Source organism: Tympanuchus pallidicinctus, unplaced genomic scaffold (genome assembly GCF_026119805.1).
Source record: "Tympanuchus pallidicinctus isolate F22 unplaced genomic scaffold, pur_lepc_1.0 scaffold1, whole genome shotgun sequence".
Lineage (NCBI taxonomy): Eukaryota > Metazoa > Chordata > Aves > Galliformes > Phasianidae > Tympanuchus > Tympanuchus pallidicinctus.
The window spans coordinates 46,357,764-46,483,969 of NW_026294618.1; the positions used below are offsets into that span (position 1 = coordinate 46,357,764).

Sequence of the window (126,206 nt, forward strand, 5' to 3'; positions counted from 1 at the left end):
CAGTATTCACAAAATCTGGATGTTCATAATTGCTTCTGATGGCAAGTACAGTGATCACTCCAGCTGTTCCAATACTATAGCATGTTAAATTGATTTTGTAGTGAGTTTGCATAAACATGCATGCATGGAAAATAACACTATAAATTTAAAATGCTATGATCTACACAAAATTTGTTAAGCTGCATGAGGCCTTTTGGGAAAACAAAAACAAAAACAAACCACCTTCTGGAACAGGAGAATTCCCAAAGTAGGATCTTGTGATTCTACGATTCTGTGATCTATTGCTACAACTTTCAAGTCAGATAAACTGAGTTAATATGAGGGCAGCATAAATACTTGAACCTGCTGAAGTCGATAGAAATTCGTCACCATTGACTCCAGTGGGGCAGGAATATGCTCCATGTTTCCTAAAGTGAGAGGTTTGGGGAAGAAAAATGACCTCTTGCTCATAGTTCCCTCATCTTGACGGCTGAGACCACTGCTGCATGCAAGATCCTGGATGAATCTCTCCTTCTGTATGCTCGTATTTCACACCATTTAATTTGGAAAACACACACACATATATGATTATGTATATATATACATATACATATATATGTACTTCAGTATATATATCTGAAATATATTCATGTGTCATTATGTAAACAGGCTGCTCTGAAAGTAATACCTCCTACTTTATGATGTTGGCCCACAATGTCTGAGGTGGATGTTGGTGGTTTGGCAGTAGAGGTTGAAACTTCCCACCAGCATTCTGTTATATTTTGTTTCTCTGTGACAGATGGCAGCAGAGGGGCAGTCTGACAGAATGGCAACATTCACAGAAACTTGCTGACTGTATATGGAGACTAAATTATGTATGTGAGCAAAGCAATGCACTGGGCGATTTAATCCAGGAGCGGTAACAGAAGGTTACCTCTTCTGGTGAAGATTTTCCTGAGTGTGGTGTGCAGGCTTTTGTTCAACACTGACGAAAATCCGTAGCTAATGGTGTTTGGTCTGTTTAAAAACAGCATTTTGTAGTTGAGAATTTGTTCTATCATATAGTGTTATTGTGTTCTTTGTGTTGTAGTTGTGTTTGCAAATAAATAGGAGACATTACTTTCAGAGCAACTTACATGTATATACCGAACTGTATGTATACGATATATGGAGTATTTGTAATATATGGTGCACATACATATATGTAATGGCATTAGAATGGATAATAATATCTTTGGGATACTCTGAATTCCTTTGAAGAAGCAAACTAATAGCATTCTTGTGTTTTGATGACATCACTGTATTTAAGCGGGAAAATGAATTCTAGAGAGGAGTGAAGAAAATCTGCACACAAGTGTTCAAGAGCAGCTATCTAAGCATCCCAAGCCTTGGCCTCAAACAGACAATACACTCAGATCCAACCACAGAGAACAGAATTAACTCAATGCAGCTCTCATTTGTTTTGCTTTTCTCCAAACGGAGCATTTCGTTACGCCCAGCGAAGCGCCCTCGGCACGCTCACTCTGTGTGCGTCCACCTTCAGAACTCAGCGGGATCCCCACCGTTCCCAACCGCACGAGATCTCGGCGAGAAAGGCTTTTCTTAACCTCAGCGATTGAACAAGGCTATCCTGCGCCTCCCAGCTCTGCTGCTGAGGACCGGGTTCCGCGCAGGTGAGGGCGGCCGCGGAGCGGCGGGGCGGAGTCGGGGCGGGGCGGAGTGGCTGCGGCCGCACCGCCCCGCGCCGCAGGAAGCACCGCCCGTGCGCCTTCCTTCTTCTCTTCCTCCTCCGCCTCCGCCCGCCTCCCGCGGTGGCGGCGCGGCCATGCAGCAGTACTTTTCCCTGGCCGACTGCGAGGTGATGGGCTTCGATCTGGATCACACGCTGTGCCGTTACCACCTCCCGGAGAGCGCGACGGTGAGTGCGGGCACGGCGCGGCCGCAGAGTCAGGGTTGCCCGCTTTGCTCCGGCCGCCCGAGCGGAAGTGCGAGTGAGGGCGTGCGGGGCCGGCGGGGGTCTCGGGTGCGAGGGGAGTCCCGCGGGGGGACGGGGAGCCACCGGGAAACGTGAGAGGAGGGGAGAAGCGAGAGCCTCTCTCTTTGCCCGCCCCCTCGGCAGGCCTCAGCCCGACCGGGGGGCACTGCCGTGTCTTTGCCTTGGAAACGGCGCCTCCGAAGTGTTCTCCTGCCTGGAGTGGTGCTGAGAAAGGCAGAGTCCCCCCGCGCCGGAGCGGGCGGTTCGAAGTGCATAGCGCTTTCTGTAGGGGATCGTGGCAAACTTTGTCGTGCTTTGAACGGTGAGCATGAGGGCATTCAGCATCTCTGCCTCAGCATTGCTGTCTGTCAGAGCCTGATGGCATGCGCTGCACCTTCTGCCTCAGCACTTCTTTTCTGCTTGGCCCCTTTCAGTCTCGGGTGTTCCATCTGCAAGGCTCCCTTGTGTTGAGGTCAGAATGCTGCACAGCTGTCTCATGCCCCATGGATGTTCTTAAGTGTCATACAGAAATAACTGTTTTTATAGAAACAAGTGTAACAAAGGTGCAATGCACTTTGTTATGTGAAACTGCATTGCTTTCTAAGATGGTGTTTGATATCCTGCAGAGAGGTGTTTTTCTTACGGAAAAAGACTTCTCAAATTTTGTTCACTCTTCTCACAAGGCAGCGGCTGGTGGTCACATGCCCTTTGCGCATATCCGTACTGGTGACCAATAACGCACTTTAAAGTGCTGGCATGAGCACCAGAAGATACAGTTGTTACTGTTTGTCATTCTCACTATTCAAAGTCATTCCAAGAGCAGCTTTGGGAGAACAGTTTTAATGAAATAACTATGAGAAAAAGGGACCTGGCATTATCTGCTTAGATTTACTTGCGCAGCCTCACTAATGCATTGCAGTAAGAACTGGCTGAATGTTGTGCTAGACTTTAGCACTTATTCTTTCTGGCCTTATGAATCTTTTACTTAGTAGTTGCTGTTTTCTTCAGAATATGTTTTATCAGGAATGTTTAAAATGTTCTGCGTCCAGGTCTGGTGCGCCCAGTACAAAAAAGACAAGGAGCTGTTGGAGAGGGTCCAGAGGAGGGCCACAAAGATGGGCAGAGGGCTGGAGCACCTCCCCTATGAAGATGGGCTGAGAAAGCTGGGCTTGTTCAGCCTGGAAAAAAGAAGGCTGTGGGGTACCTCATTGCAGCTTTCCAGTACCTAAAGGAGCCTATAAACAGGAGGGCAGTCAACTCTTTACAAGCGTAGATAATAGCAGGACACAGGGAAATGGTTTTAATTTGAGGGAAGAAAGACTTAGGTTGGATATCATGGGGAAGTTTTTTTACAGAGAGAGTGGTGAGGTGCTGGAACAGGCTGCCCAGAGAGGCTGTGGATGCCCCATCCCTGGAGGTGTTCAAGGCCAGGTTAGATGGGGTCTTGGGCAGCCTGGTCTAGTACTGGATGTGAAGGTTAGTGACTTTGCCTGTGGCATGGGGGTTGGAGCCTGATGATCTTTGAGGTCCCTTCCAACCCTGGCCATTCTGTGATTCAATTATTCTGTGTTTACTAGCTGCAGTTGTTGATAGGCTCAGGTGCTACTTGTTGAATCAGGGTAACCTGACATTTAAAAAAAAAAAAAAAAAAAAAAAGACTTGGAAGGGGGAAGTAGTGACTGGCTTTGGGTGCTTAGCATCTTTGTTTCCCAGTAGTCTTGAAAATCTAGGGCAGTAAGGTAGAACGCTATACATCTGACTGTGTTACAAAAGTTGCCCCAGAACTATTGCATGAGCATCTTGAGCTGTTTTCCAGCCTACTAGAAGTAACTCAGGCACTACTGGTAAAATGCTGTGGAGCAGGTCCCCCGTGCTCCTTGTTTGCCTCTTCTTTGGTGGTACTAAATTTCACATCTTCCCAGGGAAAGCATTATTTTTAGATACCTTAATCAATGTAGTTAATACCATTTTAATTTTTTATTTTATTTTCCCATCTATAGCTAATATATGATAGTTTTGCTCAGTATCTGGTAACGGAGAAGGGTTACGACAAAGACTTGCTGACTCTAAATCCAGAAAGCTTAGACTTCTGGTAAGTATGTTGAAAATAACATAAACTTTCTTTATAACTTCCTTTATACTATTTGTAGTATACTTTTATGAAGCTTGGAAAACAGCTTCTTAGACGTTTGTTAAGACTATCAGACCAAATAGGTAACTTCAATTTTTTTCCAACAAGTATTTAAAACCATAAGTATTTCTCTTGAAATACTTCTAATATGATGTTTTGAAGAGACAACTGAATATTCAAGCTTGCTTTGTGCTTTCTATGAACTCCCCAAAAAATTTGTGGTTTAACTTGCTGAGATACACCTCCTTTTTCTTCTACCCTTAACTGGTAAATATAGTAACCATCAGAATTTAGTCATATCTCCATGTTTCTCTTTACAGATGTGTTTTTGTTTGTGTAAGGCAGAATAATCCCAACAGTCTTCTCAGGAACTGAGGAAAGGTGACATGCCAAGAAGTAGCCCTTGAGTGATGCTTTAGGCACAAAGCTGTAATGTAAGAAACTAAAACACAAGTTTCTGGTCTGAATTCAGTGGTATCTGAGGTGGAACTTTAATGTGAATCACTGATGTTCCAACTTTTATAGGTTATAATCTATGGCAAGAGTGTGGGGACTTGAAGGTCAGGTTATTGCTGTTTGTTTTGGTTTTGTTTTTCCTTAGGAGAAGCACAGGTGTTTTGTTTTCAAATTGTTTTTACAATTCAGTATTTGACTGGTGAGTTTCCAAACGTGTCTGATTGCAAATTTCATGTGATAACCAGGGTTTCTGTATTTCTCGTATTTTGAGGACTCTGAGGCATGAAATCTAGTTAACATTTAGATATATCTACCTTGGTTCCATCCTGAAGCTGGGGGCTCCTTAATGAGGATCTGCAAGCCCATAGTGCTGGTAGCATCACATTGATGCTGATCACCCAGGTGTCGAGTGTGAAAGGATAGTCTGCTAGCTGGGTTCATAGCACATTGTCTTTCCTTTGGGTACCATATAACAGAATGAAGAAAGCATTACTTTTCCATTTTCTTTTATATTTTCCAATATTATTCTAGACGTTGAACTCTGTTCTCATTTTTCAAACAGCCTAAGTAAATGTGAGTTCATTTTTCAGAAAGTTGTGAATTTGCTAGGTGAGTTAGGAGCTACTGTGGCACATCTGTCCTACTCAGTCCTACCCTTCACCTTGTGAGTGCAGACTAGCCTGACAATGCCTCTCTTCACATGCTCTTTAGATACTCTTTTGTCTCGCAGGGAATGATGTTCTATCTCTCTCTTCCTTAATATTGGTGTTGCTGTTGCAGTAGTAAGTAGGGGAGGTACAGTCAAAATGTGTATTTAATTTTCTTTAATAGTGGCTTGAACATCACATTTCTTAGTTGTATATGTTCAGGCCTTAATCCCCCAACCCTATCTATATGAATAATCACACTGAACTCACAGAACAATGGAACTGGATTTATTTAGTAGGAATTTGCTATGTAAGTGAAATCCAGCCCTCACTGTAATGATATGTATTTGCATACGTTACTTTCAAACATGGGAGTGCTTGAGGGGTTGTGATTTGTTGCTTTTAAGTGGCATTGTTATATAGCTTCTGTAACTGCATTTCACTATTCTGATACAAAGAGGCATTCTTCTGAAAACATTTTTCTTGTTTCTTCCTTAAAAAACAAACAACAACAATTATTTTTAGTTGTAAAGGCTTGGCATTGGATTTTGAAGATGGAAACTTCCTGAAGCTTGCGGAAGACGGAACAGTTTTGAGGTAATACTGATTACGTCTGTTTATTGTTAAACAAACATGAACATTTTATCCTCTTTTTGAAAGTCACCTCAGTTTTATTAAACATCTAAAATACTGGTTTCAATATATATTCATTTATGTAAAAATTTAAATACTCTTGGGTAAACTAGTGTTCAGTATCTCTTAATGTTATAAACCTAGTATTTTCATAATATTTCCATATTAGCTGCTAGGAAGAATATATAATTTTTTATAAACATCTAAGATTGAGTGCATACTGATCTTGAAACTAAATTCACTTTTTTCAGTGGCTACCAATGTACTCTGTCCAATTCTGCTAAGATCCAGGGTAAGGTTTTTCTTTGAATTCTGAGTAACTTGAGTTCAATCAGTGCTAATGACTAATGTTAATGACAGAGCAATTGTCTTTCTACCATACATATTCAAAATTCTTGCAGACTTGCTACATGTAGCTTAAGTAGCCTGAGGTGAATTAAGCATAGAAACTGACACATTCACTTTTCACTTGGGGAAGTCTTTTTTTCCCTCTTAAAAATGAATTTTCCCTTGAGTCATAATTTTAGTACATCTTTACTTCATCTTTCCTTTTTTTTTTTTTTTTTTTTTCTTAAAAAACAAAACAAACAAACAAACAAAAAAACCCGTGAAGATGCTAGGGGAAATCAGATTTCATTGAATTCTTGGAAGATGTCCCCATCCCTGGCAGGGCAGGTAGGAACTAAGTGATCTCTAAAGGTCCCTTCCAGCACAAATTGTTCTATGATTCTATCAAATAAGGAATGAAATATCTGTGAGTCTTTCTTATGCGTGCAGAAATTCAGTTAGTACCATGAATTTCAAAGAGCTAGGTTTGGAATTCAAGACAAGAGGATATATTAATGTAAAGGGAAGAGTGTTACAGTATTAGTTATCCTGGCATTTCCTGTTTCCTTCAAAACTGGTTTGTGTATGTTCTTTAGGGGCACATTTTGATAGTCAAGTTAGTGGATTTTTAATTCCTGAAAAGGCTTGTACCTATTTCTGTATTACATAGCTGCTTTGAGGGCTCAAACTAGAATTTTATCACAGTCCTGCCCTGCATTTTGTGAATGTTACCAGGCTTCAGAATGGTGTATAGGCTTCCTGCTCTGTGTTTTATTGTGCAGTGTATATTGAAAGTTCAAGTATAATGTCCTCATACAATTGAGAACATTCGAGCAACACAGAGTGATTGTGTTAGGAGGTGAGGCACAGTATCCATGCCCTCAGCCAACCAGACTTTTGTGAACTAAAACTTATACTGGGGACTGTAGTGCATAAGTTAAAAGCTTAGGTCCTAGCAAACTTCAAATTGGGAGCTCAAGTGAAGATAAACTTGCATGCACTTTGGTATTCAATTGCAGTTCATTACTGTTTTCTAGATGTAGTCTGAATGTTTTTAACCTTTTGTTTTTCTCTCTATAATGCATCAAACAGGGCAAGCCATGGCACTAGGAGTATGACATCTGAAGAGATCCTGGAGATTTATGGAAGGAGGGAATGGAAGCATTTTAGTACAGTCAGTGGAATGCTTTCCCGCTCAGGTAGCTCTACCTCAGAATGTCCTGGTCTGTGAAACTGCTTTGGCCCCTTCAGTGTTTATTGTAGTGTTAGTTCATCCTAAATCTATTTTAAAAAAATATTTGAGATGAGAATTACTGAAATATGTGAGTGTTTGGGGCAAAGGTTGTTTTTATATTTTTAATCTCTAATACTTAAGATTAAGTCACCAATTATAAGGCAAGTAATGAACAAGCTAACAGTACAGGTGTGTTTTGGTTGTAGAGATGGGCACATTGTTTCTTGTTGAAGTAGTGAAGTTCATAATCTCAATCTCATTTAAGAATAATTTTTAAAAAAATCAAGTTTGTCTTAATTGTTGGCATGTTGCTGTCAGTGTTCTTACTGGAGGCCTAGCTGGAAGTGCAATTAACAGAGCAGGTATGGAAACACAACTGCTCATCTTGTGGTGGCAGCTGTTTAATTTTAAGATGGGAGTCATGTTGTGAAGGCACTGTGATTAGGTTTCCACTTTTACTAGCCACCTTGTACTTTATCTCAAATTTTTTTTAAGATTAGTAATTGTGAGTGATGCACATAAAGGAAAAAATGCTCACTGATAGTTGCATTGTCCTGTGTGATAGAGATGTTCTTTGCCATTTTGCTGTCATAAACTCTTTTGTCATCCTTACACTAAACTGCAGGTAATCTTTTTCAGCTGGGTAGAAAAGTACCTCAGCTATATGTACAAAAGAAATGTTTTGCATTCATTATTTAGTTCTCCTTCATGAATATTAGTCCTTGTTTTGTTGACTTATGTAGTATACATAAGAGACAGCACAGACAAGATCATTAATACAATGAAAGCATCACCTATTTTACTCTATTTACTTTAAATTTACTTTAATCTAAATTTACTTTAAAATCACTTTTACTCCCAGAAAAGAATTGCTGAACATGACCTTAGTCTGGGAGGAATGTTTGCGCCCTTCTGACTTTTTTGTTCTGTTTTGGGGCATCATAGAATAATGTGAGCATGCTTCTCACTGGGCTAAGTTTCTGTCTTTAGCATGTGTTTTCAAAGGACAGGACTATAGGAAATCCATCCCAGCCTTTGTATTAGATGATTCAAACCAAATACCCAAGCACCGCCCAAGGGTGAAATGAATCCAGAGAGGATCCTGCCTTCTTGCCCAGAAGTTAGACATTAAAGAATTTCCTTGCAAATTTTTTGTTTTAGACAATGAAGGAAAGACAAAATCCAAAGTTAAACAGGTTATGAGACACTTGTACAGTGTGCCACTTTTAAACAACTATAACATCAGAATAGGAAGGACATTTTAGATAAGTTCTACAGCTAGAAATGCAATTTCGTTGAAATCTGGGGATGCTGGAAAACATCACTGAGAAATGCTGAAACATTGCTTTTATTTTCCCATTTTGTTTCAATGATGCTTGAATAATCCTATTTGGTAAATAAAATGCATCTGTCCACTTTGTTTTGGTTCATTCAATTTTGACTTGTATTTTATAGATGCTAGATGTAAGATGCTGCTTTCAAAGTCACTTGACATTTCTTACGCTGTCTTTCACTTTATGACAAATTGTATTGTTGTGGCATTTTCAAAATAAAACCACTCTGTTATCACTGAAGTGAAGCAATTCAACAGTCTCATAACAGACTAGGTCAGTGTTATTGAAAGGAAATACTTTGTAAGATCAGCAAGGGGAATATAGCGCAATTCTCAGTAGTGCAGAGGAGAAGGGTGAAAAAAAAAAAAAACCTGCCAAATGGTTTCAATTCCCATTAATACCCTAAATTCAGACGTTATTTAAGGAGAGCTGTAGTCAGTAAGAGTTGATCTCTTTTGTGCCCACATGTTTGATGAGTTAATGGTTGGACTTGATGATCTTAGTGATCTTTTCCAGCCTTAGTAATTCTATGATTCTATGTAAGACCTGTCAAATTTTCTGAAACAACTTCTCAGACTCACAGTATTTCTTATTGCTGGGGAAACTGATATTTTGGAATAGCTGAGCAACACTGCTTTGGCTTTTAAGACTCATTCATTTCCATCTCTTCCACCATAACTTTCAGAATCCCAAAATGTTTCCTAAAAATCTTACTGCTTTGGTGTAAGGTAACTGTTGCCAACGGCCAATTATGAGAATAAGTAGAAATAAAACCTAACAAATATATTAAGTTGGGAAACAAATAATGCTTATTATCATAAAATTCAAGTAACAGCTCGTAATACTATTTAAATATATTATTTATTTGTAAACTATACAATACATATTTAAAAACTAGAGGTGTTGTTTGTGTTTTTTTTTTCCAGCCAAATACTATCTGTATGATAATTATTTTGATCTACCAGGAGCCCTCCTGTGTGCAAGGGTTGTGGACAGCTTAGATCAGGTAGGAACTGGACTTTCTGAAATTAAATGTTCCATTATCTTTATCCTTTTCTGCCTCACTTGCTGTATGCATTCAATAATGCATGCAAGTAATACATTCAGTGAAGTTAAGCTCTTCAGCTGCTCTTTCTTGTTTGAAATTTTTCGTGCCAGACTTATCAGTGTATTAAAGCTGTCCCCCAAACTACTTGTGACTTACTTGGTATGGTCAGAGTAAATGTACTTCCACCAGAGGGCACAAATAGCTAGGATAAGAACAAATGAGTTATTTACTCCAAGTTTATTCTGTGATATGGAGAATATTCTTCTTAAAAATCTTTAATTGTACTTGATGGTACTTGAATTAAATCTGAAGAATAGTATGGTTTGCTAGTTTGCAAGAAATGTTAAATGGTTGAAAGCTTAATTCCAGCCTTTCTTCTTAAATGTGTTTTGTGTCTTAAGTGTGATAATCTGTATGCGTAGATGTAAATAAATCTATGGTATACTGTGATTTTTCCAGTTGTTTTTTTTTCCTCTAAGCAATAAATTATATTTAAAGGTGGAAAATGAAATTGGTCCAACTTTTTCAGTGCTTCTTAGATATACAGTGTAGCTTAGATCCTATCTCTGATGTTTGTTATCATTTGATTCAGTTGAGTCAAAGAAGAGTTGAAACTTTAACTCTTAGATAGCTGTAGAAAAGAGTTTTTCTCTTTGAGTAAAATATGAGTGTCAATGAGGTATGGATATAATCTACTGTCTGAAAGTACTAAAGTAATGCAGCGCTTTGTCTGCAGACTAGAATTGAGAATTGTAAGATGGGTATCTGCAGTCCCTTGGAGTATCACCTGACTTGATGTTTTAGGCTTAGATCCAAAATAGCATGCTGAGCAGATTGCTGTTTGAAGTCCAACTGCTGCTTGAAGAGTTATCTAAAGCTAGCTCATTGGCAAACACTGAGGACAGGTACGTCATAAGAGTCTTAATTTTGTGCCTGATTAATCTCATTCCTTGCTCACTCACAGCTTGGAATCCTCTCTCAGATGTCACACCTGTACTGTGTTGCTTTATTTTACAGTTAATTTAGACTTGGTACAAGTCACTTGGTGATGGGGAGAAAGAGGATGGTGCTGAAATGTGGCTCAGCTCACGTGTAGTGTGCTTTCATGTTCTGTTACTAGTTTACTAGCTGGGGCACTGTCCCTGGAGCAGTGCTGTCTTTATCCAGAGAGAAACCCATGCTCTATTTTTCCACAGAGCTGCTAGAAATGGTTCAAGAATGTTCTTCATGAGTTTCTTGAATATTTAACTGCATATTAGCTCAATTTCGGTACAGGGACTGCATCAGTTTTGTGAGATGTTACCATCAGCCAGATAATGAAGACACAAGGCAGGAGGTTGTAGGCCTCTCCAGCACTTGTGCCCTGGACACATGCTGCAGTTGTTAAGCTATTTTCATATGGTATCAAAACCATTGCATTTTAATTCCTTCTAACTCCTAAACAGAATTGTAAGCTTGTATTTCTTCTTCTTGCAACTTGTATTAGTAAAGGCTACTTTTCCTTAAAATTTCCAGAAAACATTCTAGGATTTGGAGAGTTTTCTACTGAAATAGATGGAGAACTAGGTTCCAATTCAGAATGGGTTCAGACAGGAGCTGGGTTCTGTACTGCTCTACTCTGTTAAAGATGTCTAAGCATTTGATGAATTTGTGTATGTTTTCAGGCAAATAAGAGCTTCTCAACATTTTGCATCTTTGCATTGAAGCTCTACACAAAATACTTTTTGTCTGATCCTTCATCTAATGAAATCACTACACAGGCATGCTCATAGTTATCTCTCTGCTTTCAGGGAATTGGTCATTTTTCTTTTATGTGCAGTAGCTCTGGATTTTCAGTAGGGTAGTTTTACAGTCGTTTTGGTCTTTTGTAAAACCAGAGGTTTTGAGGGAAGTATACCACTTTTAAACTTTTATGCACTTGTCCTCAGAACAACGCTCTTGAGGAACTGTTAGCTTGTTGCACTGATTTTTTTAGAAGAAGCAAGCAAACAAAACAATGAAAGAAAAAACAAGGCTAGAGTCAGCCACGTGGAGTATATGCAGAATTGAACCTGTCTAAGGGCTGGCGGTAGTACAGGCTACTGCTGTCACCACTAGACAGGCATTCCCTGACATCTCATGAATACAACTTCAGATAATGACCTTGCTTAGCAGTTAACTAAACTGACATACACAGTACCTTTTCTCTCTGACAGTCCTTTTTATATATATCTGCAGTAGTTTGCTAGAATAATGGATTTAGGGATGACAGGGGAAGCAATAACACTATCTTTCCTGATCTTAATCTCTAAAGTGGTGGACCATAAGTAGGCTACCAATAGTGCTTGTCAGTCACATGTGAAAGGCCTTGTTAGTGCTACCTGATGGAGATGAAATTAAGGGCGGGCTTTTTTTTTTTTGAAGCCTCTGTGTTGGATTAAGCCTGAAATAGCAGTTTGCTACAAATAAACTGCATGTCTTAAGACATTTTAAATTCATTTTCACTTTCTAAATACATCCTTCTCAAGAAAATGCCTTCTACTTACAAAGTAAGTCTTTATTCAGGTACTAGTGCAGAGATACGCTGACAGGTTTAGGACATAGGACAAAGCCATAAAAATCTGTCACAGTTGCATCAAAACTTAAGCTTAAGTAGATACAAAACCTGCAACAACACTATAAAATACTTTCTATGGTGTAGGAATTGACATCTGCTTTATTGCTGCTCTGTACTTTGTAACAGAGCACCTCTTACAAGCTCAGTAACTAATTCTCTGCCCTATAATGTGCTTAGCTGTGTAATTGCACCTGTGTTTAACTCAACATTTTTAAAGTTTGTAGTGTTTGAGTCCCAGAGCACTCTGAGCTGCTTGTGAAGCTTTTTCTCTGTCTTAATGAGACACTGGGAGAGTAACAGAGGTCAGCAGAAGTGCTTCTGCACCTGGACGGCTTTCTAGGAAAAGTGGGAGACTGATCACGTTGAAGATTGTTTTTTTTCCCTGTCCTGCCAGAGCAGGGGTTTGGCAATCTACAAAGCACAGTGCAGGGTAGTGTTGCTCGGTCTGGCTTCTCTCTAAGCATTTCATGTGGTGTTTAGGGTGGAGCTGTTTTGGCAGAAGAACATTGTACTGTGTTGTAGTGAAAGTTTTTACAAGTTGCAATGGTGGAAGGTGATACGAGTGCCAGACTGTAGTTAATGTCAGCCTATTAATTTAGTACAATGTCTGCAGCTCTAGGCATTAATTTTTCCTGGAAGTCAGCAGGGTAGCTCGTTCATTAAGTTGCTGTTCTAATGCCCCTTTTTGCTGTAAGGTTTTTAGGCTACTTATAAATATGAGTAATTCAAAACCAGGGTGCAGATCTGCCTCCCATTATTCAGAGTTCACAGCTGAGTTCTGAGTCCTGATTCCTACTGTCTAGGACTGCTCTACTCCATTTTCAAAATATTTTTATTTGTTAATGGCATTCTTCCCACTGTTTGAGTATAAAAGCTTGAAATGGCTGATATTTTATGTAGTGACTAGATTCCTTTAACAATTACAGCATGATGGTCAGAAAAAATATGACTTCTGGAAGGACATGGTGGCTGCTATCCAACATAATTATAAAATATCAGCTTTTAAAGGTAAGTAGGTTCACCAACAACTTACACTAATAGCCAGAAATATTACATATACTTGCTGAAACAAATACATTTGCTACCATACTGTAGGTTACTCAACGTAGCTTTTACTTTTCAGGCTTCTAAGTTGTTCTATTTACACATTAATCCTGTTATCATTGGTATTCTTATTTTGTTCAGCTGGAGCTGTTTTGATATTTTTAGGAGAACTTTTGATGTATTACCTCACTGACTTTAGAAGAAAAATATTTGATTCATACAATAATGTCAGTATTATTTCACTGTATTTTATTCTATTCTTGGTGTTCTTGTATTTATGAATAACATCAGATATGCACTGAAAAGAAAGGAAACTAATATTTGGTACATTTTTAATAGGCTTTCTTTAGCCCTTTAGTTTTCATTATGTATTGCATAAGAATCATGCGTAGTTAGCTTCCTTTTTAAAAAATAAATTTTCCTTTTTAAAAAATAAATTAAAAAAAAAAAAATTTATTTGGGAACATAATTTAAAGCCTGATCCTTGAAATCATGTAAATAATCAATTTTACGTATGTAGGAGTGTCTGCTTGTGTGTACATGTATACACATAAGTATATACCTGCACATTGTACATATTTGTATGTGTAAGTGTGTAATCTGCATACAGATGTGTGATGTGACTTAATTCTTTTAAACTTCAATCAGAACAGACAATTGAATACACATAATTTTCTGATATAAGGGTTATGAGGGATGTGCACAGCAGCAGTGAAATATGAGAAAGTATTAAGGGATAAGCATGTTTTTTCTGGGGTGGGGTGGAAATAAGTAGGGCTTTGTAAAATCAGCAGTAAGACAACACAGATTGTACACGGTACTTTAATGCATGAAAGTGCTAAACTCGGTCATGCATCATTTTGAAAGGCTTTGCAGTGGTTTTGTTTTCCATTTAATAATGTGATCCAGTGGATGAACAGGAAGATGGAAGAATTGGATATCATTTCTTCCTGTTTGGCTTACCTGTGATATTTGCCTGAAGTATTCTCTTTTTACTTCAGGTCCCTCCTCTGTAAAATGGGAATAATGGTACTAATCTTCTGTGACAAGTTAATGCCAAAGACTTTTTCCTTCTGGTGCAAGCTTAATGTAACTTTTTGAGGAAACTTAAAGCTGGCTCCATCCCATTTTCTACATACCAGGAAGCCCCATGTTTTTTCTTAGCCCAGAGCCTGCACTAAAAAGCATAAACCATGTCTTGACTTAACTCTGTTCCTTCACTGCCCTGTGAAGGGTTTAACCCTTTAGAGAAAAGCAGCACTCATTTGCAGTTAGTCAAAGTAAACTTTCTTAAGCAAGCTTATTAAATGGCCAGCTGGGGAGACATCAAGTTCCCAAGTTAAAATAGCATCTTGCTAGTGCCATTGTCAGTGATGGAGCAGAACGACTGACCGTTTTATTTATTTGAAATTCATGTTTGCATGTCACTTTGTTTCTGGTTTGTTGTCAGCACGCCCTTGTTTATCTTTGTCCCTTCTCTTTATCACATGATTTCTTTGATCATTAGTCAGGTGTCTGATGGATTTTGCTTTTCATTGTCTTAGCCATGGTGATTGCTTTAGATAATGGCCCAACTATGTTTTTTTTTATGGCTATTTTAGATAGCCATGATTGTCATGACTCTCAGTTTATGAAGGATATCAACTCACTCTGCTACTTATTCTTAAAGAAGTGAAGAACTGAAGCTTGCCGAAGAGGCTTAAGAAAGTTCCATGTCATTTTGTTTTATTTGAATTTTGCTTTTCGAACTCCAAAAATTTCAAGCAGTCTATTGAGAAATACTATTAGGTAAAAACATGATGTCAGACAGCAAAAAACACAGTCATTTTTATTTTCAGACAGGTCATTTTTTTTTCAATGTAACAATACATGCAAGAATGCCCTCTGCGTAAATTACTCCTTTTTACCAATCTTCATTATTGGAATATTTTTCATCTTTAACATGATTAGTATTACTTTTTTTTCCCACTTAGTTTATATTCTTATTATAGACATCAGTAAAGAATAATTCAAAGGAATTGTCATGCAGAAATTATAATTAATATTATGTAAATATGTAAAAATTTCAGATTTTGTGCTTTGGATAGAAAAATTGATGGTTTCTGCAGGAGGAAGTTGCCTGTTACAAAAGCTTCTTAGAGCATAATTTTATAAAATGTCTTCTCATAAAGACTGCTTTCTTTCTCTTGCATGATTGTCTTTCCCCATCATTTCCCAATTGTAACAGTAGCATCTGTGATTATGTAGGGAGAATAATACACTTGTAATGTTTTCAATCAGTTTGTAACACTATATTTCATTTTGGAATTAGAAGGATCATGCCTGACATACCAGCTAGAACTTTATAAATTGCACATTTAAAAGCTTGGTGGGATATGCTGTCAGCTCTCAGGGGTGCATGTGAAAAAATTGTCTTTGTTTAAAAGGTATACAGGAGATGAAGAAAGTGCTAGATGGAAAAACCTGTTGTTTAGTAACTTGCATTTTAAGTTTGTTTGTTTTTTTTTTTTTGTAATTGAACAATATTCTGATGTGGCATGCTTATTTACAAAAAGTATATACTTTCTCTATACTTCAGGGAGAAAAATTTTCTGGATCTTTATGAAATACTTTATTCTTTCCCCTAAACGTGTGCATGCAGACAAGTTTTTGATCACTACTCTATGCTATAACTCTTTTGTCTAGGTAGAAGATAATTGAATTGTCAGTGATATCTGCATTATGTTCTTTATATGTGACTTCAGAAACAACAAAGAGGAAAGATGCTTTTCTGATTAAAAAAGAGGAATCTTCAAGAAAGACTGTAACACTAGGATTTCTAATGTTAATGTAGTCCAGTGAAGAAAGATGAGTATTTTTCTTAATTGTGAAAATGGTGGCAAAGATATAAGCTAGTAAATTTGTTATACATCTATTCTGAGATTTCCAGGTAAATTCATAAGTGATCATTTGGATTCTTCACATCTGACTATTTAGGAACTAATGAGGCTTGTGTCAATTTTTTTTTTTTTTTCCCCAAAGCCTTTGGAAGAGAATTTTCTACTATTACAGGCTCTGATATTTTAGTTTTAATCTCATGGGATTTTCTTCTAATACCACATCTGGAAAAAAAATGTGATATTTGGAGGAGCTTTGTCTTCACATCTTCATATGAAGAAAATATTAAAAAAAAAAGTGCGCTACAGAAACCCCCAGTTTTTCCTTTTGGCTGTTCTGCACGGCCGTCATCTGCATTATGTGATTGTGTCCAACTCTTCCAAGGCCTGACATTCACTGGTGATAAAATTCTTTTCCAACATACTTCACTTCTCCTATACAGAAGTATAGTGTAATTAAACAGATTTAACTTATTTGAAGTACATATCTCGAAATGTGAATTAGCTTTTGTTTTAATAAGAGTCTTAAACACTTTCTCAGAGTTTAGGGGAAACTCTGAACAGTGAATTCACTAAACAGTGAATCCAGAGCTAAATCTTTAAATTCTGCTTTTATCACAGTGTGAAGAGTAATTGCTAACTCTTTGGTGCTGAGTGGTTTTGTTAATGGCTTAACATCTGGACAATTATGAAAAGCCTTCAAAAAGATAGGCCTGAGGTACAATGTTATAGACTTGAACTGCTTTGTGCTCATTTGAAGAACAGAGATGTTAAAACACAAAACCTGATTTAAAGTGGGCGGACAATGAAGATAAGCGAACCTAACTTTTAAGAGTACTGTTGAGACCTAGTTTCTTGTGCTATCAAATTGGAATCACAGGCTGAGCACCAAGGGTCTCCAACAATTTTAAACACTTTGACTGGGAACTGCCATGTTTTAAGCTCTGCTTCATAATCTCTCTGTTTCTGAAATAAGAGTGTCAAATTGTTTGAGTGGTTTATATATATATATATATATTTTTTTTTTATTATTATTTTTTTTAAAGGTGTTTCTTAGGAGACTTGTAATTAATAGATGAGAACAGGCAATTCACTGAAATGTCTGGAGAGTTAGTTTAGTTTGAAAGAAAATTATTATGGGATTACTACTTATAAACTGTGGTACTGTCCACTGCATTATTTTCATGCAAACGTAGAGTATTTATAATGGTAGTACCTACTTACTTGCCTAAGCCTACTTGGCCACCAAAATAAGATGATCTCGTATTACTCTCTCTTTTAGCACTTAAAAGTTTAGTCTAAGCCTTCTGCATCCTTATCCAGTAGCACCTACTAAAAGGAGCAAAGAAATTCTGCAGTTACTTTCTTAGAAGTTCTTTAAAGTTTCCAAAGTATTTAGTTTTTCTAACGATGTATCAGCCTAAAGGTGCTCTCACTTTTTTATTAATCCTAAGGTATTTTCAGGTACTTAGGAAACTGTTTCAAATGCACAATATGTAATAAGCCTCGGGTTTCCCTTTCATGAAGAAATGATGGTATCACAAAAGAATTCAAACAGACCTATTTACTGTCAGTGCAAATAATTAAAAACATCCATTAAAAAGTTTAAAATAACAGTTTGAATTAATAATCTTTGGATATATATATAATGTAAAACAGTTAAAGCATATAAATGATAACTTGTCATTGAAGAGATGTTTTGATAATTTATAAACACTAATGCTATTGAGCTTACATTATACCATTAACTTTTTCCTGTGCCATAACAGACTAATATACTATGTAGTGTTTGAGAGACATGAGTGTATGTAGACATGCTAAGCAAATAGTGTGCCTCCAGACAAATTTACTGTAATTGAGATCCTTTTACCATGTAAGTAAAATATAATTCCAAGACTATTATTTTTATTTCTGAATGCTGTATTTCTGTAGAACGCAACTTACAAGCAAAGTTTGTCTCCAATTCAGGAGTTGTAAAGCTCTTTTGATTTTGTATCAGCATGCATTTTGGTTTTAGTGTACTCCAATTATCATCGTATTAATTAGGAGCTTAAAAAAGGTGAACTAGTTTTTTTTTTTTACTGTCATTTACAAAACATGTCAGACAGCTGTGATGGAAACTCTGGGCAGTCTAGTCTAGGATTAGAGATGCACAGTGGCCCTGGGTGCAGCAGGGAGGTTGGCGCTTGATAATTGTTGAGGTCCCTTTCAACCCAAGCCATTCTATGATTCTTTAAAACTTAAGGGGAAGGTGCAAAGAAGATAGAGCCAGGCTTTTTACAGCGGTGCCTGGTGCCAGGACAAGAGGTAGTGGGAATCTCCTGTGATCCATTTTTGTGCCGTCTGAACATCAGGAAACACCTCTTTACTGTAGTATGCTGTAACTGATGGAGCAACAGAATAGTTTGCTGAGCGGTTGTGGAGTCTCTTTCCTTGAATATCTTTTAAAAGCTGTATGGGCTTGGTCCAGGGCAACCTGCTGTAAGTGTCCATGCTTGAGCAGTGGGGTTGGACCACATGGCCTCAAGATGTCCCTCCTGTCCTTAATCTTTCTGTGATTTCTACATTTCAAGTCTGGTTGCTTTTCTCTGTTGTTGGAGGTCTTAGACCTTCAGTAGCGTTATGATTTCTAAATCTACCTTTCTCTAAGGTTGATTTTTCATTAATAGGAAAAGCTGAACTAACTTACAAGTGACATATTGTGTACTGTTGTCAAATTTTGTTTTCTTGACTCTTGTTTGGTAGAAGGCTAATGGTAAGGAAGTGTGTTAGCTTGTTATTACGATGACCATGTTGTGTCTGAAACTGTGTACTTTTGAATCAACTGAAGGTATCATTCAGTGTACTTGAGTGTGGTCTGGAGTCTTGAAATGGCTACTTTACTTGTTAATGAGAAATGATAGCTAGAAATTTTGATTTACCCCCCTTCTCCTTCCCCCTCCACCCCCCCCCCCCTTGTTAATGAAGAGAGATAGACAGGTGTATTATATTAATTCATAAAATTTTAATGTTGCATTTAGTTGGACAATTGATCATTGTTCAAAACAAATTTCCCGTGACAAGTTTCTAAAAACATAGAATATTGTTCTACTAGTTTTTAACCAATTGCTTTACCTTCTCACTGTCCTCAGTTTCTGTTGCAAAATTGAAGTTACAAGACCTGCTAAGGACATATTACATCAGTGCCCAGTTAAAATGTCCTGAAGGAGAACGTGTCAGGACATTCTAAGTGGGGTGTTGTTAGATCTGAGCAAATAGGAAACCTGAGAAAGAAGAATGAACGTATTCAGAGGAATAGAGACCATTGGATTCTGAATTTGGTAGCTGGAGCCACACTTGATCATTCTCCATGAGATCAATGACAGCACTGCCAGAGGCCTGGTCAAGGTATCCTTTCTGGTATTCATCATAAGTGTACATGACTGGGGTGCCATTTTTATAGAGTGCAACCCAAACATTTGTTCCTTTTGCATGTACATGATAGGAGAAGTAGTATAGTCCAGGGATCCTGCAGGTAAAGATTCCTGTCCTGGGATCATAGTGTTGCTGTCTGTTGTACAGGATTTTGTCAAATTTGATGGGGACTGTTGCCCCAGGGTAGGCTTTTGAGAGAATGACAGTGAAGGCAGACACTGGCATTCCTGTCAGAGCTTGATTTGCTCCTGCTTTCATGAAAGACATTCCTGATAGCTCTCGAGACTCTCCTTTAACATAACCTTCTGGGATTGTGGCTTGGCCAGGGGGACCAGGAGGACCTGGGGGACCTGGCAAGCCAGGCTCTCCATTGTTGCCTTTAGGCCCAGGAGGTCCAGGTGGTCCCATGGGTCCTCTTAAACCTTTTGTAGCAATACCTGCTGGGCCTGGCAGTCCTGGTGCTCCTGGTTCACCTTTTGCACCAGGGGCTCCTGGCATGCCAGGGGGACCAATGGGGCCTCTGATCCCAGGTATTCCTGAAGGTCCTCTTGGGCCTTGTTCACCATTAATACCTGGCACTCCCTTAACTCCTTGTGGTCCAACTGGACCAGGCAAGCCAGGCAGGCCAGCATGGCCAGTGTCACCTTTTTGACCAGGGAGACCTGGATGTCCCTTAGGACCAGCAGGACCCTGCTCACCTGGGTATCCTGGTTTTCCATCTAATCCTGGTAGACCTCTTTCACCCTTGGCTCCTGGGAATCCTGCAGGGCCTGCAGGACCCATGTCACCTTTGGGTCCGGGTAAGCCATTCTCACCAGGCAAGCCTTTGAGTCCTTGAGGGCCCATATTTCCTGGTGACCCAGCAGGACCTGGTTCTCCTGGCACACCAGCTGGACCTTGGTCTCCTTTAGGTCCTGGAAAGCCAGGAGGTCCTTCAGGTCCTCTGTGTCCCTTCATCCCTGGCAATCCTGGTTTTCCAAATCCTGGGAGACCTGGGGATCCAGGCAAGCCTGCAGGTCCAGGGAATCCTTTGGCTCCAGGGATGCCTGCTGGTCCTGGTGGTCCCATTGGCCCAGGCTTGCCAATGCCAACTTCTCCGCGTTCTCCTGGTGGACCCTGGGGGCCTGGGGTACCAGCTTCTCCACGTGCCCCTGGTAGACCTCTGTCACCTTTCATACCTGGCTGACCTGGAAGGCCATTTTCTCCAGGCTTTCCTATCCCAGCAGGGCCAGGGAGGCCTTGGGGTCCCTGTGGGCCTGGAAGACCCCTGCTACCTGGGCGGCCTGGAACACCAAATCCCATTTCTCCTTTTTGTCCATTCATACCAGGAACACCTGGTTCTCCTTTCTCACCAGGGAGGCCTCTTGGCCCTTGAGCTCCTGGAGGTCCTTGTGGTCCTGGCTTTCCAGGGACAGACAGTCCTGCGGGGCCAGGAATACCAGGGGGTCCTTGTGGCCCTCTTGCTCCTGGGAGCCCAACAGGTCCGGCTTCTCCTTTCTCACCATTTAATCCTCTTTCTCCTGGCTTCCCTGGTAGACCTGGCATGCCTGGTTTTCCAACAGTGGAGAATCCAGGTGGTCCTGGGGGACCAGGGGGACCTTGCGGACCAGGGCTTCCAAAGCCTGGTTTTCCTGCAGGACCTGGTTGTCCTCTTGGTCCAATAGGGCCTGGGGGACCGGGGGGACCTTGTTCACCCCTCATCTGCACACCTGTATGAGAAGAAACAAGGTCAACATAATATTTTGTGGAATCATGTAAGTTGTAAAAGCCCTTCCAGATTTGCACATTTATTGCAGGGTGAAGAATTAGCTTCATTTGGACTTCACAGAAATCAAGAGTTTAACACTATTGTTCACTCAGAGCCTGAGCTGACTTTCACAGCAGAAGTGACCTAGGAGTCTCATATGAATATGTAACAAGTGCAAATATGCTGGGAGTTGTAATGTGAGCTATGATGGCTTTATAATTTTTTTACATCAATACGTCTAGAGTAAAAAAAAAATATATATATATGTATATGTATATATAGTGGACAAGTGAATGCAAAGCATTAAGGAGGAGAGGAAACATGTAAATGATTTATCAAGATGCAAGTCTTAACTTGCTAAAAGAAAACAGGATGTTTCCAGTAGAACTATGCTTTTTTTTTCTTAAACTACTTCGTGCCTTTTCTTCTTACCATCCACAGTGAGCCATAATTATGGTGTTGTGTTGATTTTATTTATCTTTTAGTAAACATATGAATGTTATATTCTAAAGTATTGTCATCTTAAAGAATTGTGTTTGCTGTAATAGCTTCACACAGTTACAAGATAAGTGATATTTCACTGTAGTTAGTCAGAGCTCAAGTTCTTTAAAAAAAAAAAAAAAAGACCACCAACAAATGATGATTCTTTTTGTCTTAGCTGTCAACAGCAGGTGGAGCCATTTAGCTGAATGTCACAAATAGAGGATTAAACAAGCTCAAAACTGTTTTCTCTGTACTTCGTGGGAAATTTGCTGCTTCATTTTAGAATTAGGATGATGATTTGTAGCATATTACAGAGAAGATCAACATGCATATTGTGAGCTATTTTACTGTTTTGCAGCAGCTCGTACCACTATAGAACAAAATACCATAGTTATGATGAATACTGATTTAAGAAGGCTTGCAAAAATCAGACTCTGAGGTGTATAAAAATAAACTGGATTCTGATTTTCTAATGGCAACATATTCAGTTCATTGCTTATTTAGAAAAGATTCATTAACAGTTGATCAGCTGAAGTTCTATTTGAGTCTTAGAAAAACAACTAAACATATCTGTGTGTGTATATATGTATATATTATATATATGTATGAGGGTGTGTGCAATGAATATTTTGCTGTCTTTAGGAAACCACAGTTTATCTAATCTGTGGCTACTTTTGGACCAAATGAAATGAAGTAGAAATATTTTTCTTTTTTAAAGAATACAATAAGAAAAGCTGTCAAATCAAATGTGTTTCATGTACCTGCAAGGTTGCTTTCTTCCTCTATTACTAGGGAAATAGTTATTACCTATCAACTGCAGATAGTAACTTTTTTTTTGCTGATGCGTAAAGGCAGCATAAATGCATACTGTTTTGTTTTGCGTACATTCCTATCTCATCCTGCTGGTCAGAGTTAAGAAAACATGGGCAAATCAAAGCAAAACTTTGATGCAGACAATCAGTTGCTGACCTTGTGATGTTCCAGTTGTAAAATGGAGAGAAACATGAATACATTTTTATATCAGTAGCCTGAATTCTACTTTACTGAATTTAAAACCTGGCATTTGCTAGCAGACAACTGTAACCCCATCCAGGTGTACTTTTTTATAACTCAGGGAGCTATGTCCATTCTTCCAAGTGAATTCTGTTCTTCAGGAGTTAGAGTTGAATTTCTGCAGTGAAGTAGCACTGATATCATTCAGCAGTGTTCAGGTAACATGCTGTTATTATGCTTGACCTAACTGGGGGTAGGAGGAAGCAATTTCTTCAGACATCAGTTTCAGAATGCTTCTCTTTACTGTTTTTCAGTTTGTTTTAGGTCAATTTTGTATGTCTTAGTTTTGTAAAGTGATGTGTGATGCCTTTAGCAAAAGCTTCAGTATCTTTTGCAAATGTTATTGTGGATATTTTCTATGAGGAGCTGAAAAATGCGCTTGTTTCAGATTTAAATATCTGGTGATTGCACTGTCTTAGAGATAGTAGAAAACAGACGGTCGCATTAATGAAGTACAGGTTTTACCAAGAAAATTGAAGCAGTGGTTAACTATTCTTTTATGTGTCTTGGATGTATAAAACAACTTTACATCAAGGCATGTCAAGAGCAGTCAAACCTTATATTTGGATAGAACTAAGTTTCAAGACTTCAGCATGACCTGCAGTAAAGGCCTATTAGCTTAAACATTGCTGGACTGTCAGATTTAGTTCTGTGATTATTCTCAACCAGGACTTTTCACAAGGAGTTCAGGGCAATGAGCAAAGGATAGTGTTCTACTATACTAATAGTATATGTACTATTATATATACTAATATAATACTATACTAATATATATATATTAGTATAGTGGAATATATATATATATATATATATATATATATATATATATATATATACACACACACACTAGTGTATATATATATTAAACCCACACTAGAAAAGAAAGTATATTCTGACAGGAGAGCTGTCAAGAAAAATTATCAAATTGTTTTACAATTTCTTCAATTTAGATAAAGCTTTAATAGATTTCAGCTGCCAAGATAAGTATTTTCTGGAATTATATCCAATATTGTATTTGTTTGCTAATCTAAAATTAAAGAAAACATTATTTGTATTTTTGGGATCTAAGAATGTCTTTTGCAGATCTGGCATTTTTAATCAAGTGATGGAAAATCTTACCTTTAGTATTTTTCTTTGTTTTAAAGTGAATGTAGAGAGTATAGAAATATTACATTCTAGTTCTGCACTTATACTATGTTCTTTTAATTACTAAATGCTAATATGGAAGTGGGAGTATGCAAATAAATTGAGGCAGTTTCAAGTTCTAAATTTTTTCCCTGCTGCTGGCTATCCATGTCTCACTCCATGATTTGTCTTTTCTGTTGGTTCTGCTGTGGCTGTAGTAAAGGTTAGTTTTTCAGTAGCTACCTTTGTTGCACAGCAGGCCCTCACACCTGCACTGATCTATATACAGATGAATATGTATACTGAATATGTGTACTGATGTTGCTGAGAAAAAACAGCTGAGAGTTACAAAGAAAGTTTTAGTTTGATGTTGAGGTGGATCTATTAAAATATGAACTTGCCACCTGCAGAAATGAGCATGGAACTTCCATCCTATTCTGTTAGGTGCTATCAAGCACCAGCAAATGTTGTCCTGGGTCACTAATTTAGGCCCAGTCTGAAATTGTGATTCCAGGTAGCTTTTTGGCAATGCTATACAAAAGGAAAAGAACATGCTGGTAACTAAATCACAAGAAGATGATGTACAGTGAACAAATATGAGAAATAAGCTATAATTAAGATCTTGACAAGTGCTACTTGAGCTACTTGCATAAGGAGCAACTCACTAGACAACACATTCAGAGGTATTAATTTGGTTTTGCGGTCTCTTGTTTAGTTCTACGATTATTATCTTAGATTATGAACAATGATAGTGAGCCCTCTTAAATCTCTTCTAAAATGTATCTGTAGGATGCTTGTTTTCCAGGCTGAGAAACAGCAGTTATTGTGTAGTTTTCATTTTGATACTTTGTCACCAAACATGAGGATTTGTCAGGTCTCTTTGTATGACTGGTATCTTAAGTCTGTAAAATTGTAAGCTATTGCCACTTTTGCAGTGTGGTGAATAATCTTTGCTCCCTTTCCTCAATAGACAGCATTTTACAATTGTCACAGGTATATATAATCATTATTTAGATTAAGAAGCTTACCGCAGATTAGTTTCTCTGTTAACATAATGTGAAATATTAGTTTAGGACAGGTTTTTTTTCCCTTTTACTCCTTTTTCCTATTTAATTTGAACCTTCCTTTTCTTCTTTATTTGTTATTTTATTTCTCTTTCCCCCCCTCTCCCAGTGTTTTCTCTGGATTTATAAAATAAATAAATACATAAAAGTTGCCTTGAGAAGAATAGAATTAAGTGAAGTGTGGTAGAAGATAATAAAGTATGTAGTATACTTCATATGAAAAATGATGCAATAGTGAATAAAATCACTGGAAAACACTGTGATCAAGTACTGGGAAGAGAAAGTGTAACTTTAACCTTCTGGGAACTCCAGCTAGTAAGTCATGGCAGTACCTGTTCATGTACCTAAATTCAGTCTGAAGGTGCTGGTAGAATTACAGAAATTCCTTGTGCTGAAGGCAAGAGATAAAGCTATAATAGTATTTTGGTGCAGCCCAGAAGAGCATTTTGAGTGGGTAAGTTTCCCAACCATACTACTTTCACTTGTTTCTCACTAGAGAGGATTTTTTGAAAACATGGCCTGGAGGCAATTTGAGTGAGACTATAGCAGCATCTTTGAATTCAGTATGTACTACTGTTGTGTATCCAATCCATAGGACTTGGCTAGAGCTACTCTGAAATGAAAGCTCATAAATGAGGATAATATGGATGCTGTGTCCTGAGGAGCTAATCTTCTGCTCTCTGGGTCTGCTTTTGTTTTCTAATGCAGACTTAAAATGTTTCTTTTCTAATGAAGTGTCCCTTCAGCAGTTATTGTGTCACAGAAAGTTTATGCAAGTGTGCATCTTCATCAGTGGGAGGTAACTTCCTGTGTCACTGCTAATTCCTTCTGCAATGATGAACTTATTAAAGTAAGCCTAAAATGTTAGTTTAGTACCAGTTGTACAAACAGTGAGCTTTTGTTCATGTGTTGACCCACTAGAACTTATTTTATGCTAGTTTATTATTTAAAAAAGAAATAATAGTAGACTTACCTTGACTCTTTACATTGAATGGTAGAAAGTGTGGTGGCCCCTTGATGCTGGACTGTTTCTGGTATCGCTCGGAAAAGTATCCATCGCTACCATGGACAATGTTTAGACAAAACAGCAGCAGTAAGGATATTTGTAAATGCATGTTTCCAAATCCGTCCACTGTTAGAAAGGGAAGAAAACAATGTTTTAAGTAGAAGTTGATGAGTGTCTTTTGCATAAATTGGTTTTCTTAAGCTATTGGTATTAAAAGTTTCTTTATTTTGTGCTTGCTTTTTCCTGCTTACACTGTCTGTGACAAGTGCTGTAAGGAGAATAGAATCAACATGGCTAACTTAAGATTTGGAGTTCTTGTATGTCTAAGATACAAAAGAGGTGGCTTAGAGACAGAAGTCTCACTTTTAGAAAAAATAATCATTTTAAATAAGTGGCAGCCTACTTGAAGCCACTGACTTCAGAAACAGTAGTAGTTTTTCTAATTACTCCAGGACCCAAAAGCAAAGTTCAGCAGTCACATATATCAGAGCTCCTGGAATGAAGAAAAGGTTTAATTGGTAATATATAGGCTATATACCATGATGTTATTGCCCCTGTCTAATGCTATAGTAAATTCCATGAAGTATAAAGTTCTGGCTCCTTCAGCATCCATGGCAAAAATCTCACATTCAAGTGAGGTTTTCGTTTGCAACCTGTTGAATAACCCCAGTAGCAGTAAGGAGGCTGATGCTAGCCATTAAATATCAACTCTCTTGCAACCCCAACCAACATATCCTATAGATTTTAGCATCAAAACCATACAGAATGAAATGAAATAATAACATACCAAATGTTGTGGAGCTCCAATGCAGGGCAGTAGAGTGGCAAATCCCCCTCTAGTGAGGAGTTCTTCTGCCACTGGTGAGTGAGCAGAAGCTGATGATTTCAAGTGTCACCCTTGACTATTTATACGATTTTCACCCTAGTTTGGTGACTGCTGGGCATAAGCTCCTCCCCAAGAACCAGTAAGCAGTAATTATCTGTGTGCATATGTGTGTTTTTTAGGGGTGGGGGAAGCTATTTTTGGTAGGGATTTTAGGTCCTGTTAAGCCTTTTTTAATTTCTTCTTCTTCTCTTGGACCTCTTATTGTTGATGAAATTGTATTAGTTCGTATTTTCTAAAATTTTGCATCCTTTCTGGTTTTAGAAATGAGAAAGGTTACAATGGAAAAACTTGTAAGTAAGGTTTATCATTTTAGGTGCTTCATTTGGATGTTTCTGTGAATGTTTTTAACTGAAGTGAAGAATTACATATTTTGAACTTCAAGGTGTTACTTTCAGAAGTATTCGTCTGAGATTATGTGAATAGTTATTCACTGAGGTACAAATAGAGAGCTTAGAATCAGTTAAGTTGTTAGTTTGAGAGTTGTATATGAATCTGAACATTATTTGTAACCAGTTATTGTATTCAGAGATCGTCTCCAAAATCATATTTCTAAGCTTGTAACTGTTCTGATATTGAAGGTATGATATTATCTATTTTATGTGTACTGCAAGTAATGTTTCTGAGATGTAAGCTTACATTACACTATGAAAACTATTATATTCAGCTGTAATAAATGTATTGAAATCCATACTGCTGAAGTTTTATGCAAGTTGCTGTGTGAGTCTGATGGGACTTCTTTGATCTTTTCTGTTGCCAGTAATTAATATATAATTAATATATATATTATTTTATTTTTTAAAAAAACATGCTCATTCAACTGTAATTACTGCTCTATTTTGACCAGGTGCATTTTGTTCCCGTTAAATTACTTCAGTTTAGTAAATTTATGCTGTGGCTGTTTTAGCATTGGCTCAAACTTGATTACAGCTTTTTTTTATTACTATTTTTCCTTTAAGTTATAGATTGATTCTAACCAATTTTGCTTAATAGACTGTATCCACACATTGTGATTTCTTTCTGAATAAATAGTAGAATCTGACAGTGTTTTAGCATCATCTTTAATACTTTTTTTTTTTTAATACATATGTGTGTATGTATATGTTTTAACATTGTTACATCATGTTCAGTCTTATGGGAGCTAAGTTTTTGGGTGTGTTTGAAATTTTTAGTTTCTCTAGTGTTGCAGATTGGTGGGGGAAAAATGTAGTATCTGTTTTTGCTAGAGTAAACTGGGCACATGCTACGAGTTACTGCGATGAAGTTAACATGCCAAGTTGCGTTTATTTAATCATTTGTGGAAGCCATCTGGAGAATAATATCTATGCAGAAGATTACGTGTGTACCCATGTTCTAATACCACTGGTAGAAATATTTTAATTATGAAAAGGATACTATATATACTACATACTATAAATATTATAGGAATCTATTTTACTCTAGGAATACTAGCAAATAATCTGTGCTACCATGAGTTCTCATGCATGGTAGGTACAGAAGGGACATCTGTTACCTTTCCAGGCAATAGACTGAGCTATTGGCCCTGAACTATGCAGCTATCTTGCAGAATGACAGGTTAACTTGGGCTGAATTTTACCTGCTTTTTGTCTTTGTTTAATTCCACCCTCTCCCAGTGACAACATTTTTTGGCTTCTATGTATTGTGGCAAATATCCTAGAACACAAGTTACTGTACTGAAAGAGACCAGTGGACCATCAAGTCTGTTCTACTTACAGTTGTGCTAATACATTTGCTTATTAGAGGACTGTATTACAGTTTGATTTAAAGACTGCTGCAATAATTTATTTAAAGTACTCTTAAACAGTTCTTTTCTTCTATTCTTCTTTCTAGCCATCCTCTAAACAACATTGTGTTCCAATTTTGTAAATAAACCCTTTCCTCTGAGGAGATCTCTGGACTGTTTTCCCTATTCAGCTTGTGTGCCCAATCCAGTCACCAGTTTTCAGAGAATATTTGTATGTCTGAGATTACATTTCTATTCTGTGTGTGCATTTAGCTCCTTTTAATGTTTTGAAGAAAGAAACTTTGTCCACAAGTCATTTGTGTAATGCCTTAAGCTCCTTCTTTTAAATATTGGTCTCTATAAATTCAAGTGAGAATCCTAACAGAAGCAGCAGAAAAGCAACTTCAATCTTTTTTTTTGGTTCACATAAATCCAAAAATAACTTTTGATTTTAAAACATTTAAATATATAGCCCTAAGTGGGAAGTGTGGTTGTTGCTAATTTGACAATATTTGGTTAAGTTAGGAACAGCAGGCAACAGTTCTGTGCACATTCCGTTTCATGCTAATTTCTAGCCTAATTCATAAATACCCCCAAGGCAGACACACTTATACTACAAAGGCACCAATAATGTACACCCCTATTTGTTCAGCAGTCTCACTTCCTGCCTTGTCTCCTCTTGGGGAGAGAGGTGAATAATCTCTGTGTCTTTGTGTAAATAGCAATGATTATAGGGTCAAAAGGTACATACAGGTAAAACTGTTGTCCTTTAATGTGAGCTCCACCCTATTGTACTATCTTGTGCTACTTCTTTGGTTTGAGGTTTTGTTTTTTGTGGTTGTGGGAAATAGAGGTGGAATTGGAATATGCTTCTTTTGTATGTATTCCTTGTTGCTGTGGGTGTTTCCTGTTGGCAGAACAGTAATATGCATTTAGCTCTCAAGCACGCCTTCGAAGATTGGCTTTTTTGTGTATATTTGCATGTGCAAAAATACGTATAGTAGACACTATGCTTATTTACAGTAACTGCACATTTTTAAAAAAGGTTATTTTCATACCTCTTGTCAAGGTATAACTATTCAGATGTTTTTGTTTTGTAGCTATGCACTTTCTTTTTGAGTGTAGGAGTCTTCACTCTTCTTCCTCCCTCTGTCCCACTACTGTAACACTTAGGAATAACTGTGGGACACCTTTAACCACTGTACCATTCCAGAACTTGCTTTTACTTTGGTATTGGCCCCCTCATTCCACGTGAAAGCAGCCATTTTAGTAGTTCTTCAAGGTCAGACTTCAGCTATGTCATTGCTGAACTTAACTGCAAAAAGACTCAGAATAGAATTTCTGTGGACTGTATGAAATAGGCACTGAAATCCCAGAGTCCTTAATGCTGGCTGAGTGTTGCCTGTTCGTCAGCAAGCACATATGCTTTCCAAAAATCTGTTTCTTGCTCCAACAGAGCCAGTGGAAACACATGGATAAGTTCTGTGGTAATGGCACTATGCTTTGGGAGGTGGGAACTGATATCACTACAATCCTGCAAGTTATTCAAAAGGTGAAGAGAATGAGTGACACAGTAAGCAGACACTTACAAGAAAGTCGTGTGGAATTAAGCATAAACTGGACTAAAACAAGTACTTCTTTTTCTCACATAGACATGCAGATGCACAGAAGCACCTGAAACTGCTGAAGCAAGTCTCAGAGAATGGCTAGTCTAGGTTTTACACCAAATAGGAATTGGCATTGTATATTCCTAATGCTTAACATTTTCATTGTGAATATGCTTAGATTTATTGTTTTGACTTAAAGACACTGAGCCGCAAACTAGTGCTTTCTCTTGTAAGTCAGTTCCAATGTTGTTATCTGCCTGAAGTGAACTTTGAAAAATCCGCCATAGTCTGTGCTGAGTTTTTCTGTGTGAGAGTGCTTATACTGAAAACTTGTGGAAGCCCTAGTGGTCTGTAACTAAGTTGTCTCTGGGGAAGAAATTCTCCAGCCTGCAGTTTAAATTCTATTAGCACAGACAGCCATGAATTTCTAGGAGAAATTTGAAAGCCTGCCATGAAATAAGAGAAGTAATTGGGTTTTCTAGTTTGTAGTGCACTTATGATGCTCTGAAGTGATCTCAGCTCCATGGGTTAAAAGTGTCCAGCTGTCCTTTTCCATCACATAATGCTGGACAATCTTCACAGGTTCACATAGTAATGGCCAGGTGAGCTGTAAGTGGATCTGCGGAGGAACAAAATGTTCTCTTGTACCTTTTTAAATGGAGAGTACTAATACAGAACTCTTTCTCCTTTCTATCACGCTGAAAGAAATAGGAACAAGATTGTTTTTTAATTCGATACCTGATGGAAATCTGTGCGGTTCTTTTTTGTTGCTTGTTTTAAATGTGTAGCTTTTATTTGTTTCATTTCTGTCATCACTGTTTCATTTCATCATTGCTGCTACTTTGTATTTACATGGAGGCTACTTTAAATTCCAACATTACCTACTTGGACTCAGTAAGGTAGAAAGCATCTTGGTAAAGAAATTATTTACCTCTCTAGTTACAAAGTAACCAGGATTTCTTGTGAGTTTCAAAATGCATGGATGCTTTATTGAGGGAATCTACAAGGCTATGTAGTTCTATCCCTGTTAGTACTTTTCAGATACAACAAGGAATTCCCTCTTCAAATCAAATGAAAGCTGTTGTGTTAGCCCTATGCTTTCATGCTAATCTTTTTATAGGTATAAAGCCTTTATATTTTTAAAGAGCGTAACTGTGGTTGAATAAGCATCCTGCTTTCAAGCAGTAATGGAAAGATGGTCTTTATTTGTTCTGGTACTGCAAAATTGTCTATTGTATGTTGTGTTCAAGTATGCTGATCTCGAGAGCTTTATTAGTATAGCAATACATTTAAATAGATGACAGTTAAATATTTGTTTGCTTTCTGATGAGTTAACCTGCACAGACACTGAATAAACATGCTGAAACATCAGGAAGTGATGTGTAGAGAACATTTTGAGACTGACATGGATTTTGTATTACATATTCCTCGTATTCAGATAATATTATCGATGAATACTTTTTAATCTCACTATAATATTTGTGGTTCCATTTCACTGTGCTTGTATAAAACACACGCACAAATGTGCACAAGAACTTCTTTACGGTGAGGGTGACGGAGCACTGGAACAGGCTGCCCAGGGAGGTGGTGGAGTCTCCTTCTTTGGAGAGATTCAAGACCTGCCAGGACACCTACTTGTGCTACCTGCTGTAGGGAACCTGCTTTGGCAGGGGGGTTGGACTCGATCATCTCTGGAGGTCCCGTACAACACCTATGATTCTGAGAAAACTATGTCAATTTTCAATTAAGAAAACTTGTAATACTTGAATGAAGTATACCAAAAAGAAATACTGTTAGAAAAGATGTTTCCAGTTCCTCAGATATGCTGCTGGCCTTTCCCCCTTCCTTTGAAAGTAAAAACAAGTATTGATCAAATTAATGCATTAAATTGAAGCTCATACCAGAGGTATGAGCTTTAAATGAAAACTGATTAGATTTCAAGATACTGAAAGCAGGCAGCTGTTTATATACATTAAACTCATACTTCTTCTCACAAATGTATTTCTGAATCAGTACAGTGCATTCAGGAAATTCAGTTTTGTCTTTCTGACAGTGCAGTAGGGCAGAAAGAAGAATCCACTTTCCCTTGTGCAGTTTTAAGTAAAAAAGAAATCAAAGGGTCTGAATGCTGAATGATCCAAGCAAATAAGAGAATTTGGCCTTGGATTTTTAGGGGAGGGCTCCATGAAACTATTTCTGTTTAAACAAAGCCATCTGAAGAGATTTCCTGTTCCTTTTAACCCATGAATGCTCATTTTTGGCTTTTTCTGTGATATTGGCTGCACTCTTGGTTGTATTAATATGAAGCTTTTCTGTAAGCTGAACTAATAAGAATTTGATTTTGAATAAAATGCAATCAGACTTTAATAGGAGTGCTGGAAGGAAGGAGGCTGCTTTTTCTGTAAGTCCAGATCATTTCACAGAACGTGTTAAGTGATGTAAAGCAACTGAAATGCATACTTGCTTTTGAAGTATTACAAGTGTTCTTTTTTGTTGCTTGTGTTGTTTTTTTTTCCCAGTAAGTTCTTTATGACCATGATGTTTTACTTGAGTTTTTCAGCCTACTGCCACCAAACCTGATGTGTGACAGCAGAAACAGCATTCAATAAAAACACGAAGTTGCTAAATAGTCACCATGTCACCAAGTTGGCTTTGTTTGTTTGTTTGTTTGTTTTTCGGGGGTGGGGGGTGGTGGTGATGGTGGGATGATGAGGATGACACTGCAGGGAGTGCATTTATTTTATTTTGTTTAATTTATGCTTTGTTTTTCTCTGATTTTTTTTTATTTAATTAGTGATAGTATCTTGTTGTATCTCAGTACCTGTTGAGCTCTTTCATACTAGAGAAATAAAGTAAGATCACTAATGAAAGAAGGATGAGAACCACTCTTACTTTCCCAAAGGTGAACCAATTCAAGCAGCTTCCTCTAAATTAGGGAATCTTCCAAATAGTGAAAAATAAGTGTAAGTGAACTACTTTTTTAAGCATGTCCACTGGAGCAGTCTGCTGAATAATCCTTTTCATTGACCTTACCACCTGCTGTGGTTTGGACAATTGGCATAGAGCTGTTTTTAAGCTTTCATGTTAAAAACAGGTACCAAAGGTGAGGAAAAAAAGAAATAAATCCAGTATTCTCCAGCCAGAACAAATAGAAGGTGTCTGAATTTACTATAAAAATAACTGATTTGTTTGTTTTGTTAACAATATTTGGCATCTTAAGTATTGCTGTTTCCCTTTCATTTATTTGAATTGAGACATGGGGAAGTTCTGTTTGTGGATGTACACAAACTTTGACTACTTTGTTTATGAAAAAAAAAAACCCACCCACAATCTGAGTGTATGGAATCTAATTATTCATTATGGCTATTAATAGGGCTGGTTTTAGTTTCAATAGCCTGAGATAGGATTTGTGAAAGCATTACATTGTCATCAAGGACAGTCGTAATTATCTGCTTATAATAAAGGGTTGGTAAAATGGTTGCTTTTAAAGTTACAGAAGACACATCAGTGCAGCAATTTTATAGGTGTCACTGTATTACTTGACTCAAGTCTCAAAGTTTCAATATACCTTACATTCTGTAAGAGAAAAGTGGAAGTGCAAAGATAATTTTTTTTTCAAGTTTAGCCAGTAGGCTCTCACATTCAATAATTTGAGAACTGAATTATGATTTGATCAAAGCGGCTTTTATTTAGAGGTAAGGAGTGAGTAAATACTTCCCAAACTGGCTAAATTGATTGAGGTATCAGGGACGGATAGAGGCTCCTGAGCTCAGGATAGGTGCCCAGGCAGAAATGCCAACTTGTTTCCAGTGGTGATACTTTCTGACGATACTGTTGCTGCTGTAAGTGGTGCAGGAAAAGAACCTTAAAAACTGAATTCTTGCTGGAGGTGGTATTGAATGTCATTAGTATCCGTGGATGGTGAGATGTAAGCAAGCAATGATTGTTTGAATTATATGTGATTGATGTGCTCTGATTTGAATGTGCTTGAGCATTAATGAATTCTCTGATCTGAAGATCAGAGAAGTCAGAAACAGAAAACTGAATCTGTAAATTCCAGGTCACCTTCCAGTCTGTTTACTTATGAGCCATTTTTACCTGTATGGTCTGTAATAGCCAGTTTTTGTTCCTGGAATAGTTTATCTGACAGTAGCTTAGCTAGGGATATAGGTGAAGGTAAATTTACTGGGAGTCTGAGCAGCTTATGGTGCATAAGCAAGGAGTAGGCTGCTCTGCTGTCAGCAGCTGCTTCCAATGTCATGTGCCACTGCAGAACTCTGACAAGCAATTTCAGGGGACGTTTTCTAACATGCTATCGCTGCAAGTCTGGAGTGGAAAATGTCTTCTACCAACCTACGATAACAAAGTTGAAATTAGGACGTGGAAACTGGGTTTAGAGTTAGTCAGTAGGATAGGAGTGGAAAGGAAGGAGTCATTTATCTGTTCATAAGAGTAGCGGAGTCTGAAGTTGACCGTTATTTCACGTAACATCTGTCTTAAGGAATACTTGTAGAACCTGTGGATTCCTTAAATAACATAAGCTATAAGAAGAGGGAGGACACTGCAGCTCCTGGTGCAGTAGCATTTACCTAGACATCACTGTCTCTGTTTCCTTCTAGCTGTGGATGTCCCTGTTCATTTCAGGGGAGTTGGACTAGATGGCCTTCAGAGATCCAACCCTGAGATTCTATGATTTTATGAAATAGTGAAGGCTTCTGAGTATTTGGCTATGCTAGGCAAACAAGTAGGTGAATCTTTGTAGTGCATGCATTCAAGAGAAATAAATGAAATTTGAGTGTAACTGAGCAAGAAATTGAGACACTTTAAGTGTAGGCTCCTTAAAAGGGCACAAATCCCAGCCTTTCTGGCAGTGTGCGGGCTGTTGGACCTTAGTGCTGGAAAGCTAAAGAAGTTTTACTCTGCTTAGCAACCTGGCTGCAACCTGTGTTGAACTGCTACAAAACCAGAGAGAAAGGCAAGGCTTTGTGGTCAGCTTGCACTCAGCTCCAAGCTGCTGTGGGAATGAGCAATCTCTGACTACAATTAGTATGAGATTGTGTACTGAGGAAATGAAAGCTAGGAATACTCATTTTGTTAAGTATTACAGTGTTGAGACAGATCTCAGCACTGTTTAGAACTCACTATTGTGTGAGTCTGAAACTGTTAGGATTTCATTTCATTTTATTCTCCCTACTGAATGGATGTAGTTGGACTTTGCAGTTCTTGAAAGTCAGCTTTAGAAGATCTTCACCAAAGGAAGTCTGTTATCCAGATTATATTCTATGTTTCTTGTTAGAGCTTAATAAAATCTTAACTGTTGCAGCTATAGCACTGAAATCATAGGATTGTAAAAAGGTTTGGATTGGAAGGGACCTTTAAGATCACCTAGTTCCAACCCCAGTGCTATAGGCAGGGACATCTCCCACTAGACCAGGTTGCTCAAAGCCTCATCTAGCCTCACCTTGTATGCTTCAGGGAGGGGATATTCACAACCTCACTGGACAACCTGTTCCAGTGTCTCACCACTCTCTCAGTAAAGAGTTTCTTCCTAATATCTAGTCAAAATCAAGCCTTTTTCAGTTTAAAGTCATTTCCCCTTGCCCTGTCACTACATGCCCTTATAAAAAAAAATCCCCCCCCCAGACTTTCTATAGGCCCCTGTCAGGTACTGGAAGGCCACTATAAGGTCCCTCAGGAGCCTTCTTTTCTCCCTGCTGAAAAGCCCCGGCTCTCTCAGCCTGTCCCCATGGGGAGGTTCTTCAGTCCTCTGATCATCTTCCTCAGAAATATAGAGATTATCCTAAAGATTATGTAAATTTCTGAGGGTGCTCAGTGAATCCTTCTTATTGTAGCGATCTCCAAGTATCATGGTGTTCTTTGCAGATTCACCTTAGCCACTTAAACAAGCATCTGACTTTGCTTGCATGTTTTAGACTATCCAGATGATGCTGTATCTTCCAGTTAGAAAGCTAGTTCTGATACGTATTTGCAGAGGAAGAAAATGCCATGTGATGATCAGGAAGGATGTTTAAAATATGTAGAAAATAAGAGGGGATGTACAATGGCTGCTCTGAAAATAATACTTCCAATTTTATGATGGCCCACAAAGCCAGAGGCAGATTGTGGTGTTGTGAACAGTAGCTTCCCACCACTATTCCATTACATTTTGTTGTTATATGACAGATGGCAGCAGAGGGGCTGACTGACAAAATGATATCTCACATGGAAATGCATATGGTGCAAAGATGTGTCACTGAATTCCTCAAAAAATGTGGAAAAAATGGAAACATATTGACATTCACTGATACTTGCTGAAAATTGATGGAAACTGAACAGCGGATATGAGCACAATGAAGTAGTATGTGATGTGTTTCAGCAGTAGTGACAGCAATGGTGTGTTGCCTCTGCTGGTGCAGATATTTATAAGTGCAATATGCAGACTCTTGTTCATCACTCATAAAAGTGCATAGTTAGTGGTGGTGACTGTGTTGAAAAATAGTGTTTTGTAGCTTAGAAAATTTTCTCTACCAAATACTAGCATTGTTCTCTCTGCGTATCCTGTAGTTTCCATTGAAATAAATACGAGGTATTGCTTTCAGGATGACCTTCATATATTAACCCTGAGGGTTTTGAGACATCTGTGTTAGTCTATATTTTTCAACAAAAACAATAGGATTGAAGAAAAAAAAAGAGTAAATTGTGTGATCTGGGAAGCTGGATGTAAAAGTAATGCTGTTACGTAAAATATTAACTTCTTGCTTTTGTTACACTTTATTCAGCTACTTTCCTTCCATTGTTTAACATTAAATCTGGTAGAGTCAATTAAGCATTGCCTTCTTGCCATTGCATGGCTTTATTGGGTTATTTGATCTTGTACTAGTAGCAAAGTAAAATTCTGTCTTTATAATTCCAATCTCATCCTGTATGTGTAATGTTTTTAAAGATTTTTTTTCACTTTTTTTTTTTTTTTACATAACTGAGGAATAAACTTGAATATTAGATTTGTCTGTAAAATAAAATTAAAAAATCCTTATTTGCAGAAATAAGCAAATTTAGTGGAAGTTACAGGAATGACATTTGGAATTCGGTTTTCATTTACTAAGTTGAAGTATTTATATACAAAACTGAGTACCTTTAAACTCTCTCTGTTTTTTTTTTCAGAACCTAAACATAACACTGTTTGCCAGTTGAAATTTTAGGTCACCAAGAATGCATTTTAGGTCATTGAGAGAGTGTATTGTTTCAGGAAATAAATGTCCTGTGTAACCTATGGTGGAATGTATTTACTTACCTAAGTATTAGTAAGTGAATTAAAATTAGTAGCTTTTTTTTTTTTTTCTTGGTTCCTTTTTATACTTGTCTAAATCAAGAGCTTTTTCTGGAATGCTCTGTGTGCATAAGTTGTATTGGGTTTTAGAGTGGATTCCACCTTGGGATGTGCTGACCAACCGCAGGATGTTTATGTGAACTTTGCTAAGTTTCTGGCAGACTTCTTTCTTCCAGACTTTCATTGCAGTACTTTACCCCTGAGGCACTCAAGTCATCTAGAACTGCCTTTTTGTTTGTTTGCTTGTGCACCGATTGTTTACAGATACTTTAGGGGAAATATATTTAGGCAAGTCATGCAGAGAGTGTCAACTCTGCTGAAAACCTGGGAGCTGGCAGGAGCATGAGAGGAATTTCTTTAAAATGTGAAATAATCCCTGGAAAACAAAAAAAAAAAACCTGTTTAATAATATACAACACTTTTAATACCTTCTCCAAGTATTGGGGGATCAGGAATGCTAAGAAAAGATCAGAAAGAAAATTGCATTGACAAAAGAATGTTAATTTTGCAAATGTAATGGGGATAATGGACATGATTCTGTCATGTTCTCTCTAGAAGTGCTTTGCAATATTTAAATTTATACTGGATCCTATTTTAGAAACAGAAAGACCTCACTGTAAAGATTTGTGTTATCTAAGAAAGCAATCTGTGGTTTCTGGAGAACTTGATTAGAAGCTGTTGCAATGATATTATCTTTCAGTCAGTCACTTAAGAATAAATGATTTTTAGAACTCAGGATCATATTCAACTGGAAATAGCTTAGCATCTACTTGCGCATTTATGTCATGTGCCTGCCCTTTTCGACTGTACCTGGAAGGCTTGTAAGAATATCTCTTTTGTTCTTTGTCTCTGCTTTCTCTGTCTTCAGTGACGTTTGCCATCCTCTGAGAAATTAAACCAGTGCTTTGGAGAAATTTTAATTTACAAGCACAGCAGCTTCAGGCTTGCTGTCTTTTCCCCACAGGGTTTCTTATCTTTTTAATCCCAATCATTTATGAATTTTGCATCTACAGTGTGGTTTGGAGGTAAGTATTGCAATGTTTCCAGCAATGTTTTTTATTTTATTAAAAAAAAAAAAAAAAAAAAAAAAAAAAAAAAAAGTGTTACCTTTGAAGTACAAAAACAATGGCAAAGATAGTAAGAACTGTGTTTTAAGTTGTTTTCACAGGATCTGGTGTTTGCCTTCTTTAGTTTGTAACAAAATATTTGCCCTGTATTTTAGTGACTGTCTTTCAATATTAGGTCTTAGAAGTGTTTATATTGTTACAATTTGAAGCTGAGTGGACTATTACTTTTGTATACTTCTATATAAGTTTCAGAATAATCTTAAAAGGACTGTAAATATGGTTACAGGTATCAGTGTCTCTATGGGGGCATCCCTGTGAGGGGAAGGAAAAACACAATTTCTGAGATGTTTTGGGGATGTGGTCATTACAGCATTTAATTATATAGAAAGGATCAGACTTCTAAAGCTGTTCACATATGACTTCACTCCTTAAGTAAATCAGAATTAGACATCTATTTTTTTTAAGGGTTAGATATCCTTCTTATAAACATCCTTTTACTGTTGTTTATTCTCTTTTTTTCTGCCCTTTGTTTCCTCATGGATATTGTCATTAGGCAGATATTATTTTCATATGTACATAGCTCTAGCTTTTCTTCATGCCCTTATGCTGGGAATCTTGGTTGCCAATGTCTCTTATATGAACACTGATGTTTTAATGGCAGTAAGTTAAATGGTAAGTACAGGTGATTATACATCAATAGATAATTACCTTTTAACTAGAAATGTAAGTGCTACACATTTCATGCACAGAACACGTAAGCAATATGTTTTAGAAATGAAGTATTTTCTCTGCCTCTCAGTTATCTTTTTCTGTATTTCTTTCCGTTTTCCACACCTTTGGCCTTGCTGTCGTCTTCTCTATGTATTTGATTCTTTCTTGTACTATTTAATGTGTTCTAGCTATGGTGTTTAGTATGGCGTGAGTAAAAGAATTTACTGCTGTGCCATTTATCAGCTCTTCAAACTTCAGAAGCTCTTTTGAGACAAGCAGCATAAGTAGGGTTACAGTCTTTTTCTGAGAAAACAAGCCTGGGTGGAGTAGGAGGTCAATTTTTAAAGCGTTCTGGTTGGAAAAAAGACTTTCAAATAGTAAGAAACTGCTGCATTGTGCAGTATATTCTTGCTGTGAATTGTCCGACTCCACTGACATAGAATTGCTACTTTTAAATAGAACAATTTAATTAGCACATTTAGAATTAATTAGCACGTTTAGAACTTATTTTAGTCTATTTACACACCCATTTAAAAACAGTATATCCTAAATTCAATATTTAATATTAGACCACAGAAGATGCTAGTCTTCTGCTGAGTCACTTTAGAATGTGTTCCTATAAAATTGCAACCTGAGACACGAGGATGATTAGAGGGCTGGAGCACTTGTCCTGCAAAGAAAAGCTGGAGGAGATGTATTCATTCAGCCTGGAGAAAGTTCCAGGAAGACCTCATTACAACCTCTCAGTACTTAAAGGGAGCTTCTGACCAGGAGTGAAGCCATTTTTTTTATATAGTCTGATAGAGAGAGAATAAGGGGAAATGGTTTTAAGCCAGAAGAAGCGTTAGGTTGGATGTAAAGAAAGAATTTTTCATTTACAGGGTTGTAAGGTACTGGAATATGTTGTCCAGAGAAGGTATGCCCTATTTCTGGAGATACCAAGGCCAGGTTGGATGCAGCCCTGGGCAGCCTGGTCTAGCAGCTAGCAGTCCTGCCCACTGCAGAATCTTGGAATTGAATGGGCTGTAAGGTCCCTTCCATACCAAGCCATTCTACAATTTTATGAAAAGTCAACAAACCCAAAATGTAAGAAACTACCTACTTAAGGTGAAAGTTTTTATATTTTCTAAATTTGTTACTATAACTTCCTCTCATGCTAAGAAGACAATTATCAGACTGTTCGATCTTAGAAGCGTATCTTTCTCATTTAGAGAAATGAGAGGTCAGTTTGAGTTTGAGTACTGGTCTGAATGTATGGTGTAAAAATCAAGCTTTATATTTCATTCCTGTGCGCACAGAAGAAAAGTTTTCTTGCCTCTGAGACTGAGAAGCTGCAGAGTGGCTCATGCTTCCGGTGAAGTGTTGCTGCTGTGATGACAGCACAAAAATGCTGTTTGCTCATTAGATCAGCTTTGGAATTCAAGGCGTTTTTCTTTTGTTTATGCCCCTGACCTTGACAGGAGTTTCTTCCAGCAAGAAAAACATGTGGATGTTACTGTGTGCCTCTCTTTTGAGGTTTCTTTTTGCAGTTGCTCAGTCACTTGTTTTCTTTTAGATTTAAACTTGGTGAGAGTGAATAGACTTCTTGCTGCCTGAGAATTCACTACCAGGTTTCATAGCAATTCTTTAGAATCTTGGGATGTGTCTCCAGCTTGTTCTTCCTTGAGCAAAACATAATTTTAAGTATTTGGAATGGATAAAGTGATATTGGGTCATTACAATAATCCATTCTGACTGTTGTAACACAAGCCAAAGCTTGTCCAGTAACTTCTTTATCTGCCTGAAGCTTGTATTTTAAATGAGAATGTATATTTAAAGGCATAACATCCTAGCCTTTATTTAGCTATGTATTGCTATGGTTTCTTTGCACACTGCTCTTGGTTCTCAAGAAGAGAATTCCTATTTGACATCACACAGAGAAGCTACTTTTAGATTAGTTGTCATCACATCTTTCCGATGTATGGCATAGATTTGTTCTTTTTTTTCTTTTGAATTTGATATTAGAGTTTTGTGCAATACTGCTTTAGTATTTTAATTTTGCAAAATTAATTATACTGTCTTGTTTCTATTTAGGAGACTCTAAGTCTCTGGAACTTTTGTAGCTAAGGTACAGAAGCTTAAATAGAAGGTTACGCCATCATCGCTTGTTTTGGAATCTTTCTACGCTCTGGAAAGCAGTGGAAGTCCAAAGAGTTATTAAAGTGTATGTTTCTTTCAACCTTTATAACTCAACCAAAGCTAGTATTATCAGGCTGTTTCTATCTCTTTCCTTTCAAATAATAGTGGAATAGTAGTGGTAGGAACCCCCAAAGTGTGAAAAGACTTTGAGTTTGGAGCTCTTTTTCTACCTCATGTGGATGTGCCAGTCTGCTTCTTGCAATGTGCATACTAGAACTAGTCCCTCCACCCCTCAGCTTCTGTATTGACAAGACCCCTACCCAGCTGTGGACTTTATAATTACTTGTACCCAAATTTGCTATCCAACTGCAGGCTGGCATGAGGTCAGTGTACACACCCATCTGAGAATAACCTGACACACCACAGCTACATTTGGAAAGAAGAATCTCCACAGTTAACAAACCATTTTACTCCATATGCATATTCCAGGAATTAGTTTCTGTAGGAAAGGTGTGATCTTGTACCTCAGATCTGCTCTTAGAACTTTCTCAGAGCTTGGTTTCCATATGTGGTCTCTTTCCAGTGGCCCCAGGCCATAGGAGTGTTTAGATACATGACTGTTTATGTCAGGAGATTTGGTCCCTCTTTGTCTGAGTTTGATTGAGTGAATGGTACGATAGGTCATTGAAAACGTTGCAAAAATTTGCAGTGGTCAGTGTTTTATCATATAATGTTTTGTTGGAGATGGAGGTCTCCATCTTAAAAGATTGCCCTGACCCAAGTGCAATACCTTGCAGTTGGCCTGATTTAATCTTATTACGTTCACACAGGCCCTCTTTTCAAACCTTCATATATGTTCTATGCTTTGATTCTTGTCCTCGTGGTCCCATGTCTGAATGATCCATCTAGGATGAACATAGTTGGCTGATAAATTGCAGCAATGGCTAGGCCCTGAACCGTTCTCATGCCTTTACTCTCTGGTGTGACAAAGTCTTTGCATTTTCAAGTATTCCTTCCATCTCACCAGAAAAAATAATAAAAAGTCTACGATGGATTTTTTCAGCCTCATAAAAAGACAAAATGTTCTCAGATTTTTTTGTCCTTGCAGGATATCTTGCTTAATAATGTGTTTGGTCCAACATTAGAAAACAAAGTAAAGCAGTTTTGAGCAATGTAATAATCTTTTGAGTATTCTTAAATAATGCTTTTAAGTATAGATCTCCATTAGCTCATTTGTTGTGCCTCTAAAGAAGGTTGTTGTCAAAAGCAAAATTAGAAGTAGTTCCAAAATTGTTTCACTAAAACTCATGTCATGTACAAACTGTGGAAAGCAAAGTGACAAACTGTACTGCTTGCTAGAAAAGATGTCTAGACTGACCCCCTGCATTTGCGAGTAGTTTGTTGGTTTCTGACTTTGTCCATGTTTACGAAAGTCCTGCCCATGTCAAAGGCTTTCTATTAGGATAGTCTGCTAAAATAGTCTGAGGTGTTTCTTTCAAGCTGGAAAATGAATTTAAACAGGAAGGACTAAGGTAGAAATAAAGCTGTGGTAGTAAATATGAGTCGTCAAAGGAATGCTGTGAAGACTGGCAGGTCGCAAGCCTACATGACCTACATGAGGTATTTCACTATTTCTATTGACAGATGCTTGACTGAACTTGCATCTGGCAAGTTCTGAGAGTCACCAAAACAACTTTTTTTATTTCAGCCAGAAGACTGAATATAAAACCCTTTCTGTTACTTGCCAAACACACACGAATGGATTTGGGATGCTGATTTCTATTTCAGACTATGGTAGCATGTTGTACTTTTCCTTTGAGTGTCATTGTTAACACTCTTTATGAGTGCATCTTCCAGTATAAATTTCCACTTGACTCCAGCAGGCTTGCTGGGCTCCCATATGAATTACCAGGAGGTTGCCACTTCTTCAGCAGCTGCAGATTACGGGAGGTTACACTCAGCATATTTCATGTCTCTGACCACCTGCACAAAAGCATATCCTCCCTTGTGATATTTGGGACATTGGACATATTTATGTAGCTGGCAACAGAAAAATAGGCCTTGACTGGTAGCTGCAGGAGTGGTGCAATGCACCGATACATGCCTTAGCTGGGCAACATCCATGCTAGTGCAGCCAAACTGCTTCCAGAGTGCCACTGCCATGTGCGCAGCCAGCTCACATTGGACACAGGGTTTGCTTGCACCTGCCTGTGCAGATATTTCTGCTGTGTTCAAGCCCTTGTGTAGAACTGCCAGTTCTGGTCACCTAAAAATGAATTATCAAATTACAGCAAAAGGAAATAGTGATGCTGTTATATAGAATAAAAGAAGAGTGGAAAAAGAGTGCTGCTGGAAAAGGGAAAAAAAAACTTTTGCGCTAAAGTATTTCCATCAAAATGCCAGAGCATATAAATCTGAGACTTGGCAAGAACATCCTCCATGCAGCAGTTCTCAGTGGGATGCTTAGTGGAAAGCAGCTTTGGATCTGGATGATTGAGGAGGCTGGAAATCCTATTGTACGTACTTAGAATTTTGAACAGAAGATGTTCTTAATGCTAAACTGAGAAACGTAGTAGTTAGTATGTGGCAAATGCTAATGTTTGTAGCAAATATGCATAATCTATTAAGTAATAGGCTATGAAGCAGCGAATCTGGAGAGGGCAATCTTGGTATTTGTTACACTGTGTTCCTAGAACTTCACTTGGTGATTGGGTGTTTTTAAAGAAAGTAAAAGATAAATATTTCCACACCCATGGAAAAGCAGATATTTTCCTTTAAGGGAAGAACATCTGTTGTAGTTATATATGAAGCAGTAGCTTCTGAGAAATCAGAGCTACTGTTTTTACAAACAGTAAAGGCTGAAAAGAGGAAGAGAATCCTTATGAATAAAAGCTGCTTTTCTATGTAAAAAATGAACACTTCCTTTTTATCAACAGAGATTTTACTTCCACTGATGTTTAAAAAGAAACAAACAAAAACAGATCTATCACCAAGAAAAATGCTAGTGCGGTTTTCTTTCCTCATTTAAAATAGATGTTGTTTGTTCTGGAAATGTAAGTATATCAAAAGCCCTGCTCTCTGCACACTAGACAATGTGAACAGCTAAATATTTGTGTAAGTGACAGTAGGTAGCATTACCCTTTGTCTCCCAAAAAGGCTAGTTCAGATAATAGTGTAAGACCCACCTTCTTTAGCTCAAAAGTTGACTCATGCTTTTATTTACTGATTCAGCTGGACAAGTTCTGTTTACAGCATGCAAGCAGCCCCATGTAATCACAAAAACCACTCACATGACTCGGAGAACAATTATCTTTTTGGTTAGTATGGTAATGCTTTTTTCCTCTGTAAAGAAGCTCGAGTCATGGAAAGCAGTTTCTTTTATCTTTTAAAAATGTTCAGTGCTGTAATGATGGAAGCAATATTGTGGGCCTGATGTGAGACAGTAGGAGCCTCCTAATGTGAGTTAGTAGGAGTGTTAACTACTATCACTTCAGCCAACATTATTACAAGGTAAAAATTTGGGAACTCAGAAGTGAATTAAAAAAAAAAAATAATCCAAGCTAGTCAGTTTTGACAGCTTTATTTTTAATTCTTCTAACTAACTAAATACGTACAGATATACGTTTGAAAAACGATTGAATGGATAATACCTGTCACCATGCAAACTTTCATACTTGCAAAGTCAGCTTAAACTTTGGTCTTTTTTAATACTAGTCTGCCTTAACTCAGTGCCAATGCCATTATAGGCACTGATATGAAAATAAATAAATAAAAAGTAGATGTCCAAATTGTTCAGTGCTGCTACAACTTAATACCTGTTCAATCACTGTGCTAACTAGTTTTTCTTTCTGAAAATAATTTCCACTTCAGCTATGCATAGTTTTTACCTTGTCAGGGATTAGTCAAAACTTCCAAATCAGCATCATTTACAGTGCTAGTAAGGCAAAGTTAGCGATTAAATTTTGGCATTATATTCATCAGTAACTATGTTTCTTTTGTCCTCCCCAATGGAAGGAAATCTATATGATGTTCTAAAATAATTCAAAAAAATATTTTGTTGGGAAAACTTTTTAATATCTTAGTCTCCAAAACTCTGCTTCATCTAAATATTGTTATGAAAGGCCAGGAAGTTTGTGGCTCAGTTTCATCATGTTTCGTATGTTATTTGCTCTTACTGAAAGCAAATTGAATATTATATGTATGTGTGACATATGTACATAGAGAGAGAAATAAAGGTCAATCTTCAATCTTGAAAAGATGACAAAATTAGCAAATATTTTGCCATCACTGATTTAGCTGTTCCAACGTTGTTATATATGGTCAACTTGTAAATCTCTTTCGAAACTGGCCTTTCCGCATGAAATGCAACATGTTTACTTTGGATACAGGAGCTTAGAGGTGGACCATGCCAAGCTAGCTTATTAAAGTGGGTAGGGAAGACTAGTACTACTTACTTATTTGTATATACACACACACACACACGTATATGTAACTGTTGTCTCTAGTACTCTATAGTACTCTACAAAGAGCATTTTTTCCTAAGTGAGAATGTAGGATTCCATTGAAAGATGGCTGTCGATTATTTGTAGGCTAACAAGAAATAATTATCTTCTGTTATAAGCAGAACTATTTGAACGTGCCCTCCTCACTAGGCCTATTTTGTTTACTTAGCAATTGGTGAATGAAAAACAGGAAAATTCATCTTAGCACTCTCAATGGAGAAATGATTTGAATTATTCATAGTGGTTTGAGTTCAGCCTGGGAGGATACTGCTGTTTCTGCATTTGGGTGCAGTTGTTCATTATGTGGTCTTTTTTTTTTTTTTTTTTTTTTTTTTTTTGGCTTGCTTGAGGACTGAAGCCTGCAAGTTATGGCAGGTGAACTAATCTGAAAATAACTTTCGATTTATAATACTTAATACAGCATGCAAAGCACACTTTTATTTTTACACTATTTCTGTGCTTTAACTTTGAGACATACAGTATAACAAATTATTTTGCAGTGAAAAAGTAATGAGTGAATGTGTGCTTAGTAGCCTGTGGCAAATGTAAAATTATGTAACTAAATATAGTATTTATGAAACGTAATTTATAATGTTGTATTTCACAGCTGAGCCCATCAAATGAGCTGCTTCCACCACAAGGTCTTATTTTCCCTTTATCTTTCCTCTTCTCACCATCCTATACTCTTTCCCCATGCCATGTGTGGTTATTGTCCAGGTTCTTCTTAGCTTAAACTAGACAGTTAGTTGTAACTATCTGAGTTAAAGCTATCTTCATTCACTAGTTTTGTTGTCTTTCATTTTAGACAATTGAAGGGAATCATGCAGTTTGAACAGCCTCAGATGGAAGGAATGAGGAGAGGAACAGGTTGATGAGTCACATATGCCATGTTTCATAACCAATATTTTTAATTTAAATTAATAGGCTCTGGTTGTGACCACAGTAGATAGTTGCTATGGTTTAGCTAATAGATGTGTGTTGTTTTGTTCATGTCTTGCACATGAAACAGAGCCATTTGTGTCTTTATGTGATGAAAAGTAAATTGAGGTCTCCTGAAAATAAATAATGGTGCTGTTTATCTGCTGTAACCTTAAAAGGTTGTTTGTGGCAGTGCAGTCCAAGTATTTGAAATCATAGAAACACCAAGGTTGGAAAAGACCTATAAGATCATCCAGTGCAACCATCCACCTATCACTAATAGTACTCACTGAACCATATCTCTCAACACAAAATCCAACTGTTCCTTGAACACCTCCAGGGTCAGTGACTCCATCACCTCCCTGAGCAGCCCATTCCAGTGCCTGACCACTCTTTCAGAAAAACAGTATTTCCTAACGTTTAGCCTAAATCTCCCTTGGTGCAGCTTGAAGCCATTCCCTCTAGTTTTATCACCAGTTACACAAGAGAAGAGTCCGACCCCCAGCTCACTACAACCTCCTTTCAGGTAGTTATAGAGAGCAATAAGGTCTGCCCTAAGCCTCCTCTTCTCCAGACTGAACAATCCCCGCTCCTTCAGCCGCTCCTGTGCTCTATACCCCTCACCAGCTTTGTTGCCCTTCTTTGAACCCACTCCAGGACTTCAGTGTCTTTCTTGCAGTGAGGGGCCCAAAACTGGACACAGTACTCAAGGTGCAGCCTCGCCAGAGCTGAGTACAGAGGTACAATCAACTTCCCTATTCCTACTGGCAACACCATTTCTGGTGCAAGTCAGGATACCATTGGCCTTCTTGGCCACCCAGGCACACTGCTGGCTCACGCTCAGCTAAGCATCAGTCAATACCCCCAGGAGCCCTGATACATAATGGCAAGCGGTTCAGCTATTACCTCTGCCAGTTCCCTCAGCAATCTCAAGTGAATCCCATCCAGCCCATGGACTTATGACAGTTCAGCTGGAGTAGCAGGTCTCTGACTGCATTCTCCTGAATCACAGGGGGTTCAGTCTGCACCCCAGCCGAGATTACCAGGTCAGAGAGGGGAGTTCCTGAGGATAACTGGTCTGACCTTTAAAGACAGACATAAAGAAGGCATTCAAAACCCCTGCCTTTTCCTTATCCTCAATGGTCACATTCCCAGCCTCGCTCAGTAAAGAATGGAGATTCTCCTTAGTCCTCTCTTACCATTGATGTATTTGTAAAAGAGTTTCTTGTTCCTTTTTAACTGAGCGGCCAGGTTGAGTTCAAGCTGGGCTTTTGCCTTTCTGATTTTTTTCTCTACACATCTTAAAACTTCTCTGTACTCTTTCTGAATCGCCCATCCCTTCTTCCACAGGAGGTAGATTCTCTTTTTCTCCAAGAGCCTCAAGAATAACTCCATATTCATTCATGCTGGTCTCGCCAACTCATTTTGTGGCTCAGGGGGACAGCCAGTTTCTGTGCCTTTAAGACTTCCTTCTTGAAGACTTTCTTCATTTTAGATTGCTTAATGGTTTGAAGCATATCAGCTTAATAGTTTGAAGCGTATCAAATTAAGATGTGTTGTTGTGCAGTAGATCAAATGAGTCTAGGTTCAGAGCTGTGATGGCCAGTAAATTCAAACTGTTCATACTGGAAAACATAGCACTGGAGAGAAATGTATGTAAGGAGGAAGGGTCAAGTACTTGGCTGATGCAGCTCCTCTTTTCTCCTGTAGATCCATGAGTATATACAGCCACCATAGCAGCAAATGGACAAACCCAGTACCCAGCTTTACACTGCAGACATAGCACTCCAGGATGTAGCCACCCTTCTTTGTAGAGCTAGCTGCAGGCAGCCAGATTGTGAGGTGGATGATACTGGACATGACATCGGCTGGTTCCTCTTGTGTGTGGCTTATGCCACAGCAAGGGAGGACAACAAGCTGTGGCATTATCTGCACTGTGGACTGCAGAAGTTGCAAACTTTGCAAATATTGAAGATCTGTTTCCTACTTAAGTCACTTTTCTGAACTTACAGTGAGAACCAATCAATCTAAAATAGACTGTGGGTGGAACTTATGTGCATTTATTTTTTTCAATGTAAAATGAAAAAAAATTGCTGTGAAATTGCTTCCTCTTTGCAGTGTGAGGGGATAACTGTGTCATAGCTCATGTGGACCAGTTCTGGAACCCAGGCTGGAGGGTAGCAGCAGGAACTGGAAGCGTAACTGTGAGGTACTATTGCAGTATTTTCAAGTTCAGTTGTTTTTGATTTCACTATACATTTTCCAGGTTCCAACTGATTTTTCAGTGATGTAATTTCTCATACCTCTACAATCAAGGCACTCAAAAAGTACTGTAAAAGTGGGAATGTTTGAAATGATGCTTTGTCATTTGAGAAAACTTATAAAAAGGTTCGAAAGTAACCTTTCTCTGATTTGTGTTGTGAATGAACATGAAAGTAGACTTTTCAAATGAAAATTGGAATTATGGAGAAGAATAATTAAACTGTTGCAAGTGATGGGGAGAAGAAGAAAATGAGTACTTTCAGAGTATTAAAGATTGAAGAAAAATCGCTATTAAGTCAGTGGGGAAAGCAGTGAATCTGAATGACTTACTCTAATCGGCTTAGTAAGCAACTAGTCTTTCTCTCATCCCCCAAATAATTAGCAATGAGTTCAGTCCTTAATCTTCTTTAAATTTGGCAGAAGAGGACAAACATATCAAATCTTTAATAATATTGGGGCAGAATTATGAAATACACTTCTGCTTTGAACTTGCTTCAGAAAATGAAAAGTCATTTAGCTCTAATGCTACTGGCATAAATAGTTCTAATGTTATTTCTTAGAAAGTACTAAAATTGAAAATTAAGCACTTGGAACCACTGGTGTGATTGGTAATAAGTGATGTACTGTCTTGTGAGAATTGGACATGAGGTGTTGACATATGATTCATAACTGAAAGATCAGGTTGAGTCCACTGGAAAATGGTCATAATGGGGAAAAGACTGGTGATATATAATCTTTGATATGTTTGCAGAAAATCACTGAGCCTGAAAAGAAGCTGAAAAGCTATTCTGGTCCTGGTGGAACCAAGAATATATTTATTTGCTGTCAGAGTTACTCTGACTTGAGCTCAGTGAAAGTTTGTGCTGTGATCGATGGCTATGTACTTTTTAGGTAAGACGCCACCAAGGCAAGGTGTTGAGTTGCTCTTTCTGTGTGAGAATGACTGGAATGTATCAAGCTCTGTCTAGGGATGAATGGTAAACAAGTGGAGAGCTTATGTATGGGAATTAAGGGGCAATCTTATATGTGTGGCACTACTGTAGGTATTAACTACAGGCTGCCTGATCAGGAGGAGAAAGTTGAGGCCTTCTGCAGACATCTGGAAGTATCCTCATGATCACAGGCACTGGTTCTCATAGGGGATTTCAGTCACCCTGATATTTGCTTGAAAAGCAGCACTGTCAGACACACACAGTCAAGGAGGTTCCCACAGTGTGTGGAAGATAATTTCTGACATGGACACGACAAGGAGAGGTGATTCTGTGATTTAGGTTGTCTGCAGTGCAAGATTTGCTTGGCATATCAGGCAGTCTAGAGCAGAACATAATGTGCTCATGAGCTGTTCATACTAATTTCAGTAAAGCAGAAACGTAAGTTTGATATTGCTAACTCCTTTATGCTGTAGGTGATCTGCAAATGGATTGACACTTTTGAAAAGTCATTGATACAGTAACAGTAGGTTATACCTGTATTTGTAAATTGATCTCTGCCAAGACCCAGGCTCAGACCTCAGCAGTCTGTTGTCTACTTTGTAGCTTATTCTCTCCTTATCATCCTTTTGGTTCATTGGCCATGATATCTTAGAAAACTCAAGCACAGTTAGGGAGTTGAGGAATTTGTTAGGATAGCAAGTTTTCCCAGCAGGCATTTGTATGGAGAATTTAACCTTTTTTTTAGTATTTACTGGTGTGACTATGAACAGTTTGTGCCAATTGGCCTCAAGCTCAGAAGGAAGCAGATGATTCTCTTCAGTTTACTAAATATAGAAGTAGAGAGGGAATTACCAAAACATAACAAGGTATTCTGGAACCTGTGAAAAATATGTGCACACTGAACACCAATTGCCGTAATGAAAAATGTTTTGTAAAAAACATCTTCAAAGATAAACCATATTTCATGCAAGTATTGTAATTTGGTGATTATTAAATTAAGATCTTTATAAGGTATGGTCTATTACTTCGGTCTACCCCATAAATATCTTAACATCAATAATTACATCTTTGGATAACAGATTGAAGTGACACTCAACAGCAAATAAGCTGTGGCAGAATAGAAAGATAAAAAAAAACTTAAGGTTTAACTGGTACATGCATTCATACAATCTGGAGTTCCTTCAGACTGCAAATGGAAGATATGTTGAATCTTTCAAAATTACTGTCAGTAATTCTCTATTAAGAGAAATTGAAGCTCAATCAGCAATAGTATGTTCAGGCGAGACAGTGTTATTTGGTACATTTCTATTTTCCTTTATCTGAAATTCTTAAGGGTATTCTACTTTGATTCGTACAACAGCATAATTTAGGCCAAGATTATTAAAATGCATATTTTTCTGTCTCCAAGCTGCTTTTAGAAGGCAAAATGATTGATTTGCATGGCAAGCCATGCTGAACTTCTACCAACCACTGAGTCTTAAGTCTTTAATTTTAGGAAGGTTGCATGTTGTATCGAAAAGGAATTTCTGACACATCCATCCTTATTGGGAGATTCCTTCCTGTCCAATTCCTGTGATATGTGGAAGGTGGTGGGAGAAATTTAGAGGCATGGTTTCCTATGCAACACGATTACCTTTGTAGAACTAATTGCCCCAGGAAACTGTTGAGGTAAAGTAACTGCAAAAAGGAGAAAAAAAAAAAAAAAAAAAGAAAAGAAAGAAAAAAAAAACGCAAAGAGACCTGGTAGATGAAACCACTTCAGTGAAATACACTAGAGGTACAACATGATATTAAAAAATAATAATGCAAACTAATATAATAAAATAATAATATTTTTGCCTATGCGTTGATTAGGTGTGAAGTACTCTTGATGATTTTGAATGGTCTATTCTTTTAAATCATCACTGTTCATAATTTCAAGTATGAAGGCAGCATGTGGGCAAAGGTGAACCCATATTTACATTTTACAGTGTGAGCTGGAAGACAAGATCTGAAGATAAGGTAATAGAAAAAGTGCTGGTGCCTTCCTAAGCCAAACTTGGGCTCTCTTGTATAATGTATAACATGAAAACTCTCCTTAAAAACTGTTTTTTAATTTTTTTCTTCGAGATTGACTTGAAAATGTTAAAGATTTGTCTGCGTTCACAGACTGAAGCAGTAGCAGTTGGTGTGATGAGGGTCGTCTGGAATCTGCAGCGACAGTTCATTTTTGTCCATTCACAAGATAGCCTTCAAATATTACATATTTTTTAGTTTAATGGAGCCAATATTACAGTTAGTGAAGTTCAAAGTGCGACTTATGAGGTACAATGTATACGTTAAAAACTACTCAATTTTCATAGACTGTTTAAAAAATAATAATAAATGTGTGTATATATATATATGTATATATATGAAGCACAAAAAAAGTTATCTCCTTTTTTGGGCTAAAAATAGCAAAATCAATTTAGAGGAAATCCTAGACCATGAGAAGAAAAGGAAAGAAAAGAAAATAATTATGGTATGCCAGCTCTTAATTCAAAGTAAAAAATAAAAAAAAAATTACAGTTTTTAATGCAGCAGTTTTAATGCTGTGTCCAGAAGACAGTTGTTTTTGTAATCCTGTTCTTAGACATTTTATACAGCTGCATTTCTGAAGTATTTAAGTCATTAATGGAACCACTGAAACAGATTAAATAAAATTGCTTTCAACCTAATTTTTCAAAGTTTGTGCAGTATGCATTTTTACTTTATTAAGCTCAAGCAGTTTTGCAAACTGCTATTGTGTTACTTGGGTAATTTAATGTATGATTAATTTGGGAGACAGGTAATACTTTCACTGGGTGGACTTAACAAGTAGGACAAAGTTCCTATTTAAATATTAATATTTAAAATTTGGAAAATTATCTAATTACCGCACAAGTGGTTTTCTGATTGTATACATTATGTGAAGGAATATTAAAAGCATTTGAAGGCATAGCTAAATCATTCTGCAAGTCCAGCATTGAATTTTATATAGTAGAATACTTAGTGCTATTTTAATATTTTGTATCATTTCCTGAGACTTGAATGGAATGTCTTTTTCCAAGTTGCAGTAATGTTTATTACTCAGTCTTTTCAATGTATGCTAGTATAAGCATAAAATCTGATCAAGAAGCAGATTTTATAAAGCATCTTGTTTTACATGCTTAGATATTTTTCTCTTTAGAAAGTACTATGTTGGATTACTTCTTTTAAAAACAATATTGCTGAGGGAGGGTTGTAATTGCTACATATTTTAATCATGGATCTAATATCTATACAGTCTATCTACAGGATTGCATGTTTTCCTACCTTCCAGTTGAATGAAGGCTGTCCCTTTGGTAGAGGGAGTGTCTGCTTGCCAGCTGTCACTGAAAGTCAACTGCCTTCTTAACTCAGAGGTGCTCCTCTTGCAGCAGGCATGATTCACAGGAGTGCGCAGCAGGCATTTCAAAAGAGTTAAAATGATGCAGCTTTCTTGGTTCAAAAAGCTTTTTTTGGTGGCTTTTGGTCTTTTTAACTTTTTGAAAAGCTGAGTTGAATCATATGCTGGCTACTGAATGACAGATCTGCCTTCTGATTCAGTTCCAGGAGGGAGTAATTTTTTGTTTTCCAGAAGAAAACGGCTCTATATGAGAGGTGGAAGGGGACTGCAGATTCTTGCTTTCTTAACCCCTGGTTTCTTGCTTATTTGTATTAGAGGAACATGGAATTTATTTGGTATGTCTTTTTAATGTCATAGGCTTCTTAGAAATTATAAAAACAAAAAATTGTATATGTTCTGTAATATAAAAAAAAAAAAACTTCTTAGGACAAAAAGGGCATATTCATATTGCTGTAGCAAAACTCAGATTTCAAAATGGGGCTATAAGCTTACAAATACTTTCATGCCTGTTACCCATTTTTCCAATTCTTGAATATCTTCCACACTTAAAAGCAAGATATAACATCTGATTGTTTTTGCCTGTTAAGTAGGGAATTATACATAAGTCCAAAGAATTAGTGTTTTGTCAGGAATCCAAAGGAATATTCTCAAATAAAGATCTTTTCTTCTTTCTGTTACCACTCCTGAATCTATTCAAGTGTCTTATTTAGATTATTTGAGTATTTCATCTTTTAAATGCTTCTTCCATGTCTATACATCATAGAATTCTAATTTCATCCCATTTTCTTGTTGTTTTTTTTTTATGTTATTGACAAAACATCTCTTATATGATGCTTATATCCAGCACAAACTTCTCATTTATAAGTGGAGGGAAACTTTGATTTTAGGATTATTTTCAATCTCTACCAAAGTCCTAGAAGAAAGAAAAAGATTAGAAAATTAAATCTTGAAGATAAGGGTGGATGGTGTAAATAGTCATCCTATTCCTTGGTTGAAGCAGTTTATTCTTCTGCAATCATTGTTTTGTTCTGTGATGTGTTAGTTTTATCTACAGTCTCTGGAGTGCCGTTTGCACACCTTGTAGTTATAGTAGAGTTACAGTGTTCTGTAATATCTTTCTCAGTGACCTAGACAGTGGGATTGAGTGTACCCTCAGCATTTTTGCTAATGACACCAAGCTCAGTGGTGCACTTGATACAATAGAAAGAAGGAATGCCATCCAAAGGGACCAGGACAAACATGAGAAACTCAACAAGACCATGTGCAAGGTCCCACACCTGGGTCATGGAATCCCAGGTATGAGATGAATTCATTTATTATATTTGAATGCTGTTTTCTTGACTTTTCATGTGTTTCTTCTGAGTAGTTAATTTGGATGGCACCAAGATGGAATAAATCGTAGTTCTGCGGTTAATCCTTTCTTTTTTACCTCCCTTTGGTATTTCCATGGTCTTGCATCCCCATGTTTGTTTCTTTGCAAATTCCCCCCTCCCTGTGGTCTTCAAGACTGATCTTTTCTGGGATTTTCTTCTCCAGATTACCAAGGTAACTGAGAACTGAGCCTCTCAGCTATGGATGTGACAGGATGTTGCTTTTCTGCTGGGGAGAAGGAATTGCAGGCAAGGTTCTGCTCAGACTAAGGAGACTTGAAACAGGGTGTGTTGAGTTCCTGCACTGGAATAATGAATTAATCAAGCTGGCACAGAATTGCTGTGTGGGAATTGAAGAGTCACAGGAAAGATGGAATGCTGGGAGAACATAACTGCCTAAATCCATAATGCAAATTTCAGAAGCATGTATTTTAGATTGTTACTGAAACACAAAACACTTGAACTGATTATGTTTTTTTTTTAAAAAAAAAAAAAAACTCACTGAGTTTTTCTGTGTGCTGAAGTTACAAAACTTAGAAAAAACCTGTCTTACAGGTCTAGAAAAATACTATTCCTTGCAAACAATGAATCTGCATACATGCTGAAATCATCATTTTGAGTTTCCAAATCATTTTATGTTACTCTATTTGTAATTCATTTAAGTAATGCAAATTTCAAAAGCCTTCTCCCTTGCAGGGACATCTGGTGACATTCATATAATTCTTGGTCTTGCAATGTTTTTTTTTGCAAAGCTGATACATGAATTCACAGAATGACTTGGGTTGGAATGAACCCTTAAAGACGATGAGCCGGGGTACCTTCCGCTAGACACCAAGTTGCCCAAAGCCTGACCTTGATCAAGCCTGAGGATAGGGCATCCACAGCATCTCAGAGCAGCCTGCTCCAGTGCTTCACCAACCTCACCATAGAAAGTTCCTTCTTTATATTCAATCTAAATCTAACTTTTTTCAGTTTAAACCCATAATTACAGGGCCTGCTAAAATATCTTTTTCTGTCTTTTTTGTAAGCACAATCTTACAGGGCCTTATCTTCTTTGGGGTAAACAACTCCAACTCTTTTAACCTTTCTTCATAGAGGCATTCCAATCCTCTGATAATTTTCATGGTCCTCCTTGACCTACTCAAACAGGCCCATACCACTTTTATAGGGCATCCCAGACCCAGATGTAATTTTCTAGGTGAAATCTCTCTAAATAGAGGTTGAGAATCACCTGCTGCCTAGCTGATCTTTTGACGTGCTGTTCATGCTATCCTAACACATCCTCACATCTTTCTGCTGTATAGACTGAGTCTCAACAGCTATGAAGATACCAAGTTTTTTAGATGGGCTGCGTGAGGTGAAAGCCATTTTATCTGCAGGATCCTGTAGTTTATTCTGTTTAATACCTACCTGTTACTGTTTCAGTCAATTTTCCCTTCATATGGTATTCTTTCTCCTTTATGTTGGCAAAACCTGTCTTTTTTATTCATCTTCTTGCATTAATTTCTATTTTAGAGGTGAAATCACAAAGTTAAAATAATTAACAGGATGAATACCAAGACTAATCCCTGAGGAAAACTGTTGTAGTAATTTGTTTTCAGTCTAGCATTCAGAGCAGTTCATAGTTATTTCCTCTGCAACAGTAACTTTAGTTAGCATCCTTGGGCTCTTTTTCTAATTTTTTTTCTCTCCAGTCTTCCTAATAATCTCTGGTGTGACACCTTATCAAGTGTTCTGCTGAAGTTCAGATAAAATCTAATCTCCCTGTGCAGTTCTTTTGTCTGGAAAATAAGGTATCCTATCAAAGGAAAAAATCAGGCTAGTCTGACCTTAACTGAAGCTATTTTACTTTTTATTCTATTGTTTGTTTACCTCTAAGCTGCTACTTATTCTTTCCTTAAAATTTTATCTTAAACTAAATACAAAAGCTGAGGTGTGATAAAAATAAGAGTTTGGAGTCATTTTTTTTTTTTCCCTGATGTGGGCACAAATCAAGTTACAATTTTGACTTATTTTGTATTCTAACAATCTATCTGTATGAGATGGCTGTTTCTCAGAGTTCTGAGATGAAAATAGACTTGTAAGTAGACTCAAGTTTGTTAATATGTTTAAGCTTTGCTTGTGCCTTATCTATGACTACAGATATGTTCTTGTCTCGAGACCCTTGTCTTCCCCAAAGGTGTTCATTCACTTTGGGGATCACATGTTAATTTGTATTGTGGTATTTCTACTTCTTTCCTACTTCTTCAGATATAATTATTTGTCTGTTTGGATCTGGAGACTTCGTATGAAAGGATTTCTCCTTCCTTGAGATGCAATTAGTATGTGAACATGCAGACTTGTTGGTCTCCTTAGCAATTTTGTTGTGTGACAGGACTAATATTTTGAAATACATCTTGAAGAATATGGGGATGCAAAGAATGTCACAACTGAATATTTTCATATTAAATCAAAATGTCTTTCTGTCAATATGGCTACAGTTCAGGGAATTCCGTTTGTTCGTTTGTTTATTGCATTAAGTGGAGAGTGAAAGAATTATTTATAATAGCAATTCAAATGTTTAATCAGTGAGGCTTTGGAAAGTTGCTAATAAAATAAAGGTCAATATTCTTTGCAAACACCGAAGGAGGCTGTTACTATCATAATTAGGAATGCTCTGTGCCATATGCTGAATGCAAAAAGGCTCTCCTTGACAGTCAGAGATCACTGTGAGATTCATTCGAAAAATGTTCACTTTACCAGTTTCTGAAGGCAGATAATTGAGTGAAAAAGAAACGTGTTATTATCCCTTGAATATTGATCCAGAACACTGTATTTAGGATTGGCATCAGCTAGTGACCCTGATTTTTATTTTTATTTTTCCATTCAGCTTAGTTTGAAAGTTTTATGAGAAAATTTAATGCAAGAAAATGGGATAAAACCTCATATATCATTGTTTATCTTTTTCCTCTCTCTGTGCCCTCTCCCACAGTTCATATTCAAAATAAGGTACCTTATTTTCTCAAATTCTGGATATTTTCAGAAGATGGTTGAGATTTCACGGTGTTCTTTTTACCTACATAGTCAAAAATTAATGAATGAAACAAGAAGAGAATGGAAAAGGAGATTGTATTCATTTTTATGTCTTTCATCTTTTGGTATTCATTAATCCAGTTCATTCTTTCCTAACCATTTTTTACTCTCCTGTTTAGAAATGTTTGTGTTTAATTTGCACAGCTTAGCAAATCTCATCTGACCAGACAGAGTTTTGTGTGGTTCTTCACTGGACATTGACAATTAGGCATCTGTTGTCTAGATTCCTTTTTTAAGTAAAGGGAAGAAGCAAGTATTTGTAGTCTGTGACTCACATGATCTATTTTAGACATCTGTGTACACTGAGATGGGAGGAACAGTGGACTAGAAACACCCATCAGTCTTCATCAACTGTAAAAGAAGCCTTGCCATCCCGAACAGATTTAGAGATTGTCAACCTCTGAAGTTAGATGGGGTGACTGGCATCCTTAATGACAGTTCTTCCATGAAGCTATGTTTTTACCAAAAGAATGCTACTCTCACCTTCTCACTGAGACGGAAAATTTTCATATCCTAGAGAGAAACTTATCATTCTCACTGTTTACCACACAGTTGCAGTGTCACCTAGCTGAGATTGCATGTGCTTCTCACAGGACTGCTTTTGGTAGGACTTGTCACAGAAGGAGCTTATCAGTACTGGCACTGACTCCATTGGGACCTTTTTACTCTTCTTCAACGCACAGTGATGAAGGGAATGGAAATCTGCTTTGAAAGAACTGACAGACAGACAGGAGCCCCCAGCACTGCTTTTCTCTATTCTCATGTATTTTCAGGATTTTGCCAGCATTCTTCTTGCACCTGCAAATGTTTCTGTAGCAGACTAAGTTGATTGATATGGGAGTCCAAAGAAAGCAAAGCTTTCACTGAGTCTTTTTTCACTGTACTTTTTATCAAGAAATCAGCATAGCTGTTACAAAACTGATGTAATTATATACAACAGTAAAGGGTACATTTTGGAAAAATCCTTAGTGTCTGAACAGCTTCAAGCACTTTCTTTTGAATGTTGAACCTAAGCGTGTGCTCTTAGGCTCAGCAGTGAACTGAAACTGGCTTAATGCTCCTAATGCCTGATCCAGAGCTCCACATGACATAAAGCACTGGTACCAAGTAAATTCACTGTGCTGATAAAATTTGTTTCTAGAAATACCATCATGTTAACTTTGTCCTGGCAGACTTTCTTCAAAGACTCTGTCACTCAAACTTTTTGAAGGATCAGATATTTGATCTGCCTCTAGAATAAAACCAGCACAAAGTCATAAAGCACTTGTTGTAGTGTGCACTGGGAAATGTGAAAGACCATTCCCATAATTGACATAGTGCATACAGGTGATGTGCTAAAGCACAAGTCTGATGTAACTGTCTGTGGAGCTTAGGTTTTATCCTGTCACACCATAGTGAGTCTATCACCTTATTCTAAGGAGTAAGCCAATCATTAAGAAAAGAGATGGATGCTAGAAGAGAGAAACTACCTGGTGAAGATATTAAGACAAATGTGATTGTATTGTAACTGCATTTGTTTTTTGATTTTCTGACTGAGCGAATATTGTTCTAATTCCTGGGAAAAATGGTGTTACAGAGCACGCTTGGTCTTTGGTTTTGAAGGCTAAAATATAGCAAGCTGTTAATGGAGTTTTATATTTTTGCTCACAAGATATTTAAATGAAATCTTGAGGGTAGCCACAATCCCTGGTTAGAATCCTCCTTCCTATTAAAGATGACCTGGACAGGACTTGTTTTCATGCCGCATTTAAATTGCCCAGAGAAAAGGATCTCTGCAGAAGGCATCACACGTTGTTCTTGTCTCCCTGCCTCTGACCAATTTAGTAAAGTCACTGCACCTTAGTCATTAGCAGGAAGAGAAGGAAACCAATACTTCCCAGTTCTGGAAAAGAAAACCATTCAAGAAAAAATACTTACTGGATCCCACAGAGCAATAATAAAAAGTCTGTTTGATTGCCAACAACTTATTCCTGACTTCATGAACTGGGGAAAAAAAAATTATGTCCTCCTCGGGTAAGTTCAGTAAATTGTTTCAGGATTTCTTGGGAAAAGTGAAATCTTAAAAGGTGATTTGCTTGGAATTTTTTAATATGTATATTTGAATGTATTTGCTGCTCTTCAGTTTGCAATTTACTACCCTAAGCAGAAGCCATTGATTGGTAGCTACACATGAGCAGTTAACTTTCTGTGATATTCCCTCTACAGAGTTAGCACCTGTGTTATTATGACCACTTGGATGTGCTTCAGTCTTAATAAATAAGGAAAATCAATTTGGAAAAGCTGAACAATATAAGCGTTTCCCCTCCTAAAATACTAAATGTTAATTACATGTATTTTTATATCAAATAGGCACTTCAAGGTACTTTTTTTGTTTGTTTGTTTACATATTTCTAAGTTAGCAAAACTGCTGTACCAGCCCAAAGTAGAGATTTACTAAATATAAACTTGCTTGCTAAATATAATCTTGTTTGCTAATATGAAGCTGGACTGAATTTCTTGTATGTAAAGTTCTTCAAAACTAGATGTATAATTGGTGAAGCACAACTTCATAACAGGGTTAAAAATGAAAGAATATTGGTGGAATGCAGCATGTAATTCTGATATGGGATTTGACTCTGAGATATGTGCTCTCTGTGCTATGCCAGTTACATTATAAAAGTTATTAAACATTAAGGCAAAGAGATGAACTTCTTAATAAATAAATAAATCAGAAATAGACTGAAATACACAGTTTCAAATATTTTTCATTTTGAAACAGATAAATATAAGATAAATATCAGTACTGACAAAATTCAAAAGAAAAAAAAATATGAAAAATATGATACCTGTTCTTCTACTATTTTGCAGAATTATAAGAATAATTTTAAGAAAATAGGTCATCAGATGAGATAACTACTTCAGCACAGATGGTAATGGTAGCCTTACCAGTCTTTAGAAGGTGAACTGAGCTATGTTGCTGGTAAATTTGGACACAGTGAAAGGCATGTCCTGTCACAGGGGATATGGCATGTATCCTCTTTCCAGCATAGAAGCCAATATATAACATTAATATATTGTATATTATATATACAATATATATAATATATACAATGTATATATATAATATATGTATTTTAGAGAGAAACAAACAGTGGCCATCTAGCTGCACTGGGAACGGGAGAAATAGAAACCCAGCAAGTGAATGTCACTGCTGAAATCCTTAAGTCTCCTCGACCTTTTACACCTTCTATTTGCTGTATAGAGCCTTGAGCAAAACCAAACAGGAAAGATCTTAAACCTGTTGGACTGCCAAGTATTTAGTGGTCTCTGAGAGGCTGACAGTTGAACTGAAAACCTGTGTGGTATGCAGGACTGCTGGAAAGGGCTTTTTGGGCAGGGAGCAGTGACACTACTGCTGGAGCTCAGTTTCATGTATAGGTGCCAGGCAGTCTCTACTGTAGGCTTCGAAAAGGGCAAGTGAAGTGATCCAACATCTAATAAGTTTACCCAGTAAGGTTAGGTGAAGTACAAACTCCCTCATTACAGTGGCCGCACTGCCTCTCACCAGCAGGGAGAAAAAGCTTTGTGGCGTTTATGAAATTAGAACTTTAATTCTTTCTTTCAAATGTACTCTCAAGCCCTTAAAATATCTCTCTTCTATAGACTTTGCAAACCAATCTTGTGATGGAGTCTTGCTTGTTGTAAACTGTAACCACAAAGTTATTTATCAGAGAAAAAGATGCATGAGAAAAAGTGCTTTGTTGGCAGTCTTTCCTACTCAGAGGTCATTGTGGTGTTTGTGGCCTTTTGTTGGATTAGGGTTGCTGAAAGGAAGCTGGCTCTGAGCCTTCTCAGCCCAAAATGCCCCTGTATCCAATCTGTGAGCAAACAAAAGAGCTCTAGTTGTACAAAGTAATCAATAATACAAAGAAAAAGAGAAAAAGTGCTTCCCATATAAACTGCTAAACTCTCAGAACCTTCCTGAATTCCTGGGAAGACTTGAGTTTGGTACTTCATCTAGAAAGATGTGGTGAGGATAAAAGAGTACTGATCGTGGGAGCTGAAACATTGCACGCTGGACAGCAACAGCCATGTACTGTAGGTTTTAAATGCTACAAAGCAAAACTCAGTATTTCAAACTAGTCATAAGGGCAGCTCTGTAAGGAAGAGATCTTGGTTCTTGTTCTTTATTTCTTGCCATAAGGACAGTGATCAAGTCCGTAGGATTAGTGGCTTTCTCCTGCATGGTCAAAAAGTATTTGGAGACAATGTAATACTTTACTAGTATAATACCAATTAGATCAGCTCCGATAAATATGCCATGACTTTTGCTTTCTGCTCTTTTTGCTGCTCCCTCATCAGAATTACTCACTCTGGAAGTAGTTCTTTGTCCCTTCTTCCTCTCCTCCCAGGCTTAGCCCTGAAGCTTCCTCTTCTCTTACTCTTTTCTGAACCAATGATTCTTAGGTTAAAAGCAGACATCGGGAAATGTTTACTTTTGTTTACCACCCTACCTTTCCTTTGCATACTGTATCAAATGACATGCCAACGTGTTGGACCAGGTATTATTCATCTGATAGAGCACAGAAGAATAAGATGATGTGTGCATCAATTCTTCAGTCCTGCCAGAGAGTAAAGGCACCAGAGTAAATTTTCTTCAAATACTTTTGGTTTGGTTTAAAATGTAAAATTATATAGAAGTTGTATTTGATGTGAAAAAAGCAAGACAGAGAATCTTAAGAATTTGGATGTAATAGTGGCTGATAGCGGAATGATTAGTTTAACAAGAGTAGCTTGTCTCTAAGCTACTTAGGGATGGTTTTGACTCTTAGACACTAAATATATTGCTCTTACTAAGCTTTATTTGTTGAGCATTAAAAGTTAGAGTTGTGTAGTATCTTCTAATTCTCATGTAATTTTATTGGATCAGGCCAGCAACTAGACGTAAAAATTCATAATACAAGTATAAGAATTTTAACATTGTGTTAAATTTGTGAACACTGAAGAAACCTCAGTCTGCTGCACTCTGAAATATGTTGTTTCTCTATTCATATAATTTCAGTACCTCACCTTATTAGACGCCATTTGATGGCTTGAAAGTGTATATTACTTCAAGCCTATCCTTAGCTAAAAATTTATTGTGTGTTCGACTTGGTATGTGCTGATGATGGAGCATCCATAAAAATGCTTCTATTAATTCTTCTAGAAAGACAGTTTTGCCCTTCTCCTGTAAGTATGTTAGTTTAGAGAGATAGATAGATAAAGTTGATAAGTTGGCGAACACTATGTCTTTAGGAATTTCCACTGGATTTTCTTAGATTATAACATCTGCAAAATGGGTTTGGGGAAGCATTCTGGGACTATTTTTATTCACACTAGTAAAGTGGAATCCTTAAATTAGAAATAATAATGTATGGTATCTTTAATTAATTGACTGCAGATTAATTGATGGGAAATTAGTATTCAATACTACTTCAATACAGAAACATACTTCAATACAGAAAAATTCAGAATGTACTCTTCTGTCTCTCAGAGGCCTCTCTCTCTGAGACCTCTGAGCCTTAATCGTGCCGTGATTTGATATTAAAAAAGTCACATTTTTAGATTTATTTAAGTGATTTATTTAGGTAGAATGATACTACTATCAAACACGTTAAGCATTAGCTGTAAAGAAAATAAATGGTCATTGATGATGATAATAATAATATAATTATAATTAGTACATTGTACTCACTACTCTTGTGAGTACAGTACCTAATGGATGCAGCATTCTGGTATCATACAATTAGTACATTAATCTCAAAGATGGAGTTTGTTTCCAAAAGAGCGAAGTAGTTCCTGATGAGCATCATTCATCTTTCTGTCCAGCCACAGTATCTGAACTGTGACAGGTGTGCTGTGTTTTCCTGTGATCTGCTTCCAAGGGAGCCTTTCCCTATGTAAACTATTTGAACACTTCTGAAAGATTTTCATCATATGTCAGGACTCTAAGGGAAATGCCAGCAGGAGATGTGAGAGGCTATATAAAATATTGTCAAGCTTTAATTTTTAGACATCTGTATGACACAGTCAATTAAGGAGATTAATAATCTTTCTATACAGCAACAATCACATCTGTCCTCTGTAGATACCAGACACTCTAACAGTTGGCTCTTGGACATCTAATCCCAGCAAACAAAGACTATTTTCTCTTTTGTGTATAAACCTATTTCTCTAAATTAATTTTGATGAAAAATGAACATATATATATATTTTTTTAAGTACGGAATGGAATTTTATTATTGTTGTTTGAGAGAGGGCATTGGTGTAGAACCTGTAACAAGTTTCAGGAGGAAAATGAATTAAAATGAAAATAATGCATTGTTAAAAAAGCAAAACAAAACTAAACCCTACAAAACAAACATATAACTGTGAGTAATCTGAACAGTTAAGAAAGTTAAATTCTCCATGAGGAGAAACTGCACTGATGGCAATGGTAATGGAAGGACTGCACCTGACTTCAGAAGTCTTTGGGTTAATCAGGAACAGCCCAACAGGAAAAAGGAGAGTATGCATAATGGTAGTCCTTTCAGGTAGGACCTCAGGATGTAAAGGATGGCAACAAATTTTGGCTAAATTGGGCACAGTGAAATATAAAGATTTCAGTTTTGGCTTCTAGTTCCTCAGAAGTAAGGTTATCTCTGTTTCTGTTCCAAATTCTGTAAACATGAATCATCAGGGAGACAGTTGATTTGGGGGGGCTGCTGCTTTTGGGTCTTGTCTAGGTTAGGCCCTCATAGATGACTAAACTTGTTTGTTTTGTTGTTTTTTTTTTCTCCTAAGTAACACGCAAAAAAAGCCCTATTTATACCAAAGTAATCTTTTCTAGAAGAAGACGACAAGGCTGCCAGTTTTTCATCCCTTACTCAGAGGATTTTTAAACTGTACAAGACTCTGCCCCTGTGCAACTGGAGTACATCCTAACTTTTTGTGCTCTTTCCTGTCTTGTTGTTACATATTTCCTCACAAGCTGAAGAACTTTGCTTCACTGGAGTATACTTGGCTATTCCAGGTAATCTGACTCTAATCCAACACTCTACTAAATGATGAAATACTGTCAGTGGCCAGGAGACTCCAGCAAAGCATTCTCTTCTCTGTGATACTTGCTCCCTCTGGTGTTTTAACAGGGACAGTGATTGAAGAAAAGTAGAGGTCATGGAAAAAATTATGAATACAAGTTTATATTCACATCAAAGCAATGACACTTTTTTCTTTTCTTTAAGAAATTTGTAAAATTATAGTAAAATCTTATGGTAAAATAAAATTTTCATGGAAACACTTGGATATAATTGCAGTGAATACAAAGAGCAATGCACATACCTTCCCATGTGGCACTGAGCTCTTCTAGAAGTCAGTCTCATCTTCCTTTTAAGTAATCCTTCTATTGATTATATTATTATATTGTATTTCCAAGACTTCTGTTTATATATACATACTCTGAAAGTAATGCCTATTTTATTATTCTGACCTTCAATGCCAGAGGCCTGTGTTGGTAATATGGTAGCAGAGGTTGAACCTTCCCTCCAGTATTCCATTACATGTTGTTGCCTTTTGGCAGATGGCAGCAGAAGGGCAGTCTGACAAATTGGTGTCTGACATGGAAGTGCGAATGAAGCAAGGGTTTGTTCTTGAGTTCCTCCGTGTGGAAAAAAGTGGTATCCACTGACAATCATTGACACTTACTGAACATTTATGGAGTCCTAACAGTGAAGGTGAGCACAGTGAGGCAATGGATGGTGCATTTCAGCAATGGTGCATTTCAGCAACAGTGGGTTGTCTTCACTGGTGCAGATTTTTACAAGCATAGCGTGCAGACTCTTCTTTATCACTGGCAAAAGGGCACAGCTAATGGTGTTCACTATGTTGAAAACCATATTTTGTAGCTGAGAATTTATCTATCATATTTACTATATCAAATAGTGTTATTGTGCTATTTGTAGCTGTTGTCGTTTCTGTGGAACAAAATAGGTGGCATTACTTTCAGAGTAACGTGCTTGTTTCTCATATAGCAGTTTATTTAGATTATTGCATACAATAAATATTCTGTAATTGAGATCTGAAAAATGTCCTTACTGATAACACTGCTGTTGTAAAACCAAGTTGCAATTTCTCTCTAACTTAGCATTTTTAGCATATTGTATAACATGAGTATCAGAATACATACAGTTTATGGAAAAATAAAATCTTGCTTCAATATATCAATGCAAGACATGTTACAAATGAGTTCTTACTTAATACACAGGAAGCTGATATTTCGTATTATGACATTTTGGAGGGACAAAACATCCTCTACCCTAAACATGGCAGAAGGCTCTGAATAAATTAATTTTATTTTCTTATCATGAGATGTAGTGAAGGAGTTCTGTAGTGTCAGAATTGAGATATGAGCTTACAACTCAAATAAATTTGACTCGGGAATATATGAGACACGTTGTATAGACAAACTGTGTGTACCAATTAAAATGTTTCTTGCATGCCCAAGATTTTAACTCACTCAAACACCCTGCTTATAGTGCTGTGGGGAAATACTGTAATCTCTTTGGTTTAGTTCTCTGCACTTCATAATCCAGAGTGCTTTTTCCTGTCTTGGAGTCCCGCAATCATCTCTGTATCCATTTTGTTTTGTTTTGTTTTGCAAGGGGCATTTAAAGAAGCTGGAAAGAAAGAGTTTAAATCTTCCCAGATGGGCACTATGAAAGGTGTTTCTGGATTGGCATTTTATATGACGCATGTTCCTGGCCTTGCAAATGGTGTTAGAAGTTACTACCTGTCAGATGAGATGAAGTGACTGATTCTGTATGTGCACGTCCCCACTGTGAAATAAAACATTAGCCTAAACAAGGAAGGAAAGAAAGCAGATGTGCAAGTATAAGTTTGCAGCTGTCAGACGGCAACTGCTGAGATTGGTTCATTTTATTACTTGCAACAACCTGCAAAACTCCCTTAGAAAGTTAAATGAAGGTAGAAGTAAGAACAAAACCAGCTTGTGTCTTTTGAACAGGTGAAACTTTAGTAACTCTCTTTAATATCTGGCTCTCTTATAGTATCTGGTAGGATAAAACACTTGAGGTCTCTTATCCCATTGAAGTCAGTACAGATTTTGCAATGACAATATAAACAAACGCTTAAAAGGCATGCTTCTATCAATTTATGAAGCATCTTCTAGTAGTGCATTGTCAACTGTGTTTAAGTATTGACGGATACACAGTTACCAGAGTATATGTAGCTTGAAGTTATTAGAAGTTACTCAGCCTACTAGATGATGGTTTTTGTTTCTATATAGCAGTTCTGCTGTTTGGGCAAAAATATTTGTGCAAGAAAGCTACTATCCATCCAGGATAAACAAAGAAAGACTTTTATTAACTCAGTGATTGTGGTGAACTAATCAAGAAAGAGAACAAAGTTAAATAAAAATCCCAAGAAAAAGTGTATTGCATCTGTATGGGAACTGTTGAGTCATGGCCTGAACCAGTGATTGATCATCTGGGGAAAGGACCAGATCAGCCCTGGGAGCACAGGTGAAGGTAATTCACCTGTGTGACCAGAGGGGTAAAGCCTGGCTGCACCTCTCTTAAACCCCATTTAAGGGCTGACTGTCACTGGGGAAGAATCTCTTTCTGGAGATCTCTTCTTGACGAAGCTTTCCCCTGTGAACCTGGAATCTTCTGCTATGGGTGAGCAACCTTCTTCCTTTCCTTTATAGCACTTTCCTATTGTGCTGATCCTTCCATCATCACACCTTTGTTGTAACGCACTTCCCATTGTATAGATCTGTCCAATTGCTACAGCATCTTTTCTATATGCCTCCATTCATAATAGTGTGTGATACTGTACTCATTTTCTAACAATGCATTTCTGTAAATAATTACAAATATATGCTACAATTATAATCACATTACTGATTTCATGAGCAGCACTGTAATTATACTGAACATTCATCTTTAGCACTTGAATAACAACTGATATACAGGCGGCTCAAAAGCTGTGCTGTTCTCAGTCATTTTGCAATTAACCCAATATTGACTGTTATTCCAGTCTTTCCTGTACCAAAATTGTACAAAGTAGACTGTTCTTGAATAGATTTTGTTCTCACTTATGACATTGTATTTTATTTCTCTAGTCTATTATGTATTTTTCTATTTGGCTATCTTGTAATTGCTGTCTAATGAAGTCTTTGTCTGCTCAGTTATTCTAGCCAACAGTACCATTGTGTTACCACAGCTTGAACTTCTGTAAAAGGCAAATTCTAACAACTGAATTCAAGTAGTGTGTGTTCTTCCTAGCTTCAAGACCTTATATTCAATTATAGTAGTACAGAAAACCAATGGCAAAAACACTTAGGTTTTTTTCTGTTTGAAATCTTATTTCTTGCATGCAGCAAGTGTTGGAAATGAGCAATAGGACCATTAAACTAGATTATCTGGCTTAGCCCAAGGTAGTAATATGAACAGTAGATTAAAAAAAAAAAAAGAAATGATATTGCAGATTACACACTTACAAGCAACTGCATGATCACAATTTACACACCCAATTTTGACAATTGAGTACTTTGTACTACTGAAGAACCATGCAACTTTACTGTATGCTTTCCACAGAATCATGGAATGGCTGAGACTAGAAGGGACCTTTGGGGAGTATCTGGTCCAATTCCTGCTGGAGCAGGGGCACCAGACCAGGTTGCCCAAGGACCACGTCCAGAGGACTTTAGGATTCCAAGTAATTTTTCTAACATAGGATCATAGAATGGTTTGCATTAGAAGGGACCTCAAAGATCATCTATTTCTAACCCCCCTACCACAGTCAGGGTTGCCAAATGCTTGATCAAGCAGTAGTTCAGGCTACCCAGGGCTCTATCCAACCTGGACTAGAACACCTCCAGGGATGGGGCATCCACAACATCACTGGGCAGCCTATTCCAATATGCTTACATACCTGTGGCATTCCAAAATGTGCTTCTTATCTCTTGGTCTGACTCTGTCTGCACTAAGCTGTCCATCTTATGGCAGTGTTCTTAAATGTCTCTCATATGTTCTTATATGGGTATCCTTTCATGCCTTTTATTATAGTAACTCTTTGTTGCCTATACGGACTTGAAATTTTCTTCAGCAACACTTCAATGTTACAGTTATCTTAATTTACAACTAAATTTACTAAACATATTTTTGTCTCCAAGGTTCTGTTTTCTGTATTATTTTTTTTTCTTTAGCAGTAATAATACTTTTTCTTGGAAATTTTACATATGAAAAGGCCTTAAGTATCTAGCAATTACATGAGGACATAAGAATTTATAGTAGTTTTTCTAAAGACTGGTAAAATTGTTGTATACACAGACCTAATAATTTTAAATTTCTTTGAGATAGTGATGAAGTCTATTACTTGTCCATAAACTTGTATTTATACTGATATAATGACATTTTCCTTACAAGTGTATTTATCTCTCTGTGCAAATGATCTTACGCTCACACAGTTTTGCTACTTAACAGCCTTTACCAGTGAATGCAAATAGGGCTAATTTCCTGAAAGATCTGCATGTAAGGATAGCTGATCTAGTATTATTAGACAGAGTTATATACTTGAAGCTCAAATGTTTTTTTGATGCTTGAAAATTTCCACCCTTTTAAAGATAAAAGAAAACCTTATTTCTGCTTATTTCTTTTTGCTTTTCCCAAGTTCTTATGCAGTAGGAAAAGTTCTTTTAAAAAGCAATTGCAACAGATCTGCTAGTGCTGATGCAATTTGTGATTTATCCTCATTGAAGCATTATAATGATAAAAGAAGAGGGCTATACTTTGTACCCCATTATCACTGTAGTGATTTCTTTTTTTCATGCTTAGTTCATATCTTCTAGTAGGAAAGAGGTAATAAAAGAAAGACCTTAATACATGATATAAGCACAAGCATTTCATATGATCATATAATGGCAGTAAAAAAAAAAAAAAGTGAAGAAGGATTAAAAAAAAAAATGCTAACTCTACTTATTGGAGAAGGTATAGAGCTGCAAGCAAACTTTTCTGTCCACATGTCTTTGCCTTCAACATGAACAGGGATTTAAATCCAGAAGCTGAAATAAGCTCTCCTTACCTGTCTGTTTTTTTGGGACTTAGTATTTAGTCTGGCTGCCTGGAAAACAAGAGCTGTTTATGTGGCCCCTAGTTTCTTCCTAATATTCAGGGAAGAGTCTTGTTGCTCTGTGGAAAATGTGTCTACCAATGCTTTGAGCATGCCATATTTGTAAATGTAAATTGCTGCCATAGTGTTTCCCTTCCATAAATCCCAGGTCACACAGATGAAGCCCTGTGCCCATGGGATGCAGCAGGACTTTCTTCTTGCAGCCCGGTGAGGACTGGAGGCATAACTTCTATTTTTTGTTTTTTTCCTCACCAAAGAAGCGTTTTGCTGAGGGTGTAACAGGAGGGGGCGTGAATTGGACTGTTGGTGAAGGCCCATGGCAGCTCCCTCTGCAGTTCTCTTGCAAGGAGCCCAGCAGGAGGATGTCCAGAATGGCACTGCTTAGTGAGTGGTGTGAGTCACCCATGTCATGGCAGTGCAGTGGTGAGCTTTAAGGCATTGTCAACATGCACTGAAGGTGGGATCAAACAGCTGTAGTTTACTGATCTGGGGGCACCATACATTTCTTGATGCTTTTAAAGCTCTCCAATTAATAGACATATTTTCCAAACATATGCTAGTTCACATCCTTTGTAATTGAGGTTTTCAGATGTAAACAGTTTGGGATTGTTGGCTTGCAAGAAAGAATCATTTCCAACAAAAAAACTTGTTTTGTATGCTGTTGCAGCAGATGAACCACAGGTAGATTCATTTGGGAAGTGAATAAAGACATGGATTTTCAATTGATGAGAAGTTACTATATGACTTAAAGAAATCTGAGAGATTGAGCTCTGTGAAGTTTGCATTAACAGTAGTAGCAACAGCAAATTTCAACCATACTGTAAGAGAAATTCTGTAGTAACTTACATATTTTTATCAAGAATATAGGTTGCTTTACATTTCCAGGTCTTCCTGCTACTAGCTGCAAAAATCCATACGGATATGGCCCCAGAAAGCCAAGAGTTCTCACTTGCTAGAGCCTGTAAATGGCCAGAAATGACAAAAATGTCTGTCCAGATGCATATGATCTATCTCAAGCATGTTACCATCTGCTTCTTGCAAGAAGTCTCTTAAAACCAGAGTGCCTTTGAGCACACATCCAAATGTGGCTTCCAGAAGCTTGAATTTCAATATTCTAATTGCAATTGTAGCCACTTTAATATGTGTTTCTTGATATTTGCATGTTAGATTGCTATTGAATTACCCATGCTAGAATCAATTCAGCTCCTTCATAGGAATGAAATCTGAATAAAAATTGAGATATTTCTTACAAGTATATGGCAGTGGAGCTTGACCATGAGAGTGCATGATTTTGCATTAACAATTCATTTCCAATCAAAAAAAAAACAAAACAAAACAAACAAAAAAAAAAAACAAACAGAAAAGGAGAGATTAAACATAGCAAGTATCTTTCTTCAAGCATTTACGGGGCACAGATTTGTGATCGTTTTTTTTGCCAGATTGAGATTGTAATTTTGGTCTGAGATTTCCAGTGGAGGAGCTTGAAATACAGAACCAAATATTAATTCCAGGTTTAATGATTAGGATGCCTGTATGTAGAGCTATTGTAAAGTTTGAGTCTCTGTTGCTATATGAAATGGCGAGGGTCAGATAAGTGAGATTAAAGCACAAAAACAAAATCATGTCAGCACCAGGATTCAGCAGACTGGAACCATGTCCCAGCAAGGCAGAGACAGTGCTTCTGCCTGGCTTGCAAAACAGGCTTGTGACAGTAAGCGACTGCCAGTTTGTGTGCATGTGCACATGAGTGTTTCTCCTTTATTCCTTTTTTTTTTTTTTTTTTTTTTTTTTTTTTTTTTTTTTTTTTTTTAAGGGGCTTGTAGAATTTTCCTCATTCTGGAATCCTAGAGAAACCTAGGAGATAAAAATAAGATTCTTTCACAATTCTGCTTACAGAAAGCATTTTCCTCATGCTCACTCTTGGTATTAATTTCAACCAGACTCTGCTCACTAGGGACCTATTTTACATTAAGTGATATTTACAGGTTTACTTTTTATCTTGTGGCCCTTGTTTAGATAATGCTAAAAGACAAAATTCAAGCTAGGAGAAAAAACATTGCAGGATCACAGGTGGAACACATGGAAAGTTTTTCTTAACTTTAAAATACAGATTTCCCCTAGCCTCTAACCTCCAAAATGCTTATAGATGGGCTTGGGGTTTCCAACAGCGATTTAGGTATAACTGTGTGGTCCCTTAGTTTGTGTATTGTTCATTTTGATGAAAACTATGTTATTAACAGCAACAAGTCAAAAGCTATATTTCTGCTGCTTGCTGCATTCATTCCCTTCACCAATCTACAAGCAGACTTTGTTTTGAACATAATCCTAGGCATCATTATGCATAGATGAGGGGAGAGATATGAACTCTTGCACCATTTATTAAAGAACAAGTGGAAAACAGGCTGCAAATTCATCTGTAATACGTAATCATATTATTTTAAGAAACTATAGAAGTTATCTTGGTTTTGCCTCACCAGTACTAAAGGGATGGGTTAGCTATTCTCTCTCTGACAGGTAGCTGTCCAGACTCTTTTTAAAGACCTATACCTATGAGTCCTATAGAACCTCTGAGGCAACTTTTCCAGTGCATCAATACCCTTGAAATTTGAAAAATTCTTATCTTGCTTTTGGAGGCATAAGCTCAATGCTTCTTGACTCATTGACTTTGGTCTTAGGGGGACATTATTCCCTTTTTCTTTTTTTTTTGTACCTCTCTAAGCAGCTTTTGATGTGCTTGAAGACTGGCATTATTTTTTATTTGGCTTTATCTTTAAGCAGACAAATCATCCAGTGTTTTCCAGATGGCCAGGGGCCGAGCCACTCCATGCACGTGCTGTGACTTCTGGCCGTTGTGGATCGTTGCCTCTGGGTGGGACAACCCTGTCTCAGTCATTCTGGCAGCAGAGGGGCTGCCTTACATCTAGGGGAGATGGAACCCAGCCAGCAGCCCTCCTATACCCCTGGGCCGAGCAAGTTCCTGGTGGGCGTTATCCCCTGTCGCTAGATGGCATCAGCTGCACAGTGGAACTGAGAAATAACGCCTGAAGGGAGGAGTTTTCAGTCAGGGAAGCTGGTCTCTCTCTTCAGTAGCATGTGGATTAACTGTTTGTATGGTAAACAATTACGTACAGAAGTAGGTTTTTCTTCCTGCAGCTGTGCAAGCTTCTTAGAGAAGACTATAAGCTACTACTGCTTGCAGTAAACTGCTAATACTTCCAGGAAGGATATTTATGAGAAATTTAACTTCATTCTTACTGTAATAAGTGCCTCATAGTACCTGTCTGTTCCTCTCTGGAGCCTTTTTCATTTGAGATCTACAGAGTAACCTGTAATGTCCTGTTGGTAGAGCAGGACTGCTGAGTAGGACTTCTAGTTTGTTTAGATTTGTCAGCAAATTGTGCTTTTATTATAAAATATATATGATATGTATTTTATTTCTTTATTACGCATTTCACTTCAACATCAAGTGCAGCAGCATGTCTCAGCCAAGCCAGCACACTCAAGTAAGCCTCATCAGCAATATAAGTAAATACTGTACTCTATATTTGAATTCCTGACAAATTAGGTGCCAGCATTTCTTTCTGACCACAGCAGCATTCATTTCCCAGCTTCTTCTCTGTATTCTCCTGCACTTGTCTATTAAACAAAACAATTTCCTCCTTCTGTCCTAAATTGTTTCTTTTCTTACTAGGGAAATGTATTTAACAGTGCGCGAGTTGATCCAAGATATGGTCTGAAAGGCATCAAATATGTACCAACATTTCTATCAGCCCAAGAGTAACAACAGCTGCTCTTGGCTTCCTTCAGAGAATATCTAGGCATTCAGCCTTCTTTTAGTTTGAAACCTATCTTCACATCCCAGAGCATTTAAATTTTTGCAGTATGCTTCTTGTAGGCCATAGGAGTAGAAAAAAGTAGAAGAGAAAGTAACTGAAATGTTTGAAGAAGTGATGTTTTGTGTGAGTTCTACTGAAGTGTTTTGCTCAATATATTAAATATTTATATAGCTCTGCAGTCACTGTTAATCCAAATAGTTGTGTTTTCTCTAGCCTACCACAGATTCCTCCTTTATAGTCACCCCCTCAAAATTAATCAAGGTGAACATATGCACTTGTCACCACTGGAAAATAGTTTATTATTTTAGCAAATAACATATTTTATTTCTTAGAATTCCATTTCTGCCTGACTAGAGTTGGGTGTTGCTAAAAATATTGAGAAAATTAATGTTATGTGAGCTGTGAACATTAGCTTTTGCAGCTGCACAGATAAAAGAGGCACATGAAGGATCAGAAAACTATCTTGTATTTCCACTAGTAATATGTGATTTCTTCAAAACTGAAGTGTTGCATACAAAGAGTAGACTTAAGAATCATTACTTTTCTGAGAACATCAGAGGAAGAATTTTCTATTTAATTTCACATGATATGCCAATAGAGGTTTTCGGAAACATATTATTAATAAACTACAACTTACCATTTTTTGTTTCTCTTTCTATTTTTTTTGGCAGCTTCTCATATATCCAGGAACACAGTTCTTAACTTTGACAAGCAGAAGATCATCATACTCCAAGTTCACTTTCATGGTAGGCAGTGACCTGCCTGGGTGTCATTTGGAGTCTGTGGTCTCTCATGGTCAGCCTAGACATACTCCTTTTTCCCTTCTGTCCTTGAAACACTTTTCCTCTCTTTTTTTCTCATTTGAAAAACAGATTTGGTATTGTAATAATAATATTTCCATTACCTCCAAACTCAATATGCTCTTTTTATGTCTGCTTCTAGTTAACTAAGAGGTGTAAATAGCTAGTATTCTTCCTAGGCCAGAGTGTCTAAACCTTTGGTCTGTTAAAGAACTGCGCAGTCTCAGCTAAGGAATTGAGACAATTGCAGAAAACATAAAAATATAGAATATTTTGTCTGTTTCTTTTTTGCTCCTATGCCATTTTCTTTATAACTCCTGTCTTGCTGAACTTGCATCCTTTCACTGTTTTTAAACATCTCTGTCTTCTGGGGGAAAGAGAAGGATGATTTATTGCTTCCTGCTGTTCTCTGTTTCTGATACCTGCCTGAGGCCTAGCCTCTGGAATATAACATTTTACCCCATCATCCTTGCTTTGCACTTAACTCATCTTACTTTATGCTAACATTTCTTTCTCTCTGCCTCTCATCCTGCTTCTGCTATTCCTCCTACTCCATCTTAAAGGAAAGGAGATGAAGATGACTTGGCTAATGCAGATTTAGCAAGCATCCTCTTTCTCCGGTACTTCCTTTCATTAGCAGGAAAGTAAATAATCTTGCAAATTATTTTGTAGTGAAGGCAGTTTTCTTGTGTATATGTTGAATGCTCATGTTAGATGTTGGAAATGCTTAGACAAGAAAAGAAGCCAACGTGAATAGTGAAAGAATTGTCTTTGTGTTCACTCTGATATCCTGAGGTGCCATAAGATGCTAGAAAAGCAATACACAATATAGTGGAAAGCAGTATACAGTGAACATAGTTGTTTGCCTTGTCTGCCTCATCATTTATCTACAGTAAGACTTTACTTCAACTCCTCTCTGTTTATCAAATAAATGATTGTTATGTACAAGCCAGCATTCAGACTAAAATTGGGAAAGAGGTATAAACCTTTCCTCACTTCAGGGTTGCAGAGAATCTAGCAATTGGTATTGATAGCTAAGCTATCAAGTTGCCTTTGAATTTAAAACAGAGTAAAGTCACATACCAAATACTACTTCCTTTGTAAGAATGATTAGTTATAAAGCCACTAAATACAAGCTACAAATTGGCAGCTGAAAGTTTATTTTTCTTGGCTGAATAGTAAGGATATTTTCAGTCTCATACCTCTCTGCTTAGCTAAACTATATAAATAGTGGTTAAATTCTTTTATATTCAGTCAAGTAGCTGCCCCTTAGAATTAGTAACAATCTTGAAAAATGTGCTATATTTCTGTGTTTTAGTTCTGGAATGAAGCCTTGCCAGAAATGCACCTCCTCAATATTTTTTTTTTTTTTAATAACCCAAATGACAGTTAAGAGATAAAAGCTACATTGTCCCAGCAATGCAGATTACAGCCTTTGAGCCCAAAATAATCTAGAATTAGTGGGGTGCAAACTGACCCTGCCAAAGGAAAGTGCTGTAGTGAAGAGCACAAGAGAAAGTAATGTGGGGAAACACAGGGAAACACAATTCTTAATGTATTGTATTGGAACATCAAATAGTATATTTGAATATCATAACTTTGTGACTGTATTAGAGGAGGGTGATTGGATTAAAGCCTGGATTGTTTTGTCTGTGCTTAAGGACTTCTGCCCGTCCCTACAAGCACTGCTCTTTCTGAGTTTGGTCTGAGGATTTCACATTCCGGATATATAGATTTCCTGTCATGCTTATTATCACAGCTGTATTACAAGCAGTTAACTTACATGGCAAGAATTGCAAAGGACATCTTGATCAATCATCAAGATCAGATTAGACAAGGAAAAACAAACCCTGAACTAGATGCTAGAGGAACTTTTGGTAATATACATAGAGGAAATTATGTTACTTAGAAAACATGACATTAAGTAGATCTGTTAAGAGAGTCTGAAGCAGTTTCTGGCAGCATTTTATGATGTGGCAGTTCTAGACAACCTTTTAATTGGTTATATTTCTATCTTCTGCTTGAAAACATATTTTCTGAAAAGATACTTAATGAACTGAGAAGCCAGTTACTATTTTTGAAAGGGTATTTGGCAGATGATTATAAAGCCCTGCAGAGGTTAATTGCCAGTGCATTATCTTAGGCTGTATTCCAGAGAATTCACGAAGCTGCTCAGAAACAAGAATGGAAGTTGAAAAATGGCATTCATTCCCTTGCATTGCAGAGCAGCAGCAATAAATTACAAAGTCATGCATACAGTCTACAGAGGTTTGTTTCCTACTCCATATAACTGGAATAAGTTCTTCTATTAAGTCGTAGGAGGGTAAATATGTTGATTATTACATTGATAATTACAGTCCTCTTGATTCCACTTTATATTTTGAGAAAGTCTTCACACTGTCAAAGTGTGGTTATTAGCATGGGCTTTTGCATGAATACAAATCTGCTAACTGTATAGAGACATTTGAGGTAAAAGTTGTTTCTTTTCATTAATTTTTGCATGCATATTAATACATACCAGTATCCATACAGCCCCATGTTCAGTGATGTCTATAAAATGGATAAAATTTTGGAGACTTTATTTTAGGCCATGTGCAAGTAGCAAGAGGTCAGTTGTTGATCTAGTGGTCACCATTAGTCCTCCATTACGACAATGAATTTGAGGACCACCAATGATTCTCTAAAGGATGTTCATAGTTCCATGTTCATAGTTTTTTGTGTTTTTTTTTAAGAGAATTTTGAAACTTGGATGCTCCACAAGAGTTACTGCAGGCTAACATTACTTCTCAAGGATGGTTCTTGTCTAGTAATTATTTTTCTGCTTTTCAGGAAGAGAGTTGCATGATAGTAGCAGAAAACCATTTATGATAATTAGCTTACTTTCTCCTCTCGTGTGTTAGCACCAATAAAATTAATTATTTTCTGATTGCTTACTGACTCTTTGTTTAACAGAGTTTTATTATAATTTTTTATTCCTTTAAGGTTTTTCTAAAGAAAAATAAAGTATGATGTGTGGTATAGTGATAAGAAGTACTTGGAAAAAAATGCTTCATTTCTCACCATCAAAACATTTCAATTGACTGTGAAGGCTTAACATGATGCTAATTTCTTCGTCACATAATTAAATTTTCTCAACTCTGCCAGCAAGGTGTCTATGGCTCTGCTGCCTTCCTCAGTACTTGCCCTTGGCCTGGGATAATGAACAAGTTTTTCAGCTTTTGTTTTACCTGGATTTCAATAAAGTCTTGCAAGCTTTTGTGATTAGACTTCTCTATTAAGAGTATATATTCAAGGAATGTGTTTTCACCAGATTCAATACTATGTTAGGAATAAAGTTGAACTCTACTTTTTCTGAGCCATGTTTGTCTATTTACAGTACAGTGTGTGTTAATGAGGGTTATTCCAAGGTATCACTGCCTAACAGCGAGCAGCCCAGAGGCAAATTCCAGATCCCAGTGTTGAGAACTGATTTATTGCCTGCCTGCAATTAACAATTGGGCTTAAGGGTCTGGACAGAAAAGTAAAATAAGACTCTTTCAGCTCATATGTTGAATACAGCCTTGTTGACCTTTTCCATTTAAGATGAAACTAAAAGATGAGGTATCACAGATTTATTATGCAGCACTTACTTCACAGTGTATGGGGGAAGAGAACAGTGATATTTAAATTTACTTAAAGGCCTTACATTGGTTACACATCAAAGAATGAAAGTGGGAGATGTTTGGTAGAGAAAACAGACAATGAAGTATGTCCAGCACTGAAGTTCATATGTTTTTTTCCTTCTTCCCTCAGGGTAAAAAAAAAAAAAAAAAAAAAAAAAAAATCACTGTATATTTAAATGAACTTTACCATCTTTCTTTGATTATTTGAACCTGTGGGAGCTAGTGTCAAAACTGCTTTGCTTGTGTCCCCATTTGTTTATGTTAATATGTATTTTCTGGAGGGAAGGGGAGAGAACGAAAGAAGAAAACTTGTCATAGCATAGTTCATGAAATACAGCTATTCTGAAGAGGAAAGGCATCTTCTGCTACTAAAAACTTTATTGCTGATCCCAAACAGTATTCATGTTCCAGGAAATGGGGTAAAAACATTTTCCACAGGAAACCTTCCTTGGTAGATCTGCTTTGTTTAATCAAAAAAGCCAATGCTCTTGGCTGGCTCTCAAGACAAACATTGTGGTATCCCATTGAGCTAGCTGCAGGAACATGCTTATATTCCTCTGGTGAAGGCTGTTACATGTCTTGACCTAAATATTATGGAGTAAAATTGTGACTTGATTAGAAGCTGATAGGTTTTGTTTAAGGGGTTTTCCTGAGATATAGCAGTCCACTCTGTAGCTTTTGGACAGGTATCTGTCAAGTTACAGTACAGAATAAGAGATTTTTGTCTCTTGGCTAGCTGCAGTGACGGCATTTAATTTGGAACTCCTTATGGAGGACTTTTCTCCTACCATCTGTAGATGATTGAATATGTTAACTCACAAAATGGTATTATGTTTAGCACCCAGTATGTATCTTTCAGTCTTTCTTTGATACTGCTGTTTCAACTGTACATGTTCTCTCTTTCATTAAATAGCTAAAGTTCAAGTGGTTTAAAACTTATTTTTTCTTACATGAAAATAGCGTTATTCACATACCAGAAAGCTAAGTAATGTCTGGGATTTATTAAATCATTCAGCAAAGTTGACCACAGACAGTTGCATATAGAACAAATGCGGGAAGAAAAATAATCTCATGTTGGCAATGTTCATAATACTATAACACACACACAGACAGAAAACCAAACACTTGGTATTGTTTCTGTTTATGCATTGCTATTTCTTTTTAGACCTTTAACTAGCTTAACATTTTTAGGTATAGAGGATTTGATCAGAGAGGAAATATGTAAGCTTAAGTCATAGAGATGATGCAAAAACGTTAACTTTGGTATTATGTTGATGTCTTGGTACAGTGGTTATGGGTTATATCAAGGTATATATTTACTTGATATGATATTGATACATTTTATTGCTAACTTTATGTAATTCTGTACTTCTTAAAATCTTGAACTTCAAGTGTATTTACAAAATTTTGTTACTGCACTGTTCAGAAAAAGCAGCATTATTGATGTTGGAACTTTGGTTGTTTTCTGTATCTGTTCCTGGTATTCCACATACCTGTGAGCTTTGCCACCTTATCTGATCAGCTCTTTGTACATAAAATGCTAGTTGTGAAACAGCAGAAATATTAACATGAGCATCAGACAGTACTAACATAAGACATAAGAAGTAACTGAACAACGTTCTTGAGAGTTTCATGCTCTTACAATTTCCTGAACATTAAACTCATTTTTAAATCACAAACAGTATCCAAAATTTGAGCAAAGGCAATGGAAACCGTTACTTGTTGTGTAAGGCTATAACCTGTAACATATGCATTATTTACTCTCATGAGTAAAAGAGCATCAAATACAATAACTGAAAATTATTTCTGCTACAACACATCATTGTTTTTTGTTTATATTGAGTTACAACCCAGGGAAATCTTTAAACTTTGTTTTGCCTTTTTTAAATTCTATTGTTTGCACATGAAAGGATATTTGTTGTGCAGATTAAGTGGTTTGTGACTAGGGTTGGCTAATATATTATTTTGTTTTAATTTTTAGAGGACTGTGGGACATATTTCCCAGAAGTGAAAAATCATCCAGAAAAATACTTACGAAGATGTCCCAATTCTGTAAAAAAGTGGCTGAAACAACTGAAGAGTGCTGGGAAGATTCTGCTATTAATTACCAGTTCTCACAGTGACTATTGCAGGCTCCTGTGTGAATATATTCTTGGGTAAGTGCAGTGTCCATTTCAAATAATATTTCCAGATGCCAAATGGAAATAAGCCTGAGCTACAGGAAGGTTAATTTTCCTTTCTTTATTTGTTATAAATTATTTTTATCTTAAGTTTCTGGTAGGTCTATCTCTAGTAGCAAGGTACTCAAGACAAAGTAGTTCATTTATTAGTTTGTGAGCTTTATCTGGCCCACAGCATAAATATCTTACATCTTTTCTGGGCATCATGATGGATTTAAAGACATAAAGAAATATCTTCAGGCCAACACCTAATGGAAGGCAACATCTGAATACCATCCATTTTTACAACGTTATATGTGCCTCTCTCATCATAAGTGCCAGCAGTAGTTATATTTCTCTTCTTTTCACATTAAATCTGCACAGAAAAACTTACAAATACTTCTTCCTCATAATAGCTTCCACAAGATGGCTGTGCATGAGGAATGTGCATTTGCAGATCACAGCAGAAAAGATAAAACAGGTAGTTGATTGCACTTGGCAGTCAGTTGAGATTTGCAGCTGCTGACAACAGCTATTTTTTACCTGTATTTTTTTTAACACAACTGGTCAAGTCACATTCAGTGAAATGAAGCAGAACTTACACCTCCAGAAAGGAATTAATCAGTGATGCTAGTGGTTAGGCGGGTGGCATGGTGAAACTAGTGAATCGAAGAAACAAATGTAGTACAATGTGAGCCAATCTTGACTATCTGGATATGCAAGGAAGCAGCAAAGTGAATACAGCAGCACAGTTTAAAAAAAAACACAGGTAAACTGGAAACCAGAGCAACCTCCCAAAACCAGTCCCACCAGTATCACTTGTCTATTGTTCTCTATGGGCTAAATGAAGCATCAGCTGTACCAGTTCTCACTGCTTTGTATGAATATTATGCATTGTCATCTGATGGGGTAAACCCACCTCCTTGCAAAAAAAAAAAAAAATTCTTCTATTGAGAAAGTTGTTTGTGAATTAACTTTTTAATGTAGATCTGTCTAGTGGTTTTCTGAACAAAAATTTGGTATAAAACTAAAATCATTAGCTACATATAATGATTTTGGCTTTTTTCCTTGGTGAAATATGTTTCAGCAGTTTTCACAGAATCAAAGGGGTTGGAAGGAACCTCTGGAAATCATCCAGACCAACCCCCTCCCCACTAAAACAGATTCTCTACAGTAGGTTGCACAGGAAGGCATCCAGGCAGGTTGTTAATATCTCCAGAGAAGGAGACTCTGCAGACTCTCTGGGCAGCCTGTTCCAGTGCTCTGAAGGCAGCAGTAGAGATCCTACTAAAACATGATAGAGAAGATTGGCTGCCTCTCAAAAGACAGAAGAGATACTCTGCTGGAAGAATATTGGATCACTTTGTCTCTTTTCTCATGAGTATATGATATTCTAAAATCATCTTTTCCAGTGACTGATCAAAACTGGCTTCACAGACATCTTCTGGAGTAATAAGTACTTCACTGTCCATTAAATCTTACTGAAGTATTTTTTTGTCTTGAAAGTAATTCTAAACACTCTGTTACTCTTATTTACTCCATGCCTCCTGTATCAAATGATGAATCTCTACTTTCTCTAGCTGCTTTTTGTACCACTAGAATACAGTCTAGGTTCATATATACTATCTGTTCTTTTAACCTTAATTTTGCCAGGTTAACTGCATTTTATTTTTTTACATCAACCCTTGTGAATTGCTTCATTTTCCTTTTTTTAATATTTCTTTTCAGTTAATTAATAGTACATTTAAAAAAAAAAAAGATGAAAAGTGGAGATGTGTGAAGTTTTCACCACTTAACAGTTCCAAGATAAGGATATTATTTTTAAATTATTTTCAGTTTCTTGAAAAAGTTCCCCTTTTGCAAAGAAATTGCTGTCCACCTAAAATCAGCAGTGAGAATTTAATAATAATTAAATAATAATTATTTAAATATTTATTAAATATTTAAATAATTTAATAATAAATAATAATAATTACACTTTTCTATACAGAAAAAAAACACACAACAGAAGAGGATGCTTTAGTGAAGTTGTTGTACTAGTTTGTCAAATCCTGAACACTGAATTTAATTTCCTTTGCTTTCCAGAAATGATTTTGAAGAATATTTTGATGTTGTGATCACAAATGCTTTGAAACCTGGCTTTTTCTCCCATACTCCAAACCAAAGACCTTTCCGAACTCTTGGTAAGTTGCAGCCATGACTTCCTTCTCACCTTCTTACATCTGTTATAAAGAAAAAAATATGAGAGGACTGAACCGAACAAATAGTCTGAACAACATATTTTGAAAATGTGGCTTAATACATAAAATGGATTCTACACAAGTCTCTTCTAAAGATATTAGTAAGAAATTCTGTTAAGACTGAGGAGCACTGAGAAATTAAGATTTAGAGTGAAAAGGCAAATCTGTGACAGTGATTAAAAATGGTATTGATGCTCAGATATTGCATCATTAATAAAAAATTAAGAATCTTATTCTTTGCTGAGCATAATATAACAGAAACATTTAAAGATTTAAGAATGGTACAAATAAAATTGCAAGGTTAGAGGAAATTATTTATGATGGAAATCTGACAGTATTAAATGTGTGTACTTTGGTTAAATCACAACACAGTAGGCAAATGGAAGTGCTACTGTACTCAATTCAGTCAAAACGTTCTGAAACATTTAGCACTTTTGACAACCTAATTAAGAGCCATTAGGTAATTAAGGTTGTAAAAAAAGTTTGACAAACAGTGTTTGTCAAACTACAAGTAAGAACAGAAACATGGCTGAAGCCAGTTAATTTTTCCATATTCTCTTCAACATCAAAATGATTAAAAGCTGCTTAAGAATTAACCTTTGTATCCAGAATAGGATACACCAGCATACATTTTAGTATTTTATGACAGGAAAATCAGCTGTTGTAGACCAAAAGAAAAACTGGCTGTGGAACTTTTATGGTAAAACTAAGACTAGCAGTGGAAATATATATTAAAGCTGCATTTTAATGTTTCTTCTGTCCACATAGGAAAGTTAATAATAAAGATGTTAAATGAAACCTTTAAAGGTTTAATACAACTAGGAAATTGCAAGTTGACAATTCTAGAAAAAATATACTTAGAGAACTATTACTATGGAATGGGGAAAATAAAAAAAAATATAAAGGGTAAAAAAAGCTCATTTCTGTAAACATTTTATTTAACTGCATATAATGCAAACTGAAAATAAAATATAATCCACTTTGGATGTTTTAAACAATCTTATTAGCCTCATTTCCTAAGGAAGTCCTGCTGTGTCGCTGTTGGTAATCCAGCTAGCAACGTTTGAACCTTTTGGTCAGTTTCAGTAAATTCAACAGACAGGCAAAAATTTTTCTTTGCAACAAGGTCAGAAGAGGGGAAAAAGACTTTGCATTACTGTCTCCTTTGAGAAATATTGTGTAGAATTAGCTTAATCACATTGTGTGACTGTAAGTACCAATTTTCATGAAGCTATTTCTTTCTCCTGCATTCAGACAGAAGTAGCATTCCCTGGAACCCTCTTGCTGACTCATTAGTTTTCATTCACTATGTTCTGGCATTGCAAAGATGCTCAAGTGAGGGTTGCTCACTCATTAAAATGTATCACTATACTAATAGATAAGTGGCACAAAGGTATATAAAGCCATCAGATAAATAATAAGCTGTGAGTGGATTTATTTTTAATAAATTTGTATTTTATGGACAGTAAATGGCTTTTTCTGAAAAATGAACCTGAGCATTTAAAGCAAAGAATTATACTTTAGAACAAGCTGTTAGAGACACGGTTTAAAACAGCAGAATGCTTGTTTAAGACTACGTGAAGTTTAATGAATAGAATAATTATGTGAGGAAATGTCCAAAATAATAATACACTTTTATAATGTATCTTTTGCTGCCCTCCTTTTGTGTTCCTCACAATAAACATACAGCTTCAGGGCAGGCACTGATAATTTCACCCCTTTGATTTGCCCATCTATTACAAGGTCAAATGTTATAAATGTATTTAAGGCAAAAAATATGGAATGTGTTTTTTAATTTCAAACATCTCAAGTGTTGTTGCATTGTGAACTGGAGATGAATTTCATTCATCCATCAAAGGATTTTTGCTGCAGATTTATTAAGAGGAAGTCTTTGAAGCTTACAGAAGAGAGTAAATTCTTTGCTGTGAATGATTTCAAACAGGTGACTGTGTTCAGTAAACATTTGAAGGAGGACAAGAAGCCGGACAATGTGACAAAGAAGTCATTGTCTAGAGATGTGAGATCGGATAACTGTTGCACAGAAATGTTGTTGTTGTTGTTTTTCAGTTGGCAAATCATTTTAAAACTAATCCATTTAGAACAACGAAAATGATTTTAACTGTGCAATTAAAAATGCATCATTACTTCATCTGAGTTTCAAGACACGCACCGTTTTAAGAAACCGAAACACATTTTGAAGTCTTAAAAAAATCATGTGACTACTTTTTGTTCAAGCGAGGCACTGAAAAGCACAGTATTTCATTATTTGTTTAGCATAGTTATCTTTCAGTGCATCGTTCTGTTAAATGAAGGAACAGCTTATACGTATCTTTCTAGCTTTCTTAACAGCTACATTTAGTTTTTCCTGGAAAAACAGTTTTTATACTTAGGTGTATCTTAAGCACATAGTTTGTGAGAACAGTATTATGTAAATAAATTGTTCCCATAATGCAAATACTCCATAATTTATCTGAGGTACTTGTTATTCAGAAGGTTGCTTTTTCTTCTATGGAGAGAAATTATTTAATTGAGTCATGGAAGTACTAGTAACATCTTGAGCTATTAGATCTAAGAATCTGGTTTATAATGTTTGTGTAAATCCCACATTGAGAGTGCAGAACTTTCTACCTTTACTTTCAATTAGTACATCTGTCTTAAAAATAATATAAAATTCCGTGGTGGGCTTGAAGGAATACAAATAGCAAATATAGCTGTGGATCATCTGAGATACTGCAAAACATCAAGATTTCTGTAACGTTTGACAGCAGAGCTTTCTGTTTATTGTTGTTAACGAATGTTAAATTACTGTCCTGATGGCCAGTTCTGATATTGCCAGAGATATTGTTTGGAATGCAGAGTTAAAATGGAAATGCTAAAGATAGCCCTAACTTCACTGAAAACGTCTGTAAGTACAGGGTGTTCTCACTTGATCCCGAATAGAATGTTTATATTCTTTATTTCCAGCTCAGAAACAGTTACTGCCTTTTGGTCAGGTTTTTTGATCAGCTAAGGTTGTGTTGCTGGTATTGTTATATGTTCAGTGTTCAACTGTACAATGACTATTTTAGAGTGTATTGGACAATATATCTTCATATGTATATGTGCACAAACATGCTAGGCCAAAAAAAATCCTGCATATGGAGTAGCAGTGGTTGCAGTATATTTTTGAGGTTGTGTGCCTTTCTCCAGTGCCCAGAGAAGCAAACCAACTCTCCTCCTTCCTGCAGGGAGTCTTAGGTTTTCATAGCCCACTTTCAGTTACAGTTCTAAACCTGGCTACCTTATTCCTGCACTTGAATTCCTATCCTGCTTATGTTCCTTCTTGTACATGATGTAGCTCCCAGTTTAGCAAAGTCTGTTATTCCTCTATTTTTTTCCAATTCTCTTGTTTGTAACTGCCATTTTAACAATTCAGCTGCTTCCCTCAGTAATTCTTCTCAATCCTTCTAAAAATATAGGAAAATGCTAAGAACTGAAAAGATAAATTAGGAAAAAAAAAAAATAAGGGGCGGGATATAAAATGGCATACTTGTGGGGGAAGACAGTCTAATTATTATGGCCTGCAAGACTTCATAAGAAAGACATGGTTCCATGTCTGCATTTTAAGCTTTCTTCTGCAACATCTGGGCTTGATTACTGCCAAAGGTGGGATGCAGCAGTGGGTGGAGAGTCAGGATTGAGCCTGTACAGCTATTTTTATGTATTTATATTGCAAGGCATTTCAGGCCCAAGTAGTGGAATCTGAAAGGAAGTGGCTTAATTTCCCTGGATGTTAAATGTGTAGGCCATATTATTTTTCATGTCATTCTTTTTATTTGAGACTTCTTTCTTTAAAGGCAGGAGAATAGCAAAATACTACCCAGTAAATAATTTTCAGTACTTTTAGTAAAACTAAATTAAACCATTAAAAATGTGGAAATTTTGAAACAGATGGTATTGCACCTTTATTAAGGAATATAGCTTTCAAATATTCTAGCATCATTCACTTGCACAGTTCATGAAAGTAATAAAATTCTTTTCATGCAGGTCTCATTTAGAAGTTCTATGTAGTGCATTGCCACTGTTCACCACATATTTTCTGGGTATTTTGTAAAGGAAAAGGGCACTTGTAACTGACTTATAACCTATTTTTAAACTCTGGTTTTCAAATTTAGATCTTTTTATACCTTTTGACAATATGATATGAAGATTGAGCCTCTCCTAATTCTCTAATACCAGAAACACACCCTGTATCTTGCTGGCAGAAGGGGGTCAGCTATTTTAAGAGATGAAATATCTGGTTCTATACCCAAGACACCAGTAAGAAGTAATTTCCTACTCTTTTCTTGACTGGAGATTTATATTTTATCCGTCATTTCTGTAGAAAGAGGAATGTGTTTTTAGGCAACTATTTGGTTGCCTAAATAAATGATGAAAGGCTTCAAATAATGAGATCTTCATAATCAGTTATAGATTCTGACAGTTTTTGGTTTTTATTCTGAAAACCAGAAAAGATTGTGGCAGTACCTCATAAAGACGATGCCTTCAGCTGAAATCCCTCTTTGCAGCTTGATCAATGCCTGATTGCATTTGCTTGAAAGCAACTTAGAGCTCGTTAGAACAGCTAGAAACAAAAGCAACTTCCCTCCTTTGTTCTGGTAGTTTCAAAGTTTTGGTGGTTGTTGCCTCAGAAAAACAAGTGTTTAGAACATTTTGATTTCATGGTAGGGATATCAGGGAAATTGAGGAAGTAATTTTTATTGCTACTTGGAAGCATGTAATAGAATCACAGAATATCACAAGTTGGAAAGGATCAGTTGGAATGGACAAGGATCACTGCATCCAATCCTAAGGACTCCTGTCAGTATAGCTGTGTTATAAAACGATGCAAGGGGCAATGCTGCAATTTGCACTGTTTGTATATGTAACCACTATTACAATGACACAGTTAAACCTATGTAATTCCTGTAAAATGCCATTGAGTAGTAGTGAATGATAGCCAAAGAACAAGGAAGCCAAATTTTCCATGACAGTACTCCCTTTCATGGTAATCTGAACCATTCCTTTCTGCTGAGGGAAGGAAAGGAGGGATTTGGTTTAAATTTTTTCGGGAATGGGCTTTACTAATATTTGCCTCAGAAGTAGTGGGAGGCCAGATTGTCACTGAGCTGTTTATACATACTTGCCAATTTTGTGGCCAAGTCTAGTTTCTGTTTCTACAGTTCTACAAGGACAGCACTGCACTGCCCTAACTAAGACTGTACATTTGGAGCTTAAATCATGCTGGAATGTCAGCTGATGTCCCATTCTAACATGGGTCATGCATGGCTATCAGCTGTCTCAGCTTTTGGATAGGGGATTGGATGTTGTCTCTCAAGCATCTTTGTCTGATAACCCTACTGTACTAGCCAGAAGAGCTACCAGGCTAATTCTTCAACATTTAGTCTGTTTCCCTAGACTGAGATTTATGCAATCCCATGGCAGTAGGAATTTCTGTCCTGTCTGTCCTGCAGAGCTCTGTGAACAATGCAATCTCTAACACGTTTGAGTATGGCTTAACATTCACAGAGTTTTAGGCTGGATATTTAGTTTTCTCAGACACTACATACCAGAAAGGAGAGAACTGGTCAGTCAGTCCCAGCTCAGGGAAAGGCTGCAGTGTAAACTTATTCCTTATTAGACAGCAGAGAGGTCACACAGGAGAGCCTAGCTACAGATGACCCATCTACTGTAAATGCATCCATGAGACATTGTACCCCATTGGCATTCAGTAAATTCAACTGCAAGACATAATTTCAGAGGAAAATAGGCCCCATTATTTCTACCACAGTTCACAAACAACACGTTCTTTATTTAATTTTTTTTTAATAAATATTCTTTGAAATAAGGCTTTTTGTTGTTGTTGTTTCTGAATATGAAGATAAATGCTGAATTGTAAGATACATTCTCCAATGCCTGTTCTTCTCTAAAAATAAAAATAGAGTAAATGTGTCAAGCCAAATTCTTCATATATTTGTAGAGTCTTCAAAGCAGCTCAGAAGATAAAAGGAATAAAAAGTTATTCATCCAAAAATCAGAACACTGATTTTTGTTTGAAAGCTGCAAAGTGCTTCTGTAGCAGCAGGGGTTGCTTTAGCTGATTACTTTTGATAATAAATACTATGTTTGGCACTAAACTGATAAGAATATTACTGAAAGCTATTTCAAAGAAAGCTAAAGCTCCTGTTTTCAAAAGCTGGATATAAACAATATTCCTTTTGTTAAATGTGGAAAACATGTTTAGCGTAGTTGCCAAGTACTCAAAAAACAGAGTTCTTTGTCTGTGAAAAGTGTGTTTTCATTTTTCAAAAGGAGCTGCAGTGATTAGCACTACTGCAAAATGCTAGTTATTGATTATATTATATCATATTCAAGGCCTGAATAAAACTCAAAACCCTATTCTTTAAGGTACTGTGCAAACACCTGATAAGAGCCAGCCTCTGTCTTCATGGAGTCCACGGGCAGGGCATATAAACAGATGGCTGAAAAAAAAGTACAAGCTTTTCTGTTAGTGCCAAGGAACTGAAACTCAAAAAGATTGAATGACTTACTCATAATCATATCTCTGGCAGATCTGAATATCTAATGTCCTAATCCAGAAGCAGTGAAGAACTGTAAATTTTTTGCATAAGAACTTCATCAGAGTCCTGACTGTGAAAATCCTTTTAGCTCTTTCCAAGATTCAGAATGGTGAAATAAGATAGAATAGAATTGCAATTAATTCTGGTGGATTTACTTTTTATGGTTCAGTGATATATCCTTATAAGTTTAAGGAATTGGTACTATTAACTTGCTGTGTTCTATACTGACTTTTTCAAGCAATGCAATAATTATTTAGTAATTATTTCAAGTTATTGAAAGCAGTAGACTATAGTACCATTTTGTTTTGGAAGACAGTTCCAAATCCCTGATTTCTTAAAATTGGATAGTGGTTATCAAGTCATGTTTAGGTTTAATTTTAGTGGAAGTAACTGTCTTCGTAGAGAAGTGTGACAACTATATTCCTGATTTTATGAATGAAGTCTCCCAAGCTTGTATATTTAGAAAAGTTTACCAAACTTCTAGGAATTATCTTGCAGTCTTTAACTCATAATGATGCTTTAAATGTGGTTGATAAAGAGGTGATATCAGTATTTAGAAGAAGCAATTAGAAGAATTGTTTTAACAATATCATACAATGATGATGTAAACTACAAATGGAATTAAATATATGTATATAATGATATTTCAACACGCAAAACATGTGGTAGGAAGGTTATTAGAAATCAGAATCAGTAGAAAAATTCTCAATCATAATTTTGAACTCATTTTCTATTTTCTTCTGTTTCAAAATTTTATCAGAGAATGGAACTGTGATACAGTCCCATCTGAACTGTACCATTAGTACTAGGGAGATAAGGTACGGAAGTTCTCATGCATAGGAAACCCAATTCATCCAAAAAAATTCAAGATATTTTTTACAGCAAGATGAGCTACTAAGGGCCTGTCAACCCTGTTCTCTTTAGATATTGAATCCCCACAGAACTTGATCATAACTAAGTCTGCATTTTCAAAGCCAAAACCAAAATACCTTAATGACCAGTTCATATTTCAAACACAACTATGCTCTGCAAACAGATTTCTGTGCATTAAATAAATTGTTCTCCAACACCTGAATAGATTTATTAAGAGGAGACAATTTCTTATTCCATTGTATCTGAGAAAATGTACTCACATGCAAGATTTAGAATCAAAGCAGTCAGTACTCTGATACTTGTCAGTGCTCCAGTGCCTAGTGATGTTGCTGTTGCCCTGTCCCTGGAAACATTCATGGCAAGGCTGGAACAGACCTTGGGCAACCTGATCTAGCTGTGGTGTCCCTGTTCGTTGCAGGGGAGTTGGACTAGATGGCCGTCAGAGGTCTCTTCCAACTCTAAGGATTTGATGATTCTACTCAAAGCACATATGCACCATGGTTGTAGTCTAACAATATATGATGATGAAAAAGACCTGGGATTTATGGGAACTCCTTACTGATTGTGAAGACACAATGCATTCTGTAACGTAGTGGGCTTTGCATAACTAACTCTTTCTGCAACATTGGTAGGACATTTTCTGAAACAGCCTTGTCAGTACTTATTCTTACAGTTCCATAGAAATACTGAAGGTTTGAAATGTAAGCTCATTCAATTTAGTTTACTGAAGAGAATATTATGATGTAGTATTAATGATCAAGTAGCTTGTGGCCCCTTTACATCAGATACACAGGAGCTCATGCTAGAATAACAAAATATTTGAAGAAAGTGTATGGATTATGTATACAGACGCCACCCAGTTCTCAGAGTAGGAATTCTAGAGTAGAACAATTATTATTTTTTAAAATATTCCTTCTGGTTATATGAAATATTTATTTTCATATTCATTCTACTTCCTAGCATGCATAAGAGCATCCATCCAGAACTGGGCAGCAAAGTCAGAGCTAAGTTAGAAAGTTCAAAGGGTTGAAAGGAACATTAGGAAAACAAAACATATGTAAATCGGTTGCTATTTTGGGATTAGGGGAATATGTGTTTCCTTCTGAGCTCTTCTGTGCATTTCTGATAAGTTGGTTGAACAAATATGTTTTATTTTGTCCATAGAATAGAAAAGGTCCAAGTGGAAAGCTTGCCTCACACAGATTCTACTTCTCTTTACAAATTAAATATTATGCCCTTGATGTATTAGTTGGCTTCTCTTCTTGCCAAACCTGTAACTGAGAGATGGGTAGTTTTCAGATTTTTTTGCCATTCAGTTGCAAGCTTCCCCCTTAAGCAAAAATTGTCAGATAACTACACAGAAATGGTGATTCCCTAGGCTAAAAATCACAGAGATCTATTCTGGGGAGGAAAGAACAGACAAATCAATCAATACTAGGAATGGATACAGAAACCAGTATACATGGAAACTAACCCAGCTGTCCATCATTTTTTCTACATTACTTAACTTGACAATGAAGAAGTAACACTGAGTGGAGAGCTGTACAAATTGCCCAAATGGAAATTCCAACACTGTAGGGTACATTAGTCCCATACGTGACTTAATGATGCAGTCTGCAGTGGCTGTGCTTCTTGTCGTAGACCCTTTATGCTGTGTCTCTGCATCTGGAGCGGAATCCAAGCTATGGGGCACTGTGTCCTGAGCATAGGCCTCCAGGGCTGACTGAAAGTCCCAAGGAACCCAAAGACAAGTCTTGCAGAAGTGGCACAGGCTATATGTAAGAACCATGTCTTTTAAGCTTACAAGTGGATTAAGGTCTTAGGGCACCACAGAGCATCTCAAATCCCACTAGACACCAGTAGTTTAGCAACTGAATTGAACCAGAGAGTTCAAAGCTGAATAGAAAGTTGTGATCTGTGTAAGCCTACTCTCATGCCTGCAGAATTGTAAAATTTACCATTGCTTTTTAAGACTCAGAGGAAATGTGTGAGTTTGGTTGGTGGACTTTTAGCTTAACCTTCATATAATAGTCCTTAAGCCACTGGAATTCCACAGTTAATTTTCAGATGATTCCTTGCATCATGGGTAGATTGACCAATATGACTTAACAGGGGAAAATAATTATTTGGCATAGATTACATATGTGTAAGACAAAAGTGATGAAAGAGGTTTTTTATTATTTTTTCTCTCTCTCTCTTTGCTTTCTTCTTAGACAGAAAACTTCAAAGTTACCTTGTGGTTTGATTTTTCATCAGTTTGGAAATTGGGATTGAGGCAGTTTGAAGTAGAGCAAAAATAGAAGTTTGTGTATTGTACATTCCTGGCAGATGGGGACTGGCAACCACTGCAGAAAGCTTCCTTTCAGTGTAGTTTCCATGAAGGTGTTGGTTTTCATTAAGAAGCTTTAGAGTTCTCTTATGTGTTTTTCCAAAATTTGAAGCTTTTATTAAGGTTAGTTTGTAGAATTGTTTTTCACGGAAAGCACATGTTGCTTTTTGTACTGCAGGCATCAGATCTGCTATTGGAAGCAAACAGTGAAAGAAGCTAGTTAGAAGACCTGGAAGTTTAGTGAGAGCGCTAGGGTGAATCATGAGGAAAGCCTAGTCTGAGATCTGGTCTACTTTGATATCATAGAATCATAGAATAGTTGGGTTGGAAGCGACCTCAAGAATCATAAGTTCCAGCCCGCCTGCCGCAGGCAGAATCATCAGCCTCTAGTACTCTAGTACTAAATCAGGTTGCCCAGGGCACCATCCAGCCTGGCCTTGAACACCTTCGGGGGCAGTGCATCCACAACCTCTCTGGACAGTCTGTTCCAGAACCTCACTACACTCTCAGTGAAGAACTTTCCCAACATTTAATCTGAATCTCCTCTCCTTAAGTTTAAAACCATTCCCTCTTGTCCTGTCACTACCCATATAAAAAGTTGATTTCTCTCTTGTTTATAATCTCCCTTTAAATACTGGAAGGCTATAATGAGGTATCTCTGCACTCTTCTCCAGACTGAACAAACCCAGCTCCTTCAGCCTGCCTTTGTAGCAGTGGTGCTTCAGCCCCCTGAACATCTTCATATATCATATGTCATACTGTATGTCATATCATTTTCATATGTTATATCATCTTCTGATATGACACTGAATCTCTGCCCCAGTTTCCAACTTCTAATTCCTGAGGCTTACTTAATGTTTATGAAGTGCTTGGGACAACTGCAAAGAAGTAAAAACTGCAATAAATAGCAGGTATGGATTTACTGTACACTGGGGAAAATTTAAGTGGGTAGAGAACTGACTAGCTCTGTAGTAGCTCTGCTTCTACCTCCTTGTATAGGAAAAATAGAATATTGGAGAACACAGAGCTGAAAGCTCAGGAAAAGGTAAAAGTGTTGTACCATATTCTTCTTCACCCTCTTTGCTCTTCAATTTTTCTCTGTTACTCATGTAGGAGTCCAGATATCTTAAACTTACATGTGTATACTGCATGTCTTTCCAGGTAGGGATAGCGATCCCAGGACTTTTTCTCTTCGTCTTTAAATGTATTCATTCTGAACTGATTCTTATCTGCTGCAAAAGGAATTTACATATTGTTACTGTCCACAGATTCCAGGTGTCTCTGTGATATTGCCAGACTAATGCTGAGCATTCCAAGATGATTATTTTTTCGGCACTAATAGTAGTGGGTGATTTTATCTGTGAAATTCCTGCGTACGGAGATCTGGCACAGTGCTCTTGATTCTGAGAAACAAGGTAAATCGCATGCTCATATAGACACAGGGTGGTTTTGCAAACCACACAAAGTGCACAGACAAGGAACTGCAGAATTATAGGAAGTGCCATGGGGATCATTTCTCTTTCACATCTTCAAAAAAAATCATTACTACAAATTTTTCATGTCAGTCTTCCCACTAGCGTGCCTAAACTTACTTTGCCAGAAAGTAGTAGTTTCCTTTCGTCCTTATCATCTCCAGCTCTGTTATGTTGTTCTGAGATTTACAGTGATCACAAGTTCACCTCTTAGAACATCTGTTTCCTAATGTTTGGGTGTTTTTTTTCATTTAGTTTATTAAAGTTACACTGTATCTCAGTAGGTTTAATACAGTTTTTAGGAACAGAGTTTCTCATTTTTTATCATCCTAATGTTCCCTGTTGTTGAAGACACACATCTGGCTGTGGAGCAGGCCTTAACAAGCATTTGAAAACTCTGTCAGTTGTTATAACCTTGCCACCTTCTTTGCCTCTCTTGTGAATTCATCCAGTCACATATGTCTACAAGGCCATAACATTGTCTCCAGACCTCAGAACTGACCTTACTGTCAGTCATGTCCTGCCCATAAGGGTGCAGGAAGGTCACTGTTGTTGGCAGCTGTCCTTGACAGCCACGGAGGAAACTGCCATGGGTTTGGGTGGGGTTGCTCTCTTTGTAATTGCTGAGGCAGAGGAACAGCCTGAGTCAGGTTCTAATAACCAGTCTGTAGCCATCATATGCTTCAGCAGATATTAACAGGCAGATTTATTTATTTCAAGATCTATCAATTGTTTTGCTTTTTGCATACAGTTTATGACTTCTAGGTAAGGAGTTCAGCAGGAGGTAAAAAAAGAGTTAATACAAGTAATATAAGTTTTCACAAAAGCAGGGGCAATAGAAAATGACTATGTCTGTGATGAGGAATTTGCCTTCATTTTCTGTATGTCAGTTATATACCTTCTTCCATGTTTCCCAATTTGTATAGATCTAGTTATCTTTTCATACTGATATAAGCTGTACAGGCATACGATGTGTCTGCAGGTCTTCCTTCCAACTTTTCACTATCAACTTGGAGTATAAGCTAAAGAAGGTAGTAGTATGTATCCCATCTGCTCCTCCTTTTTGCACATACTTATGCGTTAATAACAGTATTTATGTATAGCTGCTCAACTTCAATAACTATTCTCTTTAAAAGCAGATATTTTAGAGATTTTGAAGGAATAAAAATCAAAAGCCCTTGCAGCAGTTTCTATATTGCTGTATGCTGTATGGAGATATGCTTCTTCAGAATCAAACTATTTACTTTATCTAATATAGTTTATACCTGAAATATTAAAATATAGGGGAAAAAAAATATTTTTGCTGAAATTGAGGATTAAAGAACTGCTGGTCTTTTTATTTATAGTTTTCCTTCTTTTAATCTCTGTGGCCCAAATAAATGTAGGGCAGGAAATCTTTCCCCATCACACTGCAGCGTCAATTTTTTGTGTAGAAAAGTATGCTCCAAAGTCAAATCCCAGCATGCCATATTTTATTAGATGCTGCTAGAGGGACTTACAGGGTTATGATAGCCTCCATGATTGCAATCTGCAATACACACAAATACATTGTGTGTATTTGCAGATCAGAATGTCTGGCTGATGGGTCTCATCTTGTCATTGGTGCTTCCCTCCAGTTTTCCTGAAAACTTCAAGGAATGCTTTTCTTGGCCATCTTACCCTAAAAACTGAGTTTTCTCATATTGCTTAGCCAAAATCTAATACTGTCAGCCACAACATCAGCCTGAGAAGAATGATGATTCTCCACAGCCGCCCAACTCCACACTTGTGGACACAGTCCAAAATAGCCTAAATCAGTCTTCTCACAATGCTCTGGTTAAGCCACTCCGGTTTAGATTAGCGTGGTTTCAAAAGTAAAGAACTTCTTTTGAAAATATTCCCAAATACACCTCTTAGCATCCGAACTGGGCCAAGGGATCCTTTGTCTTTTTCTTTTCTTTATGCCTGCAGCATCCTGGAGCAGCCCTTCCTCAGAGAGCAATACAGCCTGCAAATTTTCCATGGCTGAAGCAGATTCTTTCTGAACATGAACATGGTAGAAAGTGAGTCATTACTGAAATCCCATTTCCTGAGAATTAATTTAGTTCATATTGATTGTAACATGGACACCCAATACTTCAGCAGAAGAAAGGATATTTTGCAAATGCCAAATTTTGGGTGATTTTTTGGTTAAAAAACGCCAACTTTTTTTGTAAAGTGCATTCTAACAAGAAAGATTATGGTCAGTTGCTTGCACTAAACTGTATGTTCTTGAAATTATTGCGTGCTTTGTTTTGTTTTGTTTTCTCAATTACAATATCTCTCTTAGCTTATTTGAATTTGGAATACTTCCTGGAAAATCTTGTCTCTCTCCATAATTATGTAGGATCTCCAGGAGAACCAGAATAATAATATTGATAGGGACATTTGAGGACATTTATCCAGATATTGAGAGTTCCAAGTTTCTCATGTACGAATCTCAGGAATCTTCTTACAAAACTAATGAGATGTAGGATTTCAGAATACAATAATTCTGGGGTGGAAATTTATTTCTTATCTTGCCATTTGGCACCTCCCCAAAAATCCCTATTTAATTAATTGAATTCTGCATTTATTTCTCTCTTATCTTTCCAAACAAAGTTCTCTGAGTTATAAGTACAATTCATAAAACTATGAAAAGGCTTCAGCAAATCTTTGCATGAGCTATAATTAGAAATGAACTTGAAGATGAATCGCTTTCCAGAAATAAGGGAAAAAGGCCTTGCTTGTACTTCATCATATCAATGTTTTAAATAGAAATGCTTTGTTCATTAGCCAGACTATTTCTGGCTATAAAATTAATGCTTTGACAGATTTGAAAATAAATTGCTAAATCTGTAGTGATACATTTTCAGTTCCTGTAGCACAATAATCTTTTTTTTTTTTTTTCAAAAGAAACTTACTTGCTATAAAGGAAATAATGATTTTCTTACAAACAAGGAAAACTTCAATCTTGTCTCTTCATATTGTAATGTTTAGCAGAATTAATCTTTAGCACCAGTGCAGATTTCAATCAAAAAATAAAAATACTGTCTTGAAACTGGAAATGTAAAGCATTTTATATATGTGTTTCATTTCTCTATGGAGCCTGTGGTTCTAAAATGCCCAGGACAATTTGAAAGTGCACATTTTCTTTTACTTTCATCTTATCAGGCCATGTAATTGAATCCTTAGCAGGTTTGGTAAGGACTACTCAGGTGCTGTTGCACTGTCCATCACCTGTGGTGTCCCTCGGGGATGAAGTTTTACCAGCATTCTTCATGGAGGATGTGGTCTGTAGGGAAAGTCTACAGTTTATCTCATCCCATCTCATTGCCTTTAGAGCTGGAAGAAGCCACCAGAGGGATTTTACTTAGCCGTGTCTTCTCTGTGATGTGGTTTTCTGCTCTGAGATACCTGCTGAAAAGGAGGCCTTGTACTTCTTAAGTGAACTCAAAATGCCATCCAGGATCAGGCTGTGCCAGAAAGCCAAGCTGGAACATAGTTAGGCTCTTATATTAGGCTCAGAATGACATTGTTTTAACTTGCAGAGGGACATGTGACAGTGGTGGGTCATAATATGCATTTTTTATAAGAGTCCCTTGCAGTTGTAACCAGAGCCTTGGTAAACACATCTGTGCTAAGTGCCTGTGTGTAGTGAGAGCCTGTGAGAGTTGCTCCTCATAAGGAGGAGGCAGGTCAACCATATACATGGGAGGCAACAGAGCCCACTGACATTTTTATTCCATTGCACAGTTCAAAGGAGCAAAAAATATCAGTAGCTTAATGAGCCTAACAAAGTTTGTACAGAAACTCCCAATTATGAGTATCAGGAGAAAGACAGGAAGGCAGAGGAACAGGCTGTCAGGGAGCTGCACCACAGACTGCAGTTAAACCTCAGCACAGCTGAGGCTGGCATCACGATCCAGAATGCAAGTATCCATGGGCTCCCTGGCAACTCTCTGGAAGGTGGTTGTCCGGCTGTGACTGATACGCACCGTGTGGCCTCCAGCTCAAGCAGCAGTGTGGGGGTGGCCCTGCAGGTGAGCTGGTGGGAATCCACCTCAATGCAGGCCCACACCCTGAGTTCACATTCAGTGTGGACATAACCTCAAGACCTCATGTGTTCAGGCACCCATCTAGGCAGGTAGGGCCAATAAACAGAGAGCATGCTGCAGGGAGCAAACATGAGCAGTCGTTCCAAGGAAGCCGTTCTGCGCCAAAGTAAATTACCGACAGTTGTCATTTAAGTGGGAATAAGCTTCAGTGATTACTTTTTGCATATTTGTTTAGAATGGAACCAGATGTTCCTCAGCCCATGTTATAAACTTCCAGTGTGTGTTTAAGAAAATCAGAAAAGTAGTTTACTGAGTCATATTAGTGAGTTGGTGTATCTGAAGAACCGTGTCTGCTTATGGTGACTGAGTTACATTTCTGAATCAAAATATATTTCCCAAGGTAAGACCCAGCAATATTCGAATTGCCATTCCTGCAATGTTAATATAGCTCCAGCATGAGTAAAGCTATTGTTGCCGTTGTTAAAAAAGAAACATTATCTGCCCTTCAGGAAAATTGCTCTGAATCATTGTTGAAGTTTGGGTGAGTGTATTACTAGAATAATTTTCTGGTTTTAATAATTTTAATTTTACCTTCTTGATGCGTTTGCATTTCTTGTTGTGGCATGCTTTTAGTCTGCAGCCAGAGCCAGGAATCCAGGCTGCAGTGATATATTAGACTTCAGAAGGAAGCAAGTTGCTCTATCTAAATCATCTAAGAAATTCTTTTTGGTTATCCAGTCTGTTTGAAATTGTCAGGACATCTCCCTTTCCGCCCAACTTCTAAGACCTGCAGCATTAGCATCCCCGCCTATGTGTGTGTGGCTTCCTGTTGCAGTAATACTCATAGCAGTGTTCTGACCTTTGAATGAACTTTTAAGAATCAATAACAGCAAGATAGAAGAAAGGTCAGCAGCAGATTTCCTCTTGTCTAACTTCAGCCAAAGTTACACTGGGAATATCTGAGATGTATAAATTTGGAACTATCATAATCACGTTTATGCTGCACTTCTGCAGGAAGTATATAAATTTCTTAAGCACTGTCCTGGAGCTGCTGTTGCATGGAAATAATACAATGCCAGAGTCAGTTGTGTCATTAATGGTTTTTAAGCTATTGTATATTTTCACGTGGCAGAACTACCACAAGAGGCCTTAACAGCCAGTGCTAAAGAATAATTTTCCTGACTATATTTTGCCACAGGGAAAGTGGAACTGGATTAGAAACCATTCTCATTAGTGACTTGCTGCTGCTGAAACACCTTTAAAGTGTGCATTTCTTCTCCTTTTGGATTACAGAAGTACAATTGATGCAGTTGCTGCATATTTGAGCTAGCTGTCTGAGCACAAGCAGATATTGTTCAAGATGCAAGGTTTGCCTGTTCAAATCCATTATAGTAATTTCTCAGCTTTCTAAAGCTCTTTCCAAAATCAAGATTTTTCCTGTAATGAATTAAACATAGATGTTGTTTGCTGCCTCCACATACTGAGGAAACCAAGCCTTGTAATTTCCCCTAATTTCACTGTCTAAAAGTGAAGTTCTAGTTTAATTAAGCATTTTATTTCTACAGAGCTGGCACCTCTAGAAAGTGCTTATTGCACTCTTTTGCTTACCAAGGAAGCCTGGCCAACTAGTTTAAACTGTAACTATAAATTAAAGTCTGACTTCAGGATGCATCAAGTTAAGTGAGATGAATCCCATAGCTAACAGTGACAGTAATGGGTCTCACAGAGTGAGAGATCTACCTTGTAATTAAAGTCAATTTTTTCAGCCCATGCTGCCCATGTCTTCCCATAGAATCAGTAAAGCAGAGCCTTTTTCCAGAGCCACCTGGTGCTGCTGCAATTCATAGAGCTTATATCTGTAAATTCACTATTGCAGTTATTCTAAAAAGTTCACATCAATATCTCTGTTTTTGTCTTCTATTTTCTTGACTGACTAAATGGAGAGATCATTGTCATAGATAGTGATAGCTATAGAAACCTTTGGTGGCAGTTCAAAAAAGTTGCTTTGAGAAATGCTCTTTTTCTGCATCCATGTTGTTTGAAAATTGTGTCTACTCATTCAGCCAGCCTAACAGAAAAGTCTGAAAATGAATAGAAAATAAAGCAGATTTGCTGGAATCTGACAGCTTCCATTTGATGAAAATTTGTTTGGTCAAATGTAATTTAAAAAACAAGAACTGTAAAATGAAGGAGAATTTTTAATGGCTATTATTTTACTTAATATCAATTTTCTCAAACAGAACGAAGGAAAAGACATTTTCACACATTCTACATGAACTGTTAGCATCAACTTTGAATTTCCTTATTTCTTCATACATTATAAGATATCCTTAATATACAACTGTTTTGCCTGAGAATAAATCTTGTGTTTATTCAAATTCTTAGATGTATAATATTAAAAGATTATTTGCTGTCTTTCTCTATGTATCTCCTTCCCTTTTTTGTTCTTCTTTTTTCCTCTTTCAGAAGGATCAATTAACTTTGCCATGCACGTCTTTAGTGCTCTTAAACATAAAGCCATCTTGTAAATTGCCCAAAACTGGATCATGGCTGAAACTATTCGTTGCATGTGCTGAGGGTGGCTAATGTCTGAAAGAACTACCTCAGCCTGTTTCATTGCATTTATGTCAGTGTTTGAAAGTGGCGGCTAATTCTGGGAAAGGAACACGTTCTTACAGTCTGCCCTCTCTCAGAGTTTCGCCTTAGATTTCTAGCATCTCCTCCATCAGTCTGCAGTGTGATTTTCTACCTTTCTTGCTTTCCTTAGGAGGCAAAGCTCATGGCTTTGATTCCTTAGCTCTTCTGTAGCCCTCACAGATCAGGCTCAACTGCTGCTTTCCTCACAGATGTCAGCCTACTCCAACTTCTTTTTATTTCCTGCTTGCTGAACAAGATAATGTATAAGGTCATATCTTAACTGTGACTTTATATCCAAGCTGTCCCCAGCTACTAAACATCTGACTGAACCCACAGTCAGTACCAGGACTTGAACCTCTTGCCAGACCCTGGCGTTGTTTTCATGTCATGCTAGACTACATTCTCTAAGCAGTGCGCAGGCAGCTTCTCACAAGTCTTACAAATACAGGAGCCTGTGCTGCTCTTACTAACAGCAGGCAATTTTGCTTGGTGGTTCCAGAAAATGATGAAGAGCAAGAGGCTCTGTTATCACTGGACAAGCCCGGCTGGTATTCCCAAGGTAATGCTATCCATCTTTATGAACTACTGAAGAAGATGACTGGAAAGTTGGACCCCAAGGTATGTTAAAAGTGGAATTTAATCTTTGTAAAGACATTCTATTTCCATATAAATATCATCAGATGATCTTGCATTACAGTTGATGATGTGATAAATCATTAATTTTTGTTCTGTATACACTGCTTTGGGGTAGAACAATTCCATTACATATCAAATTTGACTATTGCATCCATTTTTGTTGCTGGTGTTTAGTGAAATGACCTATCAGTGCACAAAGTGATAGACTCACCTTTGTTAGCTTACTCCATATCTTTTTCAACACACAGTATTTCCTATCTTGCTCTTTGTGAAAAGGTCTGTGCACACTCCCTGCTCTAAAAGGAAGGCAGGGCATGCAGTTACTACTTCTTCGGATGTATGACGAAAGCTGCATCAGGAGTGACAAAATACAGCTAAAGTTGCCTGCTCCTTCACTGTCTTCCAGTAACCATTTATCATTTATTTAGCAATGATGGGCCTGTTCTAGAATCTAAAATGTTGTACCATTCCTGGTGGATGCAAGTTTCAAAACTGCAGTCCAGAACTGGAAGGAGTGTATATGTCTTTTTGTTGTTAGAATATTTAAACTGTCTAGCTAAGATGTTTTATTCTGGGTGCTTTGTTATGCATTTCTGAAGTTGCATGTAGAATCAGATTATCATCAGAAAATCCATCTCCCCGAGGAAATAAATCAAATAGGTGAAAGGGTGACATCAGTGAAAATTAGGATCACTTTAATGACAACTCGGCATGGATGAAAAGGCTACTTGAAGGTGGTAGTATTTTTTCTGTAATGGGTTGACTACCACCTGGGTAGAGAAGAGTTCTGAATCCTCAAGATATTCTGTGTTTTCCCATTTCCAAAGTTGTCCCAAAATGCATTCCAGTTGGTCTGTGCATTTTCTTTTAACTCTTTTCCACTGCTTCCTGGCAAACTATTTCTGTCAGTCAAAGATCTCAGTTGCCATCATGTGTGCCAGTCCTACGTGGGCATTCCCAGGCAGTGCCCCGAGAGAATCAGAGCAAGGAGGGGATGTGGAGTCAGCCTTTTCCTTACTGAACTGTTTGAAGATAAAAGCCCAAACATTAATAAGATTTGTGTGTGTTGTGGCCAACTGTAAACACAGAGGAATTTTTATTAGGTTGTTTTAAAGCTCTTTTTCTCTCTCTGCAAAATACAGTTTGCTTGTGTTTTCCTCCAATACAAAGAACTTTTAATTCACTGCTTCCCTCATAGGTTGTTTATTTTGGTGACAGCATGCACTCAGATATTTTTCCAGCTCGTCACTATAGCAACTGGGAAACTGTCTTCATCTTGGAGGAGCTTCTAGGGGACAAAGTTATGGTGCCTACAGAGACTGAATCTGAGCCCTTGGAGAAGAAAGGAAAATATGAGGTAAGGGTTCCTTGCCAATATTTCCTAGAAGAGAAGAAAGTAAGCTGAAAAGTCTCCCTCCAGCCACCTGTGCTGAGCATGAGCCTGTTTATCTCGCTAGGCTGCTGGCTCCAAGCCTCACAGACGTACACTCCTGGTGACATCAGGACCACACCGTTCTGTCCCAGGTTGGCATTGCATGGGCATCACAGAGCCTTCATTACCCTTAGATAACTCAGAAAAAGAGTCCCTTGTTCTTAACACAGTCTTCTCCTTTCTAGTAACGAGAACCTGTTCTGTGTCCTGCAAGAAGTTTCACAGAAGCTTATCAGGTCCAGCACCTGAGTTTCGCTGAGTTCATGACACTTCCCTGCATGCATGGCCATAGTTTTTATGAGGTTGTTTTAAAGTTCTTTTTCTCTCTCTGAAATATGCTTTGCTTGTATACAGAGAACTTTTAATTTGCTGCTTCCCACAGAGGCTGTTTGTTTTGATGACTGTTGCACTCAGATAGGAGGAACTGTTTCTAAGAACGGTCAGATGTGAACCACTGATTGTTACCTCAGAAAAATTCTAAAATTTTCACGTTGATCGCAGTTGGGAAGCAGGCCCTTAACATTAGTACCATTCTAATTGCTCCTCAGGGTGAAATTTTACTACAGTTTTTCTTTCTCTCCACTGCTGAAGATCTAAGTAGGTAAGGAACAACACTTAGATGGTATAGTTGTACCTCCAGTGTGCCATGCTGAGGAACTACAGTCCAATTTCAGCAAGGGAACTCTGCAACCAGATAGCAAGAAGAAGGAAATTCATTCTCTTAGTAATTCTCTGCTTTTTTAATATTTCTATCTAATGTTTTCCCCCATTGTCTTGATTTCTAAACTGAGGTCAGACTAGGACATTTCACTCAGTGAAATAAAGAAGGAAATGTAGTCATTAATGTTTAGGCTTTTTCCTGAAGCGTAGGGAAAAAAAGAAAAAGAAGCAAACAAAGTGCAGTCTCCTATCAAGATAAATGTGCTCCTCAGTAAAAAAAAAAAAGAGAACAAAGAATAAAGGCAATGTGAGGAGTTACATGGGTTAATAAAATTTGATGTAATTAACTAATGCTGTAAAAATAAGTTATTATCCTCCATAAATCTTGGAGTCCCTCTGATTGGAGACTCATTGCTCCTTTGAACACACATCTCCCTAAGATTTTTTTTTTATCTCAGCCATTGGTTCTGAAGCATGCTTAATGTATGCTTCTGAAGCCAGTGTATTTAACCAAGCAGCCAGAACGTTTCTTTTTCTAGAAGTACAAAAGAAGAGTTACTGAGTGATGTGTTTCTAAGCCCTTGATAATGATTTATTATTTTATCTTGTTGTAATGCATCTCGTTGAAGTATCTTCTCTATCACTGCAGTTATCAAGTAGGAATGTGAGACTTTTATACAGGTGTCTGACATTTCACTAAAGCTGTAGCAGTCATGATAGACTCAAGGAGATAACACCTCTGCCACAGAAAACCCCTGTTCAGTTTACATCCGCTACCAGTGACAGCAAGTAAGCAAGGGAGAAATGAATTGTGTTGATTAAAGGAATCAGAACCAAGGGGGCCATGTAGGTCAGTGGCGTTATTTCATTACCATGCTGCTCACTGGAGTCTGAACAACAGGTCACATCCATATCTCTGCAGTTGACTGGACACCACTGACTTAACAGGACTAGTTCAAAGAGATTCCCTTTACAAGCCCATGGAAGTTTTATTTTTATTCCCATAATCGACTTCTCCCATTAACCCTCTGGTTATGAGTGGAGGAAAGCCAACTCAGAGGACTGCACAAAGTCAGATGTTCTAGGAAAATTAGACACTAGCAAACAAGACTTGGTATTATTCATTTGCCTTCCCATTCATTCATTTCTCAGAAATACAGTTGCAGATTTTGCATGCCATGCTGGGTGTGCAAAGAGGGACTGAAAATTTAATTCAAGACACAATCCTCCCTTCTATCAATCTTCACTAAATATTATTAAATAAATGAAATACTGCCTCTAAATTGCAATTGCAAATTTTGAAATAACAAAAACTGTTTTCAGTCGCATTACATGATATTTCACCACTAACAGAGAGAGGGAAAGAAACCCTCCTCACACTCAAACTGGAAGTAATTTCTATTTTCATTAACAGTTTTTGTCTTTTCCACTTCAGTTAAATGCCTGATATAAGCCAGATACACAGAACTGCGAAATTATGGAAACAACTGCAGTTCTTTTGAGTGTATGAGTCATAACCAAATGAGCAAGGGAATAGCAAAACTATTTATGCAATTACTCAGCTATTAAGTGAATGGCAGCATACAAGGAAAGAAAAGATAAAAAGAAGCAAACAAAAAAAAAAGCAAGTATTGTGTTGAAATTAGATTCCCCTCAGATTCAGGGGTTTGTTTGCTTGGCTGGAGGTTTGTTTTTTTCTTCTGTTCTTTAAATATGTGATCAATTTCATCAGTGAAAACTCTAGGAAAAGCTGGATTTCATCCTAGGATTTCAAGGGAAATCATTATAGAGGAGCTAGTCAGCATATAAAAAACAAGGTTGCAGGAGTGAATGGAGTAAAAAGGGAAGAAGCCATTGGCAGATATAGACAATATTTCTGATATTTCTGCATTAGAAGGAAAACTGGTTTTCACAGTATTGCCTAGTGGCTATTCAGGAGGTCAAGCCCTTGAGGCTTGTCTTTCCAGGACTCTGAGTGACCTGAGCCAATGGCTGATTGCTCCAGGCCTCTTGGCTCTGTTTCTCTCTGTATTCCTACTTCTCTTCAAAACAAATCTAATGGTACTTCCAGGAACAACCTGATGGGCTGCTGTGAAGCCCAGCCAGTTAGAGGGATATCCTTAAAGCAATATCCTTAACATGGCGTGGCTGTTTTATTCAGGTACATCAGTTCATTGTGTCCCTTACCAGCACTGTTCTGCTGGTGGAAGTACCTCAAAAACCTGCTGTTACACAGGCAGAACTGTATTCTGAGCATTGTTTTTATAAGCTCTAAGAGTCAGTGGTGGTTTTATTGCTTTGGCATGAGGCATATGGCCATCAGTGTCACAGGATACAGTATGCAGTGAAGCAATTGTAGTAACCCCTGCTCAGTAAAAGACAATGGCTTAGATGGCAAACCCTCATTTCAATAGTGCCTTTAAAAAATGTACAATGCTTTACAGTTTTACTTTTCACTCATCTCCCTTCCATCCTTTTTTCTTTCTCCTGTTTACTAAACAGGGTAGAACTTCAGAGCTCAGCTCCCTGTTCATTTCAGTTTTCTACAGGCAATTTGTAAGCCAGCAAATCATTGTTTCCCAAGGGTCCCATTAACTAAACCTGTCTGGTCTGTTAGCCAGCCATATTTATCTGCAGTTAATAAAGTAAGGGAGATAATAAGCATCCCAGGTGCTTTGATTTAGTGGAAAGCTTTGAGTGTTGGAGCACAGTTGTACCATCATTTCTCTCTGCTGTCTAGATGTAGTCTGTAAGGCTTTGTGCCCTGATCTGTTACAGTCAACATGCAACTTCCTCCTGCTGTCTGCTGGTATGCCTGAGAGCAAAACCACCCCTCAGGGTGGGGAGAGGGAGGTGTTACACACCCAAGAAGAGGGTGCGCAGCACTTGGCAGGATTTGTAGCCATGCAAGGAGATGTTACTACAGGGGTGGCTGGAGGAACTCACAGCGCTCATGTGTTAAACACATCTCCAGGTAGGTAGGAAAATCTGTAGGCTTTGTGGCGTAGTGTCCTACCTTCACTGTGGGCTATGTACGCTTCAGGTGAGATACAGACATCTTGTAGGCAGTGGTTAGGAATGATACATGGAGTGGCAGCAGATGCCTCTTAAATACGTGGGCAACATTTTACAACTTTTGTTTCACATTTGGGATGAGGATAATGCCTTCTACAAACTGCACTTGTGATGTGGAGATAAGCCAGCAGCAAAACATCAGGAGTCCACTTCCAGATGACTTGATGACAATATTTATGTCTGAGTTTGGTTTTATTAAGGGCTTGGGCTATAAATCTTGAATTTATCTTCTTCCTCCTTAACAATTAAGAATTTCCCACCAGATCAGCTCTCTGAATCAGATCTCTGAAAAAGAACAAAGCAATTCCTCTTACTACAAAGACACATCTTAAAAAGCACGAGCTTCAGATTTGTTTCACTTGTCAATAAACAAGGCCTTGTCTTCATTTAAATGTTTATGTGGTCCAGTACTTTTGATGGAGCTTTTTGATTAATCACCTGAATAGCTAGAAAGGCCTTAAGAGTTCTCTGCATTCAGCTGGCAAATGAAGTTTAATTCATTACCTACACTTAATTAAAAATGATGTAAAGTCCCAGGATGTGCATGGGAAGACAAAAAATACTAAGATGTTGCTCCTGTGTGAGAGGGAGGGGAAAATGCAGCTCCTGAACAGCAGTTGAACTACTATTTTTGATACTAAATATAGGGTTTTTTCTAACCTGTTTACATCAGAAGACAGAAATCAATGTCTGTATTTATCCGAATTAGCTCCTGCCTCGTCCCCCAGCTGCACTCAGAGAAAGAACTGTTACTCAGAACCACTGAAACAATTGCTCTGTGTTTACTGATGGGGTTTGCTTGGCTGGTTCAACAGCTTTGTTGTGGTCGAAAGCCATGGATCTCTGTCATAAACATAAATTATTTTGGCACTTTCTCAAAACTATTAAGAAAGGAGTTAAATGGAAAATAGAGTACAAAAGTTTACTAATCTGGAGGCACCCGCTAGGATGTCTGTCCTGTGCTCTGTTAGTCTGAAAATGTTCTTTGCACACAAATGACTTTAACAGATTTTCTGCAATGTAGTTTGCAATTTTGGTTTACATTTTCTAATCTTTCTGCAAAGGCCTCATAGAGCTTTTTCTGGCTGCTCATGGCAATATATAGCTGGTTTCAAGATGAACTGCAGAAAATAAAGATCAGTTTTCTCAATACTGCTTTAATGAGTTTGTATATTGTTGACTGAAAAACAAACATGGAAAAAAAAAAAATTCATATTTGTTAGGCAACTGAGTGGCTCTCTGAGGTTTCCATGTTTCTGTTCTCCTTCATCAGCTGAGAAGCAGATAAAGTAGCACAGGTGAAATGCTACATCCTTTGCAGCTCAGCATCTGGTGGAGTTACTTCTGTCTGGTAGGAAGAACTCCCGGCTGCGTCGTGCTGCTCAGATGCTGTGGCAGAGAAAGTCAGCAAGCTGGTCCTGCTATCTGAAATAGAATAACAGACAGATGTATTTGGGGAAAAGGTTAAAGGCAACTTTTTCACCCAAGGGAAATTGTTTAAATCAAAGTTAGGGGCCTTATCAGAGTATGATTATTATTCTTTTTTGCAGTATTTTCACGTTGTTCCTGAGATGAAATAGAGTTTTCCCAGAAAATGAGAAAAACACTACAGACTTCTTAAACTAATACTTGTGGTTGCATAAAGCATAAAGATATTTTTTGAAAGCTTACATGTTTTCTCATTTTTATTTCAGGGATATCAGCCCAAAATTCCCTACTCTGTATCTGAGCAGTGGGGTTCTTTCTTCGTGGACAGACTACCAGGTCTGGAAAATGCAGAGGAAACTTTAGTTCGTACATGGTCCTGTAAATGCATTAGTACTTACAGCACTATTGCAATCCCTAGTCTTGAAGCAATTGCAGGTAAGAAAGGTTTTTTTTTTTCCTTTATGAACTTACAGTACTCATAGTAATTTTGTCATACCACAGATTTATTTTTGAGATTCCATGTATCCAAAATATATCTCAAAATATTCTGTTCCTATCACACAGCACCTAATGTTTATGTTTTTTGTAGTGTTTGCTGTGCTAGTTTCTTGTCTGTGTCTGCAAAGATTAGGTGCTTCATTTGCCCCATGTTAGAAACAGGATGCAACATTTCAGGAGTTCAGGTCTTCCCCACACTATCTTGCTCTTTCTGCTTTTGGTGGTGAGTTATGTTGGGAAACAAATGCATGCAAGATTACTGGAGCTTTCTTAAGATTTCAAAATGTGTTCCCCTTTGATCTAGTTCATTATCTTATCAGTCCATTTATGCCATTACAGTTGAAATGAAGATGAACAAACACAAGAATGTACTGAAGCCAAGAACGCTTAGAACTGTGCTTTTCTCTCTTTCTCTCTCTTATTCCTTTTGAAACTGCACCATCATGGCCACAAATTGAGCCTAAAATTTACTCCTTATCTGGGAAAAAGAAGCCTAACAAGCAGTGTCTTGTTCTCCAAAAATTCATCCAACTGAGAAATTACTCAGACTTTCTACATTTTTTTCCATCAGAGCTGTGCCAGAGGTACAATCATGACAGATCTTATTTTCATTTAACTAGTCTTTATCTCTGGAGGGACCATGCTTTTGTTTGTGTGGTTGGTAGCAATAGCTGTAGCACTGATACTGCAAAAGCTTTGCAGCTGCTGTACGTATCAGTTGATTATGCAGTGATGGTGAAGATCCTCTATCTAGGTAGTCTCGATTTGTCATTTCTCCTTACTGAACTTTGATACACGATATCTAAGGGAATAAACAAAATATTAAATGAATTATGTATTTGGCTCTACAAAGACCACAGTGATTAGTTACTAACCCCTCTGCTCAGCATCTGTGGCTTACTTCATGCAGAAGACTAATGAATAAAGTTCTTCTGAGGGATATTTCAGATATGCCAGCTCTTTCTTTGGCAGAACACATTATAGACCTTCTCTTTGCAACCAAATTCTACAAACCAATGTATATGATAAGGATATCTCAGAGTAGAAAATTGATACAGCAGCAGAATCTATTTATGCTTCCTATATTTACTGTGTTGCAGTCTGTAGTTCAGCCTAGAAGTACAGGGCCTGTGTATAACAAGGAAAGTTGCCAAGACAGAGGTAACTTCTGTAAAATTCCCTTCTAATACTTCTTCCAGCATTATTCTGTGGTTTGCTTTGAAAGTGTTAGCCTAGAGGCTGGCAGGGTCAGCCATGTTCTGTGAACATCTTCCATCCCACCAGTTCCCCAAACCACAGCTTGATCTGCACAGCTACCAAATGCTGTAGACCACAAACTTATCAGGAATTTTCCAGCTACAGATGAAGGGGTGAGAACATTCAAGTTATATATGCATAAATTATTGCTTGAAGTGCAGGAGCAGTATAGCTGTCTGTTCTTTCTCAGTTTATCAGCTGTGGAGCCCTTGCAAACCCTGTGCCTCCATCAGGAAGGATGCTGTGTGCATCCGCACACAGCTAAAGGACAGCGAGTGGAGAACTAACATTTTTTAACTTGCAGCTGTGTGCCTGAACAATAGGCTCAAAGCTGAACGTACAACAATCTATGGTTTCTTAATGAGAGAAGTCGATCTTGTTTGTTTGTGCTAAACACAGATGTTCATTATTATGGAGGTTAAGGCATTCCTGACTCCTCTAGAATACCTTGTTTAACTTGTGAGCCCCCACTTTACCAAGCCCTGAAGTTTTTGGCTGCAGTTTGAAGCCATAGATTAAATAGCTTAATAGCTGCAGCTATTTTGGCATAACTCACTAGAAGAGATTCAAACAGATTATGCGAGTTTGATTCACTCCAGTTTTTCCTTTCCTATTCATGCATTTTAATCACCAGCAGAGGACTTCCCTCAGCCAAGCTGCACAAACACAGACTCTTCCTCAAGCTCCTCAGAGTTGCACTTTGCTGATCATATGGCAAGCGCTCTGTGAGCAGCTGCCATGGTCCTGGAGTTGATAGGTAACCTTGTTTGAGCTCTGAGCTCAATCACTAACCACTGTTAGCCATGACCAGCTTCAGCTTAGGATGTCTGTGTGAGCAATAAGCAGTACCACATACGAATAAATGCCCTAACAGATTGTGATCTGCAAAAATCTTTGGTGAGATCCAAACAACTGCTGCTAGGCTAATTTTAAATACACTTGACACTTCTTGTTTGGCTGCAAAATGTACATAATGAACAGCCTGATTTAATTATCCAGACTCATTTGTCATTGAAAAATATTATTTAAAAAAAAAATTATTCAATATGATTCAACAGAAGTAAATACTAGTGGTGTTTCACGAAAAGCACTGATGTTTAGGCAAAATTCATATGAGAATTGTTATGAAAGAGTTATCAGAAGTTTGGGGGGGAAGTTAATAAAAGTCTTTGAGCTCGTTTCAGTTTTTTTAATGCATGAAATGTGTTTTAAAAAAAAAAAAGAAGAATGAAGGTCTTAGCTCTGGATTGAAAAGTTGGAATAGAGACAACTTTGACAGTTCTCTTTTTTCACCAACCTCTTGTGGGTTTGGTGCAGATGCCTTCTAATGGTTTCACGTAAAGAATTTAAACATATACCTAAATTTAGGGAACAACTTGATACTCACCAAAGAGCACTGTAGGAAAGGGCTTCACAGGGAATGCTGCTGTTGCATATTTTCTCCATTCAAAGTATAAAATAACACAGCATATACACAAACTGTATGTCTAATTAGCAAAATCACAGCTTGTTTAACAAACAGTCCAATTCATTTTTCACTACCTTTCTGTGCTGAATGAATGTAGTTGTTCTACACTTTTGTCCCCATCTTTAGTTGAAAGTTCAGTATCTGACCCAAAAAGGTTTTGCATTCAAAGATGCATCAGAAATTTTGAATTCTAATCACATCTGTAGCAAACAAAGTATTAGTGAGATTGTAGATTACTACGCCACAGCTTGTCATCTCAATTCCCCTGGCAGACTCTTAAGAGGAATTGACATTTTCCTTGGGCATTAAAAAGAACATTTTCTTTATCATTAAAATCACCCAAAGGACAGAAAGGGTCTTCTGTAATAAGTTCTATATACTTTCCTCTGGAGAGGAAATCACATAGGGGTAAAATAAAACTCTTCATTTAAGATATTATTGCTTTGACATTAAGATGATATTTTTAAAAGTTTAACTGCAAAGTAGTAAGTCTGTATCTTTGTAATATTAAGAGGAAATGAGTTAAGCTGAAAGTTTTCTAAACAGTTCAAAGTTCATTTACGGGATAGTTTTTCTTTCCTGTTTCAGTAAGCAGGAAGACTTTTCTCAAGAATTTGAACGCTGAAGATTCACAATTATACTGACATGTACATGGTTAATAAAATATTAGAAGCCAACACTCCTACTCCTGTTCTCAATGCCTCATTCACAAGTCCATCTGTTTCTTCACTTTTCTGCTATTAAATCTCTCCTCATTTCCAGCTCCCTCACAGTTCTTGACCATTTTCAAGCACAATGATATTGTAAGCCAGATTTTACAAAGCAGGATCCATTACCGTGGGAACGTTACATTCTAGTTCACACATAGAAATTAAAAGGTGTAGGGATCAGTCTGAAAAAAAAAAAGGCATTTTGCATAAACCACAGTCTCGACTATATGGTTTTCAATTTCAGAAAGTCTGATTTGTGACAAGCAGAGGCAGATGTGCTTATCTATCGTACCTGCATAACCTGAATGGTACTGTCAAGTACTTGACTCTGTGGCGTTCCCATCGAATTACCAGATGTTTGTGTGAGTAATGATAGGCCCTGCATCATGCAGATATTCCAACAGTAACTGGCAGATCTCCCTAATTTACAAAGATATCAAATACAGATCATATTTTAGCTACTGAGCAAGCTTTTGCAGAAGTCAGTGAAATCTCCGACCAGTGACTGCCAGTTCTATGATCCAAAAACAATTCTTCACATATTTCAGGCTTTTACTTTGAATCTCATCATAGTTAATATTTTTTTTTATGAAAGTAACACTTCAAAAAATTCCATGATAAGTAACTCTTTCTTTTCAAAGCTTATGGGAGAATTCTTGGAGAATTCTGGTAAGTTTCTTCTGTTCTTTGTTGCATTAACAAAAACAAAACAAAACAAAAAACAACAACAACAAAAAAAGCTTGAGAAAGTGGGCCTTAAATCCTAATACAGATAACCCAAATTAAACTTTATAAAACGTCGTGGTTGTTAATCTAGGCTCCTGAACTTGTCTCATAACCTCTGAATGGTGAGGTTTGCCATTTAAAAAGATGCTGCAGGCAAAATGAGCAATGTATCAGCTCCAAGCACTTGCACGCAAAGGATTAGTGCAAAAGTATTTTATGGGTACAGTTTATTTCACACTTTGGAGATGTGGTAACCAAACTTATGTTGCACATGAGGATCATGTGTTTCTTTAAAGCTTGTGAGCCATATGAAATCTTGCCATGCTTTGCCCATCAGAGTACATAAGTTTTTCTTCATGCCTTATTGCTATTTCAATTGACTAATAGAAGAGAAAAATCCATTATAATTTGCCAAAACTGTCTCTTTAAAGAAGCCGGAGTCCCATATCCTGTCTCTTTCTGCAGGAGTTTGAGTCGTCGGTCTGCTTGCTGTATAAATATAATGCTGAAATTGCCAGTGAACCGTAGCAAAGGAGTTCATGTTTCTGCTTAGAGTTGCAAATTGTCTGCACAATGGAAAGCAGAAGGCAGCTGTGGCTGGGACATTGGAGCTAGCAAAGTGTGTGTCACAGATACACGGGTCTGCCCACCATACACTGGTTGCAAATTGCATTCAACATGTGTTTTAAACGTGAATGTCCATGAGGAATTTATTATTACTGTGGAAGTCATGAATTTAACCAAGCATGTGGCGATATATAATTTCTATATCCTGAGCATTATCATGTGTAATTATTACTAGAGTGAAACAATAGAAAAAAAAAGTACCACCATATTTTAATACATTTGTTCTATGATTTTTCATTGAAATTATGTTGTATATAGTCAAATCTAGCTCCTATTAAAATTAAATTGGACTTTCCTGTAACCAGAGAGATAATAACAAATGCTTCCTTATTCAAATAATGTAATGATGTAACATAACTTACACATATAGAAGTATATATATTATAAATTACTTATTAATAGTAGTAAACATTAAAATGTAAAGCTTTACAACCATGCTTTTACTTAACACTTCCAATGTGAGAATGTATCTTCACAGATACATTCTAGAGATTTCAGTTTAACAAAATGCTTGGGTGATTCTGACTTCCTTGTGGGCTTAGCTGCTGTAAAAAGCATTTGTTATTAAAAGACCCTAGAGATCATTTTTATAACAAACCTTTTTTGAAAGAAATGCTTTTTTTATTTATTTTATTTTATATATATATATATATATGACAACATGGTTTCTGAACCTCTTTCTGGTTCTTCTGTTTTGGTACAAAAAAACTGGTAGCAAAGTTAGTTTACTGGAGATGTGCCTCAGGTTGTCTTAGCAGCATCTTCCTCCAACTCTGTGTAAATTGAAAAATGTTAGATAATTTAAATCTGATTTAACTATTCCAGGAAACTAGTTTCAGTGCTCGGAATTTGAGAGACAGAACAATGCACTCAATGCAACAGACAAATAGAATGTATTTATTTTTTCAGCTGCAAAATACAACTGAAACTGACAAGAAACTGCATCTTAACCATAAAAAAATATTATTAACCACAAATACTTGTAAATAGTCTTCAGGACCCAGTATTGGCCAAAGGGTATGAGAAAAACTTTTCCAAAAGATTTAATCAAATATCTTGTTAGTAATTTTGGACATAAAACGGATGATTCACAATGTTTTGGTCTGCCTTTCACTGCTCCTCCAGAAAGGTGTGTTGACTTGTGCCCCTGAAGGCTGCGTCAAGTCATGCAGAACCCAAAAAATTACTTCCTAGCCAATAGCTGACAGAAATGTTCCTGCAATCCCTGTTCCACTCCGTGAAATGTCAAAGCACAGCCACCTCTAAAAGATTAAAGGGAGAACTCATGAGCAACTCATTAAGAAAGGTGGAACCACTCAGTCATTTCTACTTTAAAGTTATCCTTCAACTCAAGCAGCATAATTTCATTTGCAGGCTGCAGTTAAAGCTGTAATTGGGTTTTGACTAGATCGCATGCTTGTGGGGTGGGTTTAGGTTTCTTATTTGAAAACACTGATGGTAATATAACATGTTGATAATTTCTGAATGTGGAAAGAAGTGCAAGTATGTAAGCCACCAACTATTGGAAATACTTCTTCAACTAGATCAAATTTTACATAACTTGCAATCTTATATATTTAAAAAAAAAAAAAAAAAAAAAGTTGCTGGTACGTTCATGTAGTCTGATGTCTAACATATTCCCTTTGGATTAAGATGGTAATGCATGAAAAAAAAAAAAGGCAGGCTTTGTCCTTACACTCATGATGAGTCACTCAAACACATTAATTGAGTGATCCCTGAAAGACTAATATATGCCATTAGGATCTTGTCTTAGAATTTTTTTATTTTTTTTTTTACATTGTCTTTATGTAAATATTTAAGAGTATTATAGCATAACAGTTTGATCACTTGCAGAACAGCAACTGGGAATGGCTAGGTGCCAGGATAGCTGTTCTGCCAGGGGCATATTACAAATATTCCTTCCTTGGAGACACTCAAGGTCAGGCTGAATGGGCCTTTGAGCAAGCTGATCTAGCTGTAGGTGTCCGTGTTTGTTGCAGATGAGTTGGAGTAGATGACCTTTAAAGATCCCTTCCAACTCAAAGGATTCTATGATTCTGTGTGGCGGAGCAGCAGGCATTTTCTCCAAACAGTGCAGCCACAATGGGAAAAGCTGTTAAAGGATTGCTATTAAAGCAGAAATTCTGCAGTTTCACCGAAAGCAATATTAGTCTTTATCTATGCATAAACTGCGCTGGCTGAAACAGCACATTGCGAGTGCCAATTACATCCAAGCTGAGAAGCTTTATCACCTTCCTTCTCTAGACCCCCTGCTGCTGCTGATCCTCTCAGTTCAAACAAACACCCACACAGATGTGTATCCTCCTCCTCTTTCTGTTCAGCTGCAGAGCCTGCAAACAGCAGCAGTGACTTTCATGTAACTGGTAGAAGGAATGCTCATTTAAGTATTTCAAGAGCTCTGAGCTAATACAGAAAACATTTGATCTCGTGTTTAGGAAAATCTGCCTGAGATGTCTTGCTAAAAATAACTGCTATCAGATAAATCTAATTGCATCGCTGGGGTTTTTTGTTTTTGCTACTAGTGCATTCCTTTACATTCCGAGCTCTTGCTGCAAGAGCTGTTGTGATTTTTATGAAAAAGAACTAGGTCAGAAGATAAAAATATTTCATATTTCCAAAAACACTCAGTACTGTTTACCTGTAGGTTGGCAGGCCACAGTGTAGTTCTCTTGGCAGTGCAGCCAAAAGTGTGCTTACTCTTCTGTTAAGAAATTATTTTAGAAATTGTTAATATTAATTAATATTTTCCTTTTTCTTCAACAACAACTTTTCAGTAGAAGCAAAGTTCTATGGCAAAGCTCCTAAGCTAGAGTAAATTACTGGAATTCCTGTAAAAACAATGTAATTAATATTGGGTGATGATAGCCCATATAGCTGTGCTACCTGCATGCTGAGCCACGTGATAGATTGTTGTGTTTTGATATTTGCTACAATTAAGCAGTTTGAAGGTTTTCAAAATCGAATCATATTGCTGAAGAGCTTTTTGCTTCTCCCCCACACCCTCATGTCCCTTGATAGCAATCAGAAGCGCACACATGGGTTCAGTCAGTCCTGCCCTTCTCTTTACTACAAGGTTTCTGCAGCCCTGTTGCCTCCAGGAGTGGGAAATCCTTCGTCTGTGGGCTTCTCATGCATCACCAGCATGCTGCTGTGCTGTCACTGCAAAAGAATGTTGTTCTCCTTTTTGTGGTCACTATTGCAAAATTCTTTGTGATTTTTCTTCTGTGCTTTTTGAGAGAAATCTGCGTTAGGCTTGGACTGTGCTTTTAATTGGAGAAAAATATCTTCCACCTAAAGACCTTAGTTAAGATTATAATTGTTTCATGTATTGATTTGTTCAAGGAAATCTCAGAGAAAGATTAAATATGAGAATTGTTTATCAAGCAAGGCTATTGTCAGGATTAGATTATAACTGACTTCCATTCAGTTACTCAAATATTTTCCTGATTACTCATCTAAAATACTACGTTTTCCCTTCTTCTTGTGGTTTTCCCTTCCTACCCTGTGGCTACAACTCTTGTGTTTTTTTTTTCCCAGTAGGAGCTTTTGGCTTTTATTTATTGGCTTATAATAATGGAGTAGTAACTGAGACATAGTCAAGTAATAAATACAAAATAAATCCATCTTTATCACCTACATGTATGAATATGGATATGCCAAAGCATCAGAGCACAGCATTATAATTTATATCACTTAACAGCTGGATCTTAGCAGCTGGAACACAGCACCTTAGTGACTGGAATAAACCTGGCAGTGGTTACTGTTCAGACATCACATTCACCATTTTATTTAAACTAGAGCTGCTCAAGCACTGCAACTGAGGTTGGGCTGGGCAGGGTACCTTGGGGACCTTCTGTGATCAGTAGCTCGCAGCCCTGAGCACCAGCTGAGCCATTGAGAAGCACCAGGATACTGTGAAGGGAGCTGGCTTTTATCACTCACCAACACTGAGGCTCTGCTTTGGAAGCAAGAATATTCCCAAGGCTACATCTGGCAATTAGAATTTCTGTAGATCTAGAAAGGGATATAGAGGCACTCCATGTTTGACTTTTAGGAGGCTAGGCACTGAAAGTGAATGCTGGGAACAAGATGAGTCTTGGTGAAATTACCTGTGTACCATAGAAAATTCCCAGGATTTAGGTCCCTACAGAGTCTCATTGGGTAAAGCCAGCTAGATCTTTCTTCCAACCCAAATCTATTTAGTTTGTATGGGGTTCTTTTGTGGTTGTTGTTTTGTTGTTGTTGTTTTATTTCCTAGGTGAGTGGCAATATGAGTTGAGGTTTGTGTTGAATCCATTGTCACTGTAGGCTGATCAGCACTGATCAGACCCCCACTGTAGGTAAGAAAGAGCTGTGTATGTGCCCCCCTCTAATCTACAGTTCTCCATCAGGGCTGGGTGAGAAGAGAATGCCCAGATGCAAAGCTCTGCCAAGACAGCAGCAGCTGTGAACGTGTGTGGTAATAGAGCCTAAAGATATTTATTGGTAAAAATACTAGGAAACAATCATTTTGGAAATGAGCACTCATTTCTTTCCTAACTGAGGCTTGCTTTATTATCAAATTATGAATCTCTTATTATTATTATTTTTTTTTTTAAAGCAAGCAGTGTTCATTTCTCTTCTATGCCACCAGTGACAGTAGAAAATAAGACCAAGTACAAAATCAATTGCTGCTGTGTCCAGGAGGCAAACTTAAGACCTCTACCATAGTTCTTTGCTGATGAGCCAGCACTGCTGATACCATTGCCATCTGCATCCAGAGAAGTTGGACTGAGCTTTGGTGTCCAGTTAACATGAATTCTTTGCCATCCAAGGCAACTGCAATTTGTGTGATCTTTCAGAGTTTTCAGAAGAGCTAAGTTTAAAAGAACTTACAGCACACTTCCTCTCTGATGTTTTCTGGATTTCCATTTTTTCATAATAAAAATCAATAACAATCTTCATTTTTCTTTCTTTGAATAATTACCCTTCATCTTCACTCTGATTTATTTATAGCTGCTAGGATTCCAATCACGTATTTCTGGATCAGTGCAGGGCTTTCACATAAATATATCACACTGAAATAAAGTAGTGTGAAGTGTTCACAACTCCAAGCAGGGCAGATGCAGCAAATGAAATCTCTGATGAAAACAAACCTGAAAACACAGGAAGGTTTTTTCCTATATTTGTGACATAAAATCAGCATTGTAGGTGATGAATAGCAGCTGCTTCATGTAACTTTCTGTGATGCCTTACACAACATTTTTACATATGGATACCTTCTGTTCATCCAGTCAACTTGCTCAGACAAAAGCAATATTTAAATGGGCAGATTGGATTTTGAATATGTAAAAATTGATTATTCTCTGTTGGAGTCCTCTGTACTTTGTATTCAAAATTGGTTCGGCATCTAAGATGATTGTTTAAAGCTAGTTTACCATGAAATATCAACAGAATTGCCATTTTGATGTAACTGTTCATTTCTTCAAGATAAGGAAATCCACAGCAAGTCTGCATCACTTATGCTGCTGCTTTTTGGTTAAACTGCTCCTGAGAGACTCCAGTCTACTAGAATAAAAAGCTAATGAAAGCTTTTAGATAAAAAAAGGCACTTAAATTTTATAGTTTACAGTGATATTCGGAATCTTTGCTTCTTTGCTCAGTAGAGTAGAAAACATCTGCCTGCTCTGTTGTGCTCAGAAAGAGCCCTAGAGAATCCCTTGGCTAAGACAGAATGAGAAAATGTGCTTCTTTGACAAGTTGAAGTAATCCACTTAATAGAGCGTAATTCACTTGCAATCAAGTATCCTCCCATTACTGCTTTATTCCAGTCTTTATCTGATTTCTCAACTGGATCTAGATTCTGATTTGTTTGCTTCAGCAGTGTTTTATGTGGTCTTAAAGCTGCAGGCTTGGATGCTGCTCTGCTGTCCTGCATAAGAGTTGCTGCTGAGATAGACCTGAACTTCCAGTTGTTCAGATCTGAAACAGCTAAGACTGTGTTTTTCTGTTTCACTAAAGGAGCTGAATGCAAAAAATTTTATAGCCTGTAGTATCTAAATATCAGCCCAAATGTATTTCAAATCCTTCCCTCCCCCCGCCCCCCAAAAAAAAGGTTCAGATGAGTTTAGTTTTTGTTTTGCTTTGATTCTAAACAGAAAACTAGGTAGGATCTGAGCTCCCCCCCCTCTCTGCTCCTCCCCGCCCCCGCCTTCCCACTTAATAGGAGAGTGATTGTTGAATAAAATTTTATATGTATGGAGTTTATTTTATTTGATTTCTTGAACTTTGAATAAGAAATAAGTATGAGAAGTATCAGTTTCCTGTAGAAGGAGGCACTGCTGCTTGTGAAGTCTTTTTAAAAGAATGAAAGGAAAGAAAGCTTTGACTGTTCAGACCTATTTAAATGTATTCAGTGTCCTTAACAGAGTGGATGCAATGGGTATGCCAAGTTACGAGTGCAAATTTCCAAGAAGGCTTGATACAAAATGATGGTGTTAACACTGAACTTCAAGAAAGTCCCAAAGTGGGTTCATTTTGGGAATCTTGCTACAACAATCCCAAAAATATAAAAAGGACTTCTTTGTTTTAAATGGGGCTCTCATCAGTTGATTGCTGAGATAAAAGAGTGTCAGCTCAAAGAACCTGAATCTGTTCTAGTAGGAAAATTCCACCTAGGCTTGAAAAAGATTTTGTTTGATTATTTAGTATTCATCTAGTCATTCTCTATGACTAGCATTATTTCAGCAATCAAGGAACTGAATATCCTTTACTGCAGTTGAATAAACTCTGAAAGTCAATTCCTTGGACAGCTGAAGATGTCAAATAAATATGTAATCATGCAATCCGATTGAGTTTCTAATGCCAGTAAGCAAACAGCTCAAGGGCTTAAGAAGTACTGCTATTCACCACAGGCTTATTTTTTATGTGATATGGACTGTGCTGCTAATCAGATGTGGTATATTTCTGTCTTTCAGATTTACCACTGGATTACAGATTTACACGATTTTCCTCAAATAGCTCAGCAACTGCTGGGTACTACCCAAGCCCTCCAAGAGCACTGCTGCCAAGTGAGGAATCAGTGACTATGAAATAGGTTTTTGGCTTTTCCTTCAATAACCCTGTGATCCTTTCTTAACTGCTGTTAAATGCTAATTGGTGAAAATGCTGTTTGATGCTTCATAAAATAGAATGATGAATTAAAGCAGACTCCTGTGTAGATTTATTTCCCTTGTTTCTCTAGTCCAGCTGAGACAGGTGAGCATTACATAGTTTGTAAATCTCCTTACAGGACTACACTTCACACAGTAACTGGTTTTTTCCGTGCACTGCCCAGATACTTTAAGAGAAATGTACTGTTAACAATTCATCTCAACTTACATACTAAATTTTCGAGGACATTTTCAGTACTATCTCTGCTTATGGTGGTGCCTTTGCTGCTGCAAAACCCAGGAAAGACATGAAAGACTCAGTCTACTCCATTAAGAGTTACCTTGGCAGCTCAGGTTACGACAGTAGATCAGTGTTCTGCAAGCCATGAGGAAGTTATTCTTTTGCTGTCTAAACAAAGCAGAGAAGCACTGCAATTGTTCTTGGAGAAATGGAAATACTGAGGCAGAAAGAGAAAGATACTTCATAGCCAAAAAGAGACGTGAACAAAATTTAGGCAGCAAAACACAGAATTATAGTCCTGGGAGCCTTGGCTACATGGTTTTTATTCCTGCAAGTGTCCAACCGATGGTGAAATTCTCAGAATGGATTTGACTTCTGGTATTCCTGACACGTCTGTATTACAGTTTCATTAATTACAATATTTTGTCTCAGAAGCAGAGGCAAACGCCATTCCACCTCATTTCAGAAATAACAGTCTTTGTTTCATGCTTTTTCCTACCTTTATTTTATTTATGTAGGGAAAGAATTCTAAAATTCATATTTACAAGTGATTTGCAACTTTTCCAGTTAAATATTAAGCATTATATTTTGGAAGATAAAAATAAAACAAATGAGAAGAGGAATTGAGAAGAATTAAAATGAGGTGGACAAGGAAGGAAAATGGAAGCACTATTTGCTTCCTTATAAAGCATAGGCTGAAAATATTTGACTTAAGGCAGCAAAAAGTAAAAACTTGTGTTTATTTTGAATTATATAAATTGAAATATCTAATTTAGGATCAACATCTTGGGCTGCAAATCTGGCTCAAGATAAGGGTATGATTTGTACTAAGTAGCAAAGTACACAAATTGAAGACTCAGATCCCTGATTACTGCATCATTTGAAATTCTGACCTGAATCAGGTAATCCTTTAAAAATAATTTCTAACTACATTCCAATCCAAACCAATACTATGTACTTTCATGCCTTTATTTTTCTGAATCTGGTTTTTTCAACTTTGAGGTGTTTTTCTTGGTTTTGTTCCGTGTTGTTCTTAAAGAAAATTAAAATATAATGCCTAATGAAAATGAAGTCTTCTAAGACCCTGGTTCCTGGTATCAGCATTTTTTTTTTTAATGAAAAGGTGACAAATTCTAAGAAAGGCCTGAACACAAATGCTACTGGAAGTGTGACTCCCCATGTCTGTGGCTGCATAAAGATATTGGAAAAATAGTTGAAGCATTTGCAAAATAGTTAAAAACAGAGTTCCCGTGAAATCAGTACATAAAGACTCTCATAATGACTATTCTTATTAAAGAACCTCTGAAGATATTACAAGTCTTATTACAAAGCCCTCCAAAATGAAATGGAACATTTAGTTAAGGTTGAATGGTTTCATAATCTCAGACAATTGTTCTTACCTTCCCAAAAAGATCTGTTGTCCTAGTGTATTTTGATTTGACCACCAGCCTGAGGAGTCACCATGTGGTCAGCATTGCTGAGAGAGGCTGCTGGAGTGAAGGTTGGCAAAGGAGGACCTTTGGGAGGTGGACAGGATGGCCCTTGGAAATGGAGATGTCATGGGGATGAGGGAGAAGAAATGCGGATGGAAGAAAATTTATGGGGCTAGCCCCTATTGAACAAGGCCCTGTAAAGACACGATCTTTGTTGTGTTTTTTTTCTCCCTGATTATTTGAACTTTTGGAAATCTCAGATATTTCTTGGATTTCTTGGATCACTGACAGAAAGATCACTGAAATGCCTGCAAAATTAATGTTTATAAAGATCTTCAGTGTGGGAGACAAAGGGACATGGCCAACCTCTTTTCATCAGTCTGCAGGGACAGGACAAGGGAAAATGGCCATAAACTGGAGCATAGGAAGTTCCGCACCAATATGCAAAAGAACTTCTTAACGGTGAGGGTGACACAGCATTGGAACAGGCTGCCCAAAGAGGTTGTAGAGTTCTCCTTCTCTGGAGATATTCAGGACCCATCTGGACACTTACCTATGCAACCCAGTCTAGGGAGCCTGCTTTGGCAAGGAGGTTGAACTTGATAATCTCTGGCATTCCCTTCCAACCCCTACAATTCTGTGATTCCATGTTCTCTGAAAACTATCTTAAATATCAGCAGGGAGACACAAAGAGTCACTAAAATGACTATGTCTGTTTCCATAGTCCTGAAAGCTGCATTTTGGCTTAAAACTTGACCAACAAGTCTCTTTTGTAATCCTCTTTGATACCAAATACATGTGTCTTACTTTTAAAATAAAAAGAATTTCTTACAAAAAAAAAAATTCTGAATTTACTTTATAGATAAACAAAAAAGGGGGGACTATGTCATCCCAAATCAGTGCAAGGAAAGGTTAGTGCTGCAACATCCAATAAAGTACAGCTTGACCTACTCCAAGTAACAAACATGTGAATCAACCAAAATACAATATAAACTAACACTTTTAATAAATTAATACCTTTAATACTTATAGGAAAATCAGCATAGACAATGAGCAGAGTCCTGTGTGTTTCCTGAATAGGACTTGTTCCTGGAAAGTAAAGGCTTCCCAGTCCCCTGAGAGTAAAAGTCAAACAAATACAGATAACTTATCTGCGGTAGACTGGCAGGCAGGGCCTTGCTGAGGCCAGCATTACCTGAGGCTGCAGAAAGGAGGCTCCTTACCTTGCTAGGTCCCACAGCTGCCCAGAATCCAAGGTGTGGTGGGACACCGGTGCTGGCCCAGTTCCTGAGGGAATTCCCAGGAAAATCTGCTTGTTATATAGAATATATATAGAATATATATAGAATATATATAGAATATATATAGAATATATATATATATATGTATATAGAATATATAGAATAAGCAATACTTTGAGATAACCATGCTAGTGATAGGCACCAGAAACCAGCAATCCTAAAACTGGTAACAGCTAGCTGTTGTCTTGGCTGGCATAACAGCTGGAAACCTAACCTGCCAGGAGAAATACCACCTATTAAAGAGGGGCACTGTAACATGACAAGGTGGATTCTGATACAACTATGCAATCAGTAGGTCTCTGAGGATATGAAAAGACTCATGGCATGCTTCGTCAGATCTGGCTGCAGCCAGGTCCATGTAACTTCCAGTAAAGGCTGAGTTACTGCAGATCACAACTGAGATTGCTCTAATTCAAAACTGTTCACCTGTATTTTCCTGCCAAACAGTCACGCTCCTGTAGAAACCACAATTCTCTTTATTCCAGGAGTCCTAATCTAACCTGAGGGAGGAGTCAGGTAGGTCCAACACTTATTGCCCTATTAAAAAAAAAAAAAAAAAATGGTTTCCAACCTGCCCTTGGAGTCATTCTCTTTCCTGTGGTTGCACAGTCATGTTTTCTAGCTGTGTGGGATGATATGCAATTGGTAATTATCCTTACTTACCATCAGTAGAGATGTGACTTTACATTCCTCAAGGTAGGAATTTGGTTTTGTTTGAAAAGTGTTTGGCCATGACTTGTTCAATCATATCCTGAGTAAATATTGTACCTTAAACCTTTCCTCCCGAGTCCACATGTACAGTAAATCATATCAAGGTAAATGGCAGCAGAGCGTAAAGACATATAGATTAGTATGAAGGTGTCAACAATCAGAATATGATGACTGACCTTCAACATTCCATTTATTCTTTTGTCACCACAGAGGACAAGAACACTGTAAGTCTAAAATACACTTTTGTACACAATGTTGATATTTTATAGTAGAGATACTTTCTCAGAGAATAAGGTTTAGAAATAAAGTCCTGTACAAAAAGATGAAAGTCACACACTAGCATGTGGAACAAGGGATCTGGTACAAAGATGTTGCTTGACCAGGGTTTTGCCTTGATCTTTGATTGTCTTCTAAATTCTATGGTGAAAGAGTATAAGGTTTTCTGGCAGGTATAAAGTAGCTATTTGCACCTTGTACACTTATACAATCAACTTTTAAAACAAAATATTCTTTCGTACACTTGCTTTGTGGCAGATAGTTGTTCATCTGAAGAGTACTTCATCAGAGTTAGAAGGGCAAGCACTTGGCTAAGCTACAGAAACCTTACCTCTGCAGAGCACCAGTTGTAATGGTACAACAGTGATAATGATACAGCCACAAGATGTGTGTTAACTGTACAAGAACCACCTCCAACTAGCTGGTGTAGAGCCTCCTGGAAAAGGCTCGATCCCCTAATCAGCCCCATCTCCTGTAACCATGTTTGTTCAGTTCTGAGTGAGTGGAACATCAAACTTCCTTAGGAGGTCACAAGAAAGAAAAAATTGTAAAAAAAAAAAAAAGTTTTTGGAAAGATTTCATTGCAAGGAACAAATCTTGCTTTTCTGTAAGCACTATAAATAGAAATGCCTACTTGAAAACTGAGCATGGATTAGGGCCAAAATAAAATGGAATCCAGGAAGTTAAACAGACTTGGGAATGTTTGCCAACTCTACAGGGCAAAATGGGGATTCCTGTATGCAGGCCAATGAAATAGTGCTGTGGTCAGGTTGAGTGGTCATTTTCCTAAATGTAGGACAAAAACCTAAGGGAAACCTTTCAGGATGAACTGAATGCCCACAACAGCTCTCTTAACAGCATGGCAAGACCACAGCAGGTTTGCAGCTGACCAGATGTCACAGTCCACGGAAGGGTGAACATCCAAAGCACCACACCTTAACTTCTGCCCCCACCAGAGCTAATCTGACTTAATCAGAACTGCTAAAAACCCTGTGTGCTTCCCACTTGCACTGCCAGGGCTCATGCACTGGTCTCTCACACATGGTTATAACAACTTTTAAATATTGCACTGGGGGGAGAAACCAACCTAGCAACTTCAAAACCACATTATGGCTTCCATCCTTCTGCAAATTAGAGGATGTGAGGCACAAAATGACAGTGGCACAAGTGAATCATAGAATCAAAGAATATTGAATCATAGGATCATAGAATGTTTTGGGTTGGAAGGGAACTCAAAGACCATCGAGTCCCAACCCCCTGCCACTGCCACCCATCAGCTCAGCTGCCCGGGGCCCCATCCAGCCTGGCCTTGAGCACCTCCAGGGATGGGGCATCCACAGCTTCTTCTTCTGGCAGCCTGTGCCAGTGTCTCATCATCCTCTCCATGAAAAATTTCCCCTTGACATCTACTCTAAATCTCCACTTTTTCAGTTTAAAACCATTTCCTCTTGTCCCATCACTATCAGACTGCAAAAAGTTGGTCCCCCTTCCTGTTTACAGGCTCACTTTAAATACTGAAAGTCCACAATGAGGTCTTCCTCAAGCGTTGTTTTCTCCAAGCTGAACAAGTTCAGCAGACAGAGTATTTCTTCATAGGAGAGGTGTTCCAGCCTTTTGATCATTTTCATGGCCCTCCTCTGGATCTGCTCTAACAGCTCTGCATCCTTCTTGTATTGAGGGCCCCAGGCCTCGACGCA

At 37.4% G+C, this 126,206-nt stretch overlaps 2 protein-coding genes across 5 annotated transcripts; one reads left to right on the forward strand and one right to left on the reverse strand.

The window, feature by feature from the left end:
- The first annotated feature begins 1,688 nt into the window (after nucleotides 1–1,688).
- NT5DC1 (5'-nucleotidase domain containing 1) lies at nucleotides 1,689–120,600 on the forward strand. 4 transcript variants are annotated; one of them, XM_052674606.1, is made up of 12 exons: nucleotides 1,689–1,897; nucleotides 3,955–4,046; nucleotides 5,714–5,785; nucleotides 7,241–7,347; nucleotides 9,643–9,722; nucleotides 13,287–13,368; nucleotides 80,497–80,671; nucleotides 82,760–82,857; nucleotides 101,379–101,497; nucleotides 102,714–102,872; nucleotides 108,377–108,545; nucleotides 117,676–120,359. In XM_052674606.1, exons 1-12 carry the CDS (start codon nucleotides 1,805–1,807, stop codon nucleotides 117,723–117,725), a joined length of 1,296 nt encoding a protein of 431 aa, XP_052530566.1. In that variant the 5' UTR covers nucleotides 1,689–1,804; the 3' UTR covers nucleotides 117,726–120,359. The 4 variants fall into 4 exon arrangements, with proteins under 4 accessions (XP_052530566.1, XP_052530503.1, XP_052530646.1 ...); XM_052674543.1 differs by lacking the exon at nucleotides 117,676–120,359 and adding an exon at nucleotides 108,948–111,030; XM_052674686.1 differs by lacking the exon at nucleotides 117,676–120,359 and adding an exon at nucleotides 114,306–114,337 and having other exon boundaries at nucleotides 1,690–1,897.
- COL10A1 (collagen type X alpha 1 chain) lies at nucleotides 19,521–53,690 on the reverse strand. The gene is made up of 3 exons (XM_052674359.1): nucleotides 53,556–53,690; nucleotides 26,140–26,298; nucleotides 19,521–21,403 (listed from the first exon to the last, which is right to left on the reverse strand). Exons 2-3 carry the CDS (start codon nucleotides 26,279–26,281, stop codon nucleotides 19,521–19,523), a joined length of 2,025 nt encoding a protein of 674 aa, XP_052530319.1. The 5' UTR covers nucleotides 26,282–26,298; nucleotides 53,556–53,690.
- Nucleotides 120,601–126,206: the final 5,606 nt, after the last annotated feature.

What these genes read in the sequence shown, in the direction of transcription:
- NT5DC1 (XM_052674453.1), top strand. Translation starts at nt 1,805, where the DNA reads ATGCAGCAGTACTTTTCCCTGGCCGACTGCGAGGTGATGGGCTTCGAT. An exon ending in AAGACCTTTCCGAACTCTTG is followed by an intron (nt 82,858 to 101,378) that starts GTAAGTTGCAGC and finishes TGGTGGTTCCAG; the next exon opens with AAAATGATGAAGAGCAAGAG. An exon ending in CTGGAAAGTTGGACCCCAAG is followed by an intron (nt 101,498 to 102,713) that starts GTATGTTAAAAG and finishes CTTCCCTCATAG; the next exon opens with GTTGTTTATTTTGGTGACAG.
- COL10A1 (XM_052674359.1), bottom strand. Translation starts at nt 26,281, where the DNA reads ATGCATTTACAAATATCCTTACTGCTGCTGTTTTGTCTAAACATTGTC. An exon ending in ATTCAATGTAAAGAGTCAAG is followed by an intron (nt 21,404 to 26,139) that starts GTAAGTCTACTA and finishes CTTCTCATACAG; the next exon opens with GTGTGCAGATGAGGGGTGAA.